The following is a 121,896-nucleotide window of genomic DNA, read 5'->3' on the forward strand; positions in this document are numbered from 1 at the left end:
TTTATGTTCACCTTTCACAGCCATAACTGCTAAGGTATCCGAATTTTGAAAAAAAAGAGGAAACCAGGCCAATAGGCTGATACACCAGCCAGTCAGCAAAAAAACCAACAACAACAACGTTCTCCCATTTTTTTCATTGTAGAACAGGACAACATGTTTTAGCTTTTGGGGGTGTGATGATAATGTGCAGCATCTCTAACTCCTCCTTTCTGCAGATAGTTTAGTAACCATGGATCCTTTGGCCGATCCAGCTAAACGTCCCCCGAGTAAAAAAACAAGCTTTTATCCAAAAGCTATTTTTTTATTGATTAGAACCTAATTAGGTTTGGTTTATGTCGAAGAAAGATAAGAACCTCAGTATGTCTTGAAGCCAAAGTGTTAGAGAAGTTACAAAAGCTGCCAGGAGACATCCCGTACTTCGCCATTAGAGAGGTGTGGGCCACTGTGCATTATTTTCACAGTGACTCAGTTTAACTGATCTAAGTTTTTCTTGAATTTCATGTTGGGAACGTGTCTCAAAAAGGTTGGGACAGGGTCATGTTTACCAGTGAGTGGTGTCATCTCTTCTTTTAAGAAAACTCTATTGATATTTGGGAACTGATGAGATCAGTTGCTGGACATTTGGGAGAGAAATTTTGTCCCATTCTCATCCAATACAGGACTCTAGCTGGTCAACAGTAAATAAATTAGCTTTGGGTACAATAAACCTTTAAACAAGTTTTTAGATAGTTAAAATCTATCAGAGACAATCTGATGTGCCCCAGTGCTGTCAGACTCTTCATGTTTATGCTTTTGATCTTTTTTTAAGCCACGCACAATTGGTATTTTCACTCAGTGATGTACAACTGGTTAGTTTGACCTCTGGCAGAGCCAGACTCAGGAAGGGTGGCCATCCGCCTCGACCAGCTGGGGTTTGAGAAGACAGAAAAGGGACAACAAACACCGTAACACCATTCAAAGGATACCTGTTGAGACAAGTTAATGACCACAATAATGCCAAATGTACATAATATCATTTGAGAAATTAAACTGGGAAAAAAAAAGCAAATTGAGGAAAGATGTGACATAAGAGGTACCCCAGCAGTTCAGGCCTATAGCAGCTTAATTATGGGATGTTTCAGGGTCACCTGAGCCATCCCTAACTATAAGCTTTATCAAAAAGGAAAGTTTTAAGCCTAATCTTAAAGGTAGAGAGGGTGTCTTCCTGGACATATACTGGCAGCTGGTTCCACAAGAGAAGGGCATTCTATTGTACTTTTAGGAACTCTGGGAATCACAAGTAAACCTACTGTTTGGGAGCAAAGTGCTCTGTTGAGAAAATATCTAACGGAGATAGTGCTTCTCTGAAATATGCCTGAGCAGACTGAAGGCTACAAAGTTTGTACAAAAGTAGAATTGAACATTGGCTACCAGCAAATTATTTTGTATCAAATATAATTGGTCAAAATGAAAAATGAAATAAAGTTCTCTGCCAGCATATAAACAATAAAAAATGTGCTCAGCTGCCACCTTAGTCTTTTCCCAAAATGCACCAATGGATTTTCACTGCTGATTTTGATTGATATTAAGAAGATGTGAATAAGAAAAGATGAATGAAAGCTTTTTTTTCAAATGAAGTTTATTTATGCACAAAAAACACGTCAGCTGCTTCTGATCTAAGCAAACAAATGTGATGTGACTCACGTGACTGATCAGCTTCTCCCCAAATATGATGTAATATCCCAGTAAAAAAAAGTCAAGCATGAAGAGGATTTCATCTGTGGATGTCCAACACCGTTGTTGTTGTTGTTGTTGTTGTTTTTTCTCCTTTCTTCCTTAATTCCTATTGATTTATAACCACAGGCAACTTATTCTGTCCTGCCACCTTCTGGCAACGCTACGCAGCCTTGTTTATTTGCAAAAAAACAATAAGTGGAATCATGTCTGATTCACTTTTTTATTTTTTTCACAGCTTTTCAAAAGATCACTTCAGAATTAAGACCAGACTAATTACACTGATGCTAATGAAGCTGGCAGCACACTGATTAGCACAGTTAGTTTATTCATATTATAATTACTTTATACTTTTACTAAATACGTATTTTATGACAGACGTTGATGCTTGAAGTTTTTTAATGCCTTGTGGCTGTCTCCCTGATTTATACAGTCTTCATCCAATAACTGATATAATTAACTCCTATGTGTCAGTCAATCACTCTATCAGGATCTGGACTGCTTGTAGGCAGAGATGAAAGAGTCAGAATGAAGATATGTATATTGCAACGGACTGGCTTTAAAAATTACAATTCAATGCATTTTTAAGGAGAATCAAACATACTTAACATGGTTGTACTTATTTGAAGACATGCGCATGCTGTAATCAAGCACAAACAGAAGTCAGCAGCCTTAGCACAAACTCAGCACTCGACCACTGAAGCATAAAAACACTTAAACGCACATACAAGCACAACTTCTCACTCTCGCCAGCATCTTTTGGAGGACATGAGGGTGAAATTAAATAATGGTTTTCTCTACTTCTCTGCGTGTGATGTGGAGAAATATGACAAGAACAGCTAATGAGGTGAATGATTTACTGTATCTCCCTCTGGTGTGGGCATCTTTCCCCAGCTCATCCATAGAAGCCAAAACTGTGACGTGGCTGGTTCTGCCCGTCCAGTTTCGCTTGTTCAGTTTGTGCAGTGCAATCCAAAACAAATGGGCGGTTGAAATGAAGTTCATGCTAATTCAGTATGTTTGTCAGGTCCAACCTATTCTTCTACATGTACTGTATAAACCTTTTGCCAAAATATAATGCGATCCTTTCATGCATGACCGGGCGGGGCTGTGCTGCAGTGCTAAGTCAGCGCTCTAGTTAATAAGTCCTTTTCATTAAACAAGCATTCATTAAACATTCATTCATTCACTCATCCTCATTTGCATTTTCTCATCATGAAAACATTCATGAAACATTCATTTGTTCACTTGTTCTCATTTGCACGGTTTGAAATGCTTTCTTCAAGGAATGAATAGGGCCGAAAAGAGCAGGGAGCAAAAGCAGGAGGGCGAGGATGTGAAAGGCGAGGAGGAGGAGAGGCAGCGAGGGGCAGGGGACGCATGTTTGAACAATCCGTCCTGTAAATGAAAGCAGAAATTAGATTATGTTTCCACTCAACATTGTGTAGAGAAACTTTGGGTGGAAAAAAATATTCTCTGTTGCACACAGCAGGGCTATGATATGAAAACAAGTAATCTCTGATGTCAAAGCACGCAGGCACTGAAAAGTCATTCTTGGTTGTGGATGAACACACACACCTGCAACAAAATCCCATTTTGAAGTTGATGCAACTAGATAATAGTCATACCATTTCATGTAGCTGCCCATCTCATCATATATCAAATAATAAATGTTGCAGCAGTACACAACCTCTCATTTCATCCTCTTATTTCCTTTTCATTTGATCTTGTATCAAGCTCTTCCTTATACATACTTTTCTTCTCTCCCCCCCCCCCCCCCTACTCTTGTGCGCAGACAACACATCAAAGACATGCTCAACAAATCCTCAGTGAAATAGAGCAGCTTTGCTCTGGGTACAACTCCCAGGACATACAGAATGGTTTTGTGTATGTGTGAATGTCAATGCCATGAACTGAATACCGATGATGCAGAAGCAAGAGATCATCTCCATACATCTCTAACCCAGGGAGCATTCTCCATCCTCTATCCCCTCTTCATTACCTTCTCCTCCTTTTTCTCCTCTCCTCCTTTAACTTGTGCTGCCAGGGGAGACATCAATCTGAATGACAGCTTGTGTGATCCTCCTCCTGGGCTTTGAGCTAGAAGGAGCGCTGTCAACATAAATATCATTACAAGATCCGTGGCAGACGTGGAGCAGCCATGGCCACCATGAATCTTTATCAAGGATCACAGGCAGAATAGATTGGCTGCAGACCTCACCAAGACCCATAATTTCAGCCTTCACCTTCTTCTGCAAAAAATTTGATCATCACAGTCAACTTGGTGCTTGTTCTTGATTGTCAGCTAATTTTTTTTTAACACAGAGACAGATGTTTAATGTATTTATATTACATCTGCATAAGGTGGCATAATGGATATTTCAGCTTTTGTTTGTTTCTACTTGGACTGGATAAAGTAGTTCCGTGCTTTATTATGCACTATATGCATTTCAGTCTACACCTAAAACCTTTCCCTACTTGAGGTAATAATATGAGGAAAACAAACTATAGAAAACTCAAGTTGACTGAGAGCTACCTTTTTACCTTCAAGGCCAAGTTTTCTAGCTCAATAGCTCCACAATGACTACAGGAGAAATATAAACAAACCAGATATACGCATTCACAAAGAAAAATCCATTTGATTTTGTCATAATAGAAAATAAAGGAAATTGGAGCTGGAATTTGAATTTCAGTAACCTTTGCTAAACCTGCATAAATGACTTTTTGGGAAGCAGCAAAACAATCAGTAAACAGCAGGTACAGAGCAACCCCCCCCCCCCCACTTTTATGGTCTCACTGATACAACTGTGGTGCTTCAATTTTAGGACTTGATTTAAGCTGATGTCATGACAGAACATGAAATAACTCAATAAAGTCTGAAAATTGTGCACAGTAACTATGTTTTCTTTACTTCCCACACAGATGCAACTTTAGTTAGTTTTGATTCGTGATGACGTTACATGTTTCCATGCGTGTTTGAACTTGATGGTGATCCCATTTAACGTCTCTAGCGTTCACTTGGTTGCAGATGCTTATGCAGAGGAAGGAAGGGGCGGGGGGAAAGTTCTAATCCACGCACCTTTGTTCAAAGATTTCAAGTTTAACACTCGTCCTGCACAATGTTTTCCACCTTCCTGCTTCACTCCCACATGCAATTTCTTGCTTTTTTACTGTGCGCTCATCTGTGAACGTTTAGGGTTTCGTGTTAAAGTATGTGATTGGGTCAACTCTTGCATTTTTCTACTTCATTGCTTTTGTGTCATGTGAACGCTGCTCGACAGAAAACAGCCTGGGGATATGTTTCTTTCCACAGTTCCCAATCATAGATTGTGACACTGCTGCGTTTTGGAAACATGGACAAACATAAGGATTACACATTTTCTGGTGAGAATGAGCTGCTTCAGAATATTCAGTCAGTCCAGGCTCATCCCAGCCACCCTCTTTCCATGGCGATTGAGTTCAGCTATAGATGGAAATCTACCAACATGTAGGACTAAAATCTTTCTTCCTGGCTGCCATTGGCTTTTTAAATAATTGTGCAATGCTTCTTTTACTATTTGCTGCTTCTAATTGATGATTATATGGTTACTGCTGACGCACAACAATTTACATCTTCCTTTATCGTTGACCTTAACATGATCACAGACAAAACTATCTCTAATTTTCATTTCTTTTAGCTTAGATTTGGTCTCCATAAACTCTTGAAAAGATCAAACATGTTTTCCAGCTGGCTAATAATGCAGATTTTACAAAAAACGTACAGTGTTTCCACAAGTACAGTGTTTAAATGTGTTTTTCAAACAGAGGTTCACCCGCTAATACAAGCCAATTAATTCCTCTCTGCTGCCACCAGTAGCATGTTCATCCTCACTGCTCTGGGGGCTACAATGTGTTCAGAACTGGTCAACTGGCTTGCAACTACAACAACATGAAGAAATGGCATCACCTTGCATTCTTCTGTTTTTTGACTGGACGTGGATGTCAGGCCCACACAGCGGGACTGTGAGTCAGTTGCCTTGAAGTCAAGTAAAATATATCAGCGCTTTTTTTTTTGCAGCCAAACGTCGTTGCTGACTATTTCAGACCCTCCAGGTGAGACGTTATGGTTCATCAAAGTTGAAGCTGATAAAAACCCATGACTACTGCAAAGTCATTTGACTCAGGACTCAATGCTGATTAAACACTGTCTCACTCCACTCAAAAGCCGAAAGTTAGAGGGTTTTTGTGAGTTTTATTTTACTGCTTAAAAAAGGAATAACAGCCTTTCCTTTTCTGTTTTCTTTGTAAGCTGCTTGCAGATTTGTCTGGACTCAAGGATGAACAATAACGGTGAAGTTATAGGAAGTAGAACCGACACGCTAAGATATGACAGCTCAGTTGGGATTTTGTCAAAACCTCTTTCTGTCACATACAATTGCAGAGGATTAATGTCAGTTTTCAAAGCATCAGGTCGGAGCTGTGAGATAGCAGCTGCTAGTATCATTATCTACCATCCTGGTTAACGTGTACAATGTTCGTGTTGCAGTAGGGCTAAGGGGACCTGCAGAGTTGGGGGATATTTCTCTTTGGATTAAGCTAATGTTAGTTTGCAGCGGTGAAAATCCAAAAATACTCAGTAAGCTTTGACCCAGGTCACATTATTTCAGCTGTATGTTGACAACACAATATTAGTGCCAGTTAATCAATGTCTTCTCTGAGAATGAAATTAGATAAGTATTACGTAAAACTTGCTCAAAACTACAAGCTGAACTTTAAAGTCACAACTTTCCCTTCACTTTTGCATCCTTCATTTATCTGTAGTCATCTTTCAATTATACACTCAGATGCACACTGACGTTAACTTTCCAGCTCAGTGGGGAGAGAAAGACCCCTGAGGCCTCATTTGTTAAAGAAATCTTGGCACATACATCGTTCCTGTCGTAAAAGTCACACAGTTATTTCACTCTGACCTTTCACTTGTTTGGAAAAAAAAAAAGAATGATAATGATACAAGTTAACAAGGTGAAGAGTGTCAACTGAATAAGAGTAACTGCACAAAAAATATATTTCGGGGTAGAAACTAATATTACCGTCCAGTTTGTCAGCAAAATTAATAGTGAAGTGCGGGCAGTTTTAACCTTGTGCTGAGGTTAAAGGATGTCACTTAAGGCTACATCTGTCTTTCTCCCTTCCTCTATCGCACTTTGCTTCGCATGACCAGTAACATCCAGCTTATTGCTCTTCCTCAGACGTTATTAAAGATTACAGGAGATAATCGCTGTGGCATCATGCTCTGTTTCAGGGTCAAGCAGCACATATCATCACACAGAAGAATGCTTTTTGGAAGTAGTAAACAGCTTCGACCTATGGGATCTGTCAATTGGTCCGACAACTGTTAAAAGATAGCTCTGCTCCGCCAGTAATGCTTCCAGACAGCTTAATGATGCATATTCTGATGCACGTGTGAACAAATAAATCCAAACGCTAGAAGAAAAACAAGGAAGAATTGTAACCTGAAATACTGACAGGTTAACTGACAAGCTATTTAATGCAGACACCAATAGGATGTAAGACCATATTAATTTAACAATTAATTTGCAAATAAATAGAACTTGCAAATGATTTGTATTTGAAAATTCACCACTTGCCCGTGATGTAAGTGGTTACCCCATTCCAAGCTCAAGTCTTTGGCTCCCTACAGTTGTGCCATGTAACACCACTGTCATAAAAACTAATTTCCACATGAGTCCTGCACATGTACAGCCATACAAGTGCATTTTTAAACTGCTGTATCTGCTGCACCAGTGAAGTTTCAGGCCCAGGAATGTACATAGCAAAGGTCAGTGTACTACAAAACATGTCAGAAGCATACAGTTTTAGGGTTCACAAACTTTCCAATGTTGCCTTAATTTAGTGATCCATCATAACACTCCATCGAAGCCTTATCACAAACATTTAGGACATTTTTGTAAATTAATGAATTTTGATCTTTTCTCATTGAATTATAGCTAGCATGTAATTAGCTTAGCATTACACAAAGCGTAGACATTTGTTTTACCTAAAGTAACCAAATCTGCCTTGCAAACAGCTCTAATCATCAGTTTAAAATCAGCTAATATTTTATTAGGTGATTCTGCCACTTTGAGACACAGACTGGATTCCTATCTTAGCTGAGCTGTTACAGTTTTAACAGGATACAGGCTGCACATAGTTTAAATTTGTTGCAAAAAATGGCCTGTCTACCATAACTACAAATATTCAATATGTGTTTCAATACAGTACACATTCAAAGGGATTGCAAGTTAATGTTCCCTGCATTTCAATGACCCTCCATTCTCGCAAAAGCAGCTGTAAACACGTCATTCTTGTCAATGGAAAACACAGTGTTTGTCTATCTATGAGACTGTGCGAGTTGGCGTATCAGTAGGCTATCATTGTCTGAGCCACAGCCTCAGACACCTGCTCTGCAGAGTCACACACAGTCAGGAGAGGAAGCCACCTGAATACAAATCAGAGTGGGCTGTCGAACAACAGGAGGGGCAGGGATGATAGAGCAAGAGGCAGAGACTGCAGACTTTGGTTAGAGAAGTAGATGCTGTTAATTAGCAAGAATGCTCATAATGCTATCTATGTTAATTCATTCTCTATCCCTGCCGACAGGCTTCTCTGCAGATGATGGAGTTGTGCAGCAAACCTTGGATTAAAACTGCCACTTCTTCCATACCTTATTGATTTTTCATCAAATAGCTTCTACATTATTGATGAATATGTGTCATTATACTGAATAATGGCACTGTGTTTCCAGTGAGATGTCCAACATTTTGTGCACAAAAAAACATCTACACAGAATAATGTTTTGGGAAAATTCTCATTCATACTGTTTGCTGTTTTCTTGCCCATGTTGTGTAACGACCACAGCTGACTCATAAACACAGCAAAATCTAATTAATATTTTGTTGAGTGCCTAAAGCAAGGTCATTATCGCAACACTTCAGCTGTAATCAGGGCTGCTCAGCTTTGACGCTGTACCGGCAGTGAGTGAGATATAAATATTCTGTTCTTCTTAGCGAAGGCTGTTTGAGTTTAAATTACAGCCTGAGGTAGAATAATAACAGACTGTGGTAAATGAAGAAACCAGTTTATGACCTCTTTTTTCAACTCCATCATCCACACTTCCATATACCAACTTTAAGTGTTTTATTTTTTAGGTTCATCATAGGCTGAAGCTCATCCCAGCTGGCATGAAGCAGGGTATGTCCTGCAGGTCATGAATCAGACACAGTACACCTTTGTCATGGATAAAAATAAAATCTTTGAAGGACAGAGTCTGGAATTTGGATTTTGGTTCAGCTAGCACTGACAGGTTAGTGTAAAATATTTATGATCCTGAGTTAGATTTGAGATACATTTGCACGTCTCAGCTTTTTTCAGTCTAGTATAGAAATCATTGCATGATTGACTGTCTATAATTAAACTATAAATAAACTTACTAATTATTTATCATAAATAAAATCCATTTTTTGTACCCACTTCCACTGTATATTCCATTTTATTTTCACACACAGTTATTTTTTTTCAATTTACCCAATTTGGTTTGGTTCATTGGAAAAAAATAAAGTTTATGAATTGGCTTGAATTACACTCAAGCCACAATGTGAGAGCATGTTGAAAGATGACAACACATGTTGATGCTACATGTGGCAAACCTTTGCCAGAACGTAGCCTAAAAATATGCTTTGTGAAAGAACATGAAGTGACTTTATTTCCTTCATGTTAGTGGTTTTCCACAATTAGCAACCATACCCAACCTCATAATAAAAAACACCTCTTTTGCTATGCAGGATCCTACACATAACATCCACTTTCTGCTTCATGCTATTGTTAACTTGGCCACAAACGCTTACACAGAGATCACCAGGGATGGTGGAAGGTGCTAATCCACAGACCTTTGTGACACTCTGAACTACTTTGTGGAGGAAATTGGTGGTTCTTGAACCATCCTGCACAGTGATTCCTCACTTTCCTGATGTTCTCTGACTCGTGAACGGTTAGTAAGGTGTTAAAAATACTTGATTAGGTCAACAGGTTATAAATGTGGTTGAACACTAGAAAATAAATCGATGTGATTATAGTAGACACATTTAACTTTTGACTCTATACAATTCCAGTTATGTAACTTGAACCTTGCCCTACAGAAAACAACAGCATAGAGACATGTTACCAACTCCCAATTTACAACCATGTACTATCACACTATTGCTTATAGGACATGGGAACAAGTGTAGGTCTTTTCTGGTGAGGCTGGGCTGATCAATGACCCATCTCTTACTCCACACGAGCTTTAATTTAGCTTAGTTTATTTGTTATTTATAAAACAATTTCCCACTCTAAGTCCTCTTTGTTTCAGAAGCCTTTTTCAATTCAATTCAATTCAATTCAATTTTATTTATATAGCGCCAGATTACAACAATTGTCATCTCAAGGCACTTAAGTAATATAGTCCAATTCAAGCCAATTGGAATTCAATTCATTGTAATCATAATCCAATTAATTCATATAGAGCTAATTCAAAAAATTAATATCCTAGCTAAGGAAACCAACAGATTGCACCGAAATGTGTCTTCAGTCCAATCTCCCGTCCTGAGCGTGCCTGTGGCAACTGTGGAAAGGAACGACTCCCTTTTAACAGGAAGAAACCTCTGGCAGAACCAGACTCAGGAAGGGTGGCCATCCGCCTCGACCAGCTGGGGTTTGAGAAGACAGAAAAGAGGGAAAAGAGGGGGGAAAAACACCATAACGCCATTCAAAGGATATCTGTTGGAACAGGGAAACATAGGTTAATAACCACAATAATGTCACATGTACATAAAATCAATTTTGAAATTAAACAGGGGGAAAAAGAGAGCAAAGTGAGGAAAGGTGTGACAGATGAGGTCCCCCAGCAGTCTAAGCCTATAGCAGCTTAACTATGGGATGTTTCAGGATTACCTGAGCCATCCCTAACTGTAAGCTTTATCGAAAAGAAAAGTTTTAAGCCTAATCTTAAAAGTGGAAAGGGTGTCTGCTTCCCGGACATTTACTGGCAGCTTATTCCACAAGAGAGGGGCCTGATAACTGAAGGCTCTACCTCCCATTCTACTTTTAGAAACTCTGGGAACAACAAGTAAACCTGCAGTTTGGGAGCGAAGTGCTCTGTTAGGAAAATATCTTACAATTAAATCTTTAAGATATGATGGAGCTCGGTCATTAAGAACTTTATATGTCAGAAGAAGAATCTTAAATTCTATTCTGAATTTAACAGGGAGCCAATGAAGAGAAGCTAAAACTGGAGAAACATGATCTCTCCTGTTAGTTCTCATCAGAACTCTGGCTGCAGCATTTTGGATCAGCTGGAGGCTTTTCAGAGAATATGTGGGACAGCCCAATAATAAGGAATTACAGTAGTCCAATCTTGAAGTAACAAATGCATGAACTAGTTTCTCTGCATCACCCTGAGACAGGATGTTCCTGATTTTAGCAATATTACGAAGGTGAAAGAAGGCAGTCCTAGAAACCAGTTTTATATGTGCGTCAAATGATAAATTCTGGTCAAAAATAACTCCAAGGTTCCTCACTGTAGAACTAGAAGCCAAGGAAATACCATCTAGAGTAACTATATAACTAGACAATTTCTCCCTGAAGCGCTCAGGTCCAAAGAGAACAACTTCAGTTTTGTCTGAATTTAAAAGCAGACAGTTCTGAGTCATCCAGGTCTTTATGTCTTTAAGACAGGCTTGTAGCCTGACCAACCTGTAGGTTTCATCTGGTTTCATAGATAAGTACAGCTGAGTATCATCAGCATAACAATGGAAATTTATGCCATGCTGTCTGATAATGTTACCTAATGGAAGCATGTATAAAGTAAAAAGAATCGGTCCAAGCACAGAACCCTGAGGAACTCCATGACTTACTCCAACGTGTGAGGAAGATTCTTCATTTACAAGAACAAACTGGAATCTATCAGATAAATATGACTTAAACCAGCCTAATGCAGTTCCTTTAATCCCAATAACATGTTCAAGTCTCTGTAACAGAATGCTGTGATCGATCGTATCAAATGCAGCACTGAGATCCAACAGGACAAGCACAGAAACAAGTCCGCTATCAGAGGCTAACAGGAGATCATTGGTAACTTTCACCAGTGCTGTTTCTGTGCTATGATGCACTCTGAATCCTGACTGAAACTCTTCAAACAGATTATTTCTATGTAAATGATCACAAAGTTGAACTGCAACTATTTTTTCAAGAACTTTGGACAAAAAAGGGAGATTGGATATAGGTCGATAATTAGCCAACACTTCTGAATCAAGAGTAGGTTTTTTAAGTAAAGGTTTAATTACAGCCACTTTAAAAGTCTGAGGTACATATCCTGTCAACAAAGACCGATTGATCAAATCCAATATGGAAGTGTCAATTAAGGGGAAAACCTCCTTGAACAGTCTGGTTGGGATTGGGTCTAACATACAAGTTGATGGTTTAGAAGAGACTATTGCTGTTGTTAGCTCAGAAAGATCAACTGGACAGAAGCTGTCTAAATACAATTCAGGTTCGAAAGATACTTCTAAAGCTGCTCTACTTGATGATACATCAGTGATAATAATGGGAAGGATTCCATTAATCTTCTCTCTGATAGAAACAATTTTATTGATGAAGAATCTCATGAAATCATCACTGCTGAGAGTTAAAGGAATACATGGCTCAACATAGCTTGGACTCTTTGTCAGCCTGGCAACAGTGCTGAAAAGAAACCTGGGATTATTCTTATTCTCTTCTATCAATAATGAATAATACGCAGTTCTAGCTTTACGAAGTGCTTTCTTATACGTTATTAAACTATCTTTCCAGACTAATTGAGACTCTTCTAAATTAGAGGAACGCCACTGTCTCTCCAGCTTTCTTGCAGTCTGCTTTAACGCACGCAGCTGTGAATTATACCAAGGAGCCAACCTCTTCTGACTGATTACCTTCCTTTTCAGAGGGGCAACATTGTCCAGTGTTGTACGCATTGAAGCTGTAGTGCTGTCAACAAGAGAGTCAAGTTCTACTGGAGTAAAATTTAGGTAGCCATCCTGTGTCATATCAGCACATGGCAGTGAAGAAAAGGATGATGAAATCAACTCTTTAAATCTGGTTACAGCATTCTCTGACAGACACCTTCTATATGTAGAATTCTTCTCAGAAACCGTGTAGTCAAGTAATGTAAATTCAAAAGTTATTAAAAAATGGTCAGACAAGACAGGGTTATGAGGGAACACTGTTAACTGTTCACTCTCAATGCCATAAGTCAGCACAAGGTCAAGGGTATGATTAAGGCAGTGAGTAGGTCTGTGAACACTTTGAGAAAATCCAATAGAGTCTAATATAGAATTAAAGTTAATATTTAGGCTGTCATTTTCAACATCTACATGAATATTAAAGTCACCCACTACAATGACTTTATCTGTACTCACCACTAACTGGGATAAAAACTCTGAGAATTCAGACAGAAACTCAGAATAAGGGCCAGGCGGACGATACACAACAACAAACACAAGAGGTTTTTGTGATTTCCACTTTGGGTGGGAAAAACTGAGAATCAGAGATTCAAAAGAGCTAAAACTAATCTTGGGTCTAGGACTGATTAGTAACCCTGATCTGAAGATAGCTGCCACTCCTCCTCCTCTGCCTGTGGTTCTAGGAACATGAACATTTAAATAGTCAGAGGGAGTTGATACATTAATACTAACATGATCCTCCTGCTGCAGCCAGGTTTCTGTAAGACAAAATATATCAATATGATGATCACAAATCAAATCATTCACTAACAGAGACTTCAAAGGGAGAGATCTAATATTCAGCAAACCACATTTAATAGTTTGATGTTTTTGTTCAGTTAAAGTTTTTGTTTTAATTTTTTTTTGCACAAGAGGATTTGCTCCTTTTGTGTTTTTTGATTGAGGGGGGGGGGCAGCATCAGGTGGGAAGCCGCAGAGAAGTGTGTAAGACTACAACTCTGCATCCTGGTCTCAACCCTGGGATGTCATGTTTTTGGATGACTAATAAATTCGTCCATATTTCTAGAAATGAGAGCCGCTCCTTCCAAAGTGGGATGGATGCCGTCTCTCCTCATCAGACCAGGTTTTCTCCAGAAAGATTGCCAATTATCTATGTAGCCCACGTTGTTTGCTGGACACCATCTAGACAACCAGCGATTGAATGAGGACATGCGGCTAAATATGTCATCACTGGTCAGATTTGGCAGGGGTCCAGAGAAAACTACGGAGTCCGACATTGTTTTGGCAAAATTACACACCGATGCAACATTAATTTTAGTGACCTCCGATTGGCGTAACCGGGTGTCATTACCGCCGACGTGAATAACTATTTTACCGTATTTACGTTTATCCTTAGCCAGCAGTTTTAAATAGGATTCTATGTCGCCCGCTCTGGCCCCTGGAATGCATTTGACTATGGTCGCTGGTGTCTCTAATGCCACGTTTCTGACTATAGAGCTGCCAATTACCAGGGTTTTGTCCTCAGCGGGTGTGTCGCTGAGTGGAGAAAATCTATTAGAAACGTGGACAGGTTGATGGTGAACCACGGGCTTGACTTTAGGACTATGACTCCTCTTCCTGACAGTCACCCAGCCACTCTTAAGTCCCGGCTGCTCGGGATCTGCTCGGGGACGACTAACAGAGCTAGCTACGCTAGGTGGCTCCGCACTGACTAAAGGGGCCTGGCTCGCTATCGGGTGGTTTTCAACAGTGCAGAGCCGAGCTTCCAATTCAGATAACCTTGCCTCCAAAACTACAAAAAGACTACATTTGTTACATGTACCATTACCACTAAAGGAGGCAGAGGAGTAACTAAACATCTGACACAAGGAGCAGGTGAAAGCAGGAGATAGAGGAAGAGAACTGGTAGCCATGCTAAGCTAGAGAACCAGACACAACGCTAAAAAGTGAAAAATAAAAACTAAAGATCTGTAAGAGTGAGCGTTAGAATATAACAAGTATGGGATAGAGTTAACTATGCAAGATGTGTAAATTATAGGGAGAAATAAGGTGATTATTAGTAGTTCAAGAAGAGCGAGAACTGTCACAGTGCACACACACAAAGCAACAGGAAGTGATGCAATACGTCTTACCGCAAAGCAAAGCCGTCAGACCGTCAGCCTTTTAATGATATAAAGCAGGATTTATGAACAGGTGATCTTGTCTTATCTACATGCACAGTTCCATGACCAAAGTTAAAGTAAGTGGTATTTTAAGTATATTTGAAACAGCTGTCTGCATTGCTTGATGAGCCTTAACTTTTATACTATCTAATAATGGTGATATATTAAAACTAAAGCAATTAATTAAAACAAAAACTATTTTAGCTACTACTCATTCTACTACAACTATATCCAATGATCCAATAAACAACAAGACCTGACATGATGGTCGGACATAGTGTGATTCAATCTCGTATGGCACATATTTTTCACACTTGTGTTTAGCGAGGGAGTAAGTGTATCGCATTTTTCACCGACATGTAAATGAATGTAACAAGGTCAGGATTACTGCAGCGATTAATCAGTTTAACCAGATACAAAGACTGCAATGCATACAACACACCCTGATATTTTCCTGATCTTTATAAATGTATTAGGTGCCATGAGCGCACCATGACCAGGAACCTTAATCTCCACCAATCTTCTAGAACAAACACAATGTCACCTACAGCGAATGCAAATCCTCCTATCATCGCCATCTGAAAAATTCATTAAAACCCCCTGGCCCTGCCCCTTCCTGTCTTGGCTAATGGCATGTCACATGCATAATGTACAAGTGTAATCTAAAATCATAGACTTTCGTAATGTGAATCCACCTGTGTTACATAATGCAGTAAGGTGATGTTTAATCATCTCTGGCATACATTTCAGTTTCAAAGTGGATATAACTGCATGGAGTTAACTGATCAAACATGTCAAACTGAACCATGCATCAGTGACAGTGAAGCCACATGGAGGCAAGTCCTGTGGGGCACTCCGGGCTTCCCTCCCCATCACTTCAACCTCAGCACTGATTTGATGTGAACTTGGACCATCTGTCCTGCCTTAATTGCACATGTGCTGCTATGTAGCCTCATTGGTGGGCTGAACTACAGAGTTAAAAGTCTATTATGGCTGTCTTTATAGGTGAATATGAGTGGTTCATTTATTCCAAAACCAGTTGGTCATCTGTCAAGCACAAAAAATGAGATTCGTTGATGATTTTCTGGCAGCTGTTCAGTTGTAATCTATGTGCATAATCAATCAGAAAGGTCTCTGCCTGTTTACAATCACAACCTGGCCTAAAAGGCATTGTTTTTGACTCTTGAAAAATGCATCCTTCACATTTTATCTGAAGTTCCAGAGCTTGTGTGGAGTAGGATTTGGACTCTGAATAATAATAAATGGCTAAAGGGGAGAGACAGTCAAAGTGCATTCCTTTTGCTTTCTCTGTTGTGGATGACATTGCTCTCCCCCTCTCTTGCTCTCAGTTGCTATTCCAACAAGCTTGTATTGAAAACAGCAGGGTGGACACCCTGACTTCAATATTACATGGTCAAGATAGGGCACCACAGGGCAACAGTGAGAAGATATTTTGATGTCAAATGATCAGAGACAATACCAGAGCAGCTGAGCTAAGATGAGGGAGGTAAAGTCACGATGGCCAGGAGGACAGAGAAGGACTGTTGAAAAGGAAAAAAGACAGAGGGCACCAGAGTATAAAATTGAGTAATAGATATGGAAAAAGATAAAAGAGCAAGGGGAATGAAAGAGAAATGTAAGAGTGCAAATAGAAAGGCAAAACTGTAGAAATAAGAATGTAGAAAAAAAGACCAATGTGTAAGAAGAGAATCCTGTGATATTCTGTCTCTTATCAGTAAAGAGATGAACAGGGCCATCCCAGTGGAGCTGGGGAACTGCTAAACAGAAAAGAGCCATATTCCAGTCTTGACAGGTGTCATGTATTGTTTAACTGTTCGTGATGTTAGCTGTCTTGTACACATCTATAGACGTTGACTTAACGTGACATGAAATGCAGATTCTTCATTGTGCTATTTGGGATTGCTTCTTAGCATCATTCAAATTTTGGATGGGTTTGTGTTGAGGTCTGTTAACTTGTTAATGTAGGTTATCCATGATTTCCTTTCCACCAGGACACTTCCCACTTATATACAGTTCATTTGTACCTTGCCCAAGTAAGACAATTTAAATCATATTCTGTACAGCAGTTCAAAATAATATCAACATGATTTTTGGATTAACTGCTAAAATAAGCTCTTATCATCTGTAGTTTTTCCAACATCCTTAGAAGGGTGGTGTTAGGTGGAGGGTATTCAAGGTTGTTGCAAACAGCAAAATCAACACTAAAAGCTAGCCTACAAATAGAGTGAGAGGTTGCTCTTTCAGAAAGCTTGAGTGTAGAACAGCACATGTGTTGAGTTAGAAGGACATTTGAGCAAAACACTTTTGATCTGCCCTGTCTAGTTCTTTAACTCACTGGAGTAATCTGCACTGGCTTTACCATGTACAAAAAGAGATGGGCTAAAAGACTAATGTCCGTCTGCAACATTTACTGTTAAGAATGCAAATAGTCACTGTTAACCATTGGCTTGTGGACTAATGTATTAAAGCTGCAAGTATAGGATCTTCAGTTTCTACAGTCTGAGGAGACATGGCTGGGATGGATCACAGCAAGACCCCAAGAACACTATGGACATGGTTTCCTACTCTTGGACTATAGTTGCTTAACATGTTAAAAGTTCCAAAATGATTTTGTTGAATTTTGGAGTTGAACTCCGCAAGGATTTTTAGTGTATAAGGCGAGCAAAAACCATCCCCACACCTCACACTGGAATATCATAAACAGGCTTACTACTATGCATAAACTTATTCTGCCTTCAGTGTGGAAAGGCATATCCTGGAAGTCTGAATTAGCAGAACTTCAGCTGCTGACTTAGATTGCAGAGTAATAATGAAAACAATAAAAAATGGACTTGTTTTGTCAACAGTGAAACTGAAATGCAACATCACAGTAGATCTGGCATTTCACCAGCTCAGAGAACCAGATCTATGCTCAGTGGATTGAAGGTCCAAAGTTAATCTCATAGCGCGGTTGTTATCTGCAGCTTGCGTTTGTAGTTTCCCACCAAAGCAGTTTGCTTCTGTTTGACCCATTAGTGAAGTCCATTTGATCTGCTTTGAAATGTGTTGATATGGGGCTTCAGTGGACAAACCCCCAGTGTCTCAGAGCAAAGAGCCCCGTTCATTTACTTATGATTTTTGTGATCTAGCTTTATTTATTTGATGAATGTTTTCATCATTCATGTTTAGCTGAGTGGTTAAAAACTAATTTGTCTGTCATGGGACGATCTCAGAATGGAGATGAATATTTGCTTCACTCTGACAAATTTTTCTCAAGGGAAGCACTTCAGCAAAACAATGAGCATGTGCACAAACGGATAAGGGGTCTTGAGTTCCCTCATACTACTGTGTCCTTACATATGAAAGCACTGAATTACATAAGATCTTGTGTTATCATATCTATCATCACAATTACCCTACACCCTCCCACACACACACGGTTCCTCTCGTCTTTGCTCTTGATTCGATTATTCTTTTCTTCAGTTCAGTAACCTCATTCGAACAGTTGGGCTAATTAAAAGGTCCACAAACCAGAGTGATAGTCCGCCATATGCTCTACTGAACACTAACTCCAGTGTGTCACAACCTGGAGGATCAGACACACTGTAGGCTGTCTGTTGGAGCAGAACCAAAACACATTTCATCCTTCCGCTCACCTCATCCAAACTATAAACCCTCCTTTTAATAGTTTAACTGTGCTTCTTTGGATTACATACAACAAATAGTGAGGTATGCTTTTCTTTTCGAGTAGAGAGCAAAGGAACAGAATAAGAGACAATAAAAAGGAGGAAAGCTGTCCTTACAAAACATAGCTTTGACTCTTTTGGTGGAGAAGCCCCTAGGACCCCTGATGGCAAAAGTACCAGTCACCTTTAAAGGTGAGTGAGGTTCAGCGAAAGCAAGAGGCCCTGTTACATTTGGCCTTGGTGTAGTTTGAAGTCTTTACACAAATAAATGATGGGTGGGACATTTCTATCCAGGTTCTTTAGTGTTGTGGAGGTGCGAAATCTGAACGTATGTGAACGTATGTATTTGTAACTAAAAATCTCCTTGAGACATTTTTATTATTTTTTCAGATTTCCTTTTCTCCATTCCATTGCATGTCGAATGTTATTTCTACACCTCACTGGTTGCACTGTGCTTTACTATACTTCTACTGCTGTTGTCCTGACAATGTTGTACTACTTTTAATAGCAATAGCAATACAGCATTTTTGACATGCAAAATGTGTGAATGAAACACTGCAACTCTTTAAAGATGAAATGCTATTTTGAAGTAGAACAGCAAATGCTTGGTTTCATTTGAACTAATTTGAAAATATCTAAAGCGTTTATGTAATTTCTTATTTGTATGAATGTGACAGAATTTCGCAGATGAACAATTTGCAGGGAATTTGCTGCAATTTCTTTTGTTTGCAAACATTGCCATTAGATGTTCCTGGGTCCAGAAAATGTTCTCAGTTTCTGAATCAATTAGCAGACAAAATAATCAGTGAATCATTAAGCGCAACCTGCAGCCTGAGTTGTTGAGTTTCACCTGCATCATTTACAACAATGAAATGAAGAGGTGATTTCTATTGCATAATATCTGAAGCAGTATTGAATACTTCTTCCAGCACAGAAAAAAAAATATGTTCTTTTTTTTTATTTGATGATGTAAAGATCCTGTTGATCAGAGTAATATTACTAAAAGCTAGGATATTATTAAAATGTGCCATTTATCACTGTAATCTCTCATTTGAATGAGTGGAATATGCCATTATAAATTTGAAACACTGTGAACCAGAAAATGTTTAGATCAATATGATTCGTCCAAAATTCTGTCAGTCGACATTATATGAATGCACAAGGAGATGCACAACTGATTCTTGAAGCAGTGTCTCAAAACCTGAGGCAAAACACCTCTTCACCAGCCACAAAAGCAGATCAATGTGCAGTTTAAATATATTAACCTGTGAAGCAGAACAGCTGAGATGTTTTGGAGCATTTTGGTTTTGGCCAGTGAACAATGCTGTTTGTACAACCCACTGTTCTTTCAGTTTATCTGAGCAATATGCAACAATCAGAAATGTAACACACAAATAACCTACGCGTCATTGTGCATTGTTTGAAGCCAAAGGGCAGTTGTCCTAATTGTGCAAAATATATATAGAAAAAAAGAAAGAACTCATTATAAGCTCTTACATATATGAGAGTAATCTGACTCTGTAAATAGATCGGATGACCCAGATTTTACTCTTCATCTTTAAAGCCAGTCAATGACAGTTATGTCTCTCAAGCTGTTTCAATCAATATTTTATTCTAAAAAAAAAAGCTCTACTTGTTTATGCGAAAGGGGTTGCTTGTGGTGACGAACCCACAGGGAACTACCACGATCTCAGCAGTTCTTCTCTGCTAAATAAGATTTTGTGTTTCCACTCATTGCTTTGACTTTGCAGCTGTTCATATTATAGTCTTTGATTTTTTTTCCACAAAAACAACCGAAAGCTGGAGAAAATTGACTGCACCTCTACTGTACATGATAAGAGCCAGATATTTCCCTCAGATGAGTAATTGGAGAGCAAAACAAAGGAAGCCCTGTGAATATTGGGTTTGCGTTATCCACATCCAAATCATTGCTAGTTTTTACATGTTTCAGTAAGCAGTGAGATAAGGTTCATTAAGTCATTGTTGTGCATACAACTAATTTCCCTTAATGCATATTTAACTATGCGTACAAGTGTATTTCAGGTTACTTTTCTCATTAGGAATCTCTGACTTCAAAGGAGTCTTCGGAAGAACAAACTGAAAGAGCTTAGACTGGGGTCTCTTTCAATTAAATCAATACTAACATATGCCGGTTTCACACACATACTGGTTGAGGTGAGAGGTTTCTGAGTCGTGGCATGTGAGAACCCAAATATCGCTCTGGATTCTGCAAAGATTTTCCACCCAGCCTTTGAGCACAATCTCAGGAACATCAGTAGGTGAAAACAATGTATGAACTTGTCAGTTGCAGAAACTTTGCTGCCACGGTGCGAGTGAATGTGTGTGTGGTGGTGAGATTGTCCTTTATGCTGACCTGTATGCTTTCATATGCACCGCCTACAGTCTCAGAAAGGCATCAGGCAGCCCACATGTTACATGTGGAAGTTTGGAGGAAACAATGTTGGCTACTTTTGAGGGGTGGGCTGTACATGATTTATGAAAGTGCTATGAGGAATCAATGACATGAGATGTTACTAGGCTACAAGGAGAAATTTGCGCTAATCTGTGTGAGGCAGCCTGTGGTGAGAGGGCAGATGCAAGCTGCTAGCAGCAAGGATTAGGCTTGGGCTAAACGATCATGCGCTAGTCACTACCAGTCCCTGGCTAATTTCTCACAGCTTGCACTAGTGTCTCATTTCACTGTTTCCTCATAGCACATTCAAAGTAACTATACAGCTGCCTTGCAGAAATGGGGGCAATGAGATTAGCTTTATTGGTAACTTCCCATTCATTGGAAAAAAGGTGCAGGCTATAGCCAAACTACACTACTCAAAAAATACCTAAACAACATAATGTAACTCCAAGTCAATCACACTTCTGTGAAATCAACCTGTCCAGTTAGGAAGCAACACTGATTATGAATCAATTTCACCTGCTGTTGTGCAAATGGAACAGACAACAGGTGGAAATGAGAGGCAATTAGCAAGACAACCCCTATAAAGGAGTGGTTCTGCAGGTGGTGACCACAGACCATTTATCTGTTCTCATCCTTTTTGGCTGATGTTTTATTCATTTTTGCATATTGTCAGTGCTCTCACTCCTAGAGGTAGCACGAGGCGGTGTCTACAACCCACAGAAGTTGCTCAGGTAGTGCAGCTCATCCAGGATGGCATATCAATGCGAGCTGTGGCAAGAAGGTTTGCTATGTATCTCAGTACAGTGTCCAAAGCATGGAGGAGATACCAGGAGACAGGCCAGTACACCAGGAGACGTGGAGGGCTACAACTCAGTAGCAAGACCGCTACCTCCTCCTTTGTGCAAGGAGAAACGGGGCCCTGCAAAATGACTTCCACTGCAGGCCACTAATATGCATGTTTCTGCTCAAACTGTCAGAAACAGACTTCATGAGGGTGGTATGAGGGTCTGACATCCACAAGTGGGGCTTGTGCTTACAGCCCAACATTGTGCAGGGCGATTGGCATTTGCCAGAGAACACCAAGATTGGCAGATTCGCCCTTGGCACCCTGTGCTCTTCACGGATGAGAGCAGGTTCACACTGAACACATGTGACAGACGTGACAGAGTCTGGAGACACCGTGGAGAACGTTCTGCTGCCTGCAACATCTAACCTCTAGCATAACCGATTTGGTGGTGGGTCAGTAATGATGTGGGGAAGCATTTCTTTGGAGGGCCACACAGCCCTCCATGTGCTAGTCAGAGGTACCCTGACTGCCATTAGGTACCGGGATGAGATCCTCAGACGCATTGTGCCATATGCTGGTGCAGTGGGACCTGAGTTCCTTCTGATGCATGACAATGCTCGGCCTCATGTGGCTGAAGTGTGTCAGTAGTTCCTGCATGATGAAGGCATTGATGCTATGGACTGACCTGCTTGTTCCCCAGACCTGAATCAAATCGAGCACATCTGGGACATCATGTCTTGTTCCATCCACCAACGCCACACTGCACCACAGACTGTCCAGAAGTTGACTGATGCTTTAATCCAGGTCTGGGAGGAGATCCCTCAGGAGAACATCCGCCGCTTCATCAGGAGCCACACACACTACAGAGCCTCATTTTGACTTGTCTTGAGGAATTTCCACTGGATCAGCCTGTAATGGGATTTTCTACATTTATTTTGAGTATGATTCCAAATCCAGACCTCCATGGGATCCTAATTTTTATTTACATTGATCATTTTTATGTTATTTTGTTCTCAACGCATTCCACTATGTTAGCAATAATGATTTTCAACTGGAATATTTCATTCATTGAGCTCTAGGAAGTGTTATTTTAGTGTCATAGCAAAAACTTTTAAATGTACAATTCTGAAGAATAAGTTTCAGGGGATTAATACCTGCTGGAGTGGTTGAAACTTTGTCATACCAGGTATAAAATGAGTCGATTTCTCAAGTTTAGGCCACATGACATGATGTGCTGTTAATTTCCATGTCTCAAGAAATTATATCCACAGCCAACTGCAATCTATGACTTATTTGTCCAGATCACTAAAATGTTCAATAATCCATAATTGTTATGGGTATCTAACTTCAAAATACACATACAAACTTGCAAAAAACGTGTATAATTTCATATATGGAATATATGTATAATTCAATATTACAACCACCACTGTCCTATTGCTCTGCAGCAATACGGAAAGATACGAGAGGTCCTTCAAAAACAGTTCATAACGAAAGCATATAATCATGCTTTAGAGGAAGGAAAGCAACAATAACATTTCTCTTTGGGATGAAATGTTTTTTTCCATTAAATTTCATGTGGATCAAAAACAATTCACAAAAATGGACTAAAATGTAAGAATACGGGATATTTATTCCTTTTTAAAGTATTTTAGAATTGTAGAAAGAATATTCAGCTGAGGCTTTCAGGTGTAGAAAGTTGTTCTGGATTTTATATCACAGGTATTTAAATAAAAAAACAAATAAAACAGCTGATATGACATAAATTTCTAATAGGGAAGGTTTTTTTTTTTAACTGGAGGGATTTAACCACAATGCAGGATGTCCTATGCATCGATAACTGTATGATAATTAATTACACTCGGCTCTTAATTTCATAAAACCCCCAGACCTCCTCACAACCCACTTAACACTCTGTCAGCAGTGTGCTCCGCACATTCACTGTTCAGCTGAGGAGTCATTGTACAGTAAAGAGTGAGGGAGTGAAAATAGAAGAAAAAATAAAAAGGCAAATAAAGAGACGTTGAGGCTTTTCTCCCTTATGTACCACTCATGTAATGAGGGTCATAGTGCCCGGGGCTACCCAACTGTACAGACAGGAAAAATAATTTAATTCATGAAGGCGGGAGAGGGGAGTGGTAGCTTTTCCATATCAAAGAGGGTTGGGAGCATTTTGTTTGAGAAGCACATTTTCAAATGCTACAAATTCATTATTCCCTTTTTGATTAAAATGCCGCGTGTCTGCCCTGCCTCTTTGCCTAACTGGGATGTCAAGGGGTTTTCCAGACAAAGGTATTGGATTGAGCTCCTTGAGGCAATTGCTGACTCTGAGTGTTAAGTGCAGCAGGAATGTGTGGGGATGAACTGTGCAAAAAAGGTTCAGACAGCAAATCCCAGATGCATAGAAGGGTTCATGTTCCTTTTAAAGCTCAAAGACATAGCAGTGCCAGACAGAAGGCTTATGTTTTAAGTTTGATCCTCTCTGTGTCGCAACGCCAGCCTTGTGGGCTGCAACGGATTTTCACTCACCAGAGCAAACGTCTATCAGATCACACATATTAAGAAGCTAATTGTCCCCCTTGGGTTGGGCTGTTCATTATCTGAGCCAGTGCACAAAATTCAGTGAAGCAGGAGCTGAAATAGAGGCCGTGGCAGGCTGACACATAAAAGCATGGTCAGTAGCTCCCTACACAACAAGCAGGCATCAACCCAGACAGGCTGTGGTTGTGCTGAGCTTCCAAGCTGTGCATGGTTTCCCTCTGTAAACAGGAAATCCCACAGTGGAATTGCCAGCTATAGTGTTGCAATTACCGGTTACAGTATGGGGTCTTCTTCCTGAGCACATACCCTGCCAGCAACAATACTCCATAATTCACTTTTGTCCTTAGGTTGAATGATAAATTTTGCAAAATGCCTCAACCGAATCAAAAGCTCTTTCACTCCCAGGAAAGCCTATGTTTGCTGTACGAGGTATACTGTTAAAATCACACCACGTCTGTATTATGCAGACTATTCAAAAAGAGTGACTTATTTATTCCTTTAGTGGCACTGGGATCAACTTTGGACCTCTTCCAAGCAGAGCCGCACTGGCAGGTGAACATTTAATACCATTCACTCCTCCCCAGTGAACACACAACAACAGACCCTGTCCCCTCCAGCCACTACCTTTGAGCTCTGACAAATAACTCTCCTCTTTGCAGCTAACGTGTGTCTTTATTTCCACACACAATTGAGTCATGATGGGATTACCCATTGTGTATACAGCTGCAGTCACAGGATTAGGGATGACTGGGGATGATGGCAGAGAAAACATAGTTCTAACCAACTGCACAGCCACAACAGGCAGTGACTCTACAACTGCCAGCTTGGAAAGCCACTCCACGACCTTAGATCAAACCATGAGCATTATCAGCAGACGATAACATTATCTCTCTTTCTGAGTATGCAGGCTCTGGTGATAAGGTGAGAAGGGACATGGCTATAAATTATTCTTCAGTCTGGCTGTAATATGTTGGATGGATTCCGGAATGTGTGACTTGCATATGCCTCAGAGTTTTTGTGGCTTCCGTGTGAAGACAACATGGTTCCTCATCACTAGCTGTCAGCCCTCTCCTTTCTGCTCATCTTACTGTACCTTGGTGACAACAATCGCACATTTGTGACTGTGGGTATGTTAGCGGAGGAGGCAAGCAGTGACTGTCAGGAGTGACACATGATGACTGGGTATGCAAGACACACCATTATCACGACTCTCACACCTCGGGCAAGAATGTGTGTGTGTGAGTGAGCCGTGATAACAGGGCGCACCTTGTGTTCAAGTGTGCCTTGAAAGCCAGCAGATGTGCTTCATACCAATGAAGCAGCGTAGAGGAGCCGTGATGAGTGAAGCTGTTATTACACATCACTACAAAGTGGTAATTTACTGTAATTCTAGTCAGTGTCACTGATGTGCATTTCAGACGCTGTCATATTTCTCAGAGGCTGAGCGCATGCTTATCCACAGCTGAGGAGACACCATGTATTCAGGTGACACGCTCTTATAACACCCCCGACCCCTTGAAACGCTGTTGGTGATCGGCAGGGATATTGTCCACACGTCCTGCAACGTTTCATAGACTTTTTTTAGTGTTTGTTTGTGTGTCAACTTGACTGTGCAAAAGTCTTGAGCCACCTAACAATTCTATATATTGCAGGAAAACATCAGAGATATATAAAGAATGCAAAGTTGACGTCCCACGTTGGTTTGCTTAGATGCCATATTGTATCCTAGCTTTTTCTGAAGTTGTTTTTTGTATGTACAGACCTCGAATTCTAACTTCAGGGTTAGAATTAGCAAACATAAATAGAAATACAATGCTAAACAGAGTTTGTACAATTCAAACAAGCTTGAAAGTCAATATTTGGTTTTTATTCCTCAACACAGCCTGAACCCTCTCAGACAAACTTTTTAGTCATTTCTTCAAGTAGACTTCAGGAATAGTTCTCCAGTCTTCTTGAAGGACATTCCAAAGCTCTTCTTTGGATGTTGGCTGCCTTTTGTTCTCTTCTCTGCCAAGATGATCCCACACTGCTTCAACAATGTTGAGGTCCGGCCTCTGGGGAGGATTCATCCCTCCATAAGACCTGTTGCCACTGATTTTCAGTCCACTTCTTGTATCATTTGGCATACCTCAGCCTTCTCTCCCTGTTTCCCTTCCTTAAGAATGGCTTCTTGACAGCCACCCTTCCATGGAGACCATTTCTGATGAGGCTTCAGTGAACAGTAGATTGATTAACTGAAGGTCCAAATGCATCTCTCAGGTCAGTTCAGGTCACTTTCAGATAGGATTTCAGATTTTTTAGGCCTGCCACATCTTTTCTTGTCCTCCACTTGTCCAGTTTCCTTAAATTATTTAAGGTCACACTGCACACCATGCTGAGATATGCCAAGTTTTTAGCTAACTGCTCTTTGGGAATCACCTTATCGGTACAAAATAGATTAAAGTCAGTTTATGGCTGTCAAACTGTATTGTTGGCATTTTTCATAGATACAGTTAAAAGAAATATGAGCAAAATTTTTCATAAACTGATAAAAGTGCACAAAGGTACAGTTTGAAATGTGTTCTTTGGTAAATTGTCTGTTATGTGTAGACACAACACTGATTCATCCCTTGAGTTAGGTGTCTTTTTTAATCCTTAAAAGACCTTTAGTAATGCTGGAGAACTACTGGTCAGCAGCAATTTAAAAGTTTGCAAAAAAAGTTTGGATGCTTGGAAACAAAATAAAAATAAATCAGAGGTGGCTCAAGACTTTTGCACAATACTGTACGCCTTCTCCGGAGAGTGAGGTGGTTGCCAGGGGACACACAGTGACTCACTCCCTGGATAGGAAGGGACTGAGAAGGATTGAGAGTCACTCATCACCACACATCTGCCCACATCATCTCTTTGCCTCATTACAGCCAACACCACCCACACTACTAAGAGCATGCTTACACTGAGTCTGCACACACACATTCACATGGGATAGCATACAAAAGACGTAGCCTCTACTCCAGAGTGTCAAAGGAGCTTACTCATAATGGGCAAAACAGGCGGCAGCAGTGAATCAAGCACTTATCCAAAGCAGCTATCCCGTATAATACAGCACTCACAGTGAGAGCAGACATTCAGAGAAAGTGGTTAAAAGCTTGTGAAAATGATCATGTTTCAGTGTCTACATTCTGATGAACGCTTACTTTTACTAACAGGCAGTATTGTACAATCTGGATTTCACAAATTAAAAATAAAAAGTCTGTTTCAGTTTCTACAGCAGTTTCCTGCAGTAACGATGCATGTGTCGCAGAGTGACAGTAACAAGAGATTATTCTTCTTTTTTTTCCCTCCAAACATCTAACCTGCCTGCAGTGCAGCAGCAGTGTGATGTATTTTATCCTCCACACACATAAAAAGCTTTGGCATGCAATTACTAAATTAGTCGAGAAATTAATTTCAACCCAGTGAGCTGACACAGAAATGCACTGAACTGCTAATCTGGGAGCAGGAGGGCTAAGAAAATTTTTTCTTGAATTTAAAGTTTAATGGATTAATGATGTCAAGGCTCTCAAGTGGATAGCTCCGTAGCTCAAAGTAACTCTGAAGGAATTAAATTGCTTATGGGGTATGTCAGAAAGCAAGCCTGGGGTCTGTCAGTGCAGAAGCTGCCTCAGCGTGGAGCAGTCGTCCTCTGCTGATGCCTGTGCAGCTCAGGCTACTTGTTATGGACCACATCTATTGCAGTCTTTTATTTCTCTTACCTTGCTGGCTTTTTCTCTGATATGGAGTTAGTGAAGGACCTCATTAGTCAGTAAAATAATCTTAGGTATGGCCTGTTGAGTTTGAAAAAGGGCACAGTGACATGATTATTTATGGGCACCTATAAGATTATTGATCACCTAATCACAGAGCACTGGATAATCAGCCAAAAAGACGAAATTCAAAATAAGTCGTGACAAGACGACATTAATGCTATGGTAGGAGGGAGTTACAACCTGCTCCATGAAATAGTCTAAAATACTACCATGGAAAGACTGTGCTGTAGTCTTAAGAATAAGCAATGTGAAATTTTTGGAAATTATGGAGACCAAACCCTTCAAACCAAAGAGAAGAGTAATCCAGCATGATGGCAACAGGTTTTGATCTGGTTATATGTAGTGGTTTGATTTACAGGTTTTGAAGCAATTTATGCAGTCATCAAATGAGATCTTTTTCAGGGAAGACCTTGCTTATTTCAGCAAGACAACACCAAACCTCATTCTGCAATTGTAAGGTGATGCTAATAATATGGATGCATTTTCCTCATTTCTTCGAAACTGGATTCAACCTATCCTGCTATGTTATGCTTTGGCACAAATGCATGCTCTCGGACTCACCATTGCACCTGGTATTAAAATTCACAATTCACAATTCATTGAAAAGATGTTGGAATAGGTTTCAATATATCATCAGTTTATTGACACACTCCTCTTTACATACCTTTAGGTGTGTTTAAGAACATCCCTGAAGGATACCTGTTGCTATTCTCACAGAAATGTCTTGGATTAAGATCTTTTTTTTTATCCCCTGTGTCATATGATATTGAAACTTATATGTATCTTTATTTCTATTTTTTTTATTGCTGTCTTGCCCAAGAGTCACTGTAATAAAGATATCTTGTATCTCCATGGGACAACTCCTGATGAAATAAAAGGCAAATAAGATTACTAAAATAACAACATGGCTCTATAGTAAGATGCTAAACTGACCTGAAAACACTTGGTGACAAAGAAGGGGCCCAAACTGTTGAGCAGCTGAAATCCCACATCGAGTAATATACATTACTTTCAGAACAACCGCGTCTGCCTTCCTCAACACTTCAAAACTCAGGCCCAGACTTACTATCTTTTTTTGCCTGGCACAAACTCTCTTTTGGCGTAAATTTGTAAGTGACTGTATTTTCTATCCAGACAAAGAGGTCATTTAGCACTTGAAAGATATAGTGACACTTGGTCCCGCTCCATATCTGTTTATGAGAGTTTGCCTTTCGGAGCACACATTTTGGGGAGAGGATTATCTAAATGAATCATGCAGAGTGAAATACGAAGCTCTGCGCTTGTAGCTCACTGCTTACTGTGTCATTATTTTCCACAGAAAAAAAAACACATCTTACATTTTGTCCTTGCTGTGGCAGTAATTACTGTGTGGAAGAGGCACAGGTGTTGCACATCACCAGTGGGAAAAGAGAGATCCCTTTGTAAAAATGTATCTAGGATACCAGAACTAAATAGATGTTATCAGAACGTACTATTGATTGCCAAACCATGCTATTTTTAATTGACTCTAAAGAATTTAAAACAACCTGTAGTTTCAAACCAGGAGGAGTTAAACACTACAACAAAAACTAAAGCCAAATTGCCATGTTTTGTTCTTTGCTTTATTTATGTTTTGTTATTGTGTTTTAATGGATGCATTGTAACATATGTTGCTTCGACATTTTCACTGGCATTGTCCCCAAGTGAAGAGGGATGTAGCTCTACCAGATGCCTACACCACGCTCAAGACAATCCAGACTCTTTTCATGTGTTGTTCCACGATGGTGGAATGACCTACCAAGTGCTACAAGATCAGGGGCGTCCCTGTCTATCTTCAAGAAACTCTTGAAGACGCAGCTCTTCAGAGAGCATCTCCTATCCTAGCACTGACCCTGTACCTCCCTACCCCCTCTACTGCACTTTCTCTTTCTGTACTTCCTTCTGTGCCTGCACTCTATCTCTACACTGTCACCTCTGACAGAGTCAGACTGGTGGTTTCCTTCTATGTAGTTTATTGTTAGCTTTGATGTTAACTGCAATGTTATATCCTCATTTGTAAGTCACTTTGGATAAAAGCATAAACTCATAAACACATTATTTGGAATAATACCTTGGACAGTAGGCTATGCTCCTAGCTGGCTGTTGATTAAGTTAATAAGGTTTTCCTTATTGTTGTTATCCTGCCACATGTTAGGCTTTGATGACTTTTCCCCACTTCTGTCCGATCCTGAGCCATAAAAAACAGTAACAAATATGAATGTAGTTAAAGCTGCAGTAAGCAAAGATCTTGGAAGCCACATAAATCTACCAGAATTTTTAAACAAAGTCTGTCTCCTGCAGCTTCTCTTTCCCCACGCTGTTCAAAGACACTTTGCATGTCCAAACAGACATGTTCATGTCTGCAAGCACACAGAGCTGACCGGAGGGAGGCGTTTGCAGCCCTAATACAAAACATAGCATAATACTGTCAGTTGATCCATTTGAATTAACTTGTCTGCTCTATTCCTTACATGTTATGTTGACAGACAATTACAAAAAAAAACGCAACCGGCATTAGTGGGATGACAAAAATGGTAAAAAAAAAAAACAACAACATGCAACTATCTGTACAGTGAACGTGTTCATGCAATAGCACCACACAGCAGAACTCTCATATAAGAATATAAGTATGATCATGCCGTTTTGAGATGTTTTTGATTGTTTCGATGTTCGATAATGTTAATTATGTAAATGTTAATTATCATTTAGTAATGTGTAGGGTAGTGTAGATGTCCTGTAAGATCTCTTTGAAAACAGAATCAGAAAACTTCATTGATCCCGGAGGAAACTGCTCAAGTTACAACTGCACAACTAAATATATCTATTGTTGATTTATTCACAAATTTAAACAAAAATCTCTCTTCCTACTACAGCTTTAAACTGGATAAAAAAGACGGCCTTTTTTACTCTGGGCCATGTACAATATGAATATTCTGAATTGGTGAGCAAGTTCGTACTTGTATTATCATAAAGAAACAAAGTGCGGCTGTGGCATTTGTTTATTACAGGCACCTGATTAAGTTCTACTTGTGACTCAACACTAATTTGCACTGCTCTTGGTCGATTGCCTTGGTCATAATTAAAATTAACTGAAGGAAATCATGTTTGTAAATCAGCACAGTTTTAAAACTCAGCTGCAGAAATTCACACATTCCCACTGGCCTTGTTTATGATTTGCGGCCATATGCTAATTTTCCAAAGGTAGTAAAACTGGCAAAAGAAGAGATGATGCAACACAGATGCAGATATTTCCCTATCCTAACTTTTTCAAACACATGTTTCTGGTTTTAAACTCTATATCATATGTTAAATAATTTATTTGATATGTTGTATTCTAAATTATTTTCTAATATAGGGGTTTATGTGGTTTGCAAAACACTGTGTCCTGTAGGTATTTACTTGTTACACAGCATCTGAGCTTGGAAACAGCACTTTGTAGGAACTAGTCATGAAAACTGACAATTTTGTTTTGTTTGACAGGTAATGAAAGCTTGATTTATGAGTCATGTCATCTATCTTACTCAAGCATATCAACATTATCAGAATAGTTACACTCACAAAGTACATTGGGGCTGATGTTATTAGTTTTCAAATGAAAACATATGACCAATTTTGCAGTGTAGAAGAAAATATATTTTCTGCTCCATCTTTCATTGCACTTTAAACAGCTGCTGAGCAACCCTGCATAAAGCTGAACAAAACACGACAAGACTTAACTGTGATGGGTAACATGAACATGAAATTAAAATAATCTACATGAGCAGGAAGAACATCAGAAAAAGAACATCTTGATCTGACTTCATCACACACAGTTAACTCAGAGATGTGTAATTGCATAAAAATAGGAAAAACACGTGTTCCCTACAGGGACATCTTCTCCTCTACCACGCTCACGATGTCGCCTAAACTAAATAATCATCCTTCATTACACTATGTATTAGCTGACATGGCATTAATACAAGCCAACATGAGACAAGAGAACATGAACATCCTCCTCCATGAGATAGAACTGAATGGAGGAAAGAGGGTTTGATTAAATAGTCTCAGAAAGGACTGTACAGGCTCCGTGTCTCTCTAGATACATATAAATGAAGTCAGTGTTTGGCTTTTTTATTACTTTCTCTCTATTGCAATCCATTAGTATTCCTATGTGGCCTATAGTAATGAACCAATGAGAAATGTTCTGCACTTTCTATTAGCTAGTATATCCCAGCTAGCTGTTTGCGATCAACTTTACTGTTTTGGCTCACTCTCAGATTATTTTCAGCTGCAGCAGGCAGCTGTTTTTAGCTGTAATACCTCTAAGATAAAACTCTAGCACTCTGCACATTACTACCATCTCAAAATGGCAGGTAAACAAGCTAACCTGCCTCTTGGTCAACTATATTGCTGCTAATTAATTGCTTTATAGAGGAGCAAAGTGCAGCTAAAGAGCTAGCACATGTTAAGGGACACTAAAGCAGAGTTAAGTGAGAGGGAGACATGTTCACCTTTTGATGTGATCTTGTACACAGCTTGTTCCTTTGCCAAATAAATGTACCTAAATAGTTCAACACCAGAAATCCAACCTTCATTTGTCCAAATGTTAATAAAATGTGCATTTTTGATCACTAAGACAGAAATATGACACACTTAGTGTTAAATACGAATCGAAATGAAAGTTTCAGTATTTCCTAGACATGAATCTATATGCACTCTATCTACAATTGTCTCATTCTGTCATCAAGACAAAAATTACTTTCCCCTTTGAAAATATTTTTCCTCAAGTGTAAACATTATAATAGTATAATAGTTCCAAAGTTGAAGTTAAGCCAGCCACTCATTTTATCCCACTATCTCTGTTCCTGATTTGGTTAAAAGAAAATAGCCCTGCTACGTTTTTAGAAAATGAGGACAGACATATCAGCCAAACGCAACCTTGCTGCAGGGAGCAAACATACAAACTGGTCCTTGTTGTCTGTTTTTCTCACCTGGGAAGAGACTCCCCAGGGAAGGTGGCAGAGGTCAGAACTCAGGATGGTGGACCTGATGCAAAAGCCCAGGGAAAAACTATGAAAACCAACACCATCCTCACAATCAGCCCATCTTCATCAACAGGAACCCCTGTGTAACTATGGCGACATTCATAGAGAGACAAGCTCTCCAGGTTTATGTGGTGCATGGGTCTATGCAGTAGCCCTAAAATTGCTTCTCACACTGCTGTATAAGGTAAACTATTTGGTAATAAGGAAGACGGGATGTCCCTCCTATCTTACACTTTAATAATTATGTTTATTGAATTGTGTTATTTCTCCTATCAAACTGATTTAGTCTGCAATATGTTCACAAGGTAATCATCAGTGAAAATAAAAAGACAATCAAATTTCCTGTGCATGGTTTTTATAAATCAGGGTCTTGTCAAAAATGGAGCAGTATGTAGGCCCGTGGCATTTGCTGTTGATTTTCTCTTAGCTGCATAACATCATCTTGCACATTTTGTTATGCTATGAATCACAATTACAAAGGCAGTGAGATGCAAGAGAGTCATATCAAATTAGATAGTAATTAGCACATTCCAGAGACACATGAGACCATGATGTCATTCCCTTATATTACTGGTGCATCATTACAACTGCAACAGCGTAGACAATAAAATTAAATGTCATTCATATTATTGCAGAATAAAGTTAACATACTGTATAAGGCTTTCCTACAGCTCATTGTCTTGTTCTCTTCATCCCAACCTCCCTCTCCCATCCATCTATCCTTCTTCCCTCTCCCTCATTGATCATCCATCTTTCCTTTCATCCACCCTCCCCCTCATTCCATTCCTCATCTCATCCCTACCCCACTCATCCCTCCCTCTATTCTCTGCTTTTTCAAGCTGCATCTTTTTTTGGGGGGGGGTCCACGATCACCTGAGACAGCACCCTCACTCTGAATCTCCTGATGTGCAGGTTGAGCATAGCCAGATGACCTTTACATTCATCCAAACCTTTACTTTAATCCTTATCTATACTGTCCAATATTGTGACTCCTCATGAAACCAGTAAACTCAGCGTGTTCTGGCATGGTCTTTGGTTCTGATATGGAGTGCTTTCACTCCGGTCTTGTTTTAATATAATTAATTGAAAATTGGAATGTACAAAACTTACCAAGTATCCATGTTTCCAAGTCTCAGCATCATGTTCTGATTAGTCTACTGAACTTACCACAGACTGTAAACCCAGATGGACGACACACTGTAACAGCTCCCTAAAAGATGAGCTAAAATATCTAAGAAAGAAAAAGAAAGAAAAAAGTCAGTACTACTAGGTCAGCTAGACTCAGCAGGGATCCGTGGAGAGACTTGGTACCAAGACCAGGTTCTGCCTAATTTACAATACCACCATCTGGCTACATTGTAGGTCATGTGTCTGTCTCCTTCATGTTAGCAGAGGGTAATAGAGTCAAACTGTAAAACAATTCAATCAGTGAGATGCTCGTAGGTGCTTCCTGTCACGTTGATGTCTTCAAGTGTTTATTCAAGTTTGTTTTTGATAATTTAATTGAAAATAAATGCTTGTGTAATTTCCAGTCACTGAAATCTGCGGCCTGATTTTCCATTCCATGATCCAGTGATCCATTGTTGACTGTGAAAACTCAGGAAATGCATGATCCACAATAAGCTGCATGGTCTGATACTTGTGGATTTAGGGGGACTTTTGTCAAAACTTAATTATTAAATTCATAGTGGAAGAAGTATTAGTCAAAGTGGGAATTCCACCTCTCAACCAGTGGGTGTTTCATATGGTTGACTAGCATCACTGTTGACAGCATATCTGATGTCGGGGGGAGCATGCTTTGACTGAAGAAGTACCTTTGTGTGCATTAAAGACCTCTTTTAGATAGTAATATAATAGTGGAAAATAATTCCACTTCCAGTCCCTGAAATAGAGAATGCACTGTTCAGTTTATGCTGTGTTGAATGTTGGGTAATGCATGTACTATTATTATCATTTTGGTTATGCTTCATATACATTAGGTATAGTGCTTGCACCAAGGCTGTCTTGTGACTGAAGGGATCCTGCAAAGTAACCTTAAGGAACACAAGAATAAACGCAAGATTGTGTGTAAGTGTGTGTTTATAGTGTCTAATAAAACTCTTTGCCCATATTTCAGTTGAATTAACATACAGCTGAGTTTTACAAACTTTCAGATAAAGGGGACAATATTATGAAAAAAAAAGCCTTTTCTGTCTTTAACAGAATGTATTTTAGTGCCTGAGGTGACTACCAGTGGTGCAGTGCAGGGTATATGAGGGTCCCGCTTATATTTCAGTCACCGTAGAGTGTACCTATTTCTGAATTTCCTCTCATATGCATTATTGTGCTAAAAGTTCATTTTTATTTTCCTTGGAAAGCAAAGACTGTGAATGTGATGGTTATATAATATTATACTATTTTATTTTATTTAATTACGGTTATTATTTTGGTACCATAAGATACCATTAATGATAACCAGGTAACCATGGTAACAGGGACAGGTGGGGGCATTGCGCTCCTGTCCCAGCATGCAACACAGCGTGACAAACTTTGCTTTCATATAAGCAACTTCTGGTTCAAGATTAGCAAACAACTTATGCTGCTCCAGTGCCATTTTTTCCTGATGATGTCCCCTTGGACTGGTGAGACTTAGTTAATTTTCCACCATCAATGGATAGATCACAAAAGCAATTAGCAGTAATACTCACGACATACTGTATGTTTTCATTTAGTTGACGCTGTCAGCAGTGAGTTACATGTGTTTGTAATGTCTCCGCTTCAGTATGTACAGTTTTTCTTAGCCTTTCACCAAAACTTAGAATGATTGCATTGAAATCACCCATATAAGAGTCAGAATGAGATCTTCACTGTAAATATGAAAGAGTGGATGCCGGTAAAAGTCTGCAGACAGTTTGGCTGCCATCAGAGGCACAAACACTGTAAGGTCACTTTTGGCATCAGGTTGTGACTCATTCATCAGGGGAGGAAAGGTTAGGCTTCATGCTTCTACGAGAGTGCACGTCATGCATGATCATTCTTTACTCCAGGCTGAACGGTGTGCATCCTCTCCTCTATTTGGTCAACATGTCACTTCTCATCTGTGTGTGAGTGTGTCTCAGCTGTGTTTCAACCATGTGGGCTTTGTGTGAGAACACCGTGTGACCCATGTGAATGTTGACTCAATATTCTACGTCAACATTTGCACTCTTGCTACATAAGTGGTGATTTTTGAGTCTGTACATGACAATATATCCATCATTTGACACAAACAGACACACACAGACACACATACCTCAGGCTTCTGTGTCAAATGAGCCGCCATCACATGGAGCCCCTCATGTTTCTGTGCACTGCATCAGACAGCAGCAAATCTCAGATGACGGAGAGGCACAGAGGAAATAAGCTCATAAAACCTTAAACAGAAGCTTCCCTGGAGGAGTCTTATTCATATATATGAATCTCCAACCAAAGACTTATCAAACGTGGCATGTCTGCTGTGGCATTTTGAATGGCCACTTCAGCCCTGTACAGCAGACTTAATCCCAAGCACATTGGAATAGGACCTCAGCGACAGTGAGCTTACTGAGGGTACGGCACGGCCGAATTGATTTCAAGTGGTTGCTGACGTTTTATCGGCCTCCTGCTATGCATCCTGCTAAACAGCCCTGTCAGAATACCATTGTGTCCTCACCATGGAGATGATTTAGCCACTCCAAAATCATAACTACATTAAAAGTGAGTTCATTGTGTAAAATAAACTGGAAGGAAAGGCAGCAAAAAGTGATCTCAGGAATATAAGAGGTGCTATTTTATGAGAAAGAGGGAAATGAGGATTCACTAAACAGTTGTGGGAGGGGGGTGAGAGAGTCTATGACAGAAATTGTAAATCCGCATTTAATGCCTTGGTCTCAGTTGGTATCCGCACAGCATCAAAGAACCCATTTCTACTCCCCTCTCACGAAAATCTAAGAAAGCAAAGCACTCAGAGGATTATTCTCCTCCAATCACACACGCTCATTCCGACGGGATCCTTGCTGACAGACCCCCTCCCACACTGAGAGAGAGGAGGGATGAGAAAGAAAGAAAGAAAGAAGAAGGCTACAGAAAGGAGGTGGTAAAGGAGGAGGAGGAGCAGCGTAGGAGAAAAAGTATTGCTAAAGGTGTGAGTCGGTTGTCGAAAACTACAGTGAAGGTTGGAGTGTTTGTCCTCAAAGGACAGGGGATCATTTAGGGCCTATCACAACCCGCTCACACACACATACACATCACACGCTTAAGTGGGCGAACCTTGTTTTGACGATGACCTGATTAGTCTTACAACATCCAAATCAGAATTAATTTAATATTCTATCATTCATTTCCATTTAGACTACATTAAACATACTGCGAGTGTCACATTGCAAGCAGCTCTGTTTGATAGTTCAACATGGCGAATTGATTCTTGTCCTTTTTCCTGCATTTACACTTGGCTGAGATTTGATCAAAGTGAGAGTAACACTGCAAGCGGCCTGGCAGATCTATTGGTTTCCAATTCCAATGCTTTCTGCCTCATTTCCACCTTGCATTAACATGCTCATTACGAACCCTGCCAGGACATGCAGACAAAGATAGCGTGCTACTTCAAAGTGGAAATGGGTATCATTTCCAAATAAAATAATTTTAGTACCGATTAGAAGAAATTACAGAAATAAAGCATTCAGCATACTTTGGAGAGTCGCAATAGATGCTGTAAAGGATGTTTGCAATCAAACAAGCTACAATACTGTGCTTGATCAACACCTCTTTTCTTTATACTTTCATCAGAGAAGCCAGCCTTTCGTGTAACCTTTAAAAGTGGTCCAAAACAACAGCTCTCCAGGCTTTCTGAAGGTCTTCTAAAGTGTGTCTGTGGGCACTGCATGCTTTAGGTCCTTTGCAACTAGCAAGATCTGTCATTTGTTTCCATTTCTTTAGTTGTGGTCTTGGTGTATATATCAGCATGATGTGCAGTGTATCCTCAAATAATCTGAGGAAAATGAACAAGTGGAGGACAAGAGAAGAAGTGGCAGACCTAAAATGCTGCCTACAGCAGATGAACAGTATCTGAAAGTGAGAACATCTGGAACTTCAGCTATTGTTCACTGAAGCCTCATCAGAGAGGGTCAAGAAGCCATTCTTAAGGAAGGGAAACGGGGAGAAAAGGCTGAGCTATGCCGAATGATACAAGAATTGGACTGAAAATCAGAGGCAACAGGTCTTATGGAGGGATGAATTCTCCCCAGAGCCCAGACCTCAACATTACTGAAGCAGTTTGGGATCATCTTGTCAGAGAACGGAAAAAAAGGTCTGGAGAACTATTCCTGAAGACTGCTTAAAGAAATGGCAGAAAGTTTATCTAAGAGGGTTCAGGCTGTGTTGAAGAATAAAGGTGCTCAGACCAAACACATATTACATATTACGTATAGACTTTCAAACTCGTTAGAACTGAACAAACTCTGTCTTTGCCTTCCATCCTGTATTTCCATTTATGTATGTACACGTTTTTAAAAAAATGCTGCACCCATTTCCCACTTTTTCCGCCAATACATAAAAAAATGAAGGGTGGCTTGAGACTTTTACACAGTACTGTAAAAAGGCTGAGATAGCCTAACGTATAGTGGCTTTCGCCAAAGCTCACAAGACTCTTAGCATAATTTAGCAGTGCCCCTACGATCCCAGTTTGTACCTTCTGTAATAGCTTATTTTTTGAGTCTCTAACCAAGAAAACCCTGATGACAGTATGAGGTTATTTTCTGAAAGGTGAATCTTAAATGTCATGTTCAATTTCATCAGCTGCAGGATGTGAGTAAGCACAAATTGGTGTAAACTCACACAGGATGACGCAAATTCAAGTGAGGATGTCAATTATTTCAACTTCAGAAAAAAATATGCTCAGGCTTTATAAATCTAGTTCTAACATAATCAATGTGAAAGAGAATATAGGGGAGCGAGAGAAATAACAGCATGAACTGGAGTGCAGTCAGAAGATGATGTAAATGTACATATCTGCAACATGGAAGGCTTATTAGCCCCCAAGCTTGTGTAGTTTTACTCATAAATTGGTCTTTAAGTGCAAATTTGGTGGAGTGCTCCTTTAATTTAGAGCAAAGCACCCACTGGGAATAAAATCTACAAAGAGTAAAGGGGCTTCAATTCTTCCATCTTGTACAGAGCAGAGAAGACACCGATATTCCAAACGGAGAGCGTTCACACTGCATTCAGCAGCACAGTGGGAATATTCAGCCCAGACCTTGGATAAAATCAGAGTGCATGGGAAAAGAGGATTGCAGTACTGCATTTGCAGATAATCTTTGGAGTGAGGCAGGGCAAAGAGAAAACTAGGAATTCTGTTTATAAAATGAAGGAGAAAGAGAGAGAGAGAGAGAAAAAGAGCATCAGGCCAGCTTATCTCTGAAAGGCTCCTGCTACACAACCAGGTCAGATGAATAAAGAGGTTTTAACCTAATTTCTCACTTCCACCGGCGCTCTAACCCTGCACGGCCACGGCAAACAAGAAACAGTGTGTGGCAAAGTAAATAATCCAGTTTTCCGACTTGAAAAAAAAAAGCAGCTGGAATCGTACGATAAATGCCTTTGGATGGGCCCTCACATCAAAAGACCCGTCCTCAAAGAGAGTTTCACTGTGTCTTCCATGATGCACCACAATACTCCTCATTATCAGATCCTAACAAGCACATTCAGTGGCTTCATAGAGGCAAATGAGTATGTGTGGTGTAGAGCAGAATGAGCCCTTGAACTAATTTACTTCCAACCTGAATAATGACTCATCACATGGGAAATTGATGGTGATGGTGCAGAGAAAACTCACACAGGGAGAGATTTAGACCAATATCACACTGTCCCCTGCTGGACTGAGGGAATAATCGCTTACATAAGTGAGGTTACTGTAGTTCAGTTTCCAGCTACCTGCAGACCTACAGCAACTGCAGCGGAAGGATTTTGTTCATTCTAAAAAGTTAACAATATATTGATAAATTAATAATTAAGAATAAACTGTTAATACAAAAAAGTAATACATGAATATGTGTGTCTGAATAACATTGAAGTTACTGTATTGCTGCCACCTTTTGTGGGGTTTGGTTATTTTACTGGGTTATAAGTTTACAATGTTTTCTATTTGCATGCACATTGTTGTTACTCTCAACTCCCATGTGTACATTTTCATCTCCGACACTGAGCCACATAAAAGATGTCACGTCATATTTGAAACCTGCTAATATGGCATCCAACCGCGCACAAACAGCACAAGTGGAAAAGATTTGCATTACTAATTCCAAAAGAGTTGGGATGCTGTGTAAAATGTGAATAAAAACAGAATGCAATGATTGGCTAAGATTCAGACAATCTCCCTGTCTGCGAATCACCGTGCGAATGCAAGTTAAAGCCATTTCATGCAAAGAAGACGCCATGTGTGAACATGATCCAGAAACGCTGCCATCTTCTATGGCCCACGGTTCATTTTAGATGGACTTTGCACAGTGGGAAGCTGTTCTGTGGTCAGACGGGTAGAAATTTGAAGTTGTTATTGGAATCATTGATCCTGCATCCTCCAGACTAAAGAGAAGAGGGACCATTCAGCTTGTTATTTGCACTCCACTCAAAAGCCTGCACCTCTGATGGTATGCATGAGATGCACATCTGGAAAGATATGCACGGGTTTTTAGACAAACACATTTTTCACCTTCAACATTTGATGTTTTCCATGTTTTATTGTGAATAAAATAAATAAAAATCAATAAATAATTAAACTCTGTTTTTATTTACATTTTAAACAGCATCCAACTTTTTTTGGAATTGGCATTATACTACGCAAAAGCTCTCTTGCAGTACTTAACAGCTGTTAACTACAGCTACAGGACACACTCAAAATATCTCTGTACTGTCCTCCTCTGGTTTTCAGTACTCAGAAGCAGCAACAGAATATCCGATCTACACCAGAGAAGAAGAGTTTCATCAACCAAATAAAAGTACCACGATGAAGTAGACGCTTCCAGATCAAAGAGCTATGATCCATCCCATCGATTTCATTTCTGTATTCAGCATTTGCAGCATCACTTTCAAGGAAGTGAATTAAGCTTGATTCTAGAAATGCGAAAGTGAGTCAGACATAAATAAAGGAGTACTCTATTCCAGGAGGGGAACACACCCAAAATCCCAACTCTTCAGGTTTTTTCAACCATGCAGAAAACTGAGGGAAGAACTTGGTAACATTTAAAGGATAAAGCAGAGGGTAAATATCCTGCATGTACAGCTGTTTTCAGATTTTATACCTATATGAAGTGAAACTGAGACGCTGCTGACCTTAATAATTATGACTACGATTAGAGAGAATCTGATTATCTATGAGTCGTACGGTGTTGTGTGCAAATCCTAAAAGTAAACAGCATAAAAGCAGAACTAAAGTAAAACATTTTTTCTCTACATTCAAAAAGGATATACTCTGGAAACTCTTTTTGCTATACATAACGCTGCAGCGTCTACTCACTCGCCTCAGGCACAGCACGCCTACCAAGTAAAACTAAGGCTCTCTTTGTAAATTAATCTACACACTTCAGGCATTTAATGCAGTCGAATAAAGGGATTAGCAACCGCGTTACATTACCTGTGGCGTTCCCTGAAAGCAAATGTTTTTCATTACGTTCAGCATTTCTGCCACATGTACCCCCTGTAACTTGGGTATTTTCTGTGTAGAAGAAACATGCGCACAGCTAGCGGTTAAAAGACTGGACGCTTTGTTTGATTGCACAGAAAGCAGGTATCGAGTGCGCTCAAATCTGCTGAAATCTTTGACTCAAAAGGGGACTGATGGAGCTCAGAGTCTCCCATTTCCAGATAAGGACAAAGCATAACCGTGGATTACAGTTTCCCCTGGAACTCACATTTCTATTCGTTTTTTTGTTTTTTTTGTTAACTAGACTCAGTTGACTAGTTTTGTGAAACTTGGGGGGGGTGACTGCAGTAATAAAGTGTGACTTATTACTTTCATTTCAGTGCAGCTCTAAACTATAAAAGCTGGAAGAGCTGCACTTTACCAGGATTCTTTCCAACTCAATTATATGACAAAGAAAAACACTAAATGATCAATTATCAGGAAATAATCAGCTAATTAATAATCATAAGCTACAGCCTGATATCTAATAACAATTTTCCATCTCAATCAAGTCCAACAGTGACATCATTGTATGTGTGGCATGTATGTAATCATTTAGGAGTCGCAGTGGGCAGTTTTCATTGCGGAACATGTGAAGGAGTCCCACTGTCCCCTGAATGATGAGACTCGGTGGGGATTCTGCCCACCCTGCTGAAATCAAACGCATTCCATACAGTTCAGAATGTGAGGATCCTTCTGTTCCGACTAAAGTGTGCTGGCAGCGAGAGCACTATTAAAATCTGCCCTTTATCTCCGCTATTTCTCCCATTTGAATGAGCCGAGTACGTTAACAAAACTTCAATTAGTCAAGAGAACAAAGGCGTTTGGAGTGACGTGATTGGTCCAAAAACCTTTGTTTGTAGTTTACTGTCATGTTATCTGAGTAGCAAACACAGAAGTTTAAATTCCTGCGTGAGGTTTCACTCTTGTGAATTTTTTTAAGCCATGCTTGATCTGCTTAAATGGGTGAGCCGCCCCGGTTTGAAAGTGAAATTTGAAGCTTAAAGAGAATGTTGCCCAAACAGCTTGCAGCAGACAGAAGAAGAACTGTGTGAAAGAGACAGTGTGAGATACTGAAAGTTTCTTCTTCTTCTTTTTTTTTTTTTGCCTGAAAAAACCCCAAAGAAATTCAAATGAGTGTAAATGGTCCGTCCTTGAATTTGTAGGGTCAGTCGTAACACCCATTACTCACAAAAGGGAAATGCTTTTAATGGAAAGCTGGGAAGACATTTCTTTGATTTGAAGTACGACAAATAAAAATGTCCAGAGAGCACAAACAGAACACAAAATCATTAGTGAGAACGAACAGTTTGTCTTGTTTTAAAGCTTAAAGCTGCCCTGCAAAAGGGAAATGAACAGCAACCCTCTTTTGGAAGTCGTTGTCAGAAGGAGTTTGTCTGAAGTCAAACAGGACCTGTGAGCGCCACAAATGTGCCAGACTTTTGCTCCGTCTTCCTGTTTATGATGTCTTGTATAGTAATGGGCAATGATTCGTTCTTGTCCATCAGCGGAGAATGAAGCAAATCCACCACTGGACAGCTGGGCTTTGGACGCCTGCGTCTTAAGGCCCGTTTCTCTGCACGGGTTTTGGGTGGAGGGAGGCCATCGCAGATACGAGAGCAGGCTGTAGTGATGCCGCAGAACGAGGGGTCGTCCGAATGAGAGGATCCCTCTGAGCTGCCCTCTGACGGCGAGTCTCCAAACGCAGGCTGAAGTAATTGTTTTGTAAGGGGTGCTGGGTTTGTGATAACAGGCATGCCATTACACACAACTGCTCCATTAGACAGTTCAGGAGCGGCTTGAAAAGAGGGTTTCAGAGTCTCTACCTTTTCCACCGGTTTCAGCCTACGACGTCTCCTCTGCGTAGGAAAGGTTGTGTATGGAAGAACGAGAAAGAAACAAAAGGTTTAAACAACCTTTCACTTCCTCTGTGAATTTCACATTTTCAAAGCAACACATTTTACACACCTTTCTGCTCATTGGACAAAGACTCTGCGTCTCCTCTGCATGCAGCATTTCAGGGCCTGTTAAACCAAAATGAGTGTCAATTTCTTCTTTCAAATATATTCTACAATCTTATTCTCCTCACTTTGTTCTTTAATAGGTAGGATCTTACCTTCAGTGGTGGCTAACTGGAAAGACTCAGAGTGGATGAGTGGGTAAGATGCGCTCCTCTTCAGACCCGTCTCATCACAGGAAGAGAATTGCCTATTAAGCAAGAAAAGGTTGAGAGAAAGACAGCATGTAGCATCTTTATTAAGACATCCATCACGTATGTGTGATTACTCTGGTTTCCTGCAGTGTTGCTGCTGATGACTAATTGATTTCGTAAGCTTTTCAAAGCACTGTAACCCCTTTCAGACACAGAATCCACAGTTTTTTCCAAACAAAAGATGTTAAACTGAGTTAGTTTTTCTGCCTGAGTTCACGCTGTGCGGGTGAAGAGATGGGATGGATTACTTCATGCACCTGTAACAACAAACTCCACTATGTTGGTGCTGATTTCAGATCAGAGGATTTTCCAACAAATATTTTATGGAGTTCCTTCTGGGATGTAAAAGCCAGTAGAACTCTCTAAGATTCACAGCAGATTCATGCAGCCCCTCCTACTGTGTGCCTCCAGCTGCAGAAGGCTGCTAGGCCACTTTTTGTGCAAAACGGCCAAGATACAGCCCAACACAGACAGGAACTGTGCATTATCTGTCTTGCTAGAAAGCAAGACAGATAATGCACAGTTCCTGTCACATTTGAAAGCTCATCTTTCGTGTCTTTTTTGTTTCAGCCTTCTTCCCCTCCTCTGACATCTGAGGCAGGCTTTATAAAACATAGCTTAGCTTTGTTATACAACTTAAAATATGGCTGATAACCCACCATTAGGTTCCGTTTTGTGTCCCGTTTAATACACCAGTAGTAAACAACCACTTATATCTTTGCTTTACTCGGCTATGTAATGGCAGACCTTACAGTGCTGTGATGTTAGCGATCATTAGCTAGTGCCAAACTTAATCTAACTTAGCTTTTATTCTTCATTCTAGTCAGTGTCAGAACTCCCGTGTGGATTCATATTTCTTCATGTTTAACTCATCCGAGCTTTGCCGCTTTCCCTCATGTTTTGTCACTTCCGAGCAGGAAGCGCAGTGCATTCATAGAAATGGTTAATATTTCCACATTTTAAGTTGCTGAGGTTATTAACCTGCAAGTTCCACTTCAACTTTCTACTCATCACTGTACCTTTCTGGACAGCAGTAGGTGTAGCTCTTGGGTGTGGGTGAATCTGGTTCTGTGGTTGCAGGAATGGTGATGCGGCAGTGGTTGATGCACAGCAGGAGGCCGAGGCACAAACACAACAGAAGAGACAGCAGCAGGTAATTCTGCCTGTCTGACACCTACAAAGCACAATCACAAGCTTATCAGTGCACCGTGTCAGAGAGGGAAGAACTGTGACAAAAACACATCACAACTTTTACACGAACGCTCAATTCAAATCTGTTCTGCTGCTAAGTCAACATACACTTCAGATGTTGTGTCCTTTGTGCCATATTCTCTTTAAACCACACTGATAACTAGTAAAGTACAGTATGTCACAGAAGATTCTCTTTATGCTTTACGACAGGGTGGAAAAAAGCACCCGAAAATTACGACGACTTAGTCGTGAAATAAAAAAAAAAAAGGACAAAATTTATTCAGCTGTATCCTGCTTAAAAAAAAAAAAAAAAAAAAAAAACAGATGGCGGCTTTAAACGTGGAGCGTTGAATCTACCTCAATCTGCAGCTGGCTGACTCTGGCCGACAGGTTGAGAACCAGCTGAGTCACATTTGCCAGCTGACCCTGCAGCAGCTGAATGGATTCAGTCTGACGCAGGTCCTATGAGAAACAACAGATTAAATAGCCAGCCACGAGGATTCGTATAGTCTGGAATGGTATGTAAAGGTACTGGCTTACCTGCTCTTCTGCTATTCTAGAGGTGTTCTGGAGTTTAATGATGGTTTTGTTGAAAGCTCTCTGCATCTCCTCCATCTGCTTTCGATACCTTGAATCAAAAAGACGGGAGAGGTCTTGAGATCATGCGGAGCTCAACAATGTTTTTCTGTCTCCTGTCTTTTTCTTTGGTTTCACTGCTGTGTGCTACTGTTCCTCACCTTTGGCTAAGCTGCTCCAGGTAGCGCCCGCTGAGTGACATGTTCACCTCCAGGGCCTTGATGCGGTTATTGAGTCGCATAAAGACAGATTCCTTCTGGCTGGAACCATGCACCTGGTTCCCGTTCTGCTCCGTGCCATTAAAGGGTTCTGCATATATGTCTGAGAGGGATGGTGAGGTAGGTGCAGGAGGAGTTGGAGAGGAAGGGCGAAACAACTGGCCATTGCCGCCTGAGGATGTAGACATGTCTTCTGCGAGATCCTCCATTTTAGTTTCTGCCTGACTGGCAGCGGGCTCAGGTTCTGTGACAGTGTCTATAGCGGGGTGGGGGACATCAGTGGAAGCAGGACCACTCTCAGGCACAACTGGTGGCTCAGTCAGATAATTCAAATCAATAGAGGAGGTGGGAACTGAAGACTGATCTGTCTTATCTTGGATGTGGACGGGGGGATTTATTTCAAGCTGAGGAACATCAGTATTGTCCTCCGTTGGTGCTGCAGATGCGCTGTCCACTGGGACACTGACACTGGGTTGTATGTGGACAGAGCTGCTGTGAGAGGCTGAAGGCTCAATGTGCCTCTCTTCAGCCAACACGTCCTGGCTCTTCACCGGCCCTGGCTCCGCTGCTGGTTCCTCAGAAGACAGCTGCGGTGTTTCCACAACAGGGGTAGGTTTGGCAAAAGATGACTCAGTGGTACTGGGTTTGGGGAGGTTCATGGTCTGACTGGGCTCCAGTAAAATTGGTTCAGATATGGATTCTTCTGTTCTCCCTGCTGTTTGTGGCACTTCTGGTACAACTGCTCCTCTCTCTGGCTCCTTCTCAGAGGTTTGTTCCTTTTCATGGGGTTGATGTACCTCGCTGTGAGGCGGCCAAGGCTCAGGGCAGGCAGAGGGGGCTAGAGATAGTTCCCAAGTGGGTGTCTTGATCGGGGGAATTTTTTGCTCTTTGTCCATTGTTTGGCATTTCCTTCTTTTGGATAGGAAGGCTGAACACTGCTGCTGGACATACTCCTGGAGGGAAGCCACACATGAGCATGAGGAAGAAAGAGAAGCAGATGGCGGGCAGTATTTAAGGTTTTCTTGTTGTCGATCACGACTATCCCTTTTCTCTTTGCCTTCCTCCAACTCTTCCTCCTTATCCAGAAGAATGATTGTAGAGCTGATTGGTGCCTCCTCATCCTTCTCTAAAGGAATGACAATTTTTTCCTCCACTGGGGGGAGCTTTTGCTCACTATCATCAGCGGTAGGTGTCTCTGAAGATGGGGCTGCAGTTGGAGGGACATCAGAGTCTGGGAAAACCTGCACTTCTTCACTGTCTGGACTAAAGAAGGACAGTACAGTATATATTAGATACAGTAAAGCGGAGGGATAAAGAATATCCACTTATCTCGCCAAACTGTTGGGTGTTCAGTAGCACTAAAGGTAATGTGGGTGTGCAAAGTAAAAATCTGTCAAATACTCTTCTAAATAAAAGACCATTTAAGGTACTCACACTGAAGGGAGGTCAGTAGTCACAGCTTCAGAGGTGGTTTTGGTTTGTTGTGACGGCTCAGTCATGTTCACGTCCTCAGATGAAAGGTTGCCTTGAAAACATGAGGGGAAGCCATGCAAAAATGACTGAATTATTCCATTTTTTAAACATTAGGGTTAACTTCTTATTAGTAGACAGTGTGTCGTATTGGGAAGGTCGAAAAGCTTTCGTTAGAGGACAGTTAGATCAGAAAAAAGTGGTAAATGATTGTGTGATATGGTGTCCACACCTTTCATATCGGAGCTTGTCCCAAGAACATTGACAGCAATGTTGTTTACCATGTCCAAAATGGCATCTGATTAGAAAAAGAACAACAAAACAAAAAGAAAACAATGTCACGAGTTGGTACATCACTAATGTGGTTTTAGGACGACTTTTATGTACTCTAATCTTAATGCTGTAGGAATTGTTTTGAAACCTTTTGCTGATCCAATCAGATTCTTGGGTAACTTGACTTCTCCAGATGTGGATCCAGGGGGATAATCTAATGAGATTATTCACACATTCAATAAAGATGTTAAACAACAACATCCAACTCCACTCACAGGTGACTGGAAACCATTTCATTTTAGCTCCACTAGGCTAAAAATGATCGGAATATTGTAAATAATGAGAGAATTCGGATGGCATTTGTGTGTTATATATTCCTCATTATTAATATCAACTGTAACAACAAGGCTACACAGTCCACGGTAGAGTGTATTTATTACACTAAAAAACACTCTCATATCTCACCCAGGTCGTCGTCCTGATCATCTGGTCTCTCTGAAGGATCGGCAATCTCCTCGTACTCTTCTACCATGCTTGTGCCGAACACCCTGCCAAAGAAAGCCCATCAACAACATTCAGTAATGACAACAACTGCCCACAAACATGTAATTAAGGAGAGAGGTTAAATATCTGGTCATATAAGAACCTATATACTTTTGACTTCCTTCTTCAAGAGCTATTACAGTCAACATTTTCTGCTACTCCCATAACTGCAGTCATACTTGTGCTCACATTCAGAAGAGGAGGGAAATACACTAACGAACAGGTCTATAACAAATACCGTATGCCAAATCTGACATAATGCTACTCGACCTTACGCAGTAACAAACCAGTTATCTGGAAAACACTCTTTAAGCTACAGTTTTATAAGAATTAAACAAGTTAGTTAAAAAAAAAAAAAAAAAAAAAAAAAAAAAAAAGGTTAAAATGAACAACTGGGTTCTTGTTCAGCAGAAAAAACCTGGCGATGAGTCGGGAGTTTGTGCTGCGTGTAGATAGCATGTTTGACTTTTATTTGTTACGTACCTTATCAGACTGAGGGGGCAGAAATGCTCTGAGCCAAAGTGAGAGACCAGCTCTACCTGAAAATGCACAAAAAATAAATAAGAACAGGCAGGTATGAAACACTCGACACAAATGACCCTTCTCAGAGGGGGTTGCAGACAGCAAAGCGTTGATTTTGTGTTGCTGAGAAATCAGTACAAAGCACTGAAACTCTGATGGAGGGACGAGTTATTGTGTGAGTAAATCAGAGGGAGACATATCAGTGTAAAAGAAGTTTATCGTGTGGCAGAATATGTTTGATTGACAGCTGGCAGCAGGTGATGCAGGTCAAATGTTCTTAATGTGTGATGTGAACTTATCATTTTCAAGGTTTGTGGGAATCATACAAGTTAGATCTGATTTGATTATATTCTGATAAGTCTTTGAGGATAAAAGTGACAAAATGCAATTCCCTCCACGTTTTCAGTCCATCCAACCAAAGTGCACTACAAGAAGAGCAGGCTAACCTTTATGTACTTGGTGAACATCTGAAGCAAGAGAAAAAGGAGAGAGAAAAAGAGAAATTAAGGAGATGCAAGCATGCATTCAAAACAGGGCTAAACAGAGCATGATGGTTTTATCTGCATTACTTCAACATCTCTGTGACTTAGACACACGCTTTCCAAAATGACCAAGCCACATTTCACTCGTTTCAGCTTGTGGCTATTCTCACTAAAGTGTACAATACAAGCAACACTGGAGACAAGAAAAAGACCTCTTATGGTACGGTTTTACAGCAGACGCTCCACAGAGCAGATCACTGTCACAGCTAACGAGGAGCAGTGAAATAAGTGAAGTGAAGAAGCCAAAAGTTGCATTCAAAGAGATTCAAATGGATCTTATTCAGACCTGTTTGAGGTTAATATTAAAGATCTACATGCACTAAAAGACTTCTTTGCTCTACACAGAGAGTACAGACAGATGTGGTGAGAGTCCGACTATTAAAAAGAATAAAGAAATCATGCTCACCTTCACATATTTGGCATAAAGATGCTCATCCAATGGGAAGCTCTGAACTGTGCGTTCATCCCTGGCATGAAAGGTTCCGAGCTTTAGCCACTTATTTGTTGGGTACCTGTAAGTGTTCCATGAATAAGACACAGTCAGTGCATTGATATGGCTCATTGTTTAATAAGTCTTTAATAAGTCTAAGGTGGTGATAAACCCTGTTTCTGATGTTCCTCACTGAAGAGCTATGAAATCTATGGCTAGGCTGCATCAACATTTCAGGCTTCAGAGCATACCTGTCACTGATGGAGACAAGAAAGTCTTTAGGCATGGAGGAGAAAAGCTCGAAATTAGCAATGTCCAACTGCTTCACCTGGATGGGCTCACAGAGCTCAATAATGAACCTGTGCAAAAGGGAAAAGGAATTTAAAAAACAAAAACATCTACAAAGGACTTATGTGTGGATAGAACGAAGCTGATATCTCAGTCCCACATACCAAATTTTGTTACTGCAGGGATTTAGCATGTACATGTCCTTATTCTCCATCAATATGGCTGAAGTGCCCTGTGTTAAAAAATAACAAATACACATCAGTTTCTATTCATCCCTCGGTCGACATCCAACAGGACAGAGAGTTTCTAACAGATGCATGAGTAGCATGAGATAACGTGGACCTTAGCCTCCGGGTTAGCACCAAGTATCTTAGCTCCACACTCCACTGAGGCGTAGTTGTTGAAGTTCTTCTGGACCTTCTTCACTACATGAGACCCCCCATTGTTAGAGGTGTGAGTAGACAAAGCTGTAGAGGAAAAACAAATGGAGCAAAGGTACAAAGGGAAAATTCAGAATTCGGTCCTGACATTTCCCCGCTTGAAGTAAAATAAGATTCTTTAACATTTGACACACTAAATGCAACTTCTAATCTTACTCTTCTCTTTCTCCACCTCCATCATCTTCCGTTTCCACTCGTCAAAAGTGGGGATGTCCTCTGGGTCTTTGCTGCTCACACTGGAATCTGTGTCTGCGGTGACAGGGGAGCTCAAGTCCTGTCACAGATAATGAGAAAACGAGAGCTGGGACACCTCCTCTGACAGCGAGGAAGGAAATAGTTCAGATGGCATCTGAGCGCCTTACCTGCTCTTTCAGCATGTGTGATGTGTTGGTTTCCAGATACTTGGTGCTGTGAACAGCTGGAGGACTCAGAGGGGGATCCGTCTGGGTTTTAGTACCAGCAGTGTGAGCATTGGAAGTGTTCTCCAAAAGCAATGGAGGGCTGTCAAATAAATAAGCAAACAAAAACTGTTGCCTCGTTTAAGACTGTCAAAGTGAGACTTGCCTTTTAGAACTGGACTTTAACCATATTCTGAAGTGGTTGGTCCCACAACAAACTTTTGTTAACTGGATGCTTTGATTTTGATATATTTTGAAGGCGTAACATTAAGTTTATCAACCTGTCACCGTCATATGGGTTGCTGTCTTCGTCCATACAGTCAGCCAGAGGCAGGTCAGAATCAGTGAGCTCAGGAGCCGCTACATCAGATGCCTCCCCCGAAACACTGAAACAAGAAAATAAAAACATTTCACATCGAAAGCATTTTGGCAGGCTCTGGGCTCCATCTCTAAAATATGTACAACACATTTCTTAAGTCAAGCAAACATTCCCTGATGGCGTTTTTAAACAGAACTCAGAGCAGTAACAAGTGTGAGTGAGTGAGCAAGACAAATGTTTTCATAGAGAGTTGAGGTAAATGCAGCCTGCCTGTTAGGGAAATCCTCATGAAGGTTAAGGATGCTGGGATCATCTTTATTCATAGCAGAGATAACAGAGTCTGGGGAAGGCTGCAGGGGGGCAGACTCCTGATCTTGAGAGACGAGTGATTCAAGATGTTGATCTTCAGAAGTTTGCTCAAGTTGTGATTTTATTTTATCCGCCTCCAGCTCTTCTTCTACAGCAGGCAGTTCTGCTTCAAAAGGCTGTCAGAAAAACAGAGAGATGAACAACCAGTCAAATGCAATGCTTGACCCATTACTCAGAGCTGGACTGGTCAATAAAAGCTTCAAATGTTCCAGAAGCAATCAATAAAATAAGAGTAGCTTCATCCTGAAACTGTTGTGCTGCTCTGATTAAATATTTCAAAATGTTTAAAACTTTCTCTGAAATGCACGATGAAGTACAACTGTGTGTTTTTTAGTTAGTAGTAGTTAGTAGTTTACGTTGTGTTTGTCCATATCTGTATCTTATAAGAAGATAGGGCACTTTTCATGAGTGATTAGTGAAGAAATCCTGGTCAGTCCAAAGGGTTCACATTCTTTTTATCTTATACTCCACCTCTGGGTGTTGTTTCTGGTCCTCTTCTTGTGTTATCTGCTCCACCTCTGGGTGCTCCTCCCCGGTCTGCTGCTCATTTTCAGGTAAGGACTGAGCGGGTATGGCCCAGCTTTCCTCGTTCTTTAGAAAATATATTTTACAAAATTAATTAAATACATTCATGAAAGTGGTAGCTTGGTCACAGAATCCAACGCGCGCACAAATTTAAACGTGCCACATAAATCTAATCAGTTCAGACACTCAGGTTGTGCTGTGCACCTGCTGTTAATGTGACATCATGTGTAGTGGAGCAACGACTTTCCTGTGTGGTGAAATCAGCACAAGAATAAACAGAAGTGTTGAGTCACATGAGCTACTTCCAACACTAAAGCTCTGTGCCACGTGGTAGGTTATAGTGTCAGTGATAAAACACTACCTTCTGTTGAAGAATCGTTTCCCCAGATGACTCCTCTGAGTCGACGTCCTGTGGGGACTCGGGCCTCTGGGCCTCCCGGTCCAACTCTGTGCAACCAACATAGCAACTAAGGTACCTGCACACAGTTAAAGACAATCAGAGCCACAACACCACTGAGGTCACTTTATCTAAAGACAAGTCTTCAAAATGTCTTAAAGAAACTGTCCCAAGGTTAAAAAAAAAAAAAAACAGAATTACACTGCAAGGTTATGAGGACTTTATAAACCACCTGTGTAAGGCAAATAAAGCGTGTTTTCGTAAGCAGTGACTCATACAAAGATTAAACTGTAACCTAATGACACGCCACACGAGTCCAGGTGGTCTGTGCCTTATCTGTGGGCGGAGACACAGGTCAAGATACACACTCTAAGGAGTATATTCCTCAACATGACTGTAGGACCAACAGCGATACATATTAAAGCGAAGAAGAAACTTTTTATATAGCTAAAGTGTTATCCTTTAATTCTGATGTGAACAGTTTCTGTGCCATGTGTCAGAAACTGGATCTACAACCCAGAACAACCCACACAGCAAAAGAAAATAGTTGAAGACACCTCTGTGATTCATTTCACTTATGAGTCAGACACACATTTAACTGTGGCACATGCAAAAATCTGGACATCTTTGCTTTTTTATTTGTCCTGGAACTTTGTTATCTCAGAGGTATTAACTGACTCATCCGGACTTGTAAGCAGGCAAAGTTTTCCTATCAACACAGTCAGCTGATGACACTCCCAGCGCTGATAAATCCTCCGTATCCTCCAGCCTTGTGAACACTCGACAACGAGACTGGAGGTAAGGCAACAAGGCAACTTTCTGCCTACAAAGCAGGTGTAGCCAATAAAGAGCATCTCCAGCTAGCAATTTCCACTGTAACCCAGAACCGGCAGTTAGGAAAGCTGTGGAAGTCCAAGACAAAAACCAGGACTGCAAGATAACTCTAAGATAAACTCTGCAAATCATCTGGACAGAAAGGCAAACTGGAATCCCGTATAACTGCAGACAAGCTTAAAAAACACTGGTTAATTAAAGTACCCAAGCATTTACATATAGCAGTTACTATTTATCGTTAAAAATTTTTTGGGGGGTTTATGTTTTCTCCACAGATTTGAATCACTTGAAAAGTCAATTACTGATCTGATGACTTCCTCCATAAATAGTCAAGGTTAACACAGTTACTGTTTCCACTCCTGGCAGGAAACAAAAAGAATCAGCAGCTAAAGATTCATAATTGGTTATGTAATGGCTATTCCTGGTGTTGGTGTACTTACCAGTCAATGTCTGTCCAGTCTCATACAATTCATGTAGAGAAAGTCTGAGAAAAGCTCTAAAACTTTTTTGAAAGAAAAGTGTAGGATATGACAGGAGACAAACACTCAAAACAAGGATGCTTCGCGCTCACCTAAGGTAACAATCACTCTTTCTACTCATGGGTTATGGAGTTGAATAACTGACAGAAATGAGTTTTCACATCATTGTCAACTTGACCCATAGCCTTATGGTTAAAAAAAGGCACACATATACACATTTTAATAAAGTATTAGGCCATGTCTTATCTCTGCCTCCCTTCCCTTTCTTTCTAAAGCCCAGAAGTCAGTGTGTTATCTTGCTACTATCCTGTAACACCCTGGCTACAGCCCATAATCACCCTATAAAATCTTTCTTTGGAGGCTTTGGCTTTGTTTTGTCCGATTTCGTAAAACCAAACAACCCCAGGCTTTCAACGGGGACCGACGAGACTGACATTAAAGGCCTATAATCCTGACAGCTGATGAAACGAATCTGTGTAACGCAGGCTAACTGGGTTTGTACAGCGGACTCAGCAGAGGAGTCTTGGGTTTGTTTTAGTCAGGTGTCTTTCAGAAAGGTTCCACTTTTGCTCGTCAGGTGGAACCTGAAAGAGCCTCATACCCAAAATGACTGATAAAACGTGTTATATTCTGATAAATGACGTTCATGAGGTGAATGCCCATATAAAGTCGTCTGAGGCCAGGTTGTTTATTAGCTACAGCTGTTAGCAACTCGAGCTAACTCATACTGACATGTCAGAAGTCAGCCAGGTGCCACATCACAGCATAGCGTTAATGTTAGTTAGCTAGCTAGCTAGTTACTTGCGTTGTAAACGATATCAACCTTGCGTATTACTAAAAACATAGGTTGTTCCTAAAAAATGTTACGTTTTATTTAATCAGGAAACATATGAAAAACTCACCGGCAGACTACAGCAACACATAGCCACACTGACACAGTACGCCACAACAGTTGTGCCATCTTCATCCCTCTCCTGCCGGGACAGGCATCCTCGCCGTAGACAGAGAAACGTTTATCCTTTGAGTTTGGGGCCTCTTCGGCGGGTTAAAACATGAATTAATCTGTCGTATTTTGTTAACTCAAAAGACGTTTGGAGTTTCACGGATGGAGTGTGTGTATACCACTGTCCCCCATACAAAGCCTCCTATGGATTGTCAGTGAGACCCAACGTTCAGCAGTCCAATGAAAAGGCAGCATCGCTGTTGCGCAGTTCAAACTCATCCTGTGGTAGTCGGGCTTGTTTTTGACACCCTGGTCGCCCGATTACGTTGAGCTTCTTTCATTCAACCTTTAATGTCCCTGAAATAAAGCCTGTAGTATCCGAGAGACTCGCAGACTTAACTTTTAAACAAACGTGTTTATATTGTAGGCAATATAAATTCTTGAACAATACATTTAAAATTACCACTAAACCTATATACTCAGTAAATAAGAAATTACGCTTTCTAATTTAACCACCGCTTGCATAACATCGCGAGACTTACATGCCAAAGAGCGTATGCTAACGTCTGTTTTTCTGAAAATAAACTGGTAAATTAAGCGTAAGAAAGAAAAGAAAACTCAAGTAAAACGAAAAATTTGATGCATCCTACTATTTGTTACAAAATGTATTCGTTATCATAGCAATAGTTTGTTCTCGGAATTTCTTATTTTTCAGCCGTGCACTTTACAGACAAGATACGGCTGGATTCAAAGTTTGACTTAACGACAGCAAAAGCATTTTTATGTTATGGCCACCAGGGGGTGGTGTCTTCTAAAAAATTGTCAAGGCTGTATATCATTTTGAACTGTTTTTAACGAGGCTGTTGATAAAAGGCAGGATGAAAAACGCTACCAACAATATTAGTAGAACGGTATGGTCGTACTAGAGCGGCACTTTAACCACTGTAACCGCAGGGGATGTGGGCAGCTATAATAAGGGGTCCATTAAGACATTTAAGAAATGCATAACCTGGAGAAGGGAAAACAGGGAAAAAAAAGCTTCCAATAAAAGGCACTTCTGGGTATGGAGGAAATCCAACATCACAGTGCTACGTGCATATATAGACTAAGTATCAATGTTTGGATTCATCCTTTATTTGTAGAGAAATTCTCATTTTGCACTCATCTGTATGACCAAGTTTGTCTGAAATTTCTAATTCAATTTCTAAATATTTTATGGAAGTTAATTTTTCTTTCTTTTTTTCATCAAGGTCCACTGAAATGTGCAGAAAATGTAGGCCAAAATCACAGCATGCCAGTTTATTATAGGTTTATTTTTCATACAAAGTTTGACTGGGCTTCTGCTGCCATCGTGAGGCTGAGTGCACAAGGGCTTTAATTTCACTGGAATTAAACTGATGTGGAATTAAAGTGGTTTGGTTTTCTTCTATTGTATGCTGTGGCTTGGACAGCAACTTTTTTGGCAGAAGAAAATGAATGATAAGGTAGTATTTGTTGTCAAGAGTTTTGATCCAGGACTGTGTTTGTGCCAAAGAAGTGATTTTATAAAAGGTTTTTGGATGTTGTGTTGACTTTACACACATATTCACCAAATGTGTAGTGAGCCTGTTTACTTTATACAGTAAACCAGACATGTATCTCAATGAAACGATGGGATTATATACACATATTTTCATAGGGTGGAGCATTTCACCACAAATCCAAATGTTTGGTTCAAATTTCAGAATATTGTTTAATCTTTTTATATTTCTTCTTATGTGGGAGTTGTTCATTTGAAACCGCAGCACCCTGTCATGTTGCTGATGTAGCTTTCTGCTTTGGGAATGTATCAGATATTGCAAGAACAAAAACCTCTTGATATTTTCAAACCACAAAAGGTCACAATAGCCTATTCTAGACAATATATTCAGTGTTTAGGCCTGGGGGAAAGCAAATATATGAATAAGAACAAAACCTGAAATAACAGAGATATTATCTGTTTAATTTATGGTCATGTGATCATCTTCCATCTTTAGTTTAACCTTTTTCACCTAAGTTGTACTTAAAATACTAAGCATTAAGTTGTGCTTTGGATATTTTCTAAACCAAAATTGAAATTGATTTTTTTTTTAAATCAATAAATAAAATTACAATCTTCGGGCCACTTTAATCATACATCCTCTTGATGCATCTGGACACATCATCAATGATGTTCCTGGGGTCACTGAGTGTTTCAGGTCTTTCAACAGCACACACCCTCGCTGGATCCACAGCCACCTTGATTCAGCCTCTGCTGCCTCAGTGACCAACTTGATTGCTTTATGCTAGCTTGTGGCTTTTGATGCCCAGTTTGTTGTAGGCCCAGTAGAGAGACTGGCCAATAAACCCTCTGCACCCCACATCTATGGGTTCACACCTTGCTCGCCACCTGTTGCTCAACCGGCTCTGCATATTTTGCCCTCTTCCTCTCATTAGCCTCCTCCATGCGGTCCTCCCAAGGAACGGTCAGTTCGATGAGGATGACCTGCTTCGTGGCTGGTGCGATCCGCAGCATGTCTGGCCTTAGCGCCGTTGTGGTGATGATTTCTGGGAGCCTCAGTTGCCTCCCCAGGTCAACTCTCAGCTCCCAGTCTTGCGGCCAGAAGAAGTGGTTCTTTCTGCTGCTGTTGGTTGTTCACCAGCCCTAATAAAGGCAATGGTCCTCTTCTCTGGGCAGAGGTGCTTGGAGTGGCTTATTCCATTGAATATGATGTTTGCTATCGCCTTCAGGACTTGGTTGTGGCACATATTCTCAGGTGGCCAGTGGTAGCGCACCTCAGCCAGCTGAGAATATGCTCGAGAGTCCCTCTCTCTGTCTAACACCAGACCCAGTGAGTGGCCCTCTATATTCAACCTCTGCGGCCTTTACCAGCATGTTCGTGGCAAGAGAGAAAAGGATTACAGAGATGGTGCACCCCATGACGGTCTCCTTCTTGAGCTTGTGCCATGCTGAAGTTGATGTCCCATTTGAGACTCTCAGGCTGAAGTTGCTGTAATAGTCGAGAACGAGATTTCTGAACATGCCTGGGATATGGTAACGAATCAGTGCTACTTCTATTAGTTTGTGGAGTGAGGACCTGCCTAACCACAGCACCACCAGGTCCCCCTTGTTCTCTCAGGCTTCCCTGATCAGCTGCGTAACTACAAAAAGCTGATACAAAGTAGAATAATGACTAGAACATTTTTCATTATGATTTGATTCAAGGAAACATATTATGTTATTTTTTTCACAGTTTGACACAAATTGCCTGAGGTCTTAATGGAAGGTCTGGTTGCATAATCCTATCTTCCTTTTCCTATCTTCTTTGTCTATGATCTTTTCTTTGACCTCTTTGGAAAACTTTGTAGGGTTGAGAAACAATGGTAGGAGAAATTTGTGAGGATTTTTAGGAGTGTGGTCATTGAGAATCTGACTCTACTGTGATGTGGGTCTGCATCACTGAAATTACAGATGTTTCATACTCAACAAGAAATGCTTTAGATAATTCATTTATGCTAGTCTTATCATGGAGACTATATAATTCATATAACATACAGAATATGTATAATAAGATATAATGTATGTATTTTTTTAGTAAAGAAAGGAGAAAAAATGTTCAAAATGTAACTACCGGTACATTTTTGTCCATGTCTGCTCATGCTCACCCTCCTGTCCTCATATTCATCTACACAAATTACAGCCAGTATGACTGAAAGAAAAGAAAATTAAGCAACACTTTTAAAGTTGTGACCACTAGGAATGATCTTTTTTAACATGAAAGATTCTTCATTGTTTCCTATGCCGAAAGAGATAATGCAGGAAGCACTGAAGCTCCTTTCCTTAACATGGAGAGAATTCCAGCAGAGCTTACCGTAGCTGGCTCTTAGATATTAATTATTTGACCGGACCTCACGTGTCTGCATAAAAATACCAAAGAGATATAGCACAATAGCTCCCTTCTGTGCTGTGCACTGATGGTACATTGAAAGACAAATTAGAATTTGGGATTTCCAACTTCCGATTTTGGAAAAAAGAAAAGATGATAGAAAATACAAACAAGGTGCAGGTTTGCCACATTAGCAAATGTAATGGTAGAGCATAATTTGCTCCTAATGTTCTTAAATTAAGTGAAATATATAACTACTGATGAGAATTTGATATTAAAAGCTCCAAACAAAGTGACAGGGTAGTGTTTTTGAGATTGTTCTGATTTAAAACACCTAAAAATATACTCTCAAGCCCAGAAAAAAGTTACCTTTTCGTCATAATGTGCCCCATTTACTCTAACTAACTATTTGGTGTGGTAACAATTCAGCTCAAGTAGGATATCGAACCATCAAATAAATGTAAACTTTGCCCACAACCCACTGGCTTCAAGAACAAAGACTGTTGACAAAGTATGCCATTATGAGGAAGTTTATTGAGGAGCAATATAGACACAGAAAGTAACAACTGATGCATTTCCCCCGATTTAACATTATGCCCTCTGTTAAACATAGAACCACTTTGTTGCTGATCTTCAGCTGATTTTTTCTTTATTTTTTAACTTAGCCATTCTCTTTCTGTATTTAACTTTGGCAATAAAGAATTGTAATTCATGCCAGTAAGGCAGTTTAAATTAGAGAGAGGAGAGCATATAGTGAATAGAGACATAGAGAACGATTAAAGCGCTAGGATTCTTGATGAGGTCTTCTTAGTCCACAGGTACAGTATCTCCTTATCATTACCTATATACATCAGAACACAGTTTAGGCCCACATACACAATAACAAACGGACAGAGAAGCACTTGAACATTGACAATAAAACCTAAAGCTCTGATGCAAATGCTGACAGACTGGCTTTGGTGTTTTGTTGGTGAGGAAAGAAGAGACTAAAAGTGAGCAAAAAAGAGGAGTGGAGGTTTGTAATGTACATGGAGTTGCATGGGACAGACCTGAGAAAAAGGCTAAACGGAAACATGTTAAAGCATTTCATTGTCCACATAATGGAGGAGCTTGTGCTCAGCCAGATCAAATAACAAGTCTTCTTTACTATTTTTTACCAAGTACAAACTGCAGTTCCATCCATCTCACCAGTCAGCATCTGAATCAGAGCTTAAGGCCATAAGGGTCACAATTTGACCATCGTTACAGCACAGGTGAACACCTATGACAAGTTTAGATGTATTATTGAGGCTGTCTTTTCAATATAGAGAATACTGAAGGTGCTCCTCAGCCTTGCTATGTGTGTATGACTGCTACTACAACACGGGAACAACTCACAAAAGTCAAACAGTAAATTTACCCCCAGGGGAGTTTTAGGATTCATCATTAACAGCTTTGACCATGAAAACAAATAGAACTGAAACGCCAACAAACGTGCAGACAACACATGCCCACGTGTCCTCACATACCCACATGTACCCTCACACACACACACACACATACAAAGTATTATTCACACTGAAAACGCATATACACACTTATACTAAAATACAACTTCAGTTCCTAAGAGAACGTCAAGCTGATATTTAACACCTAGGTGGGGGGTGGGGGGGTATTATACAATAAATTAATACAATACTAAATCAAACTCAGCCTACATTTAGGCAAGTTAGTCTGTCCCTCATATACATACACACAAAACAGGCACACACACTCTACATCCACGCACTCCCATGCAATAAGAGCAGCGTATGTGCCATGCTGCATTTTGGAATGAGTCGGGCAGTATGACCGTTGAGCGTATTTTCAAATAGAAGCAAGGGTAGGGGGTAGTGGCTGACTAGGGGGAGGTTTGGTGGAGAGGTTCCAGGGGATTGATACTGGGTAGTGGACCTGCTAAGCAAACCTGGATCACAGGCGAGCAACAAGCGCACAAACACATACACCACAAGACAAGTACCATACTGTACATAGATATATGGATGTTGTCACCTGGCAGATAATTTAGTTTCAAAGGGGTCAAAGACTTCTGTGTCTGCACGAAGGAAAGACCAGGACAGCAGAGCCATGGCTAAGAGAGGAGGGACGGAGTGTATGAGGGAAGGAGACAAGAGTATGAGGCACCCCATAAGGTGATTATGGGGCTTGTCTTGTAGGTGATGGAGGTGGTCGCCGGCTGTGGAGAGAAACCAGTAATGATGTGATGAAGGGTGTCACAGAGCACGAAGGATAGAACATTGAAAACAAAAAGAAGAGAACTGAGGAAATTAATCTTTACTATTTAAACAAGTTCAACAGCTGTTTTTATTGAACAAGGAACAGTAACCTGCACAAGTCTAAACCAATTAGGTGTAAGGTGCTTTGAAAACCTTCAACAACAGTAAATAAGATGGGAAATTAATATTAAATTCAAGGTTTTTTCACATTTTCAGCTATTTTATAAACATCTTATGCAACCTAAAATGGCTAGATTTTGAAGGCTACAAGTCCATGATCAAAATAGCATTTAACCAGAGTCACGGTATCAATACACAATTGGTTCAAAGTCTGATAACAGCAAAAACATATCACCAATTTGAATGAATGAAATGAAAAAGTAAGAAATAAAAATAAAATCCCTCTGTTATAGCAACTCCCATACACTCCTGCAAGCCTTGGCAGCAAATAGTGTAGGAGGAGAATGGCAGACGCTGCAGGGGAGTGACTGACTAGAGTACCCTGAATATCTTGGGAATAAATTATAATAGATTTGTGGATATTTATCACTTTCTGATTAGGCCAAAAATCTCTTTGATGCACAAAGCCCTTGTTGTGCTGCTCTGTCTCGTCTTTACATATAGCTAATGTCAGTCTGTCAGACATTATCACTGTTAAATTTGTTTTTCACTGCAAGAGAAAATGGATGCGTTGCTAAAGGGCATAATAAAAGGTGTCAGAATGAGGTTCAGGCTAAGCGTATGAGAGGTGGCAGCCTGATTATGTGTGACATCTTTCTCAAAAGGTGCATAATTCCCAGTGTCTCACACACAACATTTCAAAAGAATCACCAAGAGTGAAGAATGCTTTTTTGTCAAAAGTTAGATGAGAACACTATTGTCTGTATATACTAAATATGAAACTGTAACATGCATTGCTCAATATAGTAACATTTTTGGAAGCATTCATATCTGCTATATATATATATATATATATCTTTCATCTTTGAAAAGAGTCGCATTCTCTCTCTGGTTTACGGCCATTGTACTAAGCTAAGCTAAGCTAACAGTCAGCTGGTGGTACAGACAGTGGTGTCAATCTTTTCCTCTAACTCTTACAAAGAAAGCAAATATGAATGCTTCCAAAAATGTTACTGAAACAACCTCCTTGTCCCAAACAGATACCTCCTCATCTTATCTCATATATCTTATGATTATTATGATTATTATAAGATTATGGGGAGTTTCTCTTTTTTCATATCCTTACCAGGTCTGTTCTCTTGTTTAACAAACCACAGCAGACAAGGACCCAGATGGGAACCTTCTTTGGTTATAATACACTGGTTTAATTTGCATTGCTACGTAAAATAAAGGCACTTTAAACAATTTCAAGTCCATATTGTCTATCTTTGATCATTTTTGTGAGCCATTTGCTTTTTCTGGACAGGTATGAATGTTTTATCCAAAGCAAGAAACCTTGCCTAATGTTGAAAGCTTTCATGCAATGTTTTGGAAAAAGTATCAATCCTAATCTTATGGCAGATGAAGAGCACTTGTTGAGAGCTCCTCAGATTTCATTCCTAGCATCAGCGGCTCAGTATTTTGTTATTCTATCTGCTATGCCCATTGGTCTTTATTTTTCTCCTGCAATAGTCCGCTATTGTCAATTGCATTCATATAAGAATTTGATTATATTTTATAAATATGCAAATTATGTCATTGTGCAACAAAACTGCCTTGATAAAAATCTATGTTTTGTCTTTTTTCTTTAGTCACTACCAAATTTCAGTCAAAAAAATCCATCAATTTTGAGGGAAATTATGTTCTCATTGTAAACTGCATTGACTGCATACTCACCTGGGGATGCTAGGAGGGGCCCTGTTCGGGCGGCTGGGGGCCTGAGGGCTGTCAGCACTGTTATTGAAGGGCCCCAGGGGTCCTGGGCGGTTTGGTGGTGGCGGGGCCCCTCGTGGAGCTGGGCGTTGGCCTGAAGACATCCTCCTAGGGGCTGTGGGGCTGGGTGGAGGAGACCTGAATAAGATAAAGGATGTAGTAGAAGAACAATACATAAGGAAGAGAGAGCACAAAATAGTGATTTTGGTCAAATAAAATGCTGCAATTTAATTGATTTAATTTTTAATTCATTTTCACATTACCTGCGACCACCACTGGATCCTCCCACCCAGGAGCTGTCAACAGGTGGTGGCACAGGGACTGTGATGGTGGAGGTGGAAATGTCACCGATGATGGCCAGGGCTTCTTTCAGGGCCTGGTGGGTCCTCAGCACCTCATCCCTCCTCTGAGCCTGCTCCTGGGACTCATCCATCAGGGCATTCTGGTCGCCTGCAGAGTAAAGGCTGGCCAACAGCTCTGCATTGATGAAGTCCTTCACCTAGTGGCAGGATCAAATGGTGAAGGGAGATTTAATCCTCATTTTGACAGTGAAGAAGAGATAAGAGGTTGTATGTCATATTTTTTTTCACAGTAACATGATCAGTATTAACTGTATTGTTATTATAAATGTACTTAAGGCTTTTACCCCTTAAATGTTGACATTGTCAGTTGCTTTCTGCACAATTTTACTGTGCACACAAGTGCTGTGTATAAGCAGTTCCTCTTGCAACATACCACTAGAAAAGTAAGACTCCTATGATTTGTTTGATGCTGATCATCCTACGATACAATGACCACAGCAGGAACAATAAATTCCAACAACAATCAATTGATGGATTGACAAGGGTTTTAGCAATCCAGTTCTGTCAAACTTTTATTTTCATAAATGTATTACCACGTATTGCCCTTGTATCATTTCCAGTTAACTAACATCTGTGCATAATCTTTCACATATTCTCTCCTATAAGTTTGGTTTTCATATAAGAATTACTAGAACAGTGATTTCAAAATATAGCCACCATCATAACTTTTTGATTGACATCTCACTTGAGACTATAGGAGCTTCTATGTCACATCAACAGGCTACAGTAGCCAGTAAGAGTCTGAGTTGTAAGAAAGTGCTTATCCTGTATATCATACAGTCAATCAAATTCTGAAAATTAGATTTTGCCTTTATAATTAGTAACTTTAAATGGCTAGTGAGGAAAGCCTGCTGTAAAGCAATGTCGCTGCAGTGAGGCCTCAGCATACCAAACATAAACCGCCTTCAGGATAAGTATTTTTGAGTTTCAAAGGTTAAAATCTAGCAAAACTTACAGCAAAATCTAAAGTACAAAATGTAGTTGAGACGAACATCAGTTGTGACAATGACAAATATATGGAGGAAATATCAGATGGAAATAAGAACATTTCTGTGGACTGTGTGGGGCAGAGAGCCTGGACATAGCTTAAGAAAAGGTTTTAAAATATTCATTTTTGTGCTATTATAATCACATTTGGACTAACAGTTTATAATGTATCAGGTTGTGGTCTGATCACGTTTTCCAGCTAATACCTCACAAATGCTGTTATCTTCTGGCCTTTTTTTTTCTTCAAAAATACATGAAACAAAAAAGAAAGAGAAACATTTCTTTCAGGGTGTCATCTGTTACCCAATCACTGACTGATTCCGACTCTTTCCTGGGAAGGAATGAGTGTTGGATTTCAAAAGAGACCAAAATCAAGCATTGCCTTCATATGGTTCTAGAAAAGCTCACAAGGTGTGGGTAACCTAATTGGAAAAGTAACAAACCAGAGATAGCTGTCTTCACCACTTGTCTGTCAATGCACTTTTTTCTTACATTATTGATCATCAGATGCATGATGGCCTTGGGAATGAGGTCCCGGATGCATTTGTTGACAATAGCCATGTACGAGTCCACCAGGTTACGAATGGTTTCCACTTTACGCTCAAGCTGAGGGTCCATGGAGAAGTTATCTGAGGTGGTGGTGGTCTCACTCTCAACCTATAGAGGTAGAAAGGTAATAATTTTTTTTTTTAAATAAAATGTTTTTCTACAATGTGTTATATGTAACATGGAGCTGGCATTTTGACACTGCTCTCTTTAAATGTAATCATGAAATACAGACATGCATATCTGACTCTTATGGAAGTGTATTACTTTTCCACCTTCATATCAAACAGTACATGGACATTTCTCACAAGTTTTTTTAGAGGAAACAAAAGCAGAAGTTTGAAAGGTGAAAACCAGACAGTGATGGTAACGACAGGATCAGACAGAAGAGCTGTCCTAATTGTGAGCTGATCATGTTTAACTGAGGATGAATTAGTTCACAGACCGTAGTGGTCTTCTCAGGATACACCCCAGCACGTAGCAGAGATGATTTCCAGCTGTCAACGTCATCCTGAGAGTCACAGGCCAACTCCAGAGTGCGATTGTCCTTGTAAACGTTCCTAAACACAGCAGAGCACAGGTGATAGAAAATCACCAAGCAGCTGAAAACCCATGCACTCAATACTAAAGAGGAAGGTGTTGCATCACATAACATTTGATTTCAGCATTGTGTTTAATGATGTGTAATTGTGAAACATGTAGACAGTGGTCTCCATTGTTATAAAAAGCATTAAACAAAAGAGATCAAACTCACACAGCTAAATCAGATGCATTTGAAAATTATTTTTATTTTCTGTCTCTGTGAGTTGTTATAGTAGATAGATATGAGTGGATATGTGTTCAGAAGAAGGTTCATTCTGTGATGTGATAAACTGTTAATCTATTTTTATGTGTTTTTTCTTTAGTATTGTATTGTGCTGAGTCGTAAGTACCACCCTGCTGCTCTTTATTTCTATGGAGGCAATAAGAGTGGACTTCATTTTTCACACACTGCTTCTTCATTTTGGCTTAGTTTTTGTTAAATAAATGGGATGATGTTTCATCATATCCTATTACAAAAATATTTCCAATTTCCTGTTTAACGTTTTATATGCGTCAAGGCAAGATATCCTGGTAACTGGATGAAGAAAGCTACAGGACACATTGCAACAATTACTGAAAGTTCAGGCATGACATTTAACATTTCTACACAGATTCACTGTGGTACAAATGAGTTACAGTCTTGGTGGGACCATGTGTTGTTTGTTTTCTCTATATTGTGATCCACATCCACTATTACAACATTAAGACCATCGAAGACCTCAATTTTCCTCTAAATCTCTGTGATAAAGTACTAATTAATGTCTGTTTTTTATAAAAATGTAGGTTTCCTCTTGCAGGATGCATTCTGTCTGTATTTGTGCATATATGCATGCACACACACTGCCCATGACGCATAATCTGAAACATGTTTCAGCCTCTGCAACACCACACAGGCCCGCAACCACTACAGCTCTCAGACATCTTGGTTTCTTTGATCATTTGCAAATTTAGGTAGAGATTTGAATGTTGTGGCACAGACCTTGACTCTGTGTTAAAGATGCAGAATATGTGCTTGCTGGACATGAAACTTTTCTCCACATCGCGGACCTTCAGGTTGTCCAGGGGTAGCATGTACTTCTTTTCTTTCTCCTGTGAACGAGAACAGCAGAAAGATGGCAATTAGTACAAAAACTAAAAGAATTCTTTTCTATTGTTACTTTGTCATTTGTTATGTGAAAGATGGCAATATGTGATGCTTGTAAGAGAAAGGTGAAATCAGGTTTTTAAAGAGGGGGTACACAGAAAGAGTGTGGGGGCAAGAGGAGAGAGGAGGAATGAGGAAGAAATGAGAGTGGGCGGTAAGGGGGGAGTGGGTGGAGAAGGGGAGGCTGAGGCAAAGAGGGAAAAAGGGAGATTGAGAGCACATGTGGAAGTCATTACAGTGCGGGTCAAGACACAGTCGTTCTTCACGGTGCATTTTTTTGCAGAGGAGCGCTGGTAGGCAGAGGAAACTCTGGTTAGGGTTATGACAAGGAAAGCGCTGACACTTAAAGGCACTGGAGGTCCAGATATAGAGCTGTGCAGATGTAATGTTGATGTGACTGAGTCACGGGCTCAAACTGATTCAGGGAGGACCTGTGGCAGACTATTACCCTTCAGTTTGTACTTCATCCGACCTATCTTTCTTAACTCCCTTTGTCTTTTTTCTTTTATCCCACCCCCTCAATATTATTTCAATATTTTCCCTTTCCATTCCAGAGGGGCCCACTTCCTGCCTGGCTTTTTCTTTTTTTTTTGAAGGAGGGAGAGAGAGCGAGAGAGATTAAATGACAGCCTGGCGTTAAAACTCAACATCTGGTAGTGCTTAGCAGCACACAGAGAAGCAGGGAAGGAGGGAGAAGTTAAAGAGACGGCGGGAGAAGGAGGAGGAGAGACCGAGAAGAAGAGACACTGAAGGGGATTTGCAAAAAGATTCACAGAAGGAAGCCCACATCAAGTGTGACGGTCTGGAAAGTGCCGGTTGACAATTGCAGGTAAGAATTGAAGGAGATGGGGACAGAAGAAGAAGAGAGGACAAGTAAACTCTGCAGACCCTTCAAGGCTGTATTCCCCAAGGGGTCACTACAGCCCATATATGGTCACATGGGTCCCCTCCCTCTTCCGCTCTCTTCCTCTCCTTGCCCCCCCCTCCGCCTCTCTCTTTCTCTCTTTTTTGTAATATCCCCTCCCTGAACGTGCAGCCAGTGTGTCCCAGTCGTCTGAGCGAATATGCCACGTCAAGGCTGGATACTCTTCATGGCCGGCGTGACCAAAACGGACCGCGAGGGGACCCAGAGATCAAACGCCCACCAAAACAAATAAACACGCCAAGAGGGGCGCATCACAAAACCAAAGGGGAAAGCGGCAAACACGGATGAGGCCTATCGCACTTTTTGATGGGTTTTCGGGATCAGTGCTGCCAAAATGGAGAGGGGCGAAAGGGAGGGCACAGACGACAGAGCCACAAGCATCTGGAAAGGCAGAAAACTGCACACAAGGCCTGGCTCTTAACTCCTGCTCCGTCCACCCAGTGTTCAGACTACCTGTTCATTGTCATACTGGTGTACAGTAGTCTGCACATTGGTTAGACTGGGCAAGGATCCTCTTCTGTCAGTCTTTCTGTCTGTGTGTGTCTCTCTGTCTCTATGTTGCCATTTCAGTTCTCAGATATGCTTTTTATTTTTTGTGCATCTGTTGCTTCCATCTCACCCTGTCTGTATTTGATCTGTAACCATCTTTATTTTGTCACAAATGCATTCTAACATTCACCGCTTCCTTTTTTCAATTCTTTTTGGAATAAACATGTGTCACCAGTTTTCCACACTAACTTCAATATGCTGTGAAACCCGGGGTTTCAGTTTTTAAAAATTGAGCCAAAATGGCGTAGGATTTAAACCTAACTCACGAAACAGCGAGCTCACATAATTTATAGCATGAATGAGTAAGTGTGCAGACTGCTAGTGCTCTGATGAGGATGTGGTCCACTGGAAGGGGGGAGGAGCAAATGTGGCTGCAAAGCATCAAACACGGGCCAAAGGAACGAAGGGCCAATCAATCAAGTGGAGTTTGAAAATACAGTGAGACACCCATAGTGAAGTTATTTCAGTGGGTGGTCAGATTGGGACTGAAAGGCTGGGAGGCAAAGGACACTGATGTATGCTAGATTGCTAGAGTGTCAAATAACTGTTAAAAGTTGGTATGAGAATTATTCTGTAGATGCAATAAAACAGGACTAAAAGCTCCAATGCACAAACACTCAAAGAATCAAGCAACGTTGTACAGCAACCGGTCAATTAATTCAGTGACACTTTTCAGTTGAGATCAACATTGTGTCGTTTTAGGTTGGATGTGTAGCTTTTTCATGGATAATTACAAATACAGTTAAAAGGATCAAAGCAGTGACTCTGTGCTAAGAAGTCACAGCTAGTTAGGATGATAAAGGGGGGTTATTGATATTTAATAGAAGGTTTTCTCTCCACTGAAATACTGGAAGCTGATGTTTGGATTAAAAACTCTCCTGCCAAGAATGCGAGAAGTTCCAAAGTAACTGCCAGCCACATTAGGAGAGGGAGGAGGGTGCACAGCTGTGTGTGTGTGTATGTGTATTTGACTATAGAAAGTTCAAGGGGTGTAAAACAGAAATATACAAGTCAAAGCCAGCAGTCTATAATTTCCTACATTACTGCACTAACGTCTCAAATGGCAATCTGTGGACTCAATGCGTACAGCCCCGTGTGCTGTCTGAGGGCTGAGTGTGCTTTCATATTTTTTCGGGTGTCTGTGAGTGAACATTTGGTCGGGACTGGGACTGTTCCAAATTTGCAAAGAAGAAGAGAATGCCTAAACTCCCAGTGGAAGGAGGTGGGAAAGAGAGGGAAGAGACAAAAGAGAAGTTGAATGGAAAAGAAGGGCGGAATAACTGAAGCTCCTCACATATGTGATTCATACAGAAAACTGCTTCATCATAGTGATGATGCACTCAAAAATAGGACGCACACATTAAATTGGAACCACATATAAGAAAAAGCTGTTTGATTATGAAGGCTGCAGAGTCAGCTTTTGTCTCTGTCAGCTTCTCTTTTCGCTCGAAATCTCTCCTCTGTGTATCTGTCTTGAAACTGCGCCATGGCGACTAAGAAAGGTCCAACAAGCAAACAGCAAAGCAGCAACAACACCAAACAGTTGAAGGAGTTGCAGTGTGTCTGCCTATCTACACTTGCTGTGCAGAATATCCTCCAACCTGTACAGCAGGCACAGACAGGCAGATAGACGACAGCCTGCCGAAATACGCCAGCAGGACGGACCAAATGCTGCATCCTGTTGATGCTGGCTTCTTGGTGCAAATGGTGTGCTTTGACTACTACACCAAAAATTTGTTGTTCGTCTGTCTTTTATGTTATTGTATGAAGTAGTCGATAAAATAATAAAATTTTGATTTAAGGAAATCCTAATGGTCTACTGTAAGTTCATTTGGCACCATAGTTGCTGGATCTGTTCTGTGTAGGAGGCTGTTATTAGTGAATTTTACTTGATTTATTTTCAACACGTGTTAGTTGAGAGTTAAGTAACCTTTAATAATGGAAGACTAGCCAGCTCCTCTGTCTCATTTTTACCTTTCAACCCCTTACCACACCGGGTTAAGCAAATTAGGCATAAACATGGCTCTGTTGCCATTTTTACAAAAAAATTTCACACATTTTTTCGTGAGTACTCGCCAAAAGAAGCTGATTAAATCCTTTACCATTGTAATGTGTTTACCATCTGTGTTCCAGAGGCTAAAATGTTGCCAGAACCAGTTCAGTAAGTACATATGAAGCTATAGTTCGTTAACTTGTGTTTCTTCAAAGAGAAAATTATCTGAGCGCACTCTTGTAGCCATGAGCGCAGCACCCTCAAAGAAAATTAGCTGGTGTTGTTGTCTGATGACGATAAAAACCCGCGACTACTTTGATGACTTTGAGGACTGAATTCCGATTAAACACTTTCCCACTGCACTCAAAAGACAGATGTTAGTAGGTTTTAAAATAGAATAATACAGTACGTTTCTCTCAAACAGTCACCTCAAACATCCATCCATTTTCTATACCGACAGTCCATTAATCGGGTAGCGGGTGGGCTGGAGCCTATCCCAGCAGTCATTGGGCGAAAGGCGGGGTACACCCTGGACAGGTTGCCAGTCCATCACAGGGCCACATAGAGACAAACAACCATGCACACTCACACTCACTCCTACGGACAATTTGGAGTCACCAATTAACCTGACATGCATGTTTTTGAGAGAACCCACAAATACACGGGGAGAACATGCAAACTCCACACAGAAAGGCCCCAGGCAGGGATCGAACCTGGAACCCTCTTGCTGTGAGGTGACGGTGCTAACCACCACACCACTGCGCAGCCCACCTCAAACATAATAACTTTAAATGTAATCACAGACTTTGATTGACCTGTTCAAACAGTTTTCGTTGTCATTTTTGATACAAATTCCTTTGAGAAACTAAATGTCACTTTTTATGCAGTGTCCAATCAAACAGCTGGCAGCAGAGACTTTGGCTTAGGCAAAGGGTTTCCAGTGGAAATATAACCTTTCCCATCCAAGCGACGAATAGTTGCGTCCTTCTTAACCATCCATCCACCCATTTTCTATACCCGCTTAATCCGTCGGTCAGGTCGCGGGGGGGGGGCTGGAGCCTATCCCAGCGATCATCGGGCGAGAGGTCTGGTACACCCTGGACAGGTCGCCAGTCTGCTTAACTATTTGGTCAGTTTTTTGTTTTTTTTTACTATATTGTCAAAAGTTAATGAAAGTAATCCTGATGGCTCAGGCTCCACCGCTACCCTTTTAGGTAAGTAGATCAAACACAAAAAATACTATTTTTTGCCATTTCTTTGTCATATTTTGATTATCTTAAGGATAAAAGACCAAATAATTTTAAAAAACATGTCTTGTTATATACAGATTTAAAGTAATCTCCTATGGGCTTTTAGGTAACATCTAAAACTCTAACTATCTGAAGATTAAGGCCTCAAACATGAAGGAAATAAGAAGGAAAAACAGAAAAAGGGGACAAGATAACAAACCTTCAAAATTCTAAATTACGATATTTGAGATTCCAGGTGCTGCTATCATTTTTCTGTTATTGTGGAGAAGCTCAAGGTTACTCAAGGTTACTATGTTGAAGCACTCAAACTAGAGATCTGCAGAGTCAGAAAATAATTGCCTCCGGACTATTTTTGCCATAAAAAAAAAAAAAAGTGCAGCCACTTTAAACTCACCTCATCATCCTTGAACCAGGAGAGGCTCTCAGCAGTCAACACAAACCAGTACTCCTTGGCTCCTCCTTTCATGATACTGATGTTGTTGATGGTCAGCCAGCCTTTGCGGATCACCTGAGGGGAGGATAAGGCTGAATAAGTGCATGAAATATAAACAGTAAATGCAAAAAAAGACTGGCGGAACCTTTTTTATCTGTAAAGTTTTTACAACCCCAAATTAGAAAAAGATGGATAGGTGGAATAAAGATAATTTGTTTTAAAGCAACAGTTCTTACATTTAATTTGGCTTTGAATAATAAGACAGTATAAACTGAAAATATTTCATGTTTAGTCTTGTCACCTTCATTGTTTTCAACCTTTTTCTATTTTTATAAAAATGCATTGCAGGTCTGAGATGCTGAAATGGACGTTTATCAACAAATTGAATTAAGTTGATGAAACAAAACACGAAACATCTTGGATTTATACTGTCTGCAAGGAAACAATAGTCAAGGAAAATGTAGGTTTTCCTTTTACCATACCCTCCTAAATGTTACAATTTGGGATTGTAATAAAAAGCCATGAAAACCCCATCCGCCTTCAAAACAGCACATCAACGCCAAACAGGGTTAAATCTGCATCATGTGAAGTCAATCTGAGCAAATCCTCAAAGCACAAACTGCGATGAAATGTGTGTGGTGGTCGGGTTAGGTGTGTCCCTGTGTCTGTGACACACTCAGAGCAAAGCACGTGACTGTGTGCGAGTGCAGTCTCATACGAGGAATTGTGTTCACAAGAAGATGCCCGTGTTAAGCTTGTTTAGTGACCACTGTGTCTGATAACACACAAAGCATGTGTGTGTCCTTTGTGTTAGGTGTACAAACCCTACACAAGCAGGCCTGTGGGTACAGTGCCGGGTGATAATTAGGTTCGACTTGGACCGCTAAGACTCACTAAGGAGGTTACCCAAATCGTTACAAAGCCTTTCTCTCAATAGGTGCATATGCCAGAGTAAGAACTACTGGTATTCTTCACACCGATTATATTTCAATTGGCAAACAAAATTAGATGTTTAATGTTTTATGTCAAGATGGCAACCCCTTATAGTCTGCAGGCCTATGTGGGTGGAGACGGTGTTAGAGAGTAAACAGTTAGAGTAGACTCTTACAATCAGGCCTGATGCGGGAGGAGAGGAGGCCTGAAACAGGAGGGAATGTGGGGTTTTTAAGACACCATGTAGCACTTGAAAATTTTTCAAGTGTAACTTTAAGAAAAAGCTTCTGCCCAATAGTAGCCTACACAGTCAATTAGGATTTTTTGAGCTGTCAGAGTGGAAAATAGGCAAATGGCAGTTTTTACATAGCAGTGCTGGAGAGCACCACTCAATGGGCAGAGGTGTAACTGCAGGCACAAATGACATTGCAAACCATAACCCACAATGAGCAATACTCACCAACAGACACCCCTAAGAGGGCAGCTGAGATTCTCACTAAGGGATGGGGATGAAATGCAAGGTGGCACCTTAATGACACAGGAAGGGTTCAAACAAAGGGAAACGTCTCAACAACAACACCAGTAATGATGGTGGCAAAACGTAATAGAACCCAATGTGATTCTCAAAAAGGATTAAAAAAAAAAACACACATACACTGTTCACACCTGGTGCCCAGTTCAAACATTACGGCATGCATGACTAAAAGAGAAATTATAGAAATAACAATGAAATCAGAAAATCAAAAAACATAAGAGTTTAAAATGCGTATAGCGCAATGCAATGAAAGAGAGTATTTTGCAGATCTTTCATTTCAGCGCTTTGTATTTTCTCTGCAGTGGCCATCTTGCTGCTGTGTGGGTGTGCAGTATTTCCTTGACCTTATGTATGTGACACACAAAGACGTGGCAAATGCTCACCTGATTTCCTGCCGAACTCTGGCTCTTACTAGCCTGACTGCTCCTCTGCTGAGCGCTGAGGCAACGAAACAACAGAGCAGACGTGGCAGGAGAGGCAGAGAGATGGGAAGAAAAAAAGTGGAAATAAGGACAGGATCTTACAAGCGTTTGCTTTTAATGACCTGGCATGTTAGGAAATAAAGAATTTTTCATGGCGAAAAAGATTGAATCTTTACGTAGCAAAGCCGATGAAGTCCTCATGGTTGGTGTTTATATAAGAAAGCTGGATGTCAATCAGCAGGAGAACCTGAAACAACACACAAAACAACTCAACTACAACAAATCATTTTTACCCCAAACTACTTTCTAAGTTTGTACCAAGCGGAGCTAACAAGCTGCTTATGGTAGCATCCTTGTTAACAGACTGGCAGGAGAGTGGTATCCATCTTCCATTCTGGCTTTCAGTAGCTGTATTTCCATTAATGTGGAGCTTCGAGGTACATAAAAATGTGAAGAAGAAAAAAACAACTAAGTCTGTAAGTTGTTTATCCATTTGAATCGTTATTTAACCGCCACAGGTCCAAAGAAAATCTTTTCAGTGCCCTCACTGATGAACTTCTTTGTAATTAGAAAATATAAACAAACTGTTGGAAATGTGTGGCCTTCAAGCTTTCAGGCGATACTATGGGAGAAGTACCTTGGAAAACCATTTTCACTCAACATATCAACTCTGCACAGACACACCGGTTCTCTGGACACAAGCCTATCTCAGATGGACAGACAGACATTTGCTCTGTGGTCAGATGAGTCCATGTTTCAGCTGCTTTTGGGGAGGTCTGGTTCTATGTGTCAAAGATAAGAAAGACCATCCAGGTTGTTATCAGACAGCCAGAGTCTGTGATGGTATTGGGGTGCATCAGTGTCCATGTAATGGCTGACTTAGTATAGAATTAAACTTAATACTTAAGATGTCATTTTCAACATCTACATAGAAATTAAAGTCACTCACTACAATGACTTCATCTATAACGGTGTTTGTTTTTCCCTTATATTCTGTCCTCTCAAACCCCAGCTGGTCGAGGCGGATGGCCACCGTTCCTGAGTCTGGTTCTGCCACCAGAGGTTTCTTCCTGTTAAAAGGGAGTCATTCCTCTCCACAGTCGCCTCATGCATGCACATAACAGGGGGATTGGACTGAAGAGAAGTTTTGGTGCAATCTGTTGGTTTCTTTACCTAGAAAACTGTTTTTGAATTGGCTCTGTATGTATTAATTGGATTAATTTTTAAATTAATTAATTGGATTTGATTGGATTATGATTGCAATGAATTGAACTCCAAATGGCTTGAATTGGACTATATTATTTAAGTGCCTTGAGGCCCTTTAAGTGCCTTGTTTTAGTTTGGCGCTATATAAATAAAACTGAATTTAATTCAATTGAATATTGGCGCTTTAGAGAAATAGACTGAAAGCAAGGCAACGTCTTTTTCCATAAGTGGATACTTCAGCAGGACAATGCTCGACGTCATTCTGCACAACTTCAAACAACATGGCCCCATTGACACAGTGTGTGTGTGTGTGTTTGACTGGCCTGCCTGCAGTCCAGATCTATGTCTTACTGAAAATGTATGATGCATGAAGAGGAGAATCAGACAACCACAGAGCAGCTGAAATGTTCTTTTCAGGAACATCGATTCCTCTTGAAATACTCCAACAATTTCGATTCCCAGTTCCCAAATGGTTCAATAGTGCAATTAAAAGGAAGTATCATGTAACAAAACGGTAAGTATGCTTCTCTCCCAACCTTTTTGGGGGGGTATGTTGTTGCATCAAATTCAAGGCTTGTTTATATTTTCTAAATGCAATGAAGTTGGTCATTGAAGATCCTTTAAAGAATTTCCATGGACTTGTTTTTATTTAAAAAAGAAAAGTTTGGATTTATGCATCAATTGCGCTGTTGTAAACAACTTCCTGGTAACTTTCCTGGGTTGGGATTATGTATCTTTAGAAATGATTAGGCTAATTGGTACCTTATTAGTAATCTATGCCATTAAAATGAGAAATATTTATGTAAATCTTTCCCTGCAGAGAAAAGTTTGCTTCACTTTGCATCCTCAGATGAATATACATGTCATAAAGCTTCCACCATAAGCAAATATGCATGTCGATAAATGCAGACAGTTACCTGGTCCTTGGCCCGACTCTCTCTGTCTCGGATATGACAGGTCACGATTCTCTCTGTTTCCTCGCGCAGCCTGGGGAAGCATTCCAGCTGAAAACACACAGCCGATCAGTACAACTTATATTTTCAACATTTCTTCTTCAACCCATCTCTGCGCCAAAAGGTTGTCAACTTGATATATCAAGCTGACATTATAGCAGCTCCATAAAGCCCATGAGTAGCAAAGTTACCTTGTTGGAGCACTGGCGTACGGTGTTAATCAGCTCCTGGATGACCATGTCCACACACTTGACACAAGGCTCCTTCAGCTTAATGACCTGCTTCTTCACAATGGCCTCGAATGCCATATCTGGGGTAAAAAGTCCAGTTCTGGACAAAGAGAACAAGAAAGACAAGGAAAGTCAGGGAAACAGTTTCACCTGAAAAAGTCTGATATGAATTTATGTTGTTGTAGTAGATCCTGCATATGTAGCTCTTTTTCATTTGTGTTTTGATTAGACTTCAAATGTGCTTTGGATGATTATCAGGGCTTTTAATGGTGTCATGTCTTTTATTTTGGAATGATTTTAGGCTAAAAAAAATGTGGTGTCTTGCTTCACTGGTAGTATTTTTAGTCGTGGTGGCTCACAGCTGCTGAATCAGAACAGAAACCCAAAGGTGGCCTGGACTGAGAACAATCATAATAAATAGAACTAAGCAAGCGTCACCCTTGTTCATAAATGATCTTCCAAACTTTGGTTGTTGGCAAACCAAATTTTTGTGTTTTTATTTTGGTTTTATGTATGTATGATATTCACCATACCATACATTAACACCTCTGGCCACAGGCTGTGGATTGCTACCACAGAGAGGCTGGTATCAAATAATAGGCAGAACTGAGGGTTTGTTTAGGGAAAAATGGCACGCACCACCGCTGGCACAAGATGTGGCTGTTGGACTATAAAGGAGGATTGTAGGAGCAAATTAAAAGACTTTAGGCAGTGACATACTCTGCAGAGGTAGGTAAACCCCTACCTGATACCATGAATGTTCTTGATAGCATAACTGATCTCGCGGCGCATTTCCTTCTCGTCACACTCCATCTGAAGAAAAACAGAGAGCAAGAGACCACGATGATTATAGATAACTGAGTCGAACAAAAAAGAAAAGAGGCTGTTTGAACAGGCATTGATAAGAGCAAAGCTATTTGGTGATTGAGCAAATATGGGAAGTGATAATGCATTGTGTAAGTGGAGTTAAGAGGAAACAGAAGAGAAAATAAAGACGACAGACGGAACAGGCTGCAAAAGTCTAATTATTATCTTTTAAAATTATTTTACCGAGTCTACTGTGAAAGTCTACCATAAATGTGAAACATGAGAGAATAAAGCTGACAGTTCTGGGCCAAAGGAACAACAGAGGACATGGACTTCATGTCTGCTTTATTTTCTTATATTAAAAAAAGGTGAAAGAGTTGAATAAAACATACATCATGAGATTCTTTAGAAGCTCAGGTTGACAGATGAGAATTTTCTGATGGGGTATCATTGGAAATACAGGTTCACTGTGCTAATATCATGAAAAAACAAACAAACAAAGCAAAACAAGGTCCAAATGCTTTTTGACTTGGCAATTTTCTCTCTCTTGTTTTCTACACTGTCCTTTTATCATATGAATGGTGAATCACCTTGACAAGTTCAAAGGGGAAACGTTCATGGAAGACACGGTTGATTTTTGCTCCACCAGACAGCTCCACTGTGTCCACCTGGTCCCCTGAGCCCTCGATTCTCTTCTCAAAGTCCACAGAGAACTGTTGAACCATCCTGCAACCCAATAGTCATACAAATGGTAAACCAATAAAAGACAGTCAGCAATGATTTTGAGGCTACAAATTGTAAGCTGATACGAAAGGGAGTGAGGGATTTGAAAGCAGAGAGGAAAAAAATCCCTTCGTATATTTTCTGTCCACAAAATGTAAACACTTCTGCTGTGAGAAAAATGTTATACTGACTGCAACAGCTGCTTGGTTTTGCGAGACGGATCATCAGGCCGGTATCCCCGGTATTCCTCTGCCTCTTTGTCCAGAGCCAACAGCTGGGACTGCAGCTTGCTGCGGAAAGCTGGCAGGGTGTCCCGGATGTGGTTGGTCAGTTGCTATGAAGACAAAAAAACAACAAAATTACGCCAGTTAATATCACATGGGGTAATTAATGAATAGATTGAGTGATTAGCTTTACAATTACTTGAAAATCAAGACAGCATATTTCACTGTAATAAAAGGTGATGCAGCACTTATCCCACAGCAATGCAGTGAAAATCTGGAATGAGTGGAATTCTACATTTTTTGGAGCTGAACTAGAAAGAGTGAATGCGTTTTCCACCTAGTGATAGCCTTAGTCTTATGGCCATACAATGGAAACAAAAATAAAAAAGAAACTAGGCCACTCTCTTATTAATTATGTAAAGTGCACTGTGGGAAAGCACTTGGAGTAACTCAGTCATCACCTGGTTTAGCACTTTCTGCAGGCGAGGGGTGCCCATTTTCTCAGCCATGTGCCTGTATGCTGGGTGGGACAAAAAAAACTTCCTCTCAGCTTCTAAAGCTGCCTTGATGTCTTTCTTGCCATCAATGTCCTTCTGGCTGCGATTCACCACTCCAATGTACCCTGGGAACAAACAGACAGGGACACATGATGAAGCCAAGATAAAAGCAGTGGTGGAGGCCGCATGAGCAGACAAAAAAAAAAAAAGGAATGCAGCAGAAGAGAATAAAATTACAGCAGAGTTATTGGGCATTTTGAATAAGAACATGAAGGAGCATTTGAGTGAAATGATATCAGAAAAAGCAGAACCACAAGTGTGAAAGAAAATCTGACATTTCTTGCTCTCAATAAAAAATAATGCATACCTCTTCGAAGCGGCAGCAGTTTGTTCTCAAGCACATCTCGGGCGTCTGTCCCCTCGTCCATCAAATCTAGTTTGGTGATCACTCCAATAGTTCTAAGACCTTGAAAAGGCATCAAAAAGTTGTAGAATAAGGAAGGATGATGACATTCAGAGACATTACTTTGACAGGAGATAACCCCTAAAATGTCCCAGAAATATCTTTTTTAAGGTGAATACTTTCAGTATCTATTACAGTGCAAAATAATACAATTCTCACAATGAACATACACAGCACATCTGCTGCATATCATATATAATTGCATGTATGCATACAAATACATACAATTAATTCGCAGAAAAACATATTGTGCCAACCTCTTTACATTTAATTGTTTTGCAAACCGGGACCAGTTCAAAACATGACTCATAATGAGACTGTACCTAAAAGAGGATAAAAGACCAGATGTCTGTGGCAAAACTGCAGATGTAAAGAATTTAAGTCTTTGAGAATCAATTTGGGTATGTGATTAGCATGCTAGGTGAAAATGTCTGTTTTGTACTTTGGTCAACCCTCGTGCTTTCCAGTGCGCGGGTAAATGTAATTAAGAGTTACCGAGTGTAATTGTGACCTAATCTACATTTTCATGGTAGCGCACTGATCTTAGAAGAGGCACAACCTGCGGGAAAGCTAAAGCCGGCTGCTCAGTATCAGACTGTTGAAAGGAAAATTGCTGTACTGTATCCATGTCATATTTTCACCTAAGCGTGATACAGACATTTGATTAGGACTTAAAGAAATTGTGTCATCCAGTGAACAAAGGGTACATTTGTATATGTCTTTTTTAAAACTTCCTGATTTAAAATACTTCTCCTTTGTCTGTCTGTCCTATTTTCCTTCAAATTTCCTTAAAAAAATTGTTGGATATAATTCATCCCTCCTACAAGGTTACTTGCCCCCCCTGCTCTTAAGTCAACCCCCTCTCTGTTCTGAAGGTGAAACTTTGCCCCAAGTAAAACTAGGGCATTATGTTGAGTCCTTTCTTCTTTGTTACACTATGTAATCATCCTACTGAATTATTTTATCCTCACCTCTGTTTCTTAATCCTCCGATCTTTTTCTTCTTCCTTTTTCTCATTTCTTTTACTTTTTCATTATTTGATTTGCACCTTCCTTAGTCTTATCCTCTATTTCCCTCATCTCTATGTCCTTTGTTTCTAATAATAACGTGGCACTCGATCGAACCCTGCAGGGAAAATCTGCTTCCACGTTCAGAGAGGTTAAAGCACAAAGTCAGTCACTCAGTATTATGCCTACAGCTGATGACACTCAATGCCTTGTTGAGTTTTGCCTAACAACCACAAGGCCTCTTTTTCCAAGTTTAATTTCCTCCAGTTTTGATCTTTTACATCCTTACTACAGCCTACTTTACTCCAAATATCCTTTGCTTACCCCCATACCCTTGCCTTACCCTGGGGGTCCACCTCCTTCGACATTTTCAGCGCATCGGAGTTGGCCAGGTCAGTGTTGGCCGGAGTGACTGCCAGGATCAAGCAGCTCTCTCTTGTGATAAACTGCATGATCATGTCCCGAATCTGTTGCTCAATATCCACAGGCTGGTCTCCAACGGGCACCTTAGTGATCCCCGGCAGGTCAATGAGAGTCAGATTCAGCACTGCACAATCACAGGAATGCAACATATGAGCTTGCTTTACCTGACATTACTCTGACCTATTTTTAAGGAGTAGTGCAAACATTTTCTTTACATTCATTTAGCTAAGTTAGTCTTTTGCATGTAAAGCTGGGGAAATAAATGCTTTAAAATTAGAATATTTGGCCATCTTTCTCAAGCTAACAAATAAACCTGGAAATGATCCCATAGCTAACATCTCAAATTTGACTGCCATTATAAAGTTCTCCTGATATCATTAGTTGTGCCTGCTATTTAATAGCCAACTGCCAAATATGCAATTCACATTCAAAATATATAACTAGATAGCTTCAGCTAATCAATCAGATGGGTGCACCATTGAAGCCTAATATAAATTAATACAAAAACTATGTTTTCAAAAATATTTAACTTGAATCTGTAATTTGGCAGTTTGTTTGAACCTATATTTAACAGAATCAGATCCACAGAAATTATTCCCATTGTCTTCACTGACCAACTTGTATTGTATAATTTTCAGAACATTCAAATAATTGAGAAATTGATGCCAGCAGCACACTTAAAAATATTTCAAAAATTTGGAGAGAAGCAAAGAAAGGTAGAAAAATTTGTAGAATATTAAAGAAACCCTGCTCTGTAAGGTTATTGTTTCAGATTGATTGTTGACAGATGAGGGTGACATGACGTGTTTTAAAGAGCATCCTCAAAAGGCTTTGTCTTTCTAAGCAAGGTTGGGTTGTGATACTATGTGTCAAACATAATCTGAGAATCATCAATCAGTTCAAAATAAATGAATAAATCAATCATTATAATGGGATCACTATGGCAGCTCCCACAATGAAAAGGAATATTAGACCATCAGACTACGACGGACAACAGATATTATAGACATTGTACTCAGCAAGAATGAACACAGATTCTGCAACAACAATTAGCACTCTCAGTTTCCTAACAATTCAAAAATCTTGTTAAAAGGAAGGCTGATATAACAAAACGGTAAACATGACTCCGCCCCATCTTTTTTTAGTGTGTTGCTGGCACCATAATTTTAGATTTGAGCCAGTATTTTTCAATACAATAGAGTTAATTTATTGAAAAATAATCAATTTTGTTCTTATAGCTGACAAATGACTTACTTATAGAATTTAAATTTGAATTCTAGAAAACTTCCCATGTTTTCTAGACACAGATTTGTAAGCCAGTGAAAAGCCAGTGAAAATTTGGGCGCCATGAAAATGAGGCCCAGTGTAATTCTGGAGTCTCACATTTAAACAGGGCAGTCAGGGAATCATATTTATAGCACCATGCAAATTTGCAGTTTCCAATTTCAAAGGTTTTCAGGGGTAAGGATACATAATAAACTCAGCTATTACAGTAAACATTTGCATACATAGGTATTTTGTGTTATGCTTGTTTCAGAGTTAACTGCTTGATGCTAATAAGAATGGCAGGAAAATAGTAGATTAGCCAACCTTAATTAACTAACAAAATTAAAGATAACATTACTGTGAAGATTAAAACATCAAAATTTCCATGGTTTACATAATTATAAAGAATCATTTCTATTTAGTGTCACAATAAACTAATAAACTGTATATTGGCTAGCAGGTCCTCTTTTTTCTATACAAGCATATCAAAATACGATCATTTTCAGCAAGCTAGCTAGTGTTGTCAGTTAGCGCTGTTAGCCAGTTTACTCAAATGTTAGCTGTTAGTTGGTATAGACATCTCATAAGAGCAAAGACTGATGTAAAAAAAATATTTGTTTGTTGAAACATGATTTTCTTCTTTGATAAGTTAATCTCCACTTAGAGCAAAATTCAAATCAAAGCTAAGTTGGAACTAGCTAACAGCAGGTGCAGGACTGAATAAAACTTGTGGACATTTTGTAGGACACATACTTCTCCAACAGTGTGCATAATAGGTCTATGCAGTGTTTAACATGCTGTTATTTTGGATGGATATAACATCTATTTGAATACTTTATCACTGTATTGGAAAAAGAATAATAAATTAAAATGACAGCTTCCTTTTTATGTAAGATTGGCAGCATTTAGCATCAGCATTTAGAACTATGCAGCTCATACTACCAGTCTTACATGAGAAAATACATTGACTAATTTGAAAAGAAACCCACCACCACCCAACGTTGACAATTTTATTCTCATTGAGCTTCACAAGTGACTGAAGATCACTGATTACCCTAAACTAAATTAGTAAACCCATTATTTTGCTTGTTTTTATTTTAGGCTGCTGTGAAGGAAGGCATTTAGATTTACAAAGCAAATAATGTAAGGAGATCAATATGCCCTAATTTAATATGCTATATTAAACAAAAAGTATATGAAGAATCCCTATTGATTCCTCTTTTCAAAATGACAGCAATTCAATCATTTTTCACTTTCACTTACAAATTATCATCTTTTTTTCTGCAGACTCAATTTAAAAAACATAATTGCTAAATATTTCTGATGACTGACAATTTGATACAATTCAACTTAATACAAAGATGTTACTGTGTACTAGACAGTAAAAGGAGGAAAGTTGAGTAATTCTGTACCGTGAGGGGAGTAAACCCGTAGGTTGATGGGGACAGGCGATATGCCTTTGTTGGCCCCTGTGACACGATCAGTCTCTGCTTCGATCTCTTGTCGAACTTCATCAAAGTCTGTAAACTTTTTCCCTTTACAGTGGAGAAATTCAGCCCATTCTGGCAGGATGAGAATAAAGAACATATAACATAGATTAGAAATTGCTGTGCTGAGTGGGAAATAATGACAGTGCAGGAGAGATTAAAAGCCAAGCCAAAAACAGCACCACTGGAAAAAAAAGGAGGGGGAGTGTGGATTTGTGTGTGTGTGCATGAGCATGTGCAAATGTATCCATACTGGTATGTGTGGGTGGGTAATATGTGTGAACCCACCAGCGTTAGCACTGATAAGCTGCAGTACCAGGGGCCTGCGGGTGACAATACCAGATCCACGAGGCAGAAAGTCCCTGAGAAAAGAAAGCCAATAAAAAGTCCTCATGTCAGACCACAGCAAATTTGAACATTTATCAAAGAGTGAATAGTAGATATCACAATCTCTTGAAGGTTTTATTTCTTATAATAAACCCTTCACAATGATGCCAGCTGCTGCTGAGCTTTCAGTGTCATTTATTTAAAATGCTGAAAGCCAATTCAAATCAAGTGACATGGAGGCCATTTTAAAATATAGCAACCCTAGAGCTCTCAGCTGCTTTTGCTACATCCCAGTGCTCTAACGGTACAGAACAAGCCGACTTGATAAACAGCAGGTCAAGCTGAAGCGCTGCATCACTGACAAGGAGCTCTCTGATTTAAAAACGATGACTTGAATGTTTTCTAGAGGGTTACACATACAACCAGTGAGTATGAATATACCAGTGGGGCAACAAGCATACACATGCGTGCATGCTTCACACCCGAAAGTCTATACCTCTTATACATGATGTCTGGTCCAAGAAACCTTATTGACATATATCGACCCTTAGAGGGCCCTCAAGTGGGATGAGCTTTGAAAAAGACAGATCCTCACTTTCCATTCAGCGCTGTGCAGAGCCATTGCTGGACAGATGGACCATTACTCAGCATCACAACTCAATGAGGGCAGGAGGAGGACTAAATTAATGCTTCTATCTGGATATACATATGGACTGAAACATTTAGTTATATTTAAGAAATCAAGCCACTACCAGCCACAAATACCTTAAATTCTAGTCTTAAGAAGGGGTCATACATCAAAACTAGCCAGAAAAAAACAGCAAAAATAAATGTCAGTGTGGATCAAGGGCAATTTTTTTTCTCAGATCAGTTGGTTGAAGCTTATCTAGCAAAGAAAACAAAAAAAATCAAGTTTGTGATTGAGGCTATTTTTTGTGATTCCTGCACATGCATCCTCCTGCATGTGCTTCAAGCAGCCATGTGTTTCTGCAATCTTTTTTGATATACACAGTGTATAAGACTCATCATTCTGTGGTTAATGGAGAAGCTATGATTATTTCTAGCTCTTCACTTGTGCTGATTGGGCCAAAATCCCCAAAGGTGCTGCTGTAACCCAAATAAAGCTTCCCTGCTCTAGTAGCCAGGACACTAAGTTGTGTGTTTTTAAAAAATGGATGACAAAACTTATCTGAAAGTGCTTGTCAAGAGGTGTTTCAACTGTGACTTAAGACAGGGGAAAGATGGTTTGAACTCTGCAGACAGATTGGCTCCGTAGGCCTCTTATGTCATCCACAAGGTTAACGGGAGAAGGGATTATTCTATTTCAGGTGGTCAATTTTACCTGCCAACAAAGTTTTCAAGCACGGAGCTCTTCCCTGCGCTCTGACCGCCGACCACCGCGATCTGCGGCAGGTCCAGGTTGCAGGCCTGGCCGATGGAGCTGAAGGCATCCTGCAGTTTGTTGACCAGCGGGATTAGCTCTTCCATGCCATGATTTCCCATGGTGCCTTTAGACGGTGAACTCGGGATCAGCAAATGGACAGAGTAGGGAGGGGGGGATGTGGCGCTGCTATGTTAGTCCAGGACTATCGTGGTGCTTGTTGGTGTAGTGAAGTCATCTACCCGTGCATAGCACCCAGCCAAGCGAGGGTCGGACCGACTGTGTAGACGGGATAGGGGGAGTCAGAAACCAAGAGGGAAGCCGGAGACAGGGGGAGAGGGGAGCAGAACAGACAGGGACAGACAATTGCGCAGTTGTTTACCACCGCCATAACCTACACCCCTATTTCTGTCTTTCTCTCTTTCTGAAACAAACACACACAAGCACACACACACACACACACAGCGAGCTGCACGATGTCTTTACTTTCAAGGACATTTGGAGACAGAAGCTCCACAGGCTCCGTGTCCTCACAGCGTGCAAGGCTTCATGAATCAAACACAAACCGTGCTGAATTAATGCATAACAAAGCCCTATTTGCTGCTTGCAGATACATTGTGATATTCCATTAAAAATCGTGTCAAAAGAAAATATGCCATTGGACCACCAATTATACCACCCAGTGGTATAATGTGGCTGGAAGCTCACCCCGTCTCAGGAATCCCTCGATGTATTCAGTGTCCGATGGTCCCGGTCGCTGTCCAGTGCTGAAACGACGCGCAGATCAGGCAGCAAAGACAAGTGGCAAGACCCTGGAAGATTACACAAGCGCCACCTGCTATGGCGGCGCATCGGCTGGCTCTGAAATGCCTCAGCATTAATTGCTCTCGCTTGTGGGTTTCGTTACGGTCGGTTGAGCGTCAGAGCGCTCTCATGCCGACCACGAATTCGCCTTTGACAGATTAATATTTTTTTCTCCCCCTCCTGCTCCTCTTTTCCGCGATGTAATTGCGAAGCTGGCCCTCACCGCTACACCGTAGAGACGCGGCGGAAGACCAATGAAAACAACGGGATCGGAACAGAGGCAGGGGGACGCGGCACCTCATTGGCTGGGCTCGTACAGGTTAGGCCTACATGAGCCCGCCCCCTGTTTACATCCGTGCCATTTCTGCCGCTGTGAGTCATGCGGCACGGCTGCGCATCACTGCAACAGAAGAGGAGGATGCGCCCCCTCAGATCCCCGCAGTAGGAGCAGAAACAAGCTGTCGTAATTTGACAGGCTCCCATTTCATACAGGGGACTGATTTGATGTCGCTTTAGTATGAGTATTATTACAATTATTACAGCATAACGGTGACGGGCGGCATCCTTTGTGACTTTGACAATCCTTGGGCCCACAAGTGGTGAATGAATCCTGAAAGCCTTGTAACGAACACGCACAGGGGGAAAAAAATGTGACGCTCGCTCCCAGATTGCCACTGCAGGCCGAGGCTGGTGGAAGCGGTCATGCGGAAAGGACCCTGCCATTCCGTCTTAACATCTCACAAGGCAACATCTGTGTCTGCCGGAGAAGTGTCTTCTCTAAACTGCTGGATATCTGCTGTCATCACTTATCCTTAAGGAGAGATCTGATTGGCTCTTAAAAGGCTTTGGCTGAGAGGTTTAAAGAAACTTAGTATATCGTTGTCATAGCAACGATCCCCCTCCCTTATTTAAATCTATTTGTAAATGGCAATACAAATGTTGTGGTGTTAGTCGCATTTGCCCTTGTCATCATGGTCAGGCCTTTAGAGTCGACACAACATGCTGAAGTGAGCACTAGATGGCAGTAACTGCCTAACTAGTTCAGCTCTTAGTCCATGACCACAGTCATTGGTTATAAGTGATGAAGCACAGACTGCATGAACTGAAAAATGTGAGAACATGAAGGAAAATAATCCATCTGTGTGTCAAGCCTGGTGGTCTCAATGTTTCCAGTGCTGTCAGAAGGGATCAGTCAAGGGAACTGCAGTTAAGAGTTACACTGATGTGAACTATTGTGAGTGGTCTGTCGTGGTTCATCTCAGGCTCATGCTCTCTGATCTCACCTGAAAGAGCAAAAATATGTAAGCTGGAGTATCCAGGAGCACTCTGTATTCTTCTCATTCTCACTCATTATGTCCCTGAACCATCCCTTTCATCTAAAGACAACCAGATTCCCAAGGCACCTGGAGCAACAGGAAAGTTGGTCTACAGGTCAGGATTTGAAAAGCTTGAAACTATAGGTGGGTGTGTCTTTAGAAAAGAAACTGGCAATCACTTCAGCACTGGTTTGTCCATCCGCAGCGGGGGCGCCATGAAAATGAGGCCCAGAGTAATTCTGGAGTCTCACATTTAAACAGGGCAGTCAGGGAATCATATTGATCTATTAATTCCAATGAGATTTTAATTTGAAATTTCCATGAGTTTGAATATTAATGAGGCTCACCAGCAGTATAAAGTGAAAAATGTATGCAGTTATGTACATTTGGCAAAAAAGACAGATCTCCTTCAAGTGGTCATTTACTACTTTCTACATTTCTGCATTTCTGTCAAAGCACAGAACCACATGAAATGAGCTATTGATACTTGTCAGGTTAGGGAGGGTTGTGACACTAAGAGTTTGACTGCCACCAATCCGCAGATTGTGTGAAAATCAAGCAAATTAAATACCATTGTTATCCTACAATAGAAAAATGTGTCATTTTGTTCACTTTGTCACATTAATGTCAAAGTTAATGGGTCCATCATTAAGAGGATGCTGAGAAACAACAGTGTGTGGCAGCTCTGCAAGTAAAAGGCGGTCTGTGTTACTTGTTTGCAGTTTGCTGAAGAAGGACATAGCTGAAGGCTGTTGGGAAAAATGTTTTGTGGACAAATGTCAAACCCAAATAAAACCTTTTTGATTTAAATAAAAAGCTAAATGTTTGGGTGAAGGAATAAACCACATTCCAGCATAATAACCTCATCTCATCTGGGAAAGACAGTGGCGGGAGTATCATGGTTTGTTCCTGTTCCTCTTTCCATCACTGACAGCACATCAAATGCTGACTCAAACCAGTGAATTGTAAAGACAGAGGTCAGAATTTATCTGTCCCCAAATGGGAGACCATGGAGAGTCTCCATCATTGCATTATCCATCACCCATGCTTAACTGCAGAGCCGAGTTTAGACAGTGTCTGGTTTGAACTGTACCAGAACATGATCTGCTGTTAAGAAGTCATTAATGGAACTCAGTAGACCTTCCCTTTTCTTCCTCTTTTAAGATAACATTGCAAGCCTACTGAGATGAGTGGAAATATGTGACCTTCTGCCATTCGAGATGAAGCCAGACCAGAGTCTGAATTGTTAAAAGTAAACTATTCACAGTTGCAGCTGCTTAGGGAAAGGGCAGCAAATAGACTCATATATATCTTAACTCTCCTGTTTCAAGGTAGTTTGATGACATAGTTGTTAAATCAGACTGGCTTGCACCACTGTTGAGCAAGCCTGTTGTTAAACTGTCGCCAATAGGAAAAAAGACAGCAGCCCCATTAGATAACACACACTTTAACCAGCCACTGTACAGCACACTCATATACTGTGTACGCACATGCAGATGGAATGAGAGTTGGTATTGTAGGCTGGAAAGGAGGGCTTACTGAAACTGTTGAATGTACATATTAGGGCCACTGGAATCCTGTAAACCTATACTTTAAAACAACATGCCTCAAAGACGATAATCTGCAAAGATTTATTTCTTACAATTACAGTACACAAGTATTGCATTAGTTTTACGCTCTGTATTTAGATGACATAATGGCACAAGAGACATGGCTATTAAGGACGTTAAGGGCAGTCAATACTAAAGACAAAGCTAGGCAAAAATGTCAGGTTTCTGTGGTGTTGAAAATAGGTACAAAAATCTTAAAACATTTAAATGTACATTCCTAAGAAGGACGGTAATCACATGGTGTGTTTCTTAACTTTGACATCTAATGACATCTCTCCTTCTACATACTCATTGCTAAATGTCTTTTAGACATATGGAAAGCTTTCGGTTCACCTTAGTCTTCTGTCATTGAATTTAATATATCCTCTAAGCTATGATGGTGAGCAGTGATCAAAGTCCATCTCCATGAGTGTCACACATTCCTCACAGATAGGCAGAGTGCTTCTTTAGTTACCCTACTCATAGAGTTGACACTACCACTGTCTTTTTCAGTAATAAGGACGTCTGCAATAAGAGCTGTGTGACTTAACAACACTGTTATGCTGCTGTTGGGTTTCGAATGCGAAGGTGTGTGGCTTACTGCGATTATAGCCTCATAATTGCAGCAGACAGCAAGATATTTTTCATGCTTTTCTCAAAAGCATCTCACACTAATCTACTGAGCCTGTGTGATGAACATGAAACTGTATAACCACAGGTCTAAGCAGAATTATTTTTCTTGTCATATTCATCAATTCTCACTATAAATCAAACTAATTTTAGCTTTGTCAGTTTATGTCACAACAACATAGGCACAGTCTCTGCCACACTTTCATAAACTCTGGCACATGGACATCAGAGAAAAACAGCTCAAATAAGTGAAAAGTAGTTACAGTGAGAGCACTGCGGCATATTGTTAAAAAGAAAGTCTTCTGTCCTGGAAACCGTGACCTTTGAAGTGAGAGGTTGTGCTCAAGGTGTTAAGCCACCAGACACTCAGCACTGCTGTGACTAGTACTTGTCTCGTGTCTGCATTTCATTTTACACCAACAAGTCAGACATGTAAATGCACGTTATGCAACACTTTGGGCATGCAAATGCAAGTGTGGTGAGCAAAGGATTATTCTATGTGGGTGTGGGTGTTATTCTGTGTTGCTCAGGGTTGTTCTTCTCTGAGCACTGTCAAATAATGCTCTCACTGTTTTAACAACTGTGTGAGAGAATTGACACATAGCTTAATTTCATACCAAGACTACTTTTCTTCTCTGACAAATCAATAATCCAACTGGTGGTGAGCATTTGTTGTGGCGATAAGTGTGAGATTCTGCAGTCACACTGTCTATCACATCTGTTTTGTTTTCATAGACAACAGCCCTCCTCTCACAGCCCTGAATGTCATTCAGAATCAAACGATTGTGGCAGTAAAACGTCGCCTGTGAATTGATACTGGAAATCATGTGCAACCAAGGATTGTGGGATTGTTTTTAAAGTAACTGCCAAAATAACTATAATGCCTATTCTTTCACTTTCCTGCTTCATCTGAGTGGAGACTGATCATCCCTAACATTATGATCGCCAGCCTAATACTGACCAATCAGGGTGTTGACAAAGTACATCTGAGGGTGTCCTGGAGCGTCTGCTACTGGGACGTTAGCAGTAGATCCACCGGGCCCTGTGGGTTGTGATGAGGTGGGATGAGGTTTGCCTCCAACTAATACCATGATATCCAATCAAATTGGTTTGGAGGCCCTGTGGACACCTCAGACCATTTTTTTGTGTTTTTGGTGTTCTTAGGTGGGTGAAGATAACATGTAAATACCAGGATGCAGTTTTCCCAGTAGAACTTTGCATTGTATGACTAATGACACTCAATTTACCTTCCAGTTGTTTTAATGTTGTGGCTGATTACTGTATTAGGACACTCATATGTTATTAATCTCAGCAGAATTTTTACTGACCAAAGAAACTGGTTTATTTGGATATAAGTAATATGCACATCAGTTTAGTTCTTAGAGTTGCCAAAATGTCGAACCGTTCCCTTAAGGTTTGATTTATGCTACAGGATACAGCACTGTCCAAAGCAATGAATCTCCAAATGTTGGAGATTAATACCCTTTTATAAGATTTAGCACCACATGTCTTCATGTAAGATAAAAAAAAAGTCCTATTGGAAAGAGCAGAGCTAGCTTTTTCCCTGTTCCATGTCTACATGCTAAGCTATCCAGCTGCCAGCTGAAGCTTTGCACTGAACTGACAGATGTGAGAGTGGTATCAGTTTTCCCATCTAACTTCCCTCCACAAGTTTCTGATGGTTGGGATCTTCTTAGGAATGTAAAATCAAACTGAAGGCTAACAGCATTCAAGAGACTGGAGAGATACACAGAACACTGATTGTGCCCTTTTAAAGATTCTCTTAAATTCTCTCTCTTGTGATACTTTACCATTTTTAGAAAATCTTTAATCATAGCTAAATTAGTCTGAATATAATAAGAAGAAAAAGAAGAACATAACTATATATATAGATATAGATATAGATATAGATATAGATATAGATATAGATATAGATATAGATATAGATATAGATATAGATATAGATATAGATATAGATTAGAGTTACAGATGGGAAAATAAAGGGAATAACTGATTTTTAGCACATGAATAAAAGGTAAGTAAATAATCCTGCTTAGAGACTTTGCATTAAGTTACCAATGCTCTTTGAAGTACAGTCAAAGCTTTTATCATTACAAAGTGTATTCTTAGATTAGGGACATGACAAGCATTTCAACAGACAAACACTGGCTCCCAGTGGATGTTCTTCAATAAAGAATGATCGCGTGGGAGACGTTTTTTGTTCCATGTGATTTTCTTTTGCTTCTGCAGCAGAAGAGCTGGCGCTAAGTTGCATGTTACATAAGAAAAACACACATCTGTGGCAAAAACATTGTGGAATCCTGGTTGCTTTCCATAGGCCATAAAACAGACAGGTTAACTAGGCAGCATACAGATGTGCAGAAGACAAATGGGGAGTGAGGAGGGGAAAAAAACAGCTTCTAATGGAAACCTTTGGTTCCAAAGGTACTAGGAGACAAGTGCTGATATGTTTACCATTTACTTCTGTCTGAACCACATCAAGTTCGAGATCACATGAAGACAGTTGGAACACAGCTGAACCTCACAACTGACTGCCAGATGAGATCATTTTGATGATGAAAAGATTTGTTTTCCTCCACGACGTTTCATTTTTAATGCTTTATTTTTCACTATTTCAGTTGTATCATGGGCTCGAGTAGACATAGTGGTACTATAATTTTGTTATGGACTTTAGCACTATAGAATGACATGTTACTTTGTACAGTTAAGGTACTTTTGCTAGTTTGTGCCGGGGTTTGCTTGGAGGAAAGAAATAGTAGCCACAGTGCACCATTCCCAGCCAGACTGCCTCCTGTGCCAGACATCCTGCTCAGCTGTGATGCGTCACAGTGTACCAGCATGCTCTCAGGTCCTCTGAAGCACCAGCTTGCCTTGATGTTGATGATGTTGGTGTCCACAACAATTCCCCTCAAGCCCCAATTCCACCCAGTGCCAAAGTCATAAACTAGGATTACGGTTAATCGTACAGTGGTTTAATAGGAAAACTATCAGTTGGCGAGGAAGTAAACAGAACTGCAGCTGCTAGACATATAAAGACGCTGTCCGGTCGAAACAGCCTGCAGAGACATACTGACTGCTAGGAAACATTGAAGGAATTCAGTGGAGAAAACAAACAAGGTGTGTGTGTCTGTGTGTGCTTTTTCCACTGATACTGTGTTGTTTTCATATTGTCTGTCCCTCTCAGCACATCTCAAAAGAAGAAACACGTGGACCTTTACGCAAACACTCCACACCCCCCGGCTGCTTCATCCCCTTCCACACTCCTCGTCCCCTCCCACTCTTTGTCAGTTACCTGTATAAATATCTTACTCAGACCTCAGGATTCAGGCACTGACCTGCACTGACCAGAAGGACTCAGGTGGGAGGAGACAAGCTAAAAAAAAAAAAAAGAAGTCTTGCTTTCCTAAAAGAAGAAAAAGAGAATAAACAGCTACTTCTTTGCAAACGTCTCAGTCAGGCTGTCAAGAATGTGGCTCCAAGTGTCTTTTATCTGTTTGTCCTTTTTAACTCTGTTCTATCACAGCCAGGCCCAAGACCAAGCCTCCCTCAGTCTCTCCAATGACCCCACCGGACGCTGCCACTATACCTTCACCGTAGCAAGTCCAGAGGAGTCCAGCTGCTCTGGAGGCAGCACTAAACCAGAAATAGATGGAATCCTGTCCCGAATGACCCTGCTTGAAGCTCTGGTGAGTCGGTTGATGGCGGGAGGGGACAGGAACGCAGGTGCTGAGGGCCGAGGCTACGGCGAGGAGAATCTCCTAGAAGCTCACTCCCAAGTTACAAGGGAAAAAAAACAGCTGCAACAGGACAAGGAGAGGCTGAGCAGACAGGTTCACGAGCTGCAGAGCACGTTGGCCGAGCTGAGCCAGGAGGCAGAGAGCCTCAGGCAGAGACCCTGCCAGCAGAATCACACCTCAGGCGGACCTCAGCAAGAAAACGGACCTGATTCTGGTATGTACGTCAGTGAGCAGGGCAGAGACACTTTGATTAGACATCTTGCAATCTCAAATGAGCACTTTCTCTCTTCAGCACTGTAAATGTATTAGTCAACAAGTTCTCTTTTGAGAAGGTAATAGGAAAGAAATTTTACTGCAAATATCCCCTTCTCCTTCTCTCTGTGTCTTTTTAATTATGGGCTGGGTTTTAATATTTTTGTGGATTACTGAGCCTGTAAAATCCTCAGGGGCAGCAGGTCAGGTGGGAGTTTTCTGTCCTGGGCTGAGTAAGGAGACAGGAATTTATTGCATAGACTGCTCTTTTATAGTGCTTCTTGTATGGCTGCATCTGTTGATGTCAGCTTGATCATTTTCAAGATTACAGTGGGACCCTGCTCTGCTTTTTACATTTTTTTTACATGTTTGACACGGTTGTTTTTCAAATCTGTCCTGTACTCTCTCCCAGACCGTGCAGATGCTTTTGGAAATGATGCTTATCAGGAGATGAAAGCTGAGGTGACAGAGTTTGCTGCCTCCCACCTCATTCCTGAAGGAAATCACAGCCTCACAGGTAGTTTTACTGATGTTGATAGCGGCTCAAACTGAGCTGATGGCAGGGTGATGCTGCAAGTGAATGCATTTGAAAGCAAATGTAAATGCAAACAAATACAAGATTAAACTTTTTTTCCTCAGGCTGTGGAGAGTTACTGTCAGTGGGAGATCCTGTGTTGCACAGGAAAGCTGACAGCATCACTGGGAAGTATGGCGTGTGGTTGCAGGATCCAGAGCCTCAGGGCCTCTATTACACCAACACGACTGTGTGGCGCATCGATGTAGTTGGTAAAGATGTGCGTCAGCTCTTTGTGTATGAGGACATGGATCAGTTCTCCAGAGGTTTCCCCATGAAGGTCCTAGTTCTGCCGGAGCCGTTAGAAAGCACAGGGGCAACCCTCTATCAAGGATCCCTCTACTACCAGCGCAGACGTAGCCGCACCCTGATTCGTTACGACCTGGCTTCTGAGAGTTTGGCATCACAGCGGGACTTGCCTAATGCCGGCTTCCATGGCCAACACCCTTACTCCTGGGGGGGCTACACAGACATTGACCTGGCAGTGGATGAGCAGGGCCTGTGGGCCATCTACAGTACAAGCAAAGCAAAGGGCGCAATTGTGATTTCCCAGCTGGACCCAAAGAGTCTGGAGGTGAAGAAGAGCTGGGAGACCAACATCAGGAAGAACACGGTGGCCAACGCTTTCATGCTGTGTGGACGCTTATACACAGTGGCCAGCTACACCGCCCCCAACACCACCATCAATTACATGTTTGATACGGCCACCGGTGTGGGACAAGCTACCTCTGTTCCCTTCAAAAACAAGTACGGATACAACAGCATGGTGGACTACAACCACGCCCAGAGGAAGCTGTACACTTGGGACAACTTCCACATGGTCACCTATGATGTCAGACAGGGCAGGGCCGACCATAGAAGCAGCTAAAGAGGACACAGAGAGGAACAGGACTGAGCTGACAGGAAACATATGATGGTTTCATTTGACCAGCTTACTAAGAGACTTTCATATCTACAGCTTCTTGAGTAATGCAGTCATTTTTCTTTTTATTGTAAATATGTGTTCTGACAATAAAAGATGTTCATAAGTTCCTAACTAATGCGCCTAATGATTTTAATGACATAATAAAAGTCATGATAATGATGAAATATTTTTATAATCTTACAAATAAAAATGGAATTTCTTTGCTTGTTAGTTTAGTCATTTGTTTACATTTTGAAAAATCCTTCTGGCCACACATACATAAAAGATGAATACCAGCCTTTACAGTGAACTTTCTATACTCACAGATAATGTAAATGTGGAGTGATTTTGACTGTGTATAGCAACATGTTAAACATGTCACTGAAACACTGTGTCCAGCTACTTAATTCCAGGACAGATAATTCAATCACTTCCTCATGTAAATCACTGACACGTACGTTGACACTGTGCTTTTCTCTGACTGCATTAGATGCACTTCTCAGGTGGTGTACACAGACATGTTTCTTTACTTTCTGCAAATGCGGGCACTGAGCATCAGCTATGTTGTAGTGGCACCACACATTTAGTTTTCCATCTCAAGTGAGGTCCGTGACGGGAGTCCGTGTTCTGAGAGTGCTGCGTCTCAGCTCGGAGTGCAGTGTCTGAGAGAGTGGATCTGAAAGTGTAACAGCCCATAGGAAAAAAAAATGTAACCCCGGCTGGCTGCACAGTCATGGGATTTAGCCACTCGGTAATGGAAATTTTTGTTTGTTTAGGCTGGCACCTTTGAGTCTGGCTGAAAGTAACACCTGAGCCCCTTGTCACACAAGACACGAAAGCACGACTATCAGCCTGTTTATCGTCACAGAAACACACTGAGAGACAGAAAAGACATTTTTCGGGGCTAAAGGAAAACTTGCAAATAAAAAGACTACCTCAGCTGTTAGTGATTGTGAAATGACCACGTCAGAGTAAATGCCATTATAAGGTTGTACTTCAGTTAAACGTAATGTTTCATTCAACTTAAATCTGCCTTAGACATGACTGCATTGAACTCAATTTTCCATAACATTTATTTGAAGAGGTCAGATGTCACATATGTCCCCAATGCAGGGGGCAGTTACAACATGCTAAAATAATACTTCCCATGTATGCCTAAACAAGCATAATTCATGAAAAATATGCATTTTCTATAATATTTAAGTACAATTTGATTTGAGGATGATTTATATAACATCTGTGCAGATGTTACAGATGGTTTCCTATCTTGCTACATGTCAGTGGGGAGAGCTTGGGAAGCATCTTTAACAGGATCCCCATGTCACACGGAAGCCAGTGAAATAAAGACTAACTGAGCTATGATCTATTTCTTAACAAAGGTCAAGAATATATATCCAATTTACATCTTCCATACACCTAAAAGTTTTTCAACATAAGTTTGTATAAAGCCTGTATGTTTTTCTAGTTGGGGATGGTCTAACTGAATATCTTCAGTAAGATCGTTTGCCACTGATATCTCAATTCAGTTATTACGTAATTTGGCATTCCTCAGCCTTTTCCTTCTGTCTCTCTTCCTTGAGAATGGTTTCCGCACCCACGTCCATTTTGACTGGGTAGGGGACAGGATTGGGGGTAGTGGGTGTGACCTCTAATGTAACATTATCAACAGCTTGGATGCAGCTGGAGTTGGCTCATCCAATTCCACCTTTCAAAAGGTCAAAGTGAGAGGCTTCTTTTTTAAGAGCACAATGCACACCATGCTAAGATATGCCAAGCCTAATAACTCCTTGAGAATCACCTTATTGGTTCAAAAATATCATTTTACATCTGTCAAACTGCATTATCTTTGGCATTTTTCACAGATGCAGCTAAAGAAATGGGAGCAAATGATGTGTCTTTGTGGCAGGCTGCAACCAACAAAGCCCCTAAAGATACAATTCAAAATAGTCTGACTCCTTGGAATTAAAATCTAAACAAAATGAGGGATTAACACTTTTGCAGTGTTGTCTATTAAAAGTCATACAAGCCAAAGACTAAACATATAAATGAAACTCTGTGGAGGAATCTAAAAAGAAAGACTATTGAAGCCGGTTTAATCTTTTTACATAATTTGCTGTGCTGTCCAATGAAAGTGAGATGGTTCACGTATCTAATCCATGTGAATCGCCAGTCCTCTTCACACTGTTGGAGTCTGAACTTATATTTTTTGCCAAACTAATGATGTTGTGGTTCATAACCTGTCACATATGTCACTGCAGGTTGTACGGAAGAGATTTAAGAAATGTTAGCAAATTGACACCCCATTTTTCTGGAGAACCCTGCACAAGCAACACATTTTCACTTGCAGCATTTTACAATTGCAATGATGCACTGCCCTCTAGGGACAAGTGGTCACACCTGCATTTTATGTGCACCTCTTCCTATTGACAAGAGTTTATTGAGTTTCAGTAATGCTCCAGCACAACTAGGTCTTACATGCTCTTTTTACCTCTTTAAAATGTTAAATCAAAATCATGTAGTTTGAGTTTGCATGGCCGGATTTGGAAGTTTGGAAGTGTTTTATATGTTGAAAACAAGGCGATGGCAGCTCAGTTTATCAACACTGTAAGATGAGATGAGAAGTAAAACAGTATAATGACAGTCAGAGGTCTCAGCAGCAGCTGATGGAAACTTGGGTGAGTGTGTATTGACTTTGCCCCGACAGTGTTTGCACATATATAGTACCCACTGTGACCACTGAGAAACTAGAAACCATTTTGTGAACATCTATTCAGGTTTTACATACAGCAAAAAACTGTATATTTGTATTGGGTATTAGTGAAACATGTCTGTAGATGGTACCTCAACTGCCTTTTTTTCTAAAAAAAGAAATGAAGACAAATACAAACAAAACTGATACAGACCAACAAAACAGAGTGAGTAACTTTAATCAGATAATAAATAAAGTATAGCAGGGATTTTCTGAATTACACACAGTCATGCTATACAGTTTCCCCACATTGAAGCTGCCACACACACACACACACACACACACACACACATCTCAGCCTAACCTAATGTTTCCAGTCAACCATCCAGAGTCCACTGTAAGCCCTGTCGAGGCTCTCTCTCAGTCGCATGAGCATCAGGTCCTGCAGGCAGGCCCAAGTCACCCACAACCTTTCCACCAAGCTGTACTGGCAGTAGCCCATAGCCAGCCCAAACCCCACGTCTGTCACATAGTGTCTGGCGAGCAGCAGTCGGGACAGGCTCACCAGGGTGGCCCAGCCCACCACCACGACCCGCATGGAGGCCGTGTCCACCAGCTGGGCCAGAAAGAAGCGGGCACACATGGCCGCCCTCGAAGCATGACCCGAGGGGAAGGAATAACGCTCCACAAAGAAGGCGGAGAGGATGTCAGAGCGGTTCTGAGCAGGCCTTCGACGTCGGACCAGATTCTTTACAGCTCTGACCAGCAGCAGGTCTAGAATCAGAGCTTTTGGGGAGGAGAGAACAGGCAACATTGTCTTATGTTTCGGTTACAGGCTGAACTATTCAAAAAGTACCACACAGAACTGTGCAAACGTCTTAAGCCAGCCCTCATTTATTTGCATACATATACATTTTTCTTTTGTGTCACTGAGGATTATGATGTCACAACCCAAGTATATCAAGTGGACACAATAGAATAATGCTGAAAGAAAACTATGTAACTATATTCTATTATGTATTTTCCTGGCAAAAAAAAGTTATTTTTATATGAAACTTAATGTTATAAAACCTTTGACCTCATTAATTTCATATAGGTCTGCAGCAAGAAGCAGATGCATACCAAGCACAGCATTTCCAAAATACTGCGTCATCCTTAATTGGCTATTGTGTGCCTGGTATTTCATTTTACTACACCACAACACAGTAAAACAGCACAGCACATGAACTCAAAGTCACCGATCGACAAAATGTAATGTTCACAAGTAAACACATCATGAGTCACGCTCACAGCAAATTTATGGAGTTTGAAAATCTGAATTTGTGCAAACAAGGGTTCAAAAAGGGTTAGACTTTTAGTTTTCATTTATTTGCTTTAACTATAGGTTGTGTTCAGGAAAAATGCTCTATCCAAATGATATTTTGGAGTTGAATGTGTGGGTGTTATAGAGCCTGTTTTAGCTCCACTATTAAAGTTGATGAGTTACTAAAGTCTCACTGAATATTCCAAGCATGCACGTAACTGCTTTGCGTTAAATCTGTGTGGATTTGATGAGAAAAAAAACAACAGATTGATGTTCAGTGGAGTTATTTTCACTTCAAACAATGATTTAGCAGCATGAGTTTTGCACTTGTAGTAACAAACCTAATGAGATTTAGATGGGTTACATGGGTTTCTGGAACAATTGGACTTTATTTGTTGATAATGAAGAGTTAATTAATTTCAAAAAGATTTATATCAACATGTGAGATTGTGTTTCATGTAAAAGTAATGGTCACATAATGTTAAATTCAAATGTCAGGGTTGACCTTTAACACTGGAAAATCAACTTATACAATTAGCTTTTTTTTCAATTTCTCTTCTGAAAACTGTTTTAAAAATCAACTCTGAGCTATTTTAACTCTGCCGCGGAGTGTAGCCCTGTTGTTGTTGCACATTTACACTTTAACTGAATTTGTTTGAACTCAGAGAGTTAATTCAAAAGGTCAGAATTTGATGTGTTGTTTGTATTCACACTCAGATATATCAACTGCAGCTTAAAAAAGAAAACTTTCCATCGCTGCCTGTTGCCGTTTCTCTGTCGTGGGGCTCCCACACCCCCCTCAGCTGATGACCTACATTATTTGACCCCTGGATTGACTGATGGGGTTTGGCCTGTTGTGCTATTTCATTCAGCTTCGACCAGACATCCACAGCGCGCAACGGTGACTGCCAAATGCCTTACTTTAATACTGCCACTGCTGTGCGTAATTGCGCATCGGCCTTTCTCTAATGTGATGATAAATATGAAGGTTCGCTGACAACATTCACCAAATAAAAGGTCAAAAGCTATTCATATTTCTAATTCCCCTTATTACCATTATGATCAGTGTTGTTATAGTTGTTAAATGGCACGCAAAGGGGTGGGGAAAGGTTGGTTTTCATGAAAAACAGACAGGAAACATTTTAAACAAAAAGACTGATTTCTAATTTTATATCATTGAAATATAAATCAAAGTTGAGTTCTCTCACCCAGGGTTAAATTCAGCATGATTTCCTGCTCCACCATGCTCTCCCCGCGGACAAGAGTGTACACTGCGCCGATGAGCCACGGGATGACGTGCCCTGAGAATTCCACCAGCCGCACCAGGGGCCGTATGCTGCCCCATGCAGACCCCTCGCAGGCGCACACTCCGAGTCGCTTTGACAGCCACAGATCTATCGCCAGCAAGAAGCGCAGAGTTATGGTGAATATGGGCTGGCTCAAACTGACGGAGAAGTCTTCGGTTTGCGCGCCGGGAGAGAAGTAAGAGCAGCTAGAGCCTCGCCGGCGCGGGTGGCACTCAGATGATGCCCGGCTTCCAGACGCGACTCCACGACAGCTGTTCCGTCTGGTCGTCGGTGAGGACATACTTGTTCTTCTTTTGGCAGAGTGTCTTCAGAAAGCTGATGTGTCCGCCTTTGTGTAATCACCTCCTAAATCCCGCTGCGCTCAGACTCGAAGCATCCTCACCACAGGGGCTAAAATGTCAGTTTAGAAATGGACTGCTCCGGTCACGTGACAAAGGTTACAGTGCGAAGTTATTCTTAAACTGATGATGACTTTTGCATACCTTGTTTGAATTACTTTGAAAAAAGTTATTACTTTTCCAATTAATTGCTTAACACTTTGTACTAACATGTTGCACTTTGTCCCTTTCTTATTTAAACCTCGATTGCGCAAATAAAATATATAAAACCACGATCACTTCACAGTGTCGTTTATGAAATGCTTTAATTCTTGCTCGGAGATCACTGTGCATGCTAACAAGTGTTTGAAAAACCAGTGACATCTACGCAGAGCGGCCACCATAGAGCCGGGGAGCGCCACACGGTGTCCTCTGCTGTTCACTGTGGATAGGTGAGTTGTTTCTTCACAGGAAAGTTCCCTCCCCCGTTGTTCACGCTGTTAGTCATCAGAGGTGCTGCAGGACAGGCGATCACATCCACGGTCGGTCAGAATATGCCTGGACTGCTGCTCGGAGATGTGTTTCCAAATTTCGAGGCAGAAACAACCTTTGGGACAATTAAACTCCACGAATTTCTCGGCGACTCGTGAGTAAACTTGTTTGATTATCGGCTGGGTGAGGATTATTGAGAATTCAGTTATCGTACAGGGGAGAGGTTGAAGCGTGTGTACAGTTCCTGTTAACTGTTTTTCTGACTTCTGCTTTCGATCAGCTGAATCTGCATACCTTTAAGGCCGGTGTTATGGCCTATGTGTTGACCAACTGTAACACACAGACAGGAGGAACTGCAGTGAATAATGACTCTGTGATACTGCGTAAAAAAACTTAATTTCCGGAAGATCTGGGGGAGTTTCCTAAAATCCAACAAAGATCTGCAGTTTGTTTCTTAGTTTGAACATTTATTTAACAGACACAATTCCATGGAAATTCTTTTCATTGTTTTCATTGACTAGTTTAAATTTTTTTTCTTTTTTTTAGAAATCATAATTTGTGTATTATGTGCGGAAAAAATAGTCCGGAAACAACAACCACCTTATTCTCAAGGATGTTCCACAATTTATGTTCTGATTGGGTCTCATCCGAAAAAAAAGGAGACGTTGAAGTCTGGTTCTGTTTTGGATTATGTTGCAGTGCCGTCTTTGGCTCATTCTGACCACCTCAATACTATACACAATTGGAGAATCAATAATATTGTTTATGTGCAAAGCGGTAAAACTTCCTGTTGACAAGGTTTGCACCAGCACAGTCTTATTGGTGAGGAGACTTTTGCTGACGCGTGGTGGGGAGCAAACTGACTTCCTCCATCACTGTTAGCATAGGAATTGCTCTGTGGCCAACAGGAAGGCGCTACAATGACTGGTTAAATCTGCTCAAAGAACAGCAGCCTCCCTACCTTGGATGACATTTATGTAAACAGGTGTAAAATCAGAGTTCATCTATTATGAAGGACCCCAACCTCTTGGCGCATAGACTGTTCACCCCCTTCCTCTCAGACAGAAGGCTTTGCAGCCTCAAAGCCAGGACAACAAGACTAAAGTGTAGTTTCTTCCTAAACGATGTGAGGCTCATAAAGTGGCTTAAAGTTTGTCCTTTATCTCCTGAGCGGCAACCAGCCCTGATTTGCATTTTTTATTTTTTATTTTTTGGAAGAAAGGATGTCTGGTTCTAGATGCAAATCATATCATTGATGCGGGGGTGAATTTTGGAATTTGACCTCTTTTTACCGTGGTGTACAATGGTCTGCACAACTTCCAACAGCGTGGCTTCAAAGACGCAGAGTGCGTGTGCTTGAATTCAGAATCACCAGTCAACCTAAAATGCATGTTTTTGGATGTGGGAGCATGGGCGTAGGAACCGGGGTGGGGGGCTGTTTTCCAATATGTGTCCCTCCCCAATGTTAAACTCATTCCTACGCCCTTGGGTTGGAGAAAGCCGGAGTACCTGAAAAGAAAGCCACCCGCGCACGGGGAGAAAATGCAAACAGGATGCAAGCCGGGAACCATCTTGCTGTGACAGTGCTAACCAGCACTACAATGTAGCCCATCCAGATCTGTTTCCTGTTGCAAATGTATGTGGCATTATGAAAAGGAAAATCAATACAACGAAAAACATGGACCATTGAACTACTTAGCACAAATAACAGATTCCTCTGCAAAACTGATTCAAATGTGTTTCCTAAAAAGCAGGGATGTTACACAGTGGTGAACGTGCCTCTATCACAACATTTTTTTTTAGTGTGCTGCTCCATCAAATTCTAAATTTGTTCCTATTTTATAAATACTATAAAGTTGGTCAGCGAAGACGCTCAAAATCATTTATTTGGTCTTGTGTCTGTACGATGAAGGTTCAGACAAATGAAAAGAATGACACGCCTAAGTCTTTGTTTCCTTTTTGTTTCCAACTTTCCCGGAAATGAGGTTTATGTCACCCCTAAAAGCATCAGTAGGCTGTAAAATGTCTAACCTAAAACCACTGAGACAGTGACGGTGCAACAATCCCGTCGTTGACATTTCACATCCTGCCACTCCAACAACAATCATATTTACACACCATTGAGAAGTGCTCGCCTCTGATGAGAGGAGATTGAGCAAGAATGAAACTTTTTTGTGAAATCTCTCAAAGCATGTCCTCCTTACAGATGGGGAATCCTGTTTTCCCATCCCAGAGACTACACACCCGTGTGCACCACGGAGCTGGGGCGGGCTGCCAGACTGAGCGGCGAGTTCAGCAAACGCAACGTCAGAATGATTGCCCTGTCCATCAACTCCGTGGAGGATCACCATGGCTGGAGCAAGGTGCTGTAATGGCATCATCGGGATTTTATTTTTTCTGTTTGTTTGGCAGGAATCAGAGTTATCAGAGCTTGACCTCCAGTTTGAGTTATTTGGTTTTAGATGAAGGACGTGCATATCACATCTTTATATAAAAATGCTACACATGTACAGTCAAGTAAAAAAGTAGACCCTTTTGAAATATTTTTTTATGTATCAGACCGTATATAATAATAATAAAATGATAATGAAAATTACATCTGGTCTACAAAGGGTCTTACAATTTAAATACAAGCTTAGATGAACAACACATAACATAGTACACCATTTCCTCATTTATTGAACAAAAACCATGTACAATAGCTTGTAGAACCACCTGTGTCAGCAAAAAGTAATTGTTTTCTGTATAGTCGATCAGCCTGTCACACCGTTTTGGAAGAATTTTTGTTGACTCCTCCTGCTTTAATACATTGAGGTTTGTATATGTTTCACCATGGCATCATACCATCCTGTTGCATGGCTCAGTTTCAGCCAAGCTTTAGCTGTCAGTCAGACAGGTCATCAAGCGCCTGCCCATGGTGAGACGGTGTTTTTTTAAGCCATTTTCACATCAAATAATTTCTTCTTTATTTCGGTGACATTACGAACTAAAGGTGACACGGAATTAACAGCACTCGTAATTGCTTTCTGGCTTTAGCAGGTCCTGCAATACCACTGCTGACACTGCTAAAAATGACAGATTTTATCTCATCTCAGAGCCAGTAAAGTTGTTCTTTTTGCGCCTTGATGCCATTCTCATGACTCAACACCTATATACTCAACTCCTGGCACAGGAGAGAGAAAAAGTAGCCTTAAGTGGTATTATTTTGGGAGTGGAGTATGCAAATTTACTATCCTCGTGCACGTGCACTTAAATACGCACGGGTGGCACTGATCATTTACGCAGGTCTTTTACACACTTTTTCCGAAGTTAAGAGCGTTTGTTGAATCTGACGTGGCGTGTTCGTACGAGATCTTCTTTCGCAAAAAGTGAGAAAAATGTAGAATAAAAATACGAAAATGTTCTTGCATGAGGCCCATTGTTCCAGAAGTCTTGTGGTCTGTCCAGATGCAACTTTATAAATCTAAACTGTGCTGCCGTGTTCTTTTAGAGTGAAGATGCTTTCTCCTGCAATCTTTCCAAAGAAGCCATACTTGTTCTATCATGAATTTACTTGAACATTTAACATGCTAACTGCGGTCCGTAGAGTCTGACATGTAGCTGAGTTTTTTTGCAGCTTCTCTGATCATTACACAGTCTGACCTTGGGGTGAAGACTGAAAACCATATTGAATGTTTCCACTTGTGTATAATCTCTCCCACTGTAGAATGATGGACTCCTTCCCAGATTGATGAACAGTAACAATTGATTCCCTAAGAGCATTGCTGATGACTTTCCTCCTTTACCTGAATGCTCCTGACCAGCAAACTGCCTGGCTGCTGTTTAACCTCTTAATTCCCATAGAGGCAGCAAAGCATGTGGCCACTTTAGGTGGCTGAATACATTAGGCATCTCGTTTCTTTTTAATCACACAAAGCATTAATTGGATGTTTTCATGGTTTCAAAAGTATGTTGTGCATTTTGTAGTAATAAAACAAGTCATGGAGAAAATGCCAATTTGTCACATATATTGTGGCACCAGCTAAGCTTGAATAGCCACTGAGGCCTTGCGTCTCTTCTTTTATCTAACCAGGACATCCTGGCTTACAACTGTGAGGACCCATCGTGCTGCTCGCTGCCCTTTCCCATCATAGCAGACAGCAAACGGGAGCTGGCAATCGCCCTGGGCATGCTGGACCCAGATGAGAAGGACAACGACGGCATGCCCCTCACTGCCCGCTGCGTGAGTGTCAGAAAACACGCAGGATGTAATGTTTTCATTTTCATTTTCCTAGGCGGCCTTCAAAACTTCTTCTACTTATCAAGCCGGGACAGAATACGATTTTAGCCCTCTTCCTCTTCAACTCTTTCCATTTTTGCGCAGGTGTTTATCATCGGTCCTGACAAAAGGCTGAAATTGTCCCTGCTGTACCCGGCCACCACTGGACGAAATTTTGACGAAATCTTGCGCGTGGTCGACGCCCTCCAGCTCACAGTGACTAGACGAGTGGCCACGCCCGCTGACTGGAAGGTATGTCACACATTTGAAAGTGACATGTGTCAGCAGCAAGTACTTCAGCAGCTGACTGAACAGATCACAGAAGCGAGCTAACCTGTTGCCACATGGAATGGCTTTGTCTCTGTTCTGTGTCTTTCTCCAGCCTGGAGACTGCGTGATGGTGCCTCCCGGTTTGTCTGAGAAGGAGGCTGCGTCTTTGTTCCCAGCTGGCGTCTACACTAAAGACCTGCCCTCTGGCAAGAAGTACCTGCGCTACACACCTCAACTAGGAGCACAGGCAGAGTGCTTATATAGTGAACTTCAGCTGTCTAACATGAAATGAACCACGATCCACGGCTTCAAAGGAAACAAAGGAGCTGAGAAGGGAAAACGGATTTTTGTTTTTAAATTTTTTTTATTATCTATTCTGTGGCAGGATCAGTTTCCTTTTTCTAACAGCTAGACAATCTGGGTAAAACGGGGTTAATGATATTGCATCATATCATTTACTCCTTGTTCACTTCCTCTTTTTTGATGCAGTACAGGAGTCAGTGCTTTGTGGTGCAATTCATGCAGTGAGAGCAAATAAAACTTGCAATGCCGAAGAGAACTGAGAAACTGATACTTCCATACACACAGCTACAGTAGCTTGTTACAAAAGCTTACAATGTGTACGTTTCATTCAATCGAGACAAAATAAATTACTGCCGAGCAGGACTTATACATTTCACAGCCTTACAGAGTCATTGTGTTTCTTTCAGTCGTTTAAAGTGGTCTTGAACAATAGTTCTCCAGACCTTCTGAAGGTCTTTCAAAGTTTTTCTTCGGCTCCTTTGTCACTCATTTTCAGTCCAGTCCTTGTACCTGACCACTGACCAGTTTGTTACTAGCAGCCTGTCACAAAGACACATCATTTGCTCCCATTTCACTACATAAAAAAATCCAGATAACAGATAAATCCAAAAGATAACAGAGTTTCACAGGAACAAAATAGTATTTTTTGCACCAACACAGCGATTCTCAATTATCTGGCAAATCTCAGCATGGTGTTCAGTGAGTCTATGAAATATTTGAATAACTAGATAAGTGGAGGACAGAAGAAGAAGTGGCAGGCCTAAAAAACTATCTGCAGCAGATGAACAGTATCTGACAGTGATGTCCTTAAGAAAGAGGAGAAAAATCCAGCAAAGACCTGACACAGGACCTGAGAGATGCATCTGAACCTTCAGCTGATCCATCTACCGTTCACTGAAGCCTCATCAGAAATGGTCCCATGGAAGGGTGGCTGTCAAGAAGCCATTCTTAAGGAAGGGAGAGAAGGTTGAGGTATGCCAAATGATACGAGAAGTAGTTTGAAAATCAGTGGCAACAGGTCTTATGGAGGGAGGGATGAATCCTCCCCAGAGCCCGGACCTCAACATTATTGATGCAGTGTGGGATCAGCATCTAAAGAAGAGCTTTGGAATGTCCTTCAAGAAGCCTGGAGAACTATTCCTGAAGACTGCTTAAAGAAATGACATAAAGCTTGTGTAAGAAGGTTCACACTGTGTTGAAGAATGAAAGTGCTCAGACCAAATATTGACTTTCAAACTTGTTAGAATTATGTTAACGTTCACCCATATTTCTATATATCCTGCACCTATTCCCTGTTTACCTGCCAATACACAAAGAAAGGCATGGCTCAAGACTTCTGCACAGTCCTGTAAAAACATTGTTAGCGGGTCATAAAGTAGCAGTTGAATTTTTCAGTCACTTCAATACACAACTTCCCAGTGTCTCTTTTATGAGTTTGGTGCCCTTGGCCTGTGCCCCTCAAACTTCTCACTTCTCTCTGGCATAAGTTAGGTCTGTTTGAAGTATTAAGTCAGCTGTGTTGGATTTGGCGTTCCGCCTCATCGGGTCACTCGATGGCAGCATTGAAGAGCTTATCAACTCTGATCTTGGGAACGCTGACAGCAGCCTCCTCTGTGACCAGCAGACGGGAGAATTTAAGGGCAGCAGAGGAGTTCCAAACAGGAAGTTAAAACAATGACTGCCAGTCAGTGTCAAGGTAGAGGCTGTTAAATTATACATGCCAGCATGTTGGGTGTGAGGGACAAAGGCATGGAAACTTTTTGTTAAAAGAGTAAATGTTTATTTGGAATGCTTGTGAAGGGGACAACAAATGATGATATTTGACTTTGAAGGAGCTCAGCAGCTGTTGTTAAGCTGATCTGTTGTCACTTACAACTGTTTCTATGCAGCAGTTAATCTTAAAATCACGAAGCCCATGAGGCCGAATGCATCGGAAGTCTTATTTGATCTCCTCTGCTTGGTGGCTTTAAAACCTACATATCTATTACAGAAGCAACCAAACAACATTGCGTTCTGTCTGGGTAAGCCATTTCCTTTTTGTGGTATTGAGAAATTTTACAAAAGAAGAGCTGCTTGTTATGAGGTCTGTTCTAGTTTCCAGCATGCAGACTTCCTCCCATCTCCTCTGTCATCTCTGGTTCATGAGGGCCTGGTAGTCCCTCTGGTGGGAGAACAGCTGCAGGAACACCTTGTACTTTCGCTCATAGAAGCTGAAAAAATAGTAAATAAATGTGATGACTTGTGTGAATGTCAGGTTTCCCTATAATACAACACCATTTTAATAAAATCTGAACTCCTTTTCTAGACCGTCCCAGGCAGCATCTCCCCCTCACCTCTGCAGGTCGTGGTCCGGCTGAACAACTCTCCCCACCTTAGCCATTTTCTCCATGGCCTCCTGAAACATTGCAAAGACAAACGCCACTCAATAAATCATGTGACCCACATTTGCTTTCACGTCAGCCGTGACCTACTTAAAAGTAAAAATGCAAGCCTGTTGCATTGTTGCAAGCTTGTTGAGGCAGAGTTTATGTTTAATGCATGGCTGGGCCTCTCTGCTGTCTAAACCTACAAGATCCTGGTGGGTGAATGCGCCGAAGCTCAGAGGATCAGATGCAGCAACTGTGCGCTGTATTTACGGCTGAAAACAAGTGGACAGGTGCAGCCTCGTTGGAATAATAGCGTATTATTTTTAGTATAAGAGGCTTAAAGGCTGCTGAGAGTTCTGGTGCTGGGACACTTGACCTGACACTATAAACCACACAAATTTACATCTTAAAAGATAACTGCAGAGAAATCGGGCTTCTCTCTGTAACAAAAGCCAGCAGAGCTGCATGCTTCATGCTTTGCGTTTCTCGTCACATCCAGCAGATGGAGGCACTGAGTCAAAGATGCTATACAATTGCAAATATTAGCATTATCTAATACATTTTCTATTTTCTTCGATATGTAACTAGTTTTGCTTCAATGTCACTATGTTTTAAATGCAGTTCTCTATCAGGAAACACATCTGCAGACGTTCCCAAGACTTGGTACTGATCTTAAAGTCACATTACATCTTCTCAACACGCAAAACAAAAATCACAGTGCAGTCAGCGGTCCAAAACAAGCCTTCCTCATCCAAAATGTGGCATGAGCATAAAGTAGCAAATGTAAATTCCCACTGTGACAGTCCATGAAAAAGTGTCTGAATGCATTTCCAGTGGAAATATTTGCATCATAGGTATGACGCAAATATCACAACACATCTCTAACTAATTACATTCCAGCTTTTTATAATTACATCTACAGTGGCAAGTGACAAATAAATGTGTATCCATGCATGAATAAAAATTCTACTCTTTGATGTACAACTTCTGTTGGACAGTTTTAATCAATAGAACAAAAAAAAAGGTCAACTATTGGGTCTAATCTCAGCACGTTTCAGTGTGATGCTGTACCTGTATGGTGCTGCAGTCCCGCGATGCACATGCACCCAACACTGCTGCTCCCACTAACACAGCCTCCATCTGATCTGGCAACACTACGGGCAGTCCTGGGAATAAAAAGTGAACACTTGAGTTTGGTGAAAGTCTTAGCTTGTCCTCTTTATAGGACTCTCTGTTGGATCAGAAACTCTTAACATACACCAGGTTCATCCAATTGAATCTCGCTGAGCATATATATATATTCCGGAGTGACTGTTTTATCAAGGTGTTACTTGTTTTTAGATGTTCGATGTTGTACAATTTCAGTTGGATTAATATGTTTACCGCCATTTTAAAAGTCTGGTTTAGGTCTAATTTTGTTTTTCTTATGCCACGTAAATGTGCTTGATGTTGGGAAACGAAGCCAAATGGTTATTCATTTCTGCAGATTGAAGGATTTTGCTTCTTATGCTTCAAGAGGTTCGGCGTGCTCTGCGGCTCCTCTGCAACAAAGGCTTGATGGCTGTTACATCTCCACAAAGGAGATTTATACAGCATTTACAGCAACCAGTTTAAGTCTAAGGGGTTGGCTTTCACAACTCTGTGGCCTAACTTAGACAGTTGTAGTTGGTTGCAGCATACTTTCTTTGCTTTTTTGACTGCAGCAAACTGTGATTAAGTTAATGAGGGGAAAAAAATCAATTACCTTTGAAGATGACTCATAACAAAATAACAAAATGTGGAAAACTTAGATGTCCGAGCATACCTGTGGCATTAGCATGAATCTGCACAAACAGGGTGTTTTTGCTCAACCCTCCACATAGGAAGAGGGTTCTGATGTCATGTCCTGCTTCTTTCATGGCCTCCAGAATATGGAGCGTACCAAGCTGAAATGAGAGGAGGCGGCACAAGAATGGCTGACAAGAAAACAACCGCTTCTATGCAACTGAACGTACCGTTGCTAAAAAAGAGGAAGTCATCTGCAATGGAACACATCAGACTTACAGCAAGGGCTTGAACGGTGGCTAAGTAGAGCAGAGCTAAGTCATCCAAGGTTTGTGAGAGAGACAGTCCAATCACCTGTAAAACAGTTGAAATAATAAAAAGTAATGAACCGCTTCAATAAATCCTCTGATGGTGCTTCGCATTAAAAAACTGAGCCAAGACACTTGGTGAGTGGAGACAAAGTAACCTAGGTAACCTGAGGCTTTAATTACAAAAATCCTAAGTTATAAATAAATTGTGACACATAAAGTTCCCATGAAACAGCTAATCAGAATGTGTTGGCCTCTGATGACCCTGGGCCTATAGGCTCCCTGTCAAATTGCATCTCTGATATTAAAACATGGATGGCAGGAAACTTTCTGCAGCTCAACCTGTCAGTACAGCTTCTATTACTCACTTTGAACCAATCAAAAACAGTAAAGAAGCGTAATTTTAAGCCACATGTTGAGTATGTAACTAAGACTATTTTTTATCAACTTAAAACTATTGCCAGAATACGACAGTTTCTCTCTCAAGCCGATGCAGAGACTCTATTACACGCTTTTATTACCTCTAGAAGTGACTTCTGCAATGCTCTACTTTCTGGTCTTCCTGACCAGAACGAGAGCACATATAGCGCCAGTTTTAGAGTCTTTGCACTTCCTGTCAGCGTCAGAATACATTTTAAGATTCTTTCACTGCTTTTAAGGCTCTTATTGGTCTAATTCCTGAGTATTTATCAGAACCATTTTATATCAGGAACCCGTTAGAACCCTCAGGTCTTCAGGACAGAGCTTTTTAATCATACCCAAAGTTAGAACTAAAATCCATGTTTGTGGAACAGCCTTCCTAAAGACTTAAGGGCATCAGGAAATATGAATTCATTAAAAGCCAGACTAAAAACACACATTTTTGGCCTGGCAAGTGATATTTATTTTTTTCACACCTTTTATCTTGTTTCAACTGTTTTAAAGTATTCTAGTTACATTGTTTTAGTAATATTTTATGCTTGGTCATCTTTTTAATTTTCTCTATCTGTTATTTATCCTATTTTAATGTATTTATTTAATATTTTTAGCTCAACTCTAGTTTTTTGTCCTCACTGACAGCGCTTCCTCAGTTTAGTTTTATAGACTTTCTGTAAAGCACTATAGCAAAAACTGAATGAAAAGTGCTTTATAAATAAAGTTTGATCTATTGAATGTTGAGGACACACCTCTCCCAAAAAATCCAGTCAGCCCCAATGACCAGAGCAGATTTCACATCACTTTCATTGGTCCCTCCTCCCAGAGCAGGATGAGTCATCAACTTTTTACATTTGTTTTTCAGGAAGTTACAACCTCTGAACTACTGTCAAGGATAGAATGAAAGTCTAATTTTGGCTAATTTTGTACAGAATTAGGTACAGAATTTAGGTTTAAACAGGATTCAACATGTCGTTTTCCAATAGCTTTTCGAAGAGCTTTAAGTTGCTGTTCCACTTTGGCTCAACCGCCACAGTGTTGATTTGGTGGGAAGTCATTCCACAGAGAAAGCAGTCGCTGTTTTTTTTTGTTTTGTTTTTTTTTACTTTCAGAAAATTATGGCAGAAAACGAGGTTCAGAGGTTGGTTTTTTTTCTTTACAGAAAATCCCAGAAAGGCACCGGCTCGCATGTTTGAGATGGCGAGGAGAAGAAGTACGGAAGCTCACATTTGTTCAAAGAACAGCCATTGGTTCAATTTAAGCGTTGAGAGAAAAATTGCGTTTCAATTGCCTTTCCTTACATCTTAATTCAAGTCATAAATTTGTCTGACTTTAAAAGTTTATTTTAGTCCACATTAATTTGCCAGATTGTGTCACTGATGGCAAACTCCTGATGAGTAGCTCATCTCATCGACATGGCCAGTCAAAATTTGGTTCCACTCACTGAATCTGCGGTGTAGCAGGAGAAGTCCGACATGCATAATGAAATTATTGTTTATGCAAACACGTTACAAAAAAAAAAAAAAAACTTGGATGAGTCAGATGGTATTTTTGTTCTGACACCAAGTGCCCGTGAGATTTATTTTTTTATTTTGGCCACATAACGCGAGCAGCGATCAGTTGCAACAATGAGTGGATCCCCTCCTTTTACTTTAGGGGAAAACAAAGCCCCAATTAAACAGGATGGAGATAATAAGCTGAAGAAAATGTCTTTTTATCTCCACAGAGATGCTGTTGGATTATAGGAGTAAAAAAGCCCACATCTGTAAGAAAGTCGAGCTGTTTAATTAAGACGTGGCTGTAGTGCAGTGCACATATAAGATATTCTAAACTAGATGGCTGTGTTTTCAAATGAGTAGATGTGAAACGGTCTGTGCACTTGCCAACTACCACTTCACCCAACTCAACAGCCCTCTCATCAATAGAGTCTTTGTTTACATCATGATCGCTTTAACTCTGACATAAAGATGAAGTGGATTCTCTGTTTCTGTGCAAGTAGCTAAAGAGCTGAACGCCACTTTAAAGCTGAAGCATAAAAGAGAAATATCTTTCCCTGATTTTTGCCTCTGTAAAACACATTGTGGTACAATACAAAACGATTCCCCCTGCTTTACTTTTTCGAATTTTCCACTGACTCAGAGATTAAAAATGCTGCCCATTAGGTGACCAGTGGTAAATAAATCGACTCAACTGACTTCATGTTGTGCATAATCATTTTCGAAGTACATGTCAAGCCCTCACCATGCCCTTCAAAGTGGGGTCAGCGAGTGGCGACCTGTTCCCATGGAAGTCCGGCCACACGTGAAGACCGGATCCCAGCAGATCAACAGCGGAGTTCGCCATCGAACTCAAGTGGCAGTTCAGGTAGCTGTAGATGTTCTCGCCTGTGAAGGGCACTCTAAAGTGGCAAAATCAAAAAATGTTAGGACGCTCGCACAACAGAAAGTACACAGATCGAATTCCCAGAGGATATTTTTACTTGTAGTGAAAGGAGAGGTGCAGCTTGTTAACGGTGCAGTGTGCCGCAGCAGTGGGTCAACAACAAAGCGTCTATGTGTCATTCTTTTCCAATGTTGAGACACAAACAATACACCATCAGCCAAGTGTTACAGGGCTTCTGTCCTTACTAAAGTTGACTTATAATATTTGACACCTCATCCAGCCAGCTGATGGGGATGACAGATGTGCTGAAGCATTTTGGGAGGAGCAGCACTAAGTGCATCAGCTGACCTCTGCTGAGCCTGTTCCTGGAGCCGGGTGTACGCAGCGTGGCCCTTCACAACGTGTTCAATCTGAGGGAAGAGAGAGCGAAATGTATAGTAGGAAAAAAAACAAGTTACACACGGAGTGACGTGAGGGATTGTGAGGCCGTAACTACCCATAACGCACTGCTTCAAGTAATTAATCAATCAATTCAGTTCGGAAAAGGAGTTATTTTGTCAAACAGCAATTTTTTAATCCCAAACGACAATTTGATTTTAATCTCAACTGATGGTAAAAAAAAACAGTCCATTTAAACTACTTCTGTTGCAAAAACTAGTGGAGACTCAACTATTGTTTATGTTTATGCCTTTAGCAGACGCTTTTATCCAAAGCGACTTACAAATGAAGATATAACAAGCTATATAAAAGCTAACAATAAACTACATACTATTGCCGTTCACAATCCTCAGTTCCTGACATTATGAGTATTTTTGTTAACATGGAAGTCTCCACACAGTCTGACACATGACTGCTCGTGGACTTTAGTGTGGCCAGATGTGTAAAAGTAAGTATGTGCCCATTATTCCTCTTCACAGTGTTTATCTGTTAATATGCAGCATGAAGCAGGCCCGAACAATCCCTTGAAAATCTCTCAGAGTGGACTGACCAGCCTTCCTGTGGCACTCTGTCCTCCCTCGTTGAGCCACAAGCCCGGCACCATGGCAGACAGGTAGGGGCCCCACACTCCTGGCACAAAGAGAGGCTGCTCACTGATCTGTGTTCCATTGGGATCAAACAGGAAATATTTTACATGGACTGATTTCTAACTCAAGCTTCAGGTGAGAAACGCAAGAATACATTCTCAAAGAAATATGGACACTGAGTGAAGGATAAATCATCAAAAGTCTCGTATTAGTCACAAAGTGATATATTCTGTAGAAAAGAGTGTCAAATGAAGCCGACACCACACCCTCGTTGATTCATACACTTTTCCAAAGCATTTGTGCCCATACATGCCCAACAGTCACAACTTTAAAACCACCTGGCTAATAATGAGCAGCTCCTCCACCTGCTGCCAAAGCAGCTCTGCACAGTAAAGGGTGTGGACTAAGAACTGCTGAGGGTGTCCTGGAGGGGGTTTTAGGATGATGGCAAATGAGGGTATGACTTTGGGCCCGATGGGGCCTTTGCTGATTGATCTCACTTCCCACAGATGCCATCAGATCGCATAAGATTGGTATTCGGGAAGTTTGTTAACCGAGTGAACACTTCAAACTCTTTAGCTGCAGTTTGACAACAGAAACCATTTCTAGGAACCAGGGTCTTTTAGGTGGTACTTTCCTCAGCTTCTTCTATTCTGACCACATCAACCAGGAGCTGAAATTAGGGAGAAAAGGCAGCCCTGGCATGCAGCACTGAACAATTCTGATTGGTCAAATATTCCCAGTCTCAGTCATCTCAACACCTCAGTGGACTTAATTAGTCTTTTTTTCTTTTTTTTTTCCCCTTAAAAAAAAACTTAAGACTTCATTTGTCTAATCTAACCCGTACTTTAGACCTCAGTGGAATCATTTTTCAGCTCCTTGGAAAAAGCTTTCATCTGTTGAAATTGGGATGCTTTTGATTGAGAACACACCTTTTATGGTGCTCTTTAAATCCCTCCCAAGCAGTTTTTGTGGGGGGGCCACTCCTGTCTTGCAGGGGGACCCTGCTTCTGTAGGAGAGTTCTGTTGCCATGTGAGGGTATGACTGGGCAGCGTTGGCTAACTGTCGGCCTATGCAGTCTAGGATAAGTGCCACTGAAATACACAACAGGAAATGCTATTTCTAATTTCAACAGTGTTTTTCAAAACAACACAAATCAGGTGAATTGCAGAAAATTACTGACCGCCATGTGACAAGACGACGTCCCGCAGATCATCGCCATGCGTGACGTGACGGGCAGTTGCTCACAGGGCAAGTGAAAGCCTTTCACATCAGCACCGATCACACCTGGAAGGAGGACACTAAAACTGAATTCTAATCCTATTTCACAAATATCAGAGCTTACTTTCAGCATAGGAAGCAAATCATTGCCATAAATTAAGTTAATTTGTTTAGTTTTTTTCCTGGAAGAGCCTAATTCAAAGTTTCAAAACTGCTGAGGCCCATCAGGTAATAATTACAATGATTTGCAAGTCAGGAGCTTTAAATCCTTTAGAACTAGTTCTATAACCTTCAAGTTGGATTCTGCAGTGACACTAACTGCTGGAATAATGTTTGTCAAGCTGGTTCGAGTTTAAGGTAGAAGCCCCGTCTACATGCAGAGGTCGGGAGGGTGTATCACTGTGACACAGAGAACAACTAAAAGTGCAGAGCGTTTTAACCTCTGACTGACACAACAATGTGTGATTGGCAGAGGCTCCAGCCATGGGTCAGAGAGCAGAGTTCATGAGCAGTTTACTACACAGAGCAAAACCAGATGGTTCAGGGGTCAGAGCCAGAGAAAAGTCCACTACTGCCCTGAAGCCAACTAAGAGGTGATAGACACAGGGACTTCTCAGATTGGCTTGGTATCCATTTGTCCCTCGCTAAAGCCTAGTTATGAATTTTAATCATGTTACCGTCTTCTCTCCTCATTCTTTTCTTCCAAATATCTCATAAAAGGAAAAAAACATACAGTGTAGCATATCAGTTGGTTTACACTTGGCAAAAATCAACATATCCTGGCTTATCTTTAAGATGAGGGTAAGTTCAGCAGCTTGCATGTGGGCTCACAGCTATCTTAGCCCGAGCAAGTGTGTGAATGAGAGAGGCGGTTTAGAACTGGAATTTAAACAAGCACATAAAAGAAACAAAGACCAGCATCACCGCTGCCCTGTATGTTTACCGATTTATGCTCACTAAGCCTGAACTTTTTAGTTTTAATCTTCCGGGAGAAACTACCGGCACAGAAATGACAAAATGCGTCTTCTGAGGTGTCATAAGCCTGATGAGTTGGTAAAAAAAAACAAGGCAGCCATGTAAAACTTACATAAGAGAGATATGTAATAACAACGGGGGTGTCAGGTTATTGATGACCAGTTATGCATGAATATGTTAAAATGAGTGCTCTCTTGAATGGAGCTCAAATTTTCTGTCAATTTTTAACTGAACCATAGTACAGCTCTCTCTCTATCTCCCGTGGCATCGAGTAACGTTCTTAACTACCGCACACACAATTAATCTAACTGTGTTAGCACAATTACAGCCATGTGTGGTTACAGCCATGTGCAGAACTACGCTGCAACGTTCCCACAGCAGACGGCACGACAAGCAAAGTGGCGGATTAAAACAAAAGCGGGTGTTCGACCAGATCTATGAAGAAATGGAGAGAAAACAGAGAGAAACCTGCTTGCTGAGTCTGAAGGGTGTAATAGATGAGTTTGCACAGTCACAGAGAAAGCCAGAGGTGAGCATTTGTAATGTAAGCAGAACTTTTGTTTTGGCCTTGACGCAGACAGCTGCACAGACTGTGTCCTCACCTGTGCCAAGCACTGCCATTAAGTATGATTTCGTCTCCTGATTTCGTCACACAGCTGATGGTCTGTTACATTTATGATAATTTCGAGCCATTTATGTTTTATTTAATGTGGCGGAAGCTAAAGGTATGTGATGAGGATCCTTATGGATGTGACTTCTGAGGGCAAAGTTGTATTTAAAATTGCAAAATCAACTGTCAAGTCTCAAATACAACCAGCTAAGCCTTGTATCTTGATGGTTAGTAACAAAATCGATGAAGGAAGACATGTGGAAACATCTACTCAGATAGCCGTGGTGCCCATGTCCCATAGCGCTACACACCCTATAAGGAGAGCGATTCAGAGGAATCCTCGTAAAAAAGTAAGAAATTAATGTGAAGTAGTTCATTTTTGGGACAGTAAACTTCGTTCAGAATTACCAATGGTGAACTATGAACATGAACTAATCTGTGTGAACGGAACTTTAAACAGTTTTTTGAACTTGCTCGTGACAAGATTTTTTTGTATCTCCTAATGAACACTGTCCTCTGTGCAATACCGAGGCCTCCAGCATGAGCATCGATGAGAGAAGCACCAACTGCTGTTCCCGGGTTTAAACCCAAATCTGCAGCCGCCTCCTGCGTCAGGCCATCTCCCAACGCAATTCCCGGAGAACACGTCACACTGCCTGGGTGACAGAAAAGACACAGTTTTAACACAGAATGAAGACCCTTTGTGTCAGACCGTTTAAACTAAAAGATGATTTCAAACTATGTGATTTTTCACCTATTTTGGAGAAGTTATTTTCCAGAAGGTCCTCCAGTCCAATGCTAGTCCAAAAGCTGGCATCCCATCCTTCTGGAGGGCAGTACGTCCATTTACACACCAGAGTACATAAAGACCTGTGGAACAGCGTGTTTTTTTTAGTTTTTTTTTTTAGTTAAGAGCATCTTGTGAAGGCCACAGTATCAAAGACAGTTTGTGCATGATATAGACACATCACTTGGAACTGGCTCTGCTACCCTGTTCCTGCTTTTAAACAAACATTTGATACAAGGTCAGTGTTCTTACTGAACAGTACAGCATTATTATCAACTCTGTAGGCCACTGTCAGAGATACACACATTTCAGTACGTATGCTGCTACGAGTTCATATTACTTATCTATGATAAATCACTAAAAAGATTCAGAAGTGATCCATCATAATCACATTACCATCGTTCAACAACACTCACCTTGTTAATGAGCCTGTTGCCTTCCATGATAAGAAGTCTGGCAGGTCAAAAAAATGCCTGGCTTTGTCCCAGCAGCTTTCCTTTAGATTCTGATGACGAGACAACAATAATGCAATGCATGCATGCAGTGACTGAACAGAAGGTTTTCAAGAATCTGACCATCGGAAACAAAAAAAAATATAAACATGTCAAGAAGGCTGAAAAGATTGACCCCACCAGACTACGGATGTTGACTGGTATATTTGATAAAAGTAACACGGCAACCAGCCAGTTCAAAGAGCAACAACAAAACCCATAGAGACCACTGGCCGGGTGGTGACCTTGCTCACCTCTCACCTCTTTTAACCAGAGTAGCTTAGGGGGTTGCATTTCTGGTGACATGACCCCTCCTACCCTCTCCAGGACCCTGTGGCCGGTGTTCGTTATATGAGCAGCCTGCTCTGCAGCTCGATGGTCCATCCACATCACCACGTTTCTCTCTGTGTCCCCTGAAAAACCAAGAGACAAGGTCAGTTAAAGCTGGCACTGCATTGGCACAATATCCCAGAATAAAGTTTATTTACATTAAATTAATCTATTAGAAGAGATATACATGAATCTTGTCATAGATTAATACTATTTAGGCAGCATATAATCAGCTTTTTAACACGATGATACGCTGTTAGCCTTTGTGTTTGTCTTACTTGAGAAAAAACATGACTCATACCGAGTCAAGGCTGACCCAGACCTTTGACCTTACTATGGAGGAGGTTTTTTCTTCCCTTAAAGGATCAGCAAAGTATCACATTGCATTACTAAAAAACAATTTGTCTCAGCCAAAGTCAACAGCTGCAGGGTTTCAAACCAAAATTTAAGAAAAAATCCAACCTGGATAAATCAGACAACCCTCAGCAACCATGACGCATACAGAGCAGTAAGTGAATTATACCGATAAAGTGCAGGCAACACAGGAACGAAAATGTATTAAAACAAATAAATCCCTCACCATCCTCGGTGACTGGCACAGGCTGGAAACTTTCATCTAAAACCACAAGAGAGCAGGTGGCATCAAAGCCAAGCCCCCGAACCTGGCTCTTCTGCACACCATGGGTGACTCTCTGCAAGAAACACACAGTATTCAGTCTGACATCACCGTGTGGCGGACAAGCTGGATATGAAAAGACAAAATTACAATCTGGTGTGAATCCCAAGTTATTTTTTTGTCAGGTAAACCATAAAGCAGATAAATGTAACAGCACCCATCATACCTCTTTACAATCTGAGACAGCTTTTGGCCCCAAAATGTGCACTGTATAGATTTCTAACAGGTTGGCAAAGTGCCTGAAAAAGCTAAAATGAGTTCTGACTTAACAGGTGAAAAAAAATGGAAATAGGAAAGAAAGAGCTGAATAATTAGCTAAAGCTAACAGATGAGCTATTGATAAAATTCCTAAAGGTAGACTAATCATGGGCTCTCAGACAGAGAAGGCTAAGACTGTAAAAGACACAAAATGACCACAAAACATGAAGTTACAGCATGAGTCGGTTTCATTTTTTCCCCATTTTTGTGCACACAGATCAGCCATAATATTATGACCACCTGCCTTATACTGATTAGGTCCTTGTCATGCCACCAAAGAGTTACAATGAACAAAGAACCTCTGAGGATGTCCTTTTTCTTATTTCTGGTAGCAGGATGGGTACTTTAAGCTCTGTTTGTTGTGGAGCTCGGTCTTAATCACTTCAGCTTTCAGTCATTTTATGTGTATCTCCAACTGTTCTTGGGGATATCTGGCACCGCTGTGTCTTTCCGGTCATTTTCATTGCCTCCCATTTGGTTGTTCATGCGTAATTTAGATGTATTTGAGATTTAGTTTCCCCATTGTGATCATTTCGCATGATGTTTTTAACAAAAAAATTCTTTGTAGTTGTAATTTTTTGCCATTTTATTTTTCTATTCATTTATTGTGAACATATTATGCTTCATGTAGTTTTGGGGGGAAAAATACAGTCGATTCAACATGATAAAGTTTTTTGTTTTTTTCACACTTCTCATAAGAATGTTAACTTACTTACAGTGGTTTGGATAATAGTGGTATTAAAGTAAGAGCTCAGTCTGGACTGTTAACCACTGTTAGAACATGTCAGCTGTGTGAGGGGCTTAAATAACAGACTGGGATCCATCCATCCATTTTCTACCGCTTAATCCAACTTAGAGTGGGTGGGGGGGTCATTGGTACACCCTGGACAGGTCGCCAGGCCATCACAGGGATAACAGACTTGGATGAAGAAGCAAATTCTTGTTAGAATGCTGTGGACCAACTGCTGATCTGAGCTCATCCTACCTTGACAACAGAGCAGCATTTCTGCCATATGTCAGTGGAGGACTGGACATAGTGCTCAGGCTGGGGCTCCCAGATGCTGATGGGCTCCTCTGCGGTGCTCCTCAGTTGGCCCTCCCTGGTCACCAGTGCAGCCCTCACACTGGCGGTGCCCACGTCCACCCCAACATAGAAGAGCTCTGCCATGAGGAGACGGGCTGAATGCATGGAAGGAAGAGCTGGTCAGTTATTAACCAGGCTGAACTGTCAGTGTTGACACTCGCAAGGTTAAATCGGGGAAAGCTAACAGTCACACTAATCTGCAAATGAAAAACTGGTTATTTTCACTGTCTTCATTAATCATCCCCTGCTGGTGCAGCAGCAACGGGTAGAGAAAACACTTCCACTAAAGCTGTGCACAGATTAACATTTTACGTAGACGTAAAGACGTCACCAAACAAAAAGAGCGTTCTTGCTTTAACTACCCCAACTTATCCGAGCTCACCCAGTGATCAAAATTACATTACAGTCCTGAAATCGTTTAAGTTTCTCACCAGTGGACTTTGCAGTGTACACGGGGGGCTGAGAACGGAACGCGAAAGGGGACAAAAATGACACCGTCGCGTATGCTTCCCGAAGCAAGATAAACGCAGGTTTAGATGAGCATATTTCCAAATCATGACTCAATCAATGCAACATGAAGACTGAATCTGTCTGACAAAAAAATATTCAGTCAGATTGTATGCTAAATAAAATGAATGGCTTTGAGTTAAACTTTGTATGATATGGCCAAAATAGACTTTAACTGCTTATATTTAATTCAATTTCCCCACATGATTATTGTGGCCAATAGTATTCAATGATAATTGTTTTATCGTGACATCTACAGTTATCTATAACTTCACTACGAATCTAATTAATTTCAGGTCCTCTCTGGTAGATGATAGCAAAAAGTTTCACTTAAATTATTAAGTGAAACAAGATTATCATATGTGTATATCTATGATTAACGTGATATTGGTATTCATTTGTGTTTTTCACTAATATCAGTATGACTTACAATATTTTACATCTTGGCCTCTATACATTAAAGAAGCTGTTCTAAGACTAAAGAAAACTAAAGAAATCTTCTAAGATGTGCAGGTACCACATAGCAGTTTGGTAATAAGACAACGTCAGCTAAAACAATAAGAGGACAATTCCAAGAAGTCATCTACATTGGACATGTCTTTAGATTAAATCAAAATGTTTGTGGGCTACATGGTGACAGATATCTTACTCATCCACTTCATGACTGTCGCATCTACATTTGCCCGCAGCCCCATTCGTCTTGATGGCGTCACTGGAGTGAGGAATGGGATGTTGTTGTGCCACTTTCGAGAAATACAGCAGAGGTCCGTAAAAGTAACACTTTATTGGATTGGATTTCATTGGATTATGATCAGAATTAATTGAATTCCAATTGGCTTGAATTGGACTATATAATTTATGTGCCTTGAGATGACATTTGTTGTAATTTGGCGCTATATAAATAAAACTGAATTGAATTGAACTTTAGATCGTCTTGCAGAAGTTTTGTTGGTTTTCTTGCGAATCCCTCAAAAATGATCCCACATTGTCCAACTTCACTCTCTCTGGGAATATTTTCAAATAAAACACTGATTCCATGGAAGCCGGGACACTGAGTAAAAAGTCAATGCAATGATTTCCAACCATAATAAAGCCATGTTCATTCACAGTAGAAAAGAGGAAAATGTGTTGAATGTTGAAAGTGAGCTGATCTTGACTGGTGGGCTGCACACTGTCGCCTTTCCTTGTGGACTTTGCATAGTCTGCTTGTGCGTGTGTGGGCTTTCTCTGGGAACTCCAGCTTCCTGCCACGATGAAAAAAAACAAACAACCAAACTATGTATTTTTTTAGTGGTGCATTAGTGCCTATGGAACTGGCAAGTTGTACGTCTGGAAAGGCATCATCAATGTTGAAAGGTATATTAAGGTTTTAGAGCAACCTCTGCTCCCATCCAGATTACATATTTTTCAGGGTTTTTTGCATATTTCAGCAAGACAATGCTAAACCACATACTGCATCTAGTACAACAGCATGGCTTCAT

General features: G+C 40.7%; 6 protein-coding genes across 10 annotated transcripts; 2 read left to right on the forward strand and 4 right to left on the reverse strand.

Annotated features, from left to right (window-relative positions):
- Positions 1–42,999: 42,999 nt before the first annotated feature.
- Positions 43,000–55,213, reverse strand: LOC140268294 (SUN domain-containing ossification factor-like). Of its 2 annotated transcripts, XM_072363071.1 has the most exons (24): positions 54,744–55,212; positions 52,493–52,607; positions 52,078–52,197; positions 51,508–51,722; positions 51,200–51,304; positions 50,883–51,021; positions 50,677–50,794; positions 50,423–50,547; positions 50,245–50,312; positions 50,044–50,151; positions 49,769–49,874; positions 49,267–49,287; positions 48,782–48,837; positions 48,221–48,303; positions 47,904–47,969; positions 47,715–47,780; positions 47,447–47,537; positions 45,956–47,275; positions 45,759–45,846; positions 45,576–45,680; positions 45,047–45,201; positions 43,932–44,023; positions 43,784–43,839; positions 43,000–43,674 (listed from the first exon to the last, which is right to left on the reverse strand). In XM_072363071.1, exons 1-24 carry the CDS (start codon positions 54,806–54,808, stop codon positions 43,219–43,221), a joined length of 3,939 nt encoding a protein of 1,312 aa, XP_072219172.1. In that variant the 5' UTR covers positions 54,809–55,212; the 3' UTR covers positions 43,000–43,218. The 2 variants fall into 2 exon arrangements, with proteins under 2 accessions (XP_072219172.1, XP_072219173.1); XM_072363072.1 differs by lacking the exon at positions 49,267–49,287 and having other exon boundaries at positions 54,744–55,213.
- A 3,969-nt stretch (positions 55,214–59,182) lies between these two features.
- LOC140268755 (dynamin-2-like) lies at positions 59,183–85,488 on the reverse strand. Its single transcript, XM_072363731.1, has 21 exons — positions 85,159–85,488; positions 84,412–84,729; positions 83,031–83,104; positions 82,668–82,817; positions 79,910–80,113; positions 78,464–78,562; positions 78,061–78,221; positions 77,567–77,709; positions 77,243–77,378; positions 76,591–76,658; positions 75,807–75,945; positions 75,580–75,666; positions 73,633–73,703; positions 73,418–73,472; positions 71,528–71,641; positions 66,252–66,361; positions 65,136–65,250; positions 64,637–64,801; positions 63,059–63,294; positions 62,760–62,933; positions 59,183–60,883 (listed from the first exon to the last, which is right to left on the reverse strand). The coding sequence occupies exons 2-21, from the start codon at positions 84,570–84,572 to the stop codon at positions 60,844–60,846; spliced, it is 2,502 nt and encodes an 833-aa protein (XP_072219832.1). The 5' UTR covers positions 84,573–84,729; positions 85,159–85,488; the 3' UTR covers positions 59,183–60,843.
- A 6,662-nt stretch (positions 85,489–92,150) lies between these two features.
- On the forward strand, positions 92,151–94,292 carry LOC140268841 (myocilin-like). The gene is made up of 3 exons (XM_072363831.1): positions 92,151–92,761; positions 93,221–93,316; positions 93,439–94,292. Exons 1-3 carry the CDS (start codon positions 92,278–92,280, stop codon positions 94,239–94,241), a joined length of 1,383 nt encoding a protein of 460 aa, XP_072219932.1. The 5' UTR covers positions 92,151–92,277; the 3' UTR covers positions 94,242–94,292.
- Positions 94,293–97,188: 2,896 nt separating this feature from the next.
- On the reverse strand, positions 97,189–100,121 carry LOC140269215 (polyisoprenoid diphosphate/phosphate phosphohydrolase PLPP6-like). The gene is made up of 2 exons (XM_072364240.1): positions 99,478–100,121; positions 97,189–97,752 (listed from the first exon to the last, which is right to left on the reverse strand). The coding sequence occupies exons 1-2, from the start codon at positions 99,854–99,856 to the stop codon at positions 97,331–97,333; spliced, it is 801 nt and encodes a 266-aa protein (XP_072220341.1). The 5' UTR covers positions 99,857–100,121; the 3' UTR covers positions 97,189–97,330.
- A 252-nt stretch (positions 100,122–100,373) lies between these two features.
- On the forward strand, positions 100,374–105,413 carry LOC140269217 (peroxiredoxin-6-like). Its single transcript, XM_072364241.1, has 5 exons — positions 100,374–100,539; positions 102,592–102,748; positions 104,458–104,607; positions 104,749–104,895; positions 105,026–105,413. Exons 1-5 carry the CDS (start codon positions 100,448–100,450, stop codon positions 105,203–105,205), a joined length of 726 nt encoding a protein of 241 aa, XP_072220342.1. The 5' UTR covers positions 100,374–100,447; the 3' UTR covers positions 105,206–105,413.
- A 990-nt stretch (positions 105,414–106,403) lies between these two features.
- fggy (FGGY carbohydrate kinase domain containing) lies at positions 106,404–120,370 on the reverse strand. 4 transcript variants are annotated; one of them, XM_072363752.1, is made up of 16 exons: positions 120,340–120,370; positions 119,810–120,003; positions 118,471–118,582; positions 117,822–117,973; positions 117,486–117,574; positions 117,037–117,152; positions 116,810–116,938; positions 114,660–114,763; positions 113,439–113,546; positions 112,799–112,860; positions 112,310–112,466; positions 109,626–109,700; positions 109,387–109,507; positions 108,654–108,748; positions 107,550–107,611; positions 106,408–107,426 (listed from the first exon to the last, which is right to left on the reverse strand). In XM_072363752.1, exons 2-16 carry the CDS (start codon positions 119,990–119,992, stop codon positions 107,345–107,347), a joined length of 1,647 nt encoding a protein of 548 aa, XP_072219853.1. In that variant the 5' UTR covers positions 119,993–120,003; positions 120,340–120,370; the 3' UTR covers positions 106,408–107,344. The 4 variants fall into 4 exon arrangements, with proteins under 4 accessions (XP_072219854.1, XP_072219853.1, XP_072219852.1 ...); XM_072363751.1 differs by having other exon boundaries at positions 120,291–120,351; XM_072363750.1 differs by lacking the exon at positions 120,340–120,370 and having other exon boundaries at positions 119,810–120,280.
- Positions 120,371–121,896: the final 1,526 nt, after the last annotated feature.

The sequence above is a fragment of the Leuresthes tenuis genome, unplaced genomic scaffold (genome assembly GCF_036924035.1).
Source record: "Leuresthes tenuis unplaced genomic scaffold, fLeuTen1.0.hap1 SCAF_14, whole genome shotgun sequence".
Lineage (NCBI taxonomy): Eukaryota > Metazoa > Chordata > Actinopteri > Atheriniformes > Atherinopsidae > Leuresthes > Leuresthes tenuis.

Excerpts from the sequence above, each read along its gene's own strand:
- LOC140268294 (XM_072363071.1), bottom strand. The coding sequence starts at position 54,808 with ATGAAGATGGCACAACTGTTGTGGCGTACTGTGTCAGTGTGGCTATGT. Across the intron at positions 49,875-50,043 it reads CTTGTCTCCATCAGTGACAG|GTACCCAACAAATAAGTGGC; the intron begins GTATGCTCTGAA and ends GAACACTTACAG. Across the intron at positions 45,202-45,575 it reads TCAGCCAGCTGCAGATTGAG|GTGTCAGACAGGCAGAATTA; the intron begins GTAGATTCAACG and ends TGTGCTTTGTAG.
- LOC140268755 (XM_072363731.1), bottom strand. The coding sequence starts at position 84,572 with ATGGGAAATCATGGCATGGAAGAGCTAATCCCGCTGGTCAACAAACTG. Across the intron at positions 62,934-63,058 it reads GGATCCAGTGGTGGTCGCAG|GTCTCCTCCACCCAGCCCCA; the intron begins GTAATGTGAAAA and ends TATCTTATTCAG. Across the intron at positions 60,884-62,759 it reads GCCCCTCCTAGCATCCCCAG|CCGGCGACCACCTCCATCAC; the intron begins GTGAGTATGCAG and ends TTCTCTCCACAG.
- LOC140269215 (XM_072364240.1), bottom strand. The coding sequence starts at position 99,856 with ATGTCCTCACCGACGACCAGACGGAACAGCTGTCGTGGAGTCGCGTCT. Across the intron at positions 97,753-99,477 it reads CATGCTGAATTTAACCCTGG|CTCTGATTCTAGACCTGCTG; the intron begins GTGAGAGAACTC and ends CCTCCCCAAAAG.
- LOC140268841 (XM_072363831.1), top strand. The coding sequence starts at position 92,278 with ATGTGGCTCCAAGTGTCTTTTATCTGTTTGTCCTTTTTAACTCTGTTC. Across the intron at positions 92,762-93,220 it reads AGAAAACGGACCTGATTCTG|ATGCTTTTGGAAATGATGCT; the intron begins GTATGTACGTCA and ends CAGACCGTGCAG. Across the intron at positions 93,317-93,438 it reads AGGAAATCACAGCCTCACAG|GCTGTGGAGAGTTACTGTCA; the intron begins GTAGTTTTACTG and ends TTTTTTCCTCAG.
- fggy (XM_072363750.1), bottom strand. The coding sequence starts at position 120,013 with ATGCATTCAGCCCGTCTCCTCATGGCAGAGCTCTTCTATGTTGGGGTG. Across the intron at positions 112,467-112,798 it reads CAGGAACAGGCTCAGCAGAG|AGTGCCCTTCACAGGCGAGA; the intron begins GTCAGCTGATGC and ends TTGCCACTTTAG. Across the intron at positions 107,612-108,653 it reads GGGACTGCAGCACCATACAG|GAGGCCATGGAGAAAATGGC; the intron begins GTACAGCATCAC and ends GCAATGTTTCAG.
- LOC140269217 (XM_072364241.1), top strand. The coding sequence starts at position 100,448 with ATGCCTGGACTGCTGCTCGGAGATGTGTTTCCAAATTTCGAGGCAGAA. Across the intron at positions 100,540-102,591 it reads CACGAATTTCTCGGCGACTC|ATGGGGAATCCTGTTTTCCC; the intron begins GTGAGTAAACTT and ends TCCTCCTTACAG. Across the intron at positions 102,749-104,457 it reads ATCACCATGGCTGGAGCAAG|GACATCCTGGCTTACAACTG; the intron begins GTGCTGTAATGG and ends TTATCTAACCAG.